This window comes from Ovis canadensis, chromosome 1 (assembly GCF_042477335.2).
Source record: "Ovis canadensis isolate MfBH-ARS-UI-01 breed Bighorn chromosome 1, ARS-UI_OviCan_v2, whole genome shotgun sequence".
Classification (NCBI taxonomy): Eukaryota; Metazoa; Chordata; class Mammalia; order Artiodactyla; family Bovidae; genus Ovis; species Ovis canadensis.
Window position 1 is genome coordinate 245,259,769 of NC_091245.1, and position 121,896 is coordinate 245,381,664.

At 39.1% G+C, this 121,896-nt stretch overlaps 1 protein-coding gene and 2 long non-coding RNA genes across 5 annotated transcripts; 1 reads left to right on the forward strand and 2 right to left on the reverse strand.

Moving 5' to 3' along the window:
- Positions 1-8,881: 8,881 nt before the first annotated feature.
- PLSCR4 (phospholipid scramblase 4) lies at positions 8,882-120,988 on the forward strand. 2 transcript variants are annotated; one of them, XM_069563099.1, is made up of 9 exons: positions 8,882-8,904; positions 100,908-100,935; positions 101,427-101,537; positions 107,910-108,145; positions 112,896-112,938; positions 113,825-114,051; positions 117,120-117,281; positions 119,336-119,494; positions 120,449-120,988. In XM_069563099.1, the coding sequence occupies exons 2-9, from the start codon at positions 100,929-100,931 to the stop codon at positions 120,503-120,505; spliced, it is 1,002 nt and encodes a 333-aa protein (XP_069419200.1). In that variant the 5' UTR covers positions 8,882-8,904; positions 100,908-100,928; the 3' UTR covers positions 120,506-120,988. The 2 variants fall into 2 exon arrangements, with proteins under 2 accessions (XP_069419200.1, XP_069419193.1); XM_069563092.1 differs by lacking the exon at positions 8,882-8,904 and adding an exon at positions 80,370-80,454.
- LOC138425347 (uncharacterized) lies at positions 44,372-53,265 on the reverse strand. The gene is made up of 2 exons (XR_011251180.1): positions 53,165-53,265; positions 44,372-47,259 (listed from the first exon to the last, which is right to left on the reverse strand). It is a non-coding gene; the product is annotated as an uncharacterized lncRNA (long non-coding RNA).
- Positions 63,029-80,733, reverse strand: LOC138425341 (uncharacterized). 2 transcript variants are annotated; one of them, XR_011251177.1, is made up of 4 exons: positions 80,117-80,733; positions 68,792-68,958; positions 66,059-66,183; positions 63,029-63,562 (listed from the first exon to the last, which is right to left on the reverse strand). It is a non-coding gene; the product is annotated as an uncharacterized lncRNA (long non-coding RNA). The 2 variants fall into 2 exon arrangements; XR_011251178.1 differs by having other exon boundaries at positions 68,787-68,958; positions 80,117-80,710.
- Positions 120,989-121,896: the final 908 nt, after the last annotated feature.

Here is a 121,896-nt window from a genome sequence, read left to right on the forward strand (position 1 = left end):
CACACACTAATAGAGGAATTTGTCCTTGCAAGCCTAGGGTCTCCTAGACCATTTCCCTTTCTTTTAAAATTGTACAGATTCATGTCAATATATGGCAAAAACCACCACAATATTGTAATTAGCCTCCAATTAAAATAAATAAATTTTTAAAAAAAGAAAAGAAAAAATAAAAATTATAATGCATAATAAAGAAATAAAATTGTACAACTTTAAAATTACTTAAGTTCAAAAAAGTTGTTCAACTTTTTCTGTTACCTTGACAGATACTATCGATTCACTTTTCCCTTTCAGAAATGGTTTCAGTTAAAAAACAAAACCAGAAATAAAAATAAAACAGGCTTTGGAGCCAGACAATATGGTTTTTAATTCTGACTTTATCCCCTACAAGCTCTGCAACCTTTAACACACTTCTTAACTTGTTGGTATTTTAATTCCTTCATTTATAAAACAGTACTATCTATCCCTGCCCTACCAGGCATTATGAGAATTATTGACATGTAATATAATTCCTGGCACACAGGAAGTACAGAATAAATGAGAACTATATTGATGCTGTTTAGTTAAAGTGCCTCCTTGGTTGTGAGTGGAAGGCACACACCCAATCATTGTTCTGTACTTTCCCTAGATCTTTGAGATGTCATATGGAAGATATATAGATCCTTTTCAAGACCTGTGAGTGGAATTCTGTCTAGCATAGCAGGATTATTTGGTGTCTGAGACTTAAGTTTGCCAGCAACTCCAATAAATCCTCAAATAACTACTTCTAAATAGCCGCAGTTTGTTATGGGGTAAATTTCTCCCACAATGAAGAGCTTCATTTCTTTAGGCTATTTTGCCCAGCAGTGGACATTTTACCAAGTAGTGAATATGTTTTCTCTTTTAATCCTAGATTCAAGATGCTAGAATATTTTAAAGGGATGGTAAACCATTTTAATGACCACTTTTGAAATATTACAAGACATTTTCAGACTCCCCCCACCACCTTTTTGTGTTTTCACAGGAAAAATACTACTGAATTAAACATGGATTGTGTTATCTCTGTCTGCATGTAATCACTCACATGACTAAACACTCATCATTTCAATTCATTTCAAAATGTATTCATTAACTTATTCAACAAATTCATTAACTTATTCAACAAATATTTAAGAATTATGGCATTTCAGTCAATGTTCTATGTTCACAGATAAGGAATGATGTAAAATTGTATGAGGTATTATCATCTGTCCTCAAGGAGATTTCCTCTCTTCAGTTCAGTTCAGTCGCTCAGTCGTGTCCAACTCTTTGCGACCCCATGCATCGCAGCATGCCAGGCCTCCCTGTCCATCACCATCTCACAGAGTTCACTCAGACTCATGTCCATCGAGTCCATGATGCCATCCAGCCATCTCATCCTCTGTTGTCCCCTTCTCCTCCTGCCCCCAATCCCACCCAGCATCAGAGTCTTTTCCAATGAGTCAACTTTTTGCATGAGGTGGCCAAAGTACTGGAGCTTCAGCTTTAGCATCATTCCTCCCAAAGAAATCCCAGTCTTAGAAGGAATCAAATATAATAGGTAATGGAACTGTCAAATGTCTATCTTGGGAGTAATTCTGAAATAAAGTAAAGATAAAAATTTACCTAATGGTATTCCCAACCTCCCCTTTCTTTGCGTTGATCCTAGTCACATGTTGCCTGCCTATCCATACTTTTCCCAATTAAAGTATGTGCTGCGGGAAGATGGTGGTTAGTAGTGTACATGAATGGCATCACTATGTTATTTTCTCAGAAGTACCCATGAAATGATTTTAAATTGGACATTCCTGCGTAAAGTCCACTGGCTAATTCACTCTCTGTAAACCACTGAGAAAACTGGCTTCTCTGTGGCTGGTCCTTATTAAACCATCATGAACTTCCTGACAACTCCAGTCTGTGGGAGACATGTCAGGCATCAGTGAGTAGAGATTCACGGTACTAAGCTGGGAGCAGTCCATGTCAACACGGCTTCTTCTCAATTCAGTCACTGTAGCAGGAAGGTGATTTTCTGATATTTTAGATAAATGTTTTGATCTTTTATGGTAGAACTGGAGCAAACTGTTTCTCCTATCTGGTCATCTCTGCTAATAACCATCTGATCAGGTGCAAATAGGCTAATTTCACTTGATAAAAAATATTTTTAATTAATTCTATTCATAGTAAGTGAAGTGAAGTGAAGTGAATTCACTCAGTCGTGTCCAACTCTGCGACCCCATGGACTGTAGCCTACCAGGCGCCTCAGTCCGTGGAATTTTCCACGCAAGAGTACTGGAGTGGGTTGCCATTTCCTTCTCCGGGGGATCTTCCCAACATGGGGATTGAACCTGGGTCTCCCGCATTGCAGGCAGATGCTTTACCATCTGAACCACCAGGGAAGCCCTGATGCTATTATTAAAGACACTTTAAAAATCAATTAATATGCTATAATATATGATCGATTTCTTTTCTAATGCTGACTTAATTATTTTGTTTCTCTCCTAATTGCTTTTTTTCTCTCCCAACAGTTGGACTACATACATGTTCTTCAGCATTTTGAGCCTCTGGAAAGTATGTATAATTCAACAATATTCAACAGTATTTGAATAAGGTGGAAGTTTAAATTAGCAACATTATAATCAGAATTATCCGGTAGCCACTTTCTTCTTTAGATTAATCCATTTTAGTGGTTCAAAGAGGAAAGATTTCCTTTAGAAACTAAGAGAATTATCTTTGTGTAATTGTATTTATTTATAAATCATGTAATCATCAAGTCTTATATATTATCTGGTTCTTCGTTTAGTCCTTGTCTCCACTCCTATCATTAACTTGTATAGATAAGGGGAGAAAAAGAGCAGAAAAACAAAATGACTTAGCAAATGACAAGCAGAATCTTGATTTGCTGAATTTCAGTCCAGGGCCCTTGCTTTGGAAATAGGAAGAATGAGAGCAGTCAACATGGAGACTGTCCTTCATCACTAAAACATTCCCAACCCTTAAAGCAACAGCTCTACACATTTGTTTGACTATAGCATAAAGTTTTTAACTCTTCTTGGTCCTTTTCCTATTTGTAAGTTGCAATTATAGTAATCATCTTCCACAAGCTTACTAATTCATGAAGCAACATACAATCTCATCAAAATACTTTTATAAGTCAAATTTTCTGGATATAGGTATTGCATAAGACATGATCAGTCTTCTTCAATATGGTTTCAATCTTTACTCTTATGTGAAAAAAAAATTTTTTTAACCATTTTACCCTGAGATTAAAATAAATGTTTTAAATTCTAAAAGATCTAAATACTTCTTATAAAATAGTTTGATGTTTGAGTCAGTTGCATTTATTTCACATGAAATTTTTAAAAAGTTGTTTTTCTTTATATCTGTAACAAATGTTGCCCAAATAACTTCTTGAGGACTATTTTTACTACTTCTAATTTAAGATGGCTCTCTCATGATGGCAGGTTTTGAAACTAATTGGAGAAGGAAATGGCAACCCACTCCAGTATTCTTGCCTGGAGTATTCCATGGACAGAGGAACCTGGTGGGCTACAGTCCATGGGGTCACAAAGAGTCAGACAAAACTGAATGACTAACACACTTTGAAACTAATTATGGATACTATGCTGAAAACAACCTGGACCAGATGGTTTACATTGTAACTGAACATGGAGCCGACTTTATGCAGAATGCTGCTGAGACACTGAGGCCCTCTGTGCTCAGGGTCACTGACTCTATAGGCCAAGAAGTCATGGCAATGCAGAGACCTTTCAAATGCATCTATTTCTGTTGTCCCTCCTCTGGGCAAGAGGTCAGAGAATGAAAGTCTAATCAGTTGTTTCTTCCTGATCCAACTATTCACCACATGGCTGTACTCTTTCCAAAACCATGGAGATGGGGATTCACACTGGCTCTGACAAGTCAGTATGGAAGAAGATTTGGGGGAGGGGAAAATTTAATTAATCAATTTAATTAATTCACCTAAGGAAAATCACCAAGGGATTTTCTTATGGGTTCATGCTTTTCAGTGATAATTGGTAGGCCAAGAACAAATTAGAATTGTTTATTTAGTGTCCACAGTTCTATCAATTGTGTGTACTGAATTAGAAATTTACCTGTCACTGAGAACAGTAGTCACACACTTATCTAAAGGTACCTTTGGATCCCTAGATAAGGTATTGGTAAACATACGCTTAGGCTTTTAGTATTAGCAGAGATTTTAGGTAACTTTACACAATCCATCACACCCATATCTTGCTACAGATAAAGAAAGAGTGGTTCAGAAGAGTTAAGTGTCTGATGATGGTGTTATGTTTGGCAGGTGGCAGTGCCAGAACTAGAAAGCAGATATTCTGAATTATGGTTTGGTTGTGCATGTGTATCTCAGTCACTTCAGTCATGTCTGACTCTGTGACCCTATGGACTGTAGCCTGCCAGGCTCCTCTGTCCAGGGGATTTCCCACGCAAGCATACTGGAATGGGTTGCCATGTCCTCCTCCAGGGGATCTCCCCAACCCAGGGATCGAACCCGCATCTCCTGCATCTCCTGCAGTGGTAGGCAGAATCTTTTCTGCTAGCGCCACCTGGAAATCCAACTCTTCTCCAAACTGTTTGCTACAAGAAAAGGAAAGCAGTTTTAAAAAGAGGCCAAACAGAATTTTGAATTCCAGATATGTCACCCACTTAAATGTCTACAGTTTCTTTAACTTCTTTGGAACCCGGTGTTCTTGTACTTAAAAACAGGCACAATAATGTTCACAGGATTTTTTAAAAGACATGTTTATTAGCATTGACTATATGTTAATTTATTTACATTAATAATTTACTAAATGCTGATACTTAATGATTATGTGATTTGATTTTCTATATAATAGAGAAAATAATAGTACTTGGATCTTTTTGAGGGTTAAATAATAATAAATATTAACTGCTCTGAACAGCACCTGGCACCTGGGCACCTGGGTTAGGAATTAGAAAGGGAGCTGCCTGTTTTATAGCAAGCAGTAGTCAGCCTCCTCTGTGTCCTGAAGGAAAACATAGCCCCATCCTTCAAAGTTTCTTTCTGCAAAGATATCCTGGAAGTGTTAAGAGTGAAATACCAGAGAACCATGAAGGGCTATCTCTCCCAACAATAGTTTCCCTAGTCCTTGAATAAGTTAAGAATATATCAAGTGGTGTGTGTGTGTGTATAAATATAGCATCTTCACCTCTGTCTCTGCTTCACTGGCAGCTGGAGGTGCAGTGTCCCCTTGGTGTCACCACTGGCTTTGTAGCTGGAACCTGTGCAGGGTGGTGTAGAGCCTCCAAAATGAGAAGAAAGAAGATATGATGGGAGTGCTTGGGCCATGTTCTACCTATGGCTGTGGTTCATTCTATTTTTGAGGTAACCTAACCCTTATGGCAGAAAGTGAAGAGGAACTAAAAAGCCTCTTGATGAAAGTGAAAGAGGAGAGTGAAAAAGTTGGCTTAAAGCTCAACATTCAGAAAATGAAGATCATGGCATCTGGTCCCATCACTTAATGGGAAATAGATGGGGAAACAGTGGAAACAGTGTCAGACTTTATTTTGGGGGGCTCCAAAATCACTGCAGATGGTGACTACAGACATGAAATTAAAACACTCTTACTCCTTGGAAGAAAAGTTATGACCAAGGTGACTACAGACATGAAATTAAAACACTCTTACTCCTTGGAAGAAAAGTTATGACCAACCTAGATAGCATATTCAAAAGCAGAGACATTACTTTGCCGACTAAGGTCCGTCTAATCAAGGCTATGGTTTTTCCAGTAGTCATGTATGGATGTGAGAGTTGGACTGTGAAAAAGGCTGAGTGCTGAAGAATTGATGCTTTTGAACTGTGGTGTTGGAGAAGATTCTTGAGAGTCCCTTGGACTGCAAGGAGATCCAACAAGTCCATTCTGAAGGAGATCAACCCTGGGATTTCTTTGGAAGGAATGATGCTAAAGCTGAAACTCCAGTACTTTGGCCACCTCATGAGAAGTGTTGACTCATTGGAAAAGACTTTGATGCTGGGAGGGATTGGGGGCAGGAGGAGAAGGGGACGACAGAGGATGAGATGGCTGGATGGCATCACTGACTTGATGGACAGATTGAATCTAAGTGAACTCCAGGAGTTGGTGATGGACAGGGAGGCCTGGTGTGCTGTGATTCATGGGGTCGCAAAGAGTCAGACACGACTGAGTGACTGAACTGAACTGAATGTCAAAATTGGAGAAGGCAATGGCAACCCACTCCAGTACTCTTGCCTGGAAAATCCCATGGACGGAGGAGCCTGGTAGGCTGCAGTCCATGGGGTTACGAAGAGTCAGACACGACTGAGCGACTTCACTTTCACTTTTTACTTTCATGCATTGGAGAAGGAAATGGCAACCCACTCCAGTGTTCTTGCCTGGAGAATCCCAGGGATGGGGGAGCCTGGTGGGCTGCTGTCTATGGGGTAACACAGAGTCGGACACAACTGAAGCGACTTAGCAGCAGCAATGTCAAAATAATGTATTTAGAATTTCTCTATTTGGGCAGATCAGCCTCTGAATGATCTTGTTTCAGTCCACTTTCACATATAAGTGAATTGAGGTTTATAATATCACTCATAAAATGAATATAGGACTTTCCTGGTACAGTGGATAGGAATCCACCTGCCAGTGCAGGGACACTGGTTCTATCCCTGGTCCAGGAAGAATCCACATGCTGTAGAGCAACTAAGCCCAAGTGCCACAACTCCAAGCCTGTGCTCTAGGGCCTGCGAGCCACAACTGCTGAGCCCACGTGCCACAATTCCTGAAGCCTACACACCTAGAGCCTGTGCTCCGCAACAGGAGAAGCCACTGTAACGAGAAGCCTGAGCGCCGTGACAAAGAGTAGCCCCTGCTCACCTCAGTTAGAGAAAGCCCATGTGCAGCAACCAGTGCAACCCAAGAAATAAAGATTTTAAAAGCTTTAAAAAATAAATAAAATAAATATAGTAGTATGATGAAAGAGTTAATTACCCAGCTGACATCAAAGCATTTTCAAAGATTGCTAATGGGTTCCATCATCTTTTCCCAAAACGGGAGGTCTTTTTTTATGATTTCAGCAGTTGATAAAGGTACAAAGAGTAATAACTCACTAAAAATATAAAAAATGTTGAGGGATAGCCTAACCTAATATAATTTTTAATAAAAACAGAACTTATAACAAGTCATACTATAGCATTTTTTCATTAAAAAAAATGCCTTTCAGTGTCTACGAGAAATTTCTTATTACCTAACAGTAAGATTTGGCAAAAGAAATTTATAGAAATATTTTCAGGACTTTTTAAAGATTCCTTTCTGAATGCTTGACAATCCATCTAAGTTCATCATGTTTATCCAGTAAACTTTTCAACTTTTCCCATATTTATTTCACCATATTATCCGGCATTGCTTATCTGATTAAAAAAGACAAAAGTTACTGTAGCAAGGAGAAAATGTGGCTGAGCTGAAGAGTGGGAAGGATGGAGTATATTATTCCCATGAGCAAGTGACATTAACATATTCACCGTATAGTAGGTGCCTGGGTCTCCCTTTTAGAAGCAGAAGTCCTTTGGTGTCCTAGGATACCTTAAAGACAGTGAGTTTAACCTACAAAAGCTTGTGAGAATATGGATTTTTATGAAGTGCACAGTACCATACCTCCTTGCTTTTTCATGTTGCTTGCTAAGCTGGAGGAGAATCCTCCCAATCCCCAGTCCTAATCTTTTGCTATATTGAGAAGAATTTAGTAATTAATTCAAATCATACCTCATGACACAAGTTCCCCCTAATGCTTCATTTAAAGATGAAGAAAGAGCATCAGCCTGATAATTTTAAGACATAGTCCATTCTCTGCATTTGCCTCTCTATTCTTGCCCTGCAAATAGGTTCCTCTGTACCATTATTTTAGATTCTATATATATGCGTTAATATATGATATTAGTTTTACTCTTTCTGACTTATGCACTCAGTATGGCCAACTCTGGGTTCATTCACACTACTGCAAATGACCCTTTCACCTAGAGCCTGTGCTCCTCAATAGGAGAAGCCACTGTAACAAGAAGCCGAGTAATACTCCATTGTATACATGTACTACGTTTTCTTTATCCATTCATCTGTAGATGGACATTTAGGTTACTTCCATAACTTGGCTGTTGTAAATAGTGCTGCAGTGAACATTGAGGTGTGTGTATCTTTTTGAATTATGGTTTTCTCAGGATATATGCCCAGTAGTGTGATTGATTGAAGAAGGCAATGGCACCCCACTCCAGTACCCTTACCTGGAAAATCCCATGGACGGAGGAGCCTGGTAGGCTGCAGTCCATGGGGTCACACAGAGTCAGACACAACTGAGTGACTTCACTTTCACTTTAATGCATTGGAGAAGGAAATGGCAACCCACTCAAGTGTTCTTGGCTGGAGAATCCCAGGGACAGGGGAGCCTGGTGGGCTGCTGTCTGTGGGGTCGCACAGAGTCAGACACGATGGAAGCGACTTAGCAGCAGCAGCAATGTGATTGCTGGCTAATATGGTAGTTCTGTTTTTAATTTGTGGCTGTTAACTAGTTGCATAGTATATAACCCTTCTTAACTATAATTTCCTCAGTTGAAATTACATTAAGTTCTAAATCCTTTTCCTGAACTGTTTTTATGCTCTCTCAATATAAATTGTTTCTAATTAGAAAATTAAAACATGTATTTTAACACTTTTTAATCACCACAAAGTTTCATTCTTGTCTTTCTAGGTAAGATTACTTGATGGCATATGTAGCATGGGCGGTATTACTCGGAAGTGGAATGATGTGTTATCAGCAGTGAGCGATGCTGACCACTTTGAAATTCACTTCCCATTAGACCTGGATGCGATGATGAAAGCCATGGTTTTTGGAGTTTGCTTCCTCATTGTAAGTCTGTCACTTTTGAGTTCGTGAAAGTGTTATTCTTTCTGATGGGGAATAATGGTACAGAGTGCTGGGAAGGGAATAAATGTGAGAACTAGGACACCTCCTGTCTCTGCCACACTCAGTAGGTACATGACTTGTGACATGATTCAGTTGAAAAGGTCAGTCAGTAAAATCTGAGTTATTCATTAACCTACACTGAAGCCAGGAACAGTCTCTAGTACATCTGAAATGTTCAGTGAATGCTGAATGAATAAAAGTCCCATTATTTGTAAGACATGGCTGGCTATTTAAGGGGAATCAAAAATAAAACAGTAGTATATCCCTCAGCAAATATAAGCGAATTAAATATATAACTAAGTATGAAGTTTCCCAAGAGTTTCTAATATAAAATGAATGCAAATTAATCTTTTCCAGACCATGTCATGAGACAAGTGTCAATTCTATTTTTTAGAGATAAATCTAAAATTTTTCAGGGGTTCATAGTAGGCAGATGGGAGTACTGAGGAATCTCTTCCTTCAAATGGGATTGTAATGAAGGGAATTGGAAATAAAGGGAGTGACTTGAAAAGTCCTGGAAGAGAGGGTTGCGGAACAGGCAGAATTTAGCTGATATAAAAGCTTAGTGAGCTCATAAGTTCAAAGTTCCAACAGAAAACTTGATGAGGCTGCCTGCTCTCTTAACTCTGTTTTCCCAGTCCCCTACAGTAGGCTGGTGGTCAATGCCCCTGGAATGTGTGGTGGGGCAGGGAGAGGTCTAGGGCTGCAATGACCGTGGTACATCCACTCTTGAGATCAAAGCTATATTCTGTTTACCCAACCAAGTGTGTATCTTAGAGCATCTATCCATGTAACAGTTCTTGGATTCTAAGAAATCAAAACATATGTACAGTAACATAACACATTATAAGGCAAATGATTTACATTGGAAACCTATATATGTGAGTTTAAAAAATAAAATCTAAAATTAAGTTTTAGACACATATAATTAAATAGCTGAATAGTTGCCTATTAGATTTTCCCATGGTTCTTAGTTCTACTGCTGATATCAACAAAGGACCAGCCATGTGAAATCAAATAACTTTGTTATATATAATTTCTAGGTTTACCTTAAAATTAAATGCAGCCCAGACTTATATGCATCTGGGTAGATTTTGAGGAAAAAAATCCTAATCATGAACTAGGTGGATAATGTAACCAATTACTTATAACAGCAAAGATGCTAACTGTGATGCTAACGATGATAGGGGCAGCTATTCCTTTTAAGTGTTTTTGTATTATATGCATGCTTCTGGTTCTAACTACTTTCTGTGTAGTAACTCATTGACTTCTTATATGTTAGATAAGTTACTATGATGATTCCCATTTTAGAGATGGGAAAACTATGGTTAGTTATCTTGTGCAAAGCCATCTAGTTACATAGGTGTCCGAAAGCCACTATCGAAGGTAACTGCAGAGACTATACCTTAAACCACTGTGCCGTGTGCCTCTTTCATCTCTGTGTGATCTCTGGTTTCTTTCTGTGTTAACACAGAGGAAGAGAAACAGGATAAATGGTGGCATGTTGCCTCATGTATTTTTTAAATTTTAGGATTATAACTGGGAAGCCCATGAGGCTCCAAGGAGGTCTTGTCTGAGGGTGTTTTTCCTTCCTCTGGTGTCCCAGTGGTGCAACCAACTGAAGACCACTTTTTATGTTATTCTGTCAATTTGGTGCTGCCCAGGTCCTGTATATGTTTTAAATGTGAAACCCTAAACAAGTACAAATCTTGATTATGAATTCTCAATGGACAGTTTTCTCCCTACCTCCAGCACAGGCTAGTGCAGTCAAGCTTTTTATTAATCCTCATTTGCCAGTTTTTTTTCCCCTGGTTTCTCTTTTATACTGGATTGTGTCCCTTAGAGGGTTCCCATGTTATTGGGAGGGTCTTTAATACAATACATTTAATGCTCAGGCCCACTGCCTTGCCACAATTGGTGAAATCAAATCAGAAATTGGCAACTCTTAGAAGCCAAAGAAAATGCCTGTGTAATACATAGAACTTTCAGATTTTTCCTTACTTTCAGCTACACAGATTTCTGTAAATTTCCTAGGAGTTTGGCTTTGTATGGAAATAGGTTTTAATTATGCAGTTTTCCCTAGAACAAGGGTTTGAACTGCAGGTCCACTTGTATGCAATTTTTTTCAGTAAATATGTAGCACAATGCCACATGATCCACACTTGGTTGAATCCACAGATGCAGAACTCTAAAGTTATATGTGGATTTCTGATTCCCACTGCCCACATTGTTCAGGAGTCAACTGTACTTAGTTTAGATTTTTCACATTATCTACTTTGAACATTCCAGAATTGGAAATGACATGGTTTGTTAGTGCCAAGAACATAGGCAGAGTGCTCAGACATCAACATAACAATTAAAATAATTTTCTCCTTGTGAATTATTGTTTGCAGTGACTAAAAAAGATTGTCCTTTGTTTTCTGTTTAAGATAACATATGCAATGTTTTGTCAGATGGCATTCGTACAGAATTTCCAATTGTCTGAAAATGTTTGTTTCCACCATTGTTTATTATGTAAAACATCATTTAGTTAATATAGGAGCAACTGTCTTATGATCCAGGATACAGAAAAATTTATCTTGGAAAAATTGATGAAACCATGTTTCTTCTGAAAATTTCAAGAGCATGTTTGCTCAGTTATTTTCACTAACAGTCATTGAACATTATTTACTCTCTTTTTTTTTTTTTTTTTGCTAAAAACAAGCAAAACAGAGTTAGAAAATAAACAAATTTTAGACTCTTGCTTATGCAAGGATAGGCAGATGAGGGATGCCACTGAGAATAATTAAAATGACAAAATATTTATCTAGTTTTTAAAATTAATTTTAATTGCTCCTCACAGCTGTTTCTACCCTCTCCACCATAAAACTGAATAAAACAAGCCTACAAAAGGGGGCAGCACTAGCTCATAGCTTTCTTTACTAAAATATACTCATTTTCTTAACCAGAATTATGCCAGGTCTAATCAGTACATTTTAATAAATAGAAACAAAGGATTTTAGAGTTAGAAGAAACAGGAAGAACTATCTGCTCTACATTCTAATGTACAAGTGAGAAAGCTGGAAAGGCCTAGTTCATGTATCCAAATTAGTGCCAGAAATTAGTACTAGAACCAGAACTGTGATTACACATCCCCCTTTTTTGTCCAGTATTCTGGCAGTCACACCAGAAATTTGATTTAAAACATTTCAAGGTATTTTCATAACAGTGACATTTTAATTATTAATTATTCTAAATTAATTCTAAACTATTTTAAACTCGTGCAAACAAGGCCCATTTCAGTCATCCAGACTCATCTCACAGCAGTCCTCTAACTATGGTGGAAGAACCGAATTAATCTGTTGCAGAAATAAACACTTTAAAAGTGTCTACGTCATAGATTACATAGAGGTTTATTTTATTTTAAATGTCAATAAATGTATCTTTACTTTCATGGCTATCATTCACATCTGAGTTTAATTTTTTTATTAATATAACTGCTTTTAGTTTTTTTGGTAAAAGGATATTTAGCATTTGACAGATTTACTTGCACTGAGGTAATTTAATTATTGGTGGCACAATATCAGATGAGCACAGACAGAATCAAATCACTACCTTGATTAGCAGAAGGGAAGTATATTTAATGGGCAGTCAGATACAGTCTGCCCAGATATAATCCAGCCTTCCTGCCAGCCTGACAGAAGACATGCCTGGGGTGGGAGAATATTTCATTCAGCGGTCTAGCAGACTCAGTCAGCTATGGAAATTATTCTGGGTACTGCTACAATATTTCCATGAGTTTATTTTTATTTTTTCATTAGTTTTAACATTTGCATTTTTTTAATGTTTTCTCTGTTTGTATATTTCTTTCTGTTCTGTTTGTCTTTGTGTATTTCTGTCTACATGTAATCCATGCCGTTTGTTTGTGATATGGCTATAGCACCTGCCTGGAAATGGATATCAGGGAGAGACTGTGCCATTTTCTTCACTCATAGATTTACAACATTCTAAGAGAGAATGTGTTCATATTTTTTTCATTTTTCAAGAGGTCACTTTATAATCAATTGAGAAAACAGGAGTGAGAAACATGTTATCTTTATCCTGACAGAGCTGTTGAGAGTACATGGCTGTGTTCTTTGGGAACACAATAAGTACCCTACATGCAAACCTTCATGTTATGAACTTTCAAAGATGCGAACGTGCATCTGGTTCTTGGAGGGAAACAGAACCTGAGCTCTCAACATCAAGTATGAGTGAAATTGTAGCTTGCCCTCCATCTCCTGTTGCTAATCATCCAACTCTGCCATCTCCCACCTCTTCTCCCTCCTCCAGTTAGTAACTCTTCTTGCCTGTTCACATGATGGCAGCCTCTATACCCCAAATGTTGTACTGACTACTGTACTTTTTGAGGTACTGTACTGTAAGATTAAAATGTTTTCTTTGTTTTTGTGTTTTTTATGTGTTATTTGTATGAAAAGTATTATAAACCTATTACAGTATAGTGCTATGTAGCTGATTTTGTCATTTGGTACTTTGGCTAACTTTTACTTAACAAGCAAATTGAACTTATGAATATGCTCTTGGAACTGAACTTTGTATGTAGGGGACTTAGTGCAATAGATCTGTAGAAGGATGCAGATTGCCATTTACTCTCCTTGTCTCAGGCAGAGTCAAAAAACCATAGTCCTCAGAAGTGAAGTACCTCACCTACAGTCACAATGCACTGGTCAACCCAAGATAGATAAACCAACTTTAAATGAGTAAAAAAATACAATCTTATTATATACCTGGAAGGAAAGAAAATAGTTTGTAAGTAACACTAATGCTAACTCACAGATGTTCTGGTTTGGGGTTTTTTTCCCCTTTTCTTCAAAAAAGCTTGCAATTCAAAATGTTATGTGAAATCACTTAATATATAAATGTGGGCAACTGACTACATTTTTAAAACATATCTGTAGGTTGATAATGCTTGCTGGCTTCCAGTTTTGTATTTCATTTTTATCAACTAATATCTTTGTAGAAGCTAGGATAAATTAGTTGAGTGAAAGGCCCTAGGGATAAGGAAAATGAAAACAGAGGGAAGTTTCTCAATTGGACACAGGCAGAGGTATCAAAGATATACATTTACTCACTTCAAAGTTTGCCTGCCCTGAATGTTTAAAATTAAAAAGACTGACAAAACCAAAGTGAGAGTGGAGAACAACCAGAACTCTCATAAATTGGTTTACCATTTTAGAAAATCATTTGGAAGTATCTAATAAAACTAGACATATACTTTATGATTTTAATTTTTAAAGGTATATACTCAAGTAAGTACGAATGTTTAGCAAAGGTCATGCACAATAATGTTTCTAGCAGCTATTTTCATAGCACCAAATGCAAAGATCCCAAAATATCCATCCACATAGTCTCACAATGGAATACCAGACAGTAATAAAAGGGAGAAACTGTGACGAACAACACATCATGGCTGATGGAAAATCTCAGAAGCTATCTATATTAGTCAAGTTTCTCCAGAGAACCAAGAGAATATATATTAATATATGAAATTGGCTCATTTGCTTTTGGAGACTAAGTCTCACAATCTTCCATTGGCAACCTAGAGACACAGGTGAGCTAATGGTATTCTAGTCCAAGTCCAAGGTAGGAGAAAACTGATATTACAGCTCAGACAGAGAGAGAGTAAATTCTCCCTAATGCCAATTTTTGTGGGCATCCAGCTGATCAGATGATAATCAGCTACACTGTTTTGAAGGGCAATCTGTTTTGCTCAGTCTACTGATTAAAATATTAATGCCATCCAGAAACACCCTCACAGACACACCCAGGAAGCCTAACTACATATTTGAGCAACCCATAGCCCAGTCATGTTGACACATAAAACTAACTATCACGAGTCTACTCTGTGTCAACTTGGCACCTATACATACCTCCTTAAGCCATACTCCACCTTTGAATATAGACAATAAAAGTTAATTACACCTAACCTGATAGGACTATACTTCTACAACTGAAAACACAATCACCCCTTCCCCAGAAGATAAAGTCCTTGAGTGACATATACCCTTCTGATACCTGGTAACTTAAATACTATGATATAAAATTAATATATAAGTACCATGATAATAAGTCAGTACATCTTATGTGATATGATAAAGGAATAGGAGAGGAAAACAAAGGCATCTGGTATACACACAACATATACAAAATAAGGAACACTCTAATTCCCAGTTCTGTAACAGATCACATGGTCATAGCTGGCATTTATAATTGCCTTCTTCCTTTATCCATTACCTTTGCCTGCAGACAACACTTCAGATGGTTTGATTTTTTACTTGGTGGACTTACCCAAACCTTCACCCCTAAAGAGCATAGCACACTAGTAGTCCTGTCTGGATTGGGTTGTTGTAGTTTTCCATTGACATTAATGCAGGGCATGGTAATATCAAGATATGCCCTAAGAGACTTCCTGTATTCCAGAATACTCTTCTTTACCTTCATTGTTGAGTAGAATCCAGTTTCCCCTTGGTAATCAGGATTAGTCACTTCATTCAGGACAGTTACACCCTTGTTTACCTGTTGATTCAAAGGCTCAAAGTGCCAGGGTGGTGGTTCTTAACTTTCAGTTTAATGCAGTTCATTGCTTTTCCTCCTAGTGTAGGCCTTCCTCATCCTGGTACTAAGGCTTCTAGGCCAGCAGAGCATGAGGTCACAGGAAGAGGAAACATAAATTGTGCTAATGGATTCACTATGGGTAATAGTGGTTCTGCTCCCATTTCCTCCCCTTGATTCCTGTATTCGTGAATACTGGCTACAGAAGAAAAGCACTGTATTTTGGATTCTGAGTCAGAGCAAATACAGCCTCCTAGAGAACCTTACCCCAGCTTTGTAAGGCATTGGCACTTGGTGCTGTAGCCAAATATTCAAAAAGCTGTTTAACCATTATTTCAACCCAGCTGCTTCCAGATGATGAAGAACATGGCAACACCAGTGAATTCCATGAACAGAAACCCATTGCCACACTTCTTTTGCTGTAATGTGTGTTCCTCAATCAGAAGCAACATCTGTGAAATACCATGATGTGGTGGAAAAAAAGAACACAAATGGTAGTTTTGGAAGAAACATTGCATGCAAGGAAAGCAAATCCATATCAGTTAGCATCTATTCCAGTAAAAACAAAATGCTGCCCCTCCATGAGCTAAGAGCCCAAAGAGGTCAACCTGCCATGTGGTAGCTAGCTTATTAACTCATGGAGTGATGCCATACTGAGGACTCAGGGTTGAGCTCTGCTGCTGGCAGAGTGGGTGCTCAGCCTCAGCCGTGTGTGTGTGTGTGTGTGTTGGTCAGTTGTGTCTGATTCTTTGGCCCCATGGACTTTAGCCAACCAGTCTCCTCAGTCCATGGAATTCTCTAGGCAAGAATACTGGAGTGGGTTGCCATTTCCTTCTCTAGGGGATCTTTCCCGACCCAAGGATTGAACCTGGGTCTCTTATATTGCAGGGTCTCACCATGCTTGGTGAGAAGTTCATGGTGCTGAACCTGTGCTGACCACTCTCCCTGCCACCATGAATCCAAGGGGCAATGATGTGTGGCAGGGGAAAGGGATTGGCTGGTAGAACAGAATGGTTCATCCTATTTGCTTGATTATTAAAACTCTCCTCTATTGAGGTCACCCTTTGAGGAGCATTCACACAGGACACAGATAACTTCATGTTTTTGCCCAAAGAAGTCTGCCCAAATAGCTCTTCCTCATATTTCCTTGTCATTGGTTTTCCAACCATGTTCATTCCAAAGTTCTGATCATCCAACCAAATGGTCATGTAGCCATTGATGAATCATTGATTAATATTGATGAATCATATAGCCCATGCAACATTATCACACATCTGGCCTTTTATCCTTCCAAAGTGAACAACCAGGTATCTTGCCCAAGGGTCTGCTAACTGGGAGGATTTTCTTGGCCACTGTCCTTCGGGGCTGTCCCAGAAAGGGGCTGTAGTGTTGCAGCTGTCAACAGCTGGTGCCTGTGTATCCTGCAGAACCATCTGTAAATCAAGCCTGAGTGTTTTTCTCCTCTGTGAATTGATGGCAGGGGTATTCTGAGAGTGAACAAGAAGTCAGTGTGGCAGGAGTGGGGACCACAGACATTGGGGCTATTTCTTCATGTAATCTGTGCCTTCTTGGCCTACTCAGGCCCAATCATATATATACCACTTCCATTTGATGATAGAGTACTTCAATGGACACCCAGTCTTATGGCTTGCTGGATCAGATAACAGACAGTTCATGACCAATAGCTTAGGTCCCATGGTACTTGGTGGTCAATGCTTAATAATTTTTTTCTCTGCTAAGACCCATAGCTGACCAAGAGTGATTTCTCAAAAGAAAGTATTTTTCTTCAGAGGATGTCAGGATTTTGTTCCAAAACCCAGTTGATATCATTCAGTCACCAAGTCATGTCCGACTCTGCAGCCCCATGGACTGCAGCTCAACAGGCCTCCTTGTACTTCACTCTCTTGAAGTTTGCCCAAGTTCATGCCCATTGTATCAGTGATGCCATCCAACCATTTCATCCTCTGTCGTCCCCTTCTCCTCCTGCCTTCAATTTTTCCCAGCATCAGGGTCATTGCCAATGAGTCAGCTGTTTGCATCAGGTGGCCAAAATGTTGGAGTTTCAGCTTCAGCCTCAGTCCAAAACCATAAGGCTCTGCTAAAGACTCCAGGCAGCATCTCTGTATGTCATAGACACTTCAAACACCATTGGATCTGCTGGGTAACATGACCAAGCAGCTTGCACAGCAGACCAGATCTGTTGCAGAGCTTTCTCTGGTTCTGGCTTAAAACTATCAGCCATTCAGGACACTGGCAAGTGAGCTGCAGTAACACTCAAATGAGAAAATGCTGCCTCCAAACTCCAAAGGCTGCAAGGAGGCACTGTGCCTGTGTTTTGTTTTGTTTTTTTTTTTTTTTCTTTTCAATTGTAGAAGGGGCCAGATGCACCAAATTATCCTTCATGTTAGAAGGGATATTTCAACATGCCCTACACCACCAAACTGCTAGAAATTTCACTGAGGTGGAAGGCCCCTGAATATTTGCTGGATTTGTTTTCTACTCTCTGTTATGAAAATATCTTACCAATAAGCCTAGAGTAGTTGCTATTTCTTGCTCACTAGGTCCAGTCAGCATAAAGTCACCAATACAACAGACCAGTGTGGTATCTTGAGGAAGAGAAAGGTTATCAAGATCTCTGTGAAGTAAACTATGACATGGGACTACAGAGTTTACATCCCTGTGAGGTAAGACAGTGAAGGTTTATTATTGGTCTTGCCAGCTGAAAGCAAACAACTTCTGGTGAACCTTGGAGACAGGGATGGAGAAGAAGGCATTTGCCATATCAATAGCTGCATACCAGGTACAAAGGGATGTGTTAATTTGCTCAAAGCAATGAAACCATGTCTGATACAGCAACTGCAGTTGGAATCGCCACCTGATCATCTACAATAATCCACTGTCATTCTCTAAGATACTTCCGTCTTCTGCACAGGTCACGTAGACAAGTTGCATGGGGATGTGGTGGGAATCACCACGTTTGCATCTTTCAAGTCCTTGATAATGGCACTAATTGCTGGGGTCCAGCCCCGGTGGATCCAGGGAATTCGAAGTGTGGACAGAGTCACCGTCTGGGAAAGGACTATTTAATTAGAAATATAAAGAGATTAGGAAAGAACAGTGTAGTAGGAAATTTAGAGGAAAGAGGCTGTATTCCTTGGTTTACATAGAAAGCCAATAAAGCCCCGAGACAAGGGACTTGAACCGTCTACGTAGGGCCACAGACTCCCACTTGAATAGCAGAGGGTGCCCCACCTTGGGCTCCCTCTTGTGTGGGTCTTAGAAGCCCAGGCAAATAAGTAGGCACGGCTAGCCTCTATGCCCCAGATGGGAATCAGCCAGAAAATAGAGTAAAAAAGAAAAGAAGACACGGGGGAACCAATCTTTCCAGGAACTGGCCCATCCTTTATTGTCCAGAAAAGCTTTTTATACTTTTGGTTGTACATAGAGATCAATGGATAATACAAAGTTATGCAGCATCAGCAGCCCTGACTCTTATCAAGACCAGGCTTTCTCTCTGCATACCTAGCTATACACACAAGTCTTAGGTGATTTACATCATCTTCTGGCCAGGAGGCCTATTAGCATTTTATGGCCCTTTTCTGATATGGGTCCATCAACCAGAAAACTTATTTGCCTTAAAAGTGTTGTACTTACTTAAGTCTGGTGCCACTCTCAGAAAGCAGTATTTAAGGTTACATTCTTATATAGCAAGGACATAACAATTTATAACAAGGAAAGAGGAGTACAGAGATTTATAACAAAGAGAAAGTTCACTAACTCAAAGGTCTAGTGTTGCTAATATCAAAACTACTATATTCCTTTTTCTGTATCCCAATTACATTGATTAATATCCTCCAGGTGCCTAAAAGATGAAGACTATGGAGGTCTGGCAGCAGTCATTGACTCAACAGTGAAACCCATCACCAATATAATTTTTAGCTTTTTAGAAAAGGCTCTATATCTTTAAGATGGTTGGGGTCGTAAACAATTCACATGCGTAGTTGTAAAAATTCGGACAGACTGGTCAGGTAAGTTAGAAAGCTATCAGAGGGGTTTAAGCTGAGACAATCTTTTTACACCCAGGAGACTTATTGACTGGAGCTAAGTTAATTCCTTTTAGAGGAAGGTGGTGGGGGACAGCCCCCTGTTAATGTCAGAAGTGTAAGCGAAAAGCATAATGCAGTGTGGCAGGCAGACTCTGGTTTTGTGGGTAGATGTTCGAGAGAATTCAGCGAGGCTCCCTTAAGGCCCGACTCCTGTCGGACTCCTTAACCTCATGACCTTTGCCACAGGCGGGACTCCTCGTGCCAGCTCCTGGCATCTAATCTCTACTCTGTCTCTGGGTATTACAGTATTGATTTTGGTTTACTATTTTGCTGGGTAAAAGTGGCCCTAGTTGGCTTCTCCTTGGTCTTTTCCACCATAATTGCCTTCACTCCACATGTCAAGGAACCAGTGAGGGCATTCTGTCAACTACTGAGTATTTCTTCCAGTTATGCACTCTAAACTGGGGAAATAGCAACAGGATGGGCTCAGGGACTCATTATTTCCTATCTTCAATGCACAGTTACCCTAGTAAAAGGCCATAGGTCCCATAGGGATGGCTTTGGGAAATATTAGTAGTGTAAATTTTTAGTAATGTCTCTGGGTCCTTCCTCCAGGGGACCTGACCTCCTCTTTATTCAGGGACTTTTCAATCTATAAACTGACTCGAGTCTGGGAGTTGACTCAGTGTGTGTGACCTTCTGTTTTTATGATTCAGTTATGATTCAGAGATTTAAGTTATCCTAATCTAGAACTTTTCTGCTGCAAGTGTAAGACATCAGAGAGTGAAGGAAAGTGGGAGAACTGATGGTGCAGGCCACTTTAAGTGAAAGTGAAGTCGCTCAGTCATGTCCGACTCTTTGCAACCCCATGGACTGTAGCCTATCAGGCTCCTCTGTCCATGGGATTTTCCAGGCAAGAGAGCTGGAGTGGATTGCCATTTCCTTCTCCAGGGGATCTTCCCGACTCAGGAATCGAACCCAGGTCTCCCGCATTGCAGGCAGATGCTTTACCGTGGGAGCCATCAGGGAAGCAGGCCACTTTAATGTCCCTCAAAGTAAAATATAAACAAGCAAAAGAGTGCTGACATGATCCTAACATGTGGACTGGCCTGACTAAGACAAAAAGACTCCATTTGCACCCATCTTCAAATAGTATTTACATACCTATGCACTACTTTTAAACAATAAATGGGTTATTAATAAACATTAGTACTTAAAACAATTTATCATAAGCAGCAGTATTTCTTTATGATTAAAATAAGGACTATGGAAATAAATATCCAGTTAGAGTTAGCATCCCATTTCTACTATTTGTTCCTCTGTACTTCACTTTCCCCTTAGATCCATGCTTCGGGCAAATCATATTAACCTCTCTATGCCCTAGTTTTCCCATCTGTAAACTGGGGAAAATTATACTACCTACCTACATGAGTTGATTTGGGGATTGCGTGCTTAGCAGCTTCAGTTGTGTCTGACACTCTGTCGGACTGTAGTTCGCCAATCTCCTCTGTCCATGGGATCCTCAAGGCAAGAATACTGGGGTGGGTTGCCATGCTCTCCTCCAGAGGATCTTTCTGACCCAGGGATCAAACCCAAGTCTCCTATGTCTGCTGCATGCAGGTGGATTCTTTACCCACTGAGCCAACTGGGAAGCCCAAATTGAGGATTAAATGGGTTCTTATATATAAAGTGCTTAAGACAATGCCTTCTTCACAGCCACAGTAAACACTACAAAGGTGGTAGCTATTCAGTAGGTTTAGGGTAGAGCCTCCCTAATGGATCAGTGGGTAAAGAATCTACCTGCAAGGTAAGCGACACAGGTTCAATCCCTGGGAAAGGAAGATCCACTGAAGAAGGAACTGGCCACCCAGCACAGTATTTTTGCCTGGGAAATCCCATGGACACAGGAGCCTGGTGGGCAACAGTCCATGGGGTTGCAAAAAGTTGGACACGACTGAGGGACTAAACAGCAACTGAGGTTTTGCATTTCTAAGTACTTCTGGTGTAATCCTGCTAGCCTGGGGATGACACTTGAGACCTATTGTCTTAGTGAACAAAACTGAACATTTGTTAGGGAAAGAATTTTGAAAATTTAGTGAGTTATTCTCATTCTCTATCTGTGTATGTATGTATATATATATATAGTAGTTGTTTAGTCGCTAAGTTGCGTCCAACTCTTGGGATCCCATGGATTGTAGCCCACCAGGCTCCTCTGTCCATGGGATTTCCCAGGCAAGAATACTGGAGGGGATTGCCACTGCCTGCTCCTGGGGATCTTCCTGACCCAGGGACTGAACCCATGTCTCCTGCATTGCAGGCAGCTTCTTTACCACTGTACCACCTGGGAAGCCCAGTTGTATTGTATTCAAGGTTAATTTCTCTCATGCAATGTTACGCAGTATCCTAATCACAAGATTAACTTATCGATGCTTCCCAATATGATCCCAAGTCCTGAGGAACACCACTTAGCCAACATGTGTGGCCAGGATTGGAACTCTGAAGCCCTGGGAGATGGAGCATAAAATATATCTTCTAATCGTCTTAAATATACAACCTTCCATGGTCCCTTCTCTGTTTGCAGCATGAAGATGAAGCAGCTGCCCCCACACGGACTCCACAAGAGGGAAGGGGCTTTAGAACTATGTGTGGGCTCTACCACCAGCTCTTCCATGTCTCGGGGAGCATGAGGCGGGACACTTGGTATTACAGAGAGAACTCTACTCCTGGGGCCTCCAAACAGAAGGGCTGGGACAACAGCTGCTTCTGCATTGCTAAGATATATGAAAGCATTACTCTGTATCAGTTCAGTTAGATTGCTCAGTCATGTCCCACTCTTTGCAATCCCATGGACTGCAGCACGCCAGGCCTCCCTGTCCAACACCAAACCCTGGAGTCTGCTCACTCACATCCATTAAGTCTGTGATGCTATCCAACCATTTCATCCTCTGTCGTCCCCTTCTCCTCCTGTCTTCAATCTTTCCCAGCATCAGGGTCTTTTCCAATGAATCTGTTCTTCACATCAGGTGGCCAAAGTATTGGAGTTTCAGCTTCACTATCAGTCCTTCCAATGAATATTCAGGACTGATTTCCTTCAGGATTGAGTGGTATGATCTCCTTGCTGTCCAAGGGACTCTCAAGAGTCTTCTCCAACACCACAGTTCAAAAGCAGTGATTTTGGAGCCCAAGAAATAAAGTCTGTCAGTGTTTCTATTGTTTCCCTATCTATTTGCCATGAAGTGATGGGACCAGATGCCATGATCTTAGTTTTCAGAATGTTGAGTATTATGTCAACTTTTTCACTCTCTTCTTTCACTTTCAAGAGGCTTGTTAATTCTTGTTCGCTTTCTGCCATAAGGTGGTGTCATCTGCATATCGGAAGTTATTGATATTTTTCCTGGCAATCTTGATTCCAGCTTGTGCTTCATCCAGTCCAGCATTTCTCATAATGTACTCTGCATATAAGTTAAATAATCAGGGTGACAATATACAGCCTTAACTTACTCCTTTCCTGATTTGGAACCAGTCTGTTCTTCCATGTCCAGTTCTAACTGTTGCTTCTTTACCTGCATGCAGATTTTTCAGGAGACAAGTCAGGTGGTCTGGTGTTCCCATCTCTTTCAGAATTTTCCACAGTTTGTTGTGATCCACACAGTCAAAGACTTTGGCATAGTCAGTAAAGCAGAAGTAGATGTTTTTCTGGAACTCTTGTTTTTTTTGATAATCCAATGGATGTTAGCAATTTGATCTCTACTTCCTCTACCTTTTCTAAATTCAGTTTGAACATCTGGAAGTTCATGGCTCACGTACTGTTGAAGCCTGGCTTGAAGAATTTTGAGCATTACTTTGCTAGCGTGTGAGATGAGTGCAATTGTGCAGTAATTTGAGCATTCTTTGGCTTTGCCTTTCTTAGAGATTGGAATGAATACTGACCTTTTCCAGTCCTGTGGCCACTGCTGAGTTTTCCAAATTTGCTGGCATACTGAGTGCAGTACTTTTACAGCAGCATCTTTTAGGATTTGAAATAGCTCAACTGGAATTCCATCACCTCCACTAGCTTTGTTCATAGTGATGCTTTCTAAGGCCCACTTGACTTCACATTCCAGGATGTCTGGCTGTAGGTGAGCGATCACACCATCATGGTTATCTGGATCATGAAGATTTTTTTGTACAGTTCTTCTGTGTATTCTTGCCACCTCTTCTTAATATCTTTTGCTTCTGTTGCTGCTGCTGCTGCTAACTCGCTTCAGTCGTGTCCAACTCTGTGCGACCCCATAGATGGCAGCCCACCAGGCTCCCCATCCCTGGGATTCTCCAGGCAAGAACACTGGAGTGGGTTGCCATTTCCTTCTCCAGTGCATGAAGGTGAAAAGAGAAAGTGAAGTCGCTCAGTCATGTCTGACTCTTAGCGACCCCATGGACTGCAGCCTACCAGGCTCCTCCACCCATGGGATTTTCCAGGCATGAGTACTGGAGTAGGGTGCCATTGCCTTCTCCGTCTGCTTCTGTTAGTCCATAGCATTTCTGTCCTTTATTGTGCCCATCTTTGCATGAAATGTTCCCTTCGTATCTCTAATTTTCTTGAAGCGATTTCTAGTCTTTCACATTCTATTGTTTTCTTCTATTTCTTTGCAGTGATCACTGAGGAAGACTTTCTTATATGTCCTTGCTATTCTTTGGAACTCTGCATTCAGATCGGCATATCTCCTTTTCTTCTTTGCCTTCAGCTTCTCTTCTTTCCTCAGCTATTTGTAAAGCTTCCTCAGGCAACTATTTTGCCTTTTTGCATTTTTTCCCCCCTTGGGGATGCTCTTGATCACTGCTTCTTGTACAATTTCACAAACCTCCATCCATAGTTCTTCAGGCACTCTATCATATCTAGTACCTTGAATCTATTATCTGTTACTCTGTATATCATTTACTCTATAGTTGAAAAGATAAAATCTTACCAAATAAAATCATATAAATATAAATACTTAGAAAGTTTAACATTCATGAAACATTTCTAATGCCAAGTACTCCAAAGGAATATGTTTTTTATTTCATAGCCATAGAATTTTTCTTGCTAAGCATTTTTGTTTTTTCAGAACAACTAGTTATTCTTCTCTTGTCTAACAAGTAATCCATATGATTACTATCATTTAGGGCAAGATGATTCTTTATGTCACTAACTTCCAGGGAAAGCTCTGCTAAAAAATAAGCAAACAAATCTGTTCTTGCTTCTGTGTATGTGTGTTTGCCATTTACTTTAAAGAGATCTAAGTGTAATTGTGAAGTATTTTAAGCTATGTGATATCAAAATTTATTATCAGTTGTACAATAATAGTAAATAAAGTGTAATAATTTTTAAAATTTAAGTGTAATAACTTTTAATATTTAAGTGTAAGCCATTTACTTTAAAGAGATCTAAGTGTAATTGTGAAGTATTTTAAGCCATGTGATATCAAATTTTTAGTATCAGTTGCATAATAATAGTAAATAATTTAAAGAAGAAGAAGGCCAATCAAAACAATAGTGAAGCTTGTTTTTTGTAGATAAGTTTTTCAAAGCTGTGCATAAAGTATAAAGCAGGACAACATGTAGGACATAAAGTAAAAGCAGAACAGATTCCTTTGTTATTCCCTCTGTTGTAAACTCACATCTGGTGACTGACTCTCAGTTTTATCGTTTGTGGTATTTTTATGATGCACTCTTTAAGAATGTCAGAAGGAAATAGGATTTGAAGAGTAAAAAACTGGGAGCAATAGAAATCCAAAACTGTACCAGTAATTATTTTATTACAGTTTTTTATCTTATTGAAAATGTGGCTGTGTGTTATTTAAGCAATCACTTCCTTAAAAGAAGACTGACTCAGCACTCTTTGTTAATTGATACAGTGTCTCAGGATAGATAATAATGTAGAGCTTCTCATTTGGTCAAATTGTAGAACAAAACTTGGAATTCTGCCAAATGACCAGGTAGTTAGTATCCAGGTTAGTTGAGATACCAGGCTTCTAACACTGAGTCCACAGGGTCACTGGCTTTAAAAACAAAACAAAACAAAACAAAGAAACAGATCTGTGAAGCCAGTTTAACTAATGGGTTGATTCATTTTTGCTTCTTTGTTGGTTTTAACACTGTCCTACTTTATTGTACAGGTCACAGGCCTTCGTGTCTGGAACTGATCTAGTTTTTTTCCATTGAGATAATGAAAAGTTCATATCCATGCCTCAGAGTTATGTGGGAGTTGATGTTTTGGGGATTATTGTCCAAACTGCTCTTCTAATAGCATTTCAGATCCATCCTTAGGGAATTATGAGTAAATGCTAGATAATGAAATTCACTCATATTATCAGATATAAAAAATATGTAAAAGTATGTCATTTTTGCTTCAGAAATCCAAATATCACCAGGGTTTGATTTTCTAGCTCTATCTTTTTAGACAAAATCCTTAATGAAGTCTCTGTAAGCCTTGATTAGTAAGGGTAAGAATTCCCTCTTTTTGGATTGTTGTTATAAACATATTTTACCATTATTTTATTTATATTATTACTACACCCTTCATTCTCAACTCTAAGTATTTTTATGGCTTTCAGATGATACTAAGTACTCTAAGTAGGAGATAAATTTCTTAGAAAAATAATGAAGAAGTAAAATTTTACTAATTCTAAATATTAGATATACCTAATCTAGCATTTTCTATACTGAGGAAATAGATATTCTCCTACAATACTGGTGTATATATGTAACATATTTTTTATTTTTAAAAGTCAATTCAAATAACAACTATAATTATTAATGTGTGTATTTATATTAATAAGCCACACGTCCTCCAGATTAGTTTTACAATCAGTTCAGTTCAGGTGCTCAGTTGTGTCCGACTCTTTGCAACCCCATGAATCACAGCACACGAGGCCTCCCTGTCCATCACCAACTCCCGGAGTTCACTCAAACTCACATCCATTGAGTCAGTGATGCCATCCAGCCATCTTATCCTCTGTCGTCCCCTTTTCCTCCTGCCCCCAGTCCCTCCCAGCATCAGAGTCTTTTCTAATGAGTCAACTCTTCACATGAGGTGGCCAAAGTACTGGAGTTTCAGCTTTAGCCTCAGTCCTTCCAAAGAACACCCAGGGCTGATCTCCTTTAAAATGGACTGGTTGGATCTCCTTGCAGTCTAAGGGACTCTCAGGAGTCTTCTCCAACACCAGTCAAAAGCATCAATTCTTCGGCACTCAGCTTTCTTCACAGTCCAACGCTCACATCCATACATGACCACTGGAAAAACCATAGCCTTGACTAGACAGACCTTAGTCGGCAAAGTAATGTCTCTGCTTTTGAATATACTATCTAGGTTGGTCATAACTTTCCTTCCAAGGAGCAAGTGTCTTTTAATTTCATGGCTGCAGTCAACATCTGAGGGATTTGGGAGCCCAGAAAAATAAAGTCTGACACTGTTTCCACTGTTTCCGCATCTATTTCCCATAAAGTGATCGGACCAGATGCCATGATCTTCGTTTTCTGAATGTTGAGCTTTAAGCCAACTTTTTCACTCTCCTCTTTCACTCTCATCAAGACGCTTTTTAGTTCCTCTTCACTTTCTGCCATAAGGGTGGTGTCATCTACATATCTGAGGTTATTGATATTTCACCTGGCAATCTTGATTCCAGCTTGTGCTTCTTCCAGCCCAGCGTTTCTCATGATGTACTGTGCATATAAGTTATATAAGCAGGGTGATGATATACTTGACTTACTCCTGTCCCGATTTGGAACCAGTCTGTTGTTCCATGTCCAGTTCTACCTGTTCCTTCCTGACCTGCCTACAGGTTTCTCAAGAAGCAGGGCAGGTGGCCTGGTATTCCCATCTCCTGAGGAATTTTCCACAGTTTATTGTGATCCACACGGTCAAAGGCTTTGACATAGTCAATAAAGCAGAAATAGATGTTTTTCTGGAACTCTCTTGCTTTTTTGATGATCCAGCAGATGTTGGCAATTTGATCTCTGGTTCCTCTGCCTTTTCTAAAACCAGCCTGAACATCTGGAAGTTCACAGTTCACGTACTGCTGAAGCCTGGGTTGGAGAATTTTGAGCATTACTTTACTAGCGTGTGAGATGAGTGCAATTGTGTGGTAGTTTGAGCATTCTTTGGTATTTCCTTTCTTTGGGATTGGAATGAAAACTGACCTTTTCCAGTCCTGTGGCCATCACTGAGTTTTCCAAATTTGCTGCCATATTGAGTGCAGCACTTTCACGGCATCAGCTTTTATAATCTTATCATACCATTAAAATTACATAATTATATAATTAATTTTACTGACTAGTGAAGAGTGAGTGAAGTCACTCAGTCATGTCTGACACTTTGTGACCCCATGGACGGTAGCCTACCAGGCTCCTCTGTCCATAGGATTTTCCAGGCAAGAGTACTGGAGTGGGTTGCCATTTCCTTCTCCAGGAGATCTTCCCAACCCAGGGATCAAACCCAGGTCTCTAACATTGTTGGCAGACACTTTACCATCTGAGCCACCAGGGAAGAGCCCTTTACTGACTAATTGCCTTTTAAATGAAATATACTTGATTTACTACATTGTATTAGTTTAACATGTATAAGAAAGTGATTGAGTTTTATGTATTTATTTATATACATATATTTAAGATTATTTTCCAATATAGATTACAACAAAATATTGGATATTGTGCCTTGTCTTCCAGTAAGTCCTTGTTCCTCAGCTATTTTATATATAGTTGTGGGTTCTGTTAATCCCATACTTCTAAATTATTCCTCTCTCCAATCTTCCTTTCCTCTTTGGTAAAAATACATTTGTTTTCTATGTCTGTGAGTCTGTTTCTGTTTTGTAAATCAATTCATTTATCTTATTTCTTAGATTTCACATATAAATGATACACAATATGTGTCTCTTAGTCTGACTGACTTCACTCAGTTTGATAATCTCTAGGTCCATCTGTGTTTTGCTACAAGTAGCTGCCGTATTTAATTTTTTTCTGTGACCAAGTGTTATTTTATTGTACATGCATACCACATCTTCTTTATCCACTTATCTGTTTATGGACACTTATGTTGGTTCCATGTGCTGGTTATTATGAATTGTGTTGCTATGAACACTGGGGTGCATGTGTCTTTTTGAATTAGAGTTTTCATCTTTTCCAGGTGTGTGCACAGGAATGGGACTGCTTGACCATATAGTAGCTCTATTTTTAGTTTTTTACGGAAACTTCATACTGTTCTCCATACTAGCTGCGCCAGTTTATATTTCTACCAGCAATATAAGAATATTCCCTTTTCTATACACTTTCTCCAACTTTTATTATTTGTAGACTTTTTGATGATAGTCATTCTGACCTATGTGAGATGATACCTCATTGTAGTTTTGATTTGCATTTCTCTACTAATTAGTGATGCTGGGCATCTTTTCATGTGCCTTTTGGCCTACTGTAGGTCTTTTTTGGAGAAATGTCTATTTAGGTCATCCACCCATTTTTTGATTGAGTTGGGTTTTTTGTTGTTATTTAGTTTTAGGAGCTGTGTGTATATTTTGCATATTAACCCCTCTGTTACATTTGCAAATATTTTTTCCCATCCCATAGATTGTCTTTTTGTTTTGTGTATGGTTTCCTTTGCAGTGCAAAAGCTTTGAAGTTTGATTAGGTCCCATTTGTTTATTTTGCTTTGGGGAGACTGACCTAAGAAAGTATGCTTCAATTTATGTCAGAGAATGTTTTGACTTTCTACCTGGGTGATGGATGTCTGATTGGGTGATTTCCATTATTCTATTTTCCACATCCCTTATGTATCCCTCTGCATTATTTAGTTTGCTACTCATTGCTTTTAGCTTAGTTTTTATTTTGGCAACTGAGTTGTCTAATTTTGATGGGTTCCTCTCTAAAGATTTTAGTTCCTTGTCACAGTGATCTATGTTTCTATTGATAATCTTTCTTAATTCCTTTAGTATTTTTATTACCTCCTTTTTGAACAGGATCTAGTAGATAGGAGAGGTCTGTTTCACTATTTGTTCTTTTAGGGGATTTCTCTAGTTCTTTTAACTGGGAGTAGTTCCTCTTCTTTTTCATTTTACTGGTTTCTCTGCCTGTATGTATTGGGAGAAACAATCATATACTGTGTTCTTGAGGGCTGTTTTTATGTGGGAGAGTTTGTGTGTAGACTGTGTGAGTCCAGTATTTTTGGTGCCTGGGCTGTTTCTGGTGTGATGCCTGGCACACTTTTCGTCAGAGTGTGCTGGCCATTATCCCCTTGCTAGGGGGTGTGATTGGTATGGTGGTGACCAGAGCCTGCACCGGATGTTGGGTGGGGTTTCCTCTTTGCCTTGTGGCTACATTAGCCCTGTCAGGGGCAGGCCTGTTCCCCAGTTGTTGGAGTAGAAGTCCTGAAGATTGGGTTCAGTAAAGCTCTATTCCTGTTAAGTGTGTGCTGTGTCGCTAAGGAGGTGAGATGCCAAAGCAAGAGAGGCCTGTGTGGTCAGAGTGAGCCTATGTGTCACCTGTGCTGCTGTCCTTAGTTTTGCCCAGAAACAGCCCAAGATCACGTCCCCTTCTCCATGGTGTTCATCCCAGACCTGTGTTAGTCTGACACAGAGGGCAGGCGTGTTGTGGCTGTAGGAATCAAAATGGTTGTACTGACGACCATTACCTGGCTTGCCTCTCTGGTAAGCCTCTCCTAGGACATGTCTGGCCCAGATCCAGCTCTAAGCTGCAGTATAATATAGGTGGGAGTGGAGTGCTCTGCTGGGAAAGGAACCACTCCATACTCCTCCCTAGAGGCTGTGCTCCAGGGACATGCAATTCTGTGACGCCTTCCACCACCTGATGTGTAGGCTGACTAAGTCTGCTGCTGTGGAACCTGCCCCTGGATGACCCCTGCTGTCAGAGAACTGATAATCATTCTGCCCAGTCCTCAAGACCACAAAGCTTGCAGCCTCTTAAGCCACACCCCACCATGGCAAGGGGGAAATGGGGCTCTCATGGCTGACTCACACCCGTGTATATGCTCATTTTGGGGTGTATACAGCATACCACACCCCATCCTGAATGCACTAACTGTCAGCCCAGACTACACTCCACACCATTCAGGCTGTCTCTATGCAGCCTAGATGGAGTCCTTTCCAAGGGTCCATCAGCTGAAGCCCTAGTTTCAGTGTCTGGGCACTTCACATACTCGCAGCCCCAAGCACATTTTGGGCTGGAAAGGGCAGGGAAGTGGAAGCCAACGGCTCCTGTCTGTCTCTGCCCGGATAGTTAGGCAAGCACATTCCAGGACCCTTGGGCTCTCCATCTGTCCTAATGGACTTCCCAGTCACTAAAGGGGATTCTCAAGGCAAGGGCACCTTTCCTCTTTCACAGCTCCCTCTCAGGAGCTCCAATCCCATCCCAAAGTCTTTTTTTTTTTTTATCCTGCCCAGCTACATGAGGATCTTTCTTGCAGCGTTGGTTGAATAAGAGGTCTTATACCAGTTCACAGTTGCTTTTGTGTGAGAATTGTTCCATGTATAAATATATTTTTGATGTGTTTGTAAAGAGAGGTGAGTTCCAAATCCTTCTACTCCATCATCTTGATTTCTACCCTTAAAACTTTTTCCTACTGAATAATTTCCTGCACATTGAAATCACATCCATTTATGACAGCACTTATCACAGCTTGAATGTAGGCAGGGTCTATGACTTGCTTCTAAAATAATAAAATATGAAAATGAGATGGGATATCTCTTCCTTGATTCAGTTAGTAATATGGCAAAGGTTATGAGATGTCACTGTTAGCTGATTAGGGAGATATTTTTTCTCTATTGATGACTTGAGGAAGTAAGCTACCAATTTTTTAGTAACCCCAGGCAGAGGTCCAGGTGGCAAGAAATTGCAGATAGCCTTCAGCTGACAGCCAGACAGACTTTTCGGTTATACAGTGGCAAAGAAGTGAACTGTGTCGACAAACTGAAAGAGCTTGGGATCAGATTCATCCACTCAAGCCTCCAGATGGTAATTCAGCCTAGAGAACACCTTAATTGACACCTTGTAAGACCCTGAACAGACGACCTAGGTGAACTGTGCCCAGACACCTGACAAAAATTTTGAGATAATAAATGTATGTTGTTGTAAGCTACTAAGTTTATGGTAGTTAATTACACAGCAACAGAAAAGTTATACAATCAGACAGGTCAAATTGAAATCAGTTGAGCCTGCTTTACCATTTTCTATAGTGCTGTCTCACTCAAAATATTTGTTGCTCAGTCACATCTAACTCTTTGCAACTCCATGGACTGTAGCCTGCCAGGCTCCTCTGTCCATGATATTTTCCAGGCAAGAACACTGGAGTGGGTTACCTTTTCCTCCTCCAGGGGATCTCCCTAACTCAGGGATCGAACCCAGTCTCCCACATTACAGGCAGTTTCTTTACTGTCTGAGCCAGCAGGGATGCCTGATGTCTCATAAATGATTGCAATTTGACTTGTGAGTTTTTTCAATTAATAAAAATATTTTATTTTTCTGAATTTAAGGTGTCTGTGGCATGACCAGTTTTTTTTTAATTTTAGATTTGTTAAACATGATTTCTTTAATATATCTAATACAATACTCACTTTCATACCTAAGTACTATTTTTTTTGTTTTGTTTTTTTCTTCAAAGAAGGCTTGTAAAATCCTATCTACTTTGGCCCTTCAAAACCTAGATTCACCCTGAGCACTGATCACACACTCTGGCTCTTGGACAGCCTTGCACAACAACTGCAAGCTCTGCGAGCTGTCAGAGATAGGCTAACTCCTCTCCTTGGCTGATCAGGAGTCCTGCCTACATCACTAGGCAAAATTGGCTGAACCAACAAAGGGATAGATTGGAAGCCTTACAGGCTTTAAATAATCAGAGGAACTGCTCTTCTCCCTGCCAGAGCTGAGACTGAACTCATTTTCCTAAAGACACCGTGTAGTAGGGGACATTAGCTGGGGGAATCCCACCACAATTTCCTAGTCCACAAGGTACATGACTCTTCTCCACAGCCCGGAAATAAGCATTCTGCTGGCAGCACGGGCAGATGGCATCATGCAAGTCTAGGAGATGTTCTTTGTCCCCCACACTTAGAATCCCTTCCCTAGAGGTGCAAAGTCACTAAGCCTGGGGAAGCTCCTTCAGCTCCCTCAAACTGCATTAGCTGAGACCAGTGGCAGCCTCATGTCACTAGCTAAGAGAAGCAGAAGACAGCTTTGAAAACTAGTTATGGGAACCACAGACCATAGAATTAGGCCAAAGATAAATAGAGGATTGCAAGCTAAGACAAAATTTTAAAAGGACAGGGGGCATCCTTAAAATATAGTCCAGATGCCTGCGATACAATTTAAAAGATCACCCATTATACAGAGGATTGAAAATTAACTTGAATAAGAATATTGAAACATGTATACTATCATGTAAGAGTCAAATTGCCAGTCTATGTCTGATGCAGGATACAGTATGCTTGGGGCTGGTGCACGGGGATGACCCAGAGAGATGTTATGGGGAGGGAGGTGGGAGGGGGGTTCATGTTTGGGAACGCATGTACACCCGTGGTGGATTTATGTCAATGTATGGCAAAACCAATACCGTATTGTAAAGTAAAATAAAGTAAAAATAAAAATAAATAAAAATAAATTAACGGATACCAATACAAAGATGAGTCAGGTATTGGGGTGATCTGACAAAGATCTTAATCATTATAAAAATGATTTCACAAGCTATTAGAAATTATCTGAGACGGAAACATGGAAAATTTCAGCACAGAAATATAAGTTACTTAAAGGAACAAAAGAAATTATAGATCTGAAAAATACAGTAACATTTTTTTTAAACTTTCTAGACTTGCTAGACAGCCTCCCTGGAGTAGGAAATGGCAACCCTCTCCAGTATTCTTGCCTGGAGAATCCTGATAGCTTACAGTGAATGGTGAACAGTGCCTCCAGATTCACGGTCTCCGAAGAAGATTTAATTCTAGGACCAAAGACAAGGTCTCAGTCACTCAGAGATTTGTGTGCAAAATTTTATTTAAAGCGACAGGACAGAGAAAGTTTCTGATATAGACATCGGAAGGGGATAGAAAGGGTACCTGCCTCACTAGTTTAAGCAGGGGCCTTATATACTTCTCAACTAGCTGCTGAGAATAGATGAAAAGAATACCTCAAGGTTGTAAGAGTTCCACCAGACCCTTTCCCAAGGCATACATCCTGAGATAACTTTGGCATAAGATTAGTCAGGGAGAATGTGTTCTGGGCAACCTCTCTGGGCGAGATCTACTGTTGCTGTGTAATCAGGGGTACAAGTCTTGAGAAACAGATTCCCAGGCAAGATTTGTTACAATTATAATCATAAACATAGAACCTAAGAAAAGTATTTCCATGAGCAAGACATTGTGCTGTGTGATCATTCCTTTCAGACTTAAAGAAAGGCCAGTTCTCGGGGGCAAGATACATTGTTGCACAGGGCTTAAGGAAAGCATGAGGGAGAATGTTCACCTCCTCCTTAAAAGGCCTTGGAATGCCTGCCTAAGCTTTAACTCTTTCAATCCCATGGACAGAGACGCCTTGGAGGGCTACAGTCCATGGGGTCCCAAAGTGTCAGACATGACTGAAGCAACTTAGCACAGCACAGAACAGACAGACCCAATGATAGAGTGGAGATGACAGAGGATAGAATCAGTGAACTCTATATAATTGATCTAACCTGAACAAAACAGGAAACTAGACTGAAAAGAAAATAAACAAAGCTGCAAAGACCATAATAACAAATAATCTGACCTTTGTGTCATCAGAGTAGACAGACAGGGGCTGAAAGAGTTTTCAAAAAGTAATGGCTGAAAACTTCCCAAGTTTGATGAAGGATATAAGTTCACAAGTACAAAAAACTGACAGGTATATCTACATGGAAAATCACAAGAAATCTATATATTAAATAAATAAAACTATAATTAATGAGTTCAGTAAGGTCACATGATACAGATCAAGACATATAAATCAATAGCAATGAGCATGTAGAAAATCAAAATTAGAAATGTAATATTATTTATTGTTAACATAAAAAAAAAAATGAAAGACTTAGGTAGTCTTTAACAGGCCTTAGTTTTAAGTAGAATGATTTCTCCTACTTTATTCATAACCTAAACAAACAGGTACAGGATCTATATGCTGAGTTACAAAATTCTGCTGAAAGAAATCAAAGATGTAAACAAATGGAAAGATTCACTGTTTTCATCATGTATTTGAAGATTAAGCATAATAAAGACAGTTCTCTCCAAATTGGTTTATAGGTTTAATGTAATTTCTATTGAGTTAAAGAAAAAGGAAAAACTTGTATAAATATAGATAAGCTTATTCTAAAGTTAATATAGCAAAAAAATTAATAAACAGAAACTTTCAACTAAATAGGATTAGGAGATCAGAAGGGGAGGCTCTCATTCCCTGTGAAAATAGCAGAGTCTTACTGGAGGGAAATTCTCCTCCTTCTTCCCCAGGAAGAAGGACTCATCCAATGAAAAGCCATGGACTCTATTTACTGAGGCTTCCCAGGTGGCACAGTGGTAAAGAATCTGCCTGCCAATTCAGGAGACACGGGAGATGCTGGTTCAATCCCTGGGTCGGGAGGGTCCCCTGGACAAGGAAATAGCAACCCTTTCTAGTATCCCAGCCTGGAAAATCCCATGGACAGAGGATCCTGACAGGCTACAGTCCACAGTGCTGCAAAGAGTCAGAAATGACTGAGTGACTAAACACACTGTGTTTATTACAGCCCTCCCAACTTCCCTTTTCCCTCTGAAAAGCATTCTCCTTCCCTTGACATGCAAACACTGGCCACAGACGCAGACCCAAACTACAATTCTCTGCTAATCTCAAATAAACTCATCTTTGCTGTAGAAATATCTGTTGAACTGTTTACTACAAAATATAAACATACAACTATCCCTAGAACAGTTAAAATAATCATGAAAAAGAACAAAGAGGTAGGAATCCTCATACTGAACATTAAGGCCTAATAGAGAGCTACAGTAATGAGGACCACATGCTATTGGTGGAGGTCTGGTCATATAGATCAGTGGAATAGAATACAGAGTCCAAAAGTAGATTCACACAAATTTGTTGAACTGATATTTTACAAATGTGGAAAAATAATTCATTGGAGAAAGGAGAACTTTTTCAATAGATGGTGCTGGAGCAGTTGGAAATCCACAGGCAAAAATATAAACCTCAACCTAAATTTCATACTTCACATAAAAAATTACTCAAAATATATCAGATATTGAAATATAAAGCTTAAAACTATTAAAATTTTATTAAAGAATAGGAGAAAAATTTTCAGATCTAGGACTAGGCAAATAATTCTTACACTTGGCAATAATATTCCAATCCATGGAAGGAAAAATTGATAAAATGGACTTCATCAAAACTAAACATTTTTGCTCTGCAAAAGACCCTGTGAAAAGAAAGACTGGGAGAAAAAATGTGCTAATTAGAAATCCCAAAATATACAACTATCTAGAATATATAAAGCATTTCCAAAACTCAATAGTGAAAGAAAAACTGTTGCCCTACAATTTTATATCAAGTTAAAAATATGCTTAAAATTAACATGGCAGTAGGCTATTTTAAGGTAAAAGAAAATGAAAATTTTCCCTTAATTCTTTTATGGGCTTCCCTGGTGGCTCAGAGGTTAAAGTGCCTGCCTCCAATGTGGGAGACCCAGGTTCGATCCCTGGGTCGGGAAGATTCCCTGGAGAAGGAAATGGTAACCCACTCCAGTATTCTTGCCTGGAAAATCCCATGGACAGAGAAGCCTTGTAAGCTACAGTCCATGGGGTCACAAAGAGTCAGACATGACTGAGCGACTTCACTTCACTTCTTTTATACTTATGAATGATAAAGCAAAGATTATAGCCATAATGTGATTTATAACATATGAAGATATACTGTATGTGCCAAAGAGAGCACAGAGATGGGAACAGAGTAAATAGACCCAAATGTTTTCAATGTTTCTACATTAATATGAAATAGTATAATGCCAACTCTATTACACTGAAAAGTTAAGGACCTGATCTGTAAACCAGAAAAAGCATTAAAATTATGTAAATAAAATTATAGCTAAACATCCAATAGATTAATTAAAAGCCAGACATTTGCAGTATGGATTAAGGGGGGAAAAATACTACATATAGGCATTGCACTTTAAAATAAAGGTATAGAAATACATGAATTAATGGATGGAAAAATATATCAGGGAATCAGCATAACAAAGCTGAAATGGCAGTATCAGTATTGGGTATGATAGTCTTCAAGAAGAAATACAGTTGAACACAAATAAAGACATCACAATAATAAAATAACCACTTTATTTTGAATAAAGATAAATATACTTCATCTCACATGCAAGCAAAAGTAATGCTCAAAATTCTCCAAGCCATGCTTCAACAGTATGTGAACCATGAAATTCCAGATGTTCAAGCTGGTTTTACAAAGGCAGAGGAATCAGAGATCAAATTGCCAACATCTGTTGGATCATGGAAAAAGCAAGAGAGTTCCAGAAAAACATCTATTTCTGCTTCACTGACTACACTAAAGCTTTTGACTATGCATATCACAACAAACTGTGGAAAATTCTTCAAGAGATGGGAATACCAGACCACGTGACATGCCTCCTGAGCAATCTGTATGCAGGTCAAAAAGCAACAGTTAGAACTGGACATGGAACAGACTGATTCCAAATTGGGAAAGGAGTATAACAAGGCTATATGTTGTCACCTTGCTTATTTAACTTACATGCAGAGTACATCATGAGAAATGCTGGGCTGGATGAAGCACAACCTGGAATCAAGATTGCAGGGAAAAATATCAATAAAATAACCTCAGATATGCAAATGATACTACGCTTATGGCAGAAAGTGAAGAGGAACTAAAGAGCCTCTTGATGAGGGTGAAAGAGGAGAGTGAAAAAGCTGGCTTAAAACTCAGCATTCAAAAAACTAAGATCATGGCATCCAGTCCCATCACTTTATGGCAAATAGTTGGGGTAACAGTGGAAACAGAAAAACTATATTTTGGGCTCCAAAATCACTGCAGATAGTGACTGCAACCATGAAATTAAAAGATGCTTGCTCCTTGGAAGAAAAGCTATGACCAACCTAGATGGCATAATAAAAAGCAGAGACATTACTTTACTGATAAAGGTCCATCTAATCAAAGTTATGGTTTTTCCAGTAGTAATGTATGGATGTAAGATTTGGATCATAAAAAATGCTGAGTGCCAAAGAACTGATGCTTTTGAACTGTGGTATTGTAGAAGACTCTTGAGAGTCCCTTGGACTGCAAGGAGATCAAACCACTCAATCCTAAAGGAAATCAGTCCTGAATATTCATTGGAAGGACTGATACTGAAGCTGAAACTCCAATACTTTGGCCACCTGATGTGAAGAACTGACTCATACAAAGACCCTGATGCTGGGAAAGATTGAAGGCGGGAGGAGAAGGGGACGATAGAGGATGAGATGGTTGATGGCATCACCAACTCGATGGATATGCGTTTGAGTAAGCTCTGGGAGTTGGTGATAGACAGCGAGGCCTGGCTTACTGAAGTCCATGGGGTCACAATGAGATAGACACGGCTGAGTGACTGAACTGAAATGATAAATATACAAAAGCTGAAACAATCTTAAATACTCCTGAACACATAGCTTCAAAATTTCAGAAGTAAAAGAAGAACTTGACAGAATTCCCTGGTGGCGCAAGGAAGAATCCACCTGCCAATGCAAGAACATAGTTTTAATGTCTGGTCTGGGAAAATTTCACATGCTGTGGAGCAACTGGTCCCGTGTGCCACAACTACTGAGTCCACACTCTAGAGCCCACAAGCCATAACTACTGAAGCCCGCACACTTAGAGCCTGTGCTCTGCAAAGAGAGAAATCACCAATGTGAAGCCCTTGCACTGCAACAAGAGAAAGCCTGTGCAAAGCAATGAAGACCCAGTGCAGCCAAACCAACAAACAAACAAAAAATTTAAAGAAATAAATAATTTTAAAAAGAAATGAGAAATTCCCCAATAATAACTGAAAGTTATAAAACCTCTCTCTCAGCAATTGATAGAACAATGAAAATAATACATACATGCAAAGGAGCTTCCCAGGTGGTGCAGTGGTAAAGAATCTCTCTGCCAAAACAGGAGACACAAGAGAGGTGGGTTCAATCCCTAGGTTGGGCAGATCCCCTGGAATAAGAAATGGCAACCTACTCCAGTGTTCTTATCTGGAAAATTCTGTGGACAGAGGAGACTGGATTACAGTCTATGGGGTCACAAAGATTTGGACACAAAGAGTCAGACATGACTGAGCACACATGCAGGCAAAGACATAAATAATGAAGACTCAAAAGATGAATAACACTATTAAACAACTTAGTCTAATTGTTATTTATATTTAACTACACAGGAGAACTGCAGAATACATGTTCTTTCCAATTTTATTTGGTACAAGATAAACAATATGCTGGGCCATAAAACAAGCCTCAATAAATTTAGAACTGATATAATATAGAGTATACCCTCTGAGCATCATATGACTAAATCATAATAAAATATTTTTAAACTGACATATATGTGAAAATTAAACAATGCATTTTGTAATAATGTATAGAAGAAAAATTAATCAAAAGAAAAATAACGAATTACAATAAAAACAACATATCAAAATTTGTGTGATGCATTATAGTTCTTACAGGAAGTTTTATACCTTAAATTATTTATATTAGAAAATTAATTAAAGTGAAGCATTGCAGACTTTATTTTTGGGGGCTCCAAAATCACTGCAGATGGTGACTGAAGCCATGAAATTAAAAGATGCTTACTCCTTGGAAGGAAAGCTATGACCAACCTAGATAGCATATTCAAAAGCAGAGACATTACTTTGCCAACAAAGGTCCATCTAGTCAAGGCTATGGTTTTTCCAGTGGTCATGTATGGATGTGAGAGTTGGACTGTGAAGAAGGCTGAGCACCGAAGAATTGAAGCTTTTGAACTGTGGTGTTGGAGAAGACTCTTGAGAGTCCGTTGGACTGCAAGGAGATCCAACCAGTCCATTCTGAAGGAGATCAGCCCTGGGATTTCTTTGGAAGAAATGATGCTAAAGCTGAAACTCCAGTACTTTGGCCACCTCACGCGAAGAGTTGACTCATTGGAAAAGACTGTGATGCTAGGAGGGATTTGAGGCAGGAAGGGAAGGGGACGACAGAGGATGAGATGGCTGGATGGCATCACCGACTCGATGGACATGAATTTGAGTGAACTCCGGGAGTTGGTGACAGACAGGGAGGCCTGGCATGTTGCAATTCATGGGGTCGCAAAGAGTTAGACATGACTGAGTGACTGAACTGAACTGAACTGAAGGAAGTTAAAAAAATCACTCAAATCTACATAAAGAAAAAATATCAATATAAGACCAGAACTTGGTGAAGTATAAATGTCAATGGAAAACAACATAAGTTAATAAACCTAGCTAAACTCACCAAGAAGAAAAGGAAAGGAAAAATAAATTATGATTATCAGGGATGGCAATAAGTAAGAAAAGTTGACAAATATCTTGAAAATACTACTTATCAAGACTGATACAAGCTACAGCAGAAGATATATATAGTCCTGTATCTAATACAAAAATTGAATTTGTTATCAAAATCATTTCCACAAGCAAATTTCTGGGTTCACTGATGAATTCTATAAAATATGAGGAAGAAATAACACATATTTCAGAAACTCTGAGAGAATATAGGGGGAAGACAGACTTTACAACTGGTTTTAAGAAGCCAACATAATTCTTAAAATGAAACCTGACAAAAATATTACCAAAAAATAATACTCTATACCAGTATTTCTCATAAAACCACAAAAGATTTTAAACAAGATATTGGCAAAATTGATCCAGCAATATGTATGATTTGAGTGACTGAGTGAAAGTTGCACAGTTGTGTCTAACCCTTTGTGACCCCATAGACTATACAATCCATGGAATTCTCCAGGCCAGAATACTGGAGTTGGTAGCTGTTCCCTTCTCCAGGGGATCTTCCCAACCCAGGAATCAAACCCAGGTCTCACTCATTGCTGGTGGGTTCTTTACCAGCTGAGCTACTAGAATAATAAATCTTGATGGAGTTTACCTTAAGTATGCAAGACTGGTTTAATATGCACAAGTCATCAATGTAATTCACTGTATTAACACAGTAAAAGAAACCCAATATAATCATTTCAAATAGATTCAGTTCAGTCACTCAGTTGTGTCCGACTGCAGAGCACCAGGCTTCCCTGTCTATAACCAAATCCTGGAGCCTACTTAAACTCATGTCCATCAAGTCAGTGATGCCATCCAGCCATCTCATCCTCTGTCGTCCACTTCTCTTCCTGCCCTCAATCCCTCCCAGCATCAGGGTCTTTTCCAATGAGTCAGTTCTTCACATCAGGTGGCCAAAGTATTGGAGTTTGAGCTTCAGTATCAGTCTTTCCAATGAACATTCAAGTCTGATTTCCTTTAGGATTCACTGGTTGGATCTCCTTGCAGTCCAAGGGACTCTCAAGAGTCTTCTCCAACACCACAGTTCAGAAGTATCAATTCTTTGGCACTCAGCTTTCTTTATAGTCCAACTCTCACATCCATGCATGACTACTGGAAAAACCATAACTTTGAATAGACAAAGATTTGTGGGCAGAGTAATGTCTCTGCTTTTTATTATGCTGTCTAGGTTGGTCATAACTTTTCTTCCAAGGAGCAAGCATCTTTTAATTTCATGGCTTCAGTCACCATCTGCAGTGATTTTGGAGCCCAGAAAAATAAAGTCTGTCACTGTTTCCATTGTTTCCCATCTATTTGTCATGAAGTGATGGTACGAGATGCCATGATCTTAGTTTTCTGAATGTTGAGTTTTAAGCCAGCTTTTCACTCTCCTCTCACTTTCATCAAGAAGCTTTTTAGTTCCTTTTCACTTTCTGCCATAAGTATGATGTCATCTGTATATCTGAGATCACTGATATTTCTCCCAGCAATCTTGATTTCAGTATGTGCTTCATCCAGCCCAGCATTTTGCATGATGTACTCTGCATATAAGTTATGTAAGCAGGGTGACAATATACAGCCTTGACTTACTTCATTCCTGATTTGGAACTAGTCTGTTGTTCCATGTACTGTTCTAACTGTTGCTTATTGACCTGCATATAGATTTCTCAGGGGACAGGTCAGGTGGTCTGGTATTCCCATCTCTTTAAGAATTTTCCAGTTTGTTGTGATCCACACAGTCAAAGGCTTCGGCATAGTCAATAAAGCAGAAGTAGATGTTTTTCTGGAACTCATGCTTTTCCAGTGACCCAATGGATGTTGGCAATTTGATATCTGGTTCTTCTGCCTTTTCTAAATCCAACTTGAACATCTGGAATTTAATGGTTCATATACTGTTGAAGCCTGGCTTGAAGAATTTTGAGTATTACTTTGCTAGTGTGTGAGATGAGTGCAATTGTGTGATAGTTTGAGCATTCTTTGGCATTGCCTTTCTTTGAGATTGGAATGAAAACTGACCTTTTCCAGTCCTGTTGCCACTGCTGAGTTTTCCAAATTTGCTGGCGTACTGAGTGCAACACTTTCACAGCATCATCTTTTAGGATTTGAAATAGCTCCACTGGAATTCCATCACCTCCACTAGCTTTGTTCGTAGTGATGCTTTCTAAGGCCCACTTGACTTCACATTCCAGAATGTCTGGCTCTAGGTGAGAGACCACACCATAATGATTATCTGGGTCATGAAGATCTTTTTTTTTTTTACAGTTCTTCTGTGTCTTCTTGCCACCTCTTCTTAATATTTTCAGCTTATGTTAGGTCTATAGTACTTCTGTCCTTTATTGTGCCCATTTTTGCATGAAATGTTTCCTTGGTATCTCTAATTTTCTTGAAGAGATCTCTAGTCTTTTCGATTGTGTTGTTTTCCTCTATTTCTTTGCATTGATCATTGAGGAAGTCTTTCTTACCTCTACTTGCTATTCTTCAGAACTCTGCATTCAAATGGGTATATCTTTCCTTTTCTCCTTGCATTTTGCTTCTCTTCTCTTCTCAGCTATTTGTAAGGCCTCCTCAGGCAACCATTTTGCCTTTTTTGCATTTCTTTTTCTCGAGGATGGTCTTGATTCCTGACTCCTGTACAATGTCATGAACCTCTATCCATAGTTCTTCAGGCACTTTGTCTATCAGATCTAATCCCTTGAATCTATTTGTAACTTCCACTGTATAATCTTAAGGGATTTGATTTAAGTCATACCTGAATGCTCTAGTGGTTTTCCCTACTTTCTTCAATTTAAGTCTGGAATTGGCAATAAGGAGTTCATCATCTGAGCCACAGTCAACTCCCAGTCTTGTTTTTGCTGATGTAGAGAGCTTCTCCATCTTTGTTGCAAAGAATATAATCAATCTGATTTTGGTATTGACCATCTCATGATGTCCTTGTGTAGAGTCTTCTCCTGTGTTGTTGGAAGAGGGTGTTTACAAACAAGCATTCAACAAAAGTCATCAATCATCTGTGATAACTCTCAATATACAAGCAATAGTAAGAACTTTCTTAGCCTGATAAAGGGCATATGAAAAAGCTATTTAATGCTAACATATTGAGTGCTTTGGAGTTGAAAAGACAAAGGCAAATGTCCCGACCTACCATTTCTTTTGAGTCTTGTATTGCAGCTATAAGCTGATTGCTGTAAAGAAATGATAATACTTAAAAGGACTAAAGTTCAAAAATAAGCAAAACTTAATGAAATTGTTAAGGCATCAGTTCATTCCACACTGATCTATAGATTTAGGGCAGTCCCAAACACAATCCCAACAGACACTTCTGTAGAAATTGATTCTAATACTTACATAGAAGCACAAATGACCTACAATATCCAAAGCAACCTTGGAAAAGAACATTATTGGGGGATGTACATTAGCTAACCTCCAGACTTACTAGGAAGCTACAGGGATAAATCTGGTTCTACTCTACAACTGATAAACAGATTAAAGAAGAGAGAGTCCAGAAATACAATCACATGTTGATGGTAAGTCAAGTTTTGACAAAGGTGCTCCAGAAATCCAAAAGGGATCCAAAGGGATAGGAATGTCTTCAATATCTGAAAGAGATATTCAGTATCCAAAAGGCATAGGAATGTCTTCAGTAAATGATCCAGAAAAAGTGGACAGCCATATGGAGATAAGTAACTTCAAACACTATCTAGTACCATACACAAAATTTAACTCAAGCTGTATCTGGAACTAAAATATGTTAACTGAATCTATAAAACTTTAAAAATAATAAGCATGGTATAATACTCTTTAATGTGGATTTAGCAAAAGTTTTATAGACAAAACTAAGAAAGCAATAACCATAGAAGAAGAAAAAAACATATATCAGACTTTGTGTACAGTAAAACTTTGGCCATCAAAAGATATTTTAAAAATTAATAGGTAACCCAAAGACAGGGAAGAAACTTTTACAAACATGTATCTGATGGAAGACTGCTATATACAATCTAGTTTTAAAAACTCTTATAACTCAACAATTAACAGACAAAAGAAAATTATTAAATATGAGCAAAATATTTTAACAGTTGACAAAAGGAGAGATACTAATGACCAATAAGCACATGAAAACTGTTCAGTATTGCTTGTTAGGAAAATGTCTGTTAAAATTGCAGAAAGATATCTACACACCTGATCAGAATAATTCAAATGAAAACGAATGACCTAACTAAATTTGGGGGAGAATATTAAGCACTTGTAACTCTCATGCATTTTTATTTGGTGTGTAATACTGTACAACCACACTGGAAAAACCTCTGGCAATTTTTTATGAAACTAAGCATATATTTGTATTTTGACACAGTAATTCAATCCTGTGTTTATCCAAGAGAAGTGAAAACACATGTTCACAAAAACACTTGTATAAAAATATTTTTAGCAGCTTTATTTATAATAGCCAAAGCCTGGAAATAGCTCATGATTGCTTCAGTGACAATGGCTAAAGAAGGTGGAATCCAGATGGTGGAATTGAATGACACAGAGCTCATCTTCCCTCACAAACACATCAAAACTACAACTACGTAGAGAACAACTCTTAGAAATTGACCTGAAGACTAGCAGAACATCTGTTCTACAACTAAGCTATAAAGAAAGATCCACACGGAGTCTGATAGGAAGAAAAGAGAAGTGATGTAGTCTGGAATCACATTGCTAGCTGGGAACCCAGGAGACGGGGATATCACAGCCTTGGGTAGTGAGGTGTTCAAGTCACGTAATAGGAACACCAGCCTTGCAGTCTGACAGCCTCCTTAAGCTGGTTTGAAAATCAGTGAGGTTTACCAGAGGGCTCTAAGAAATTGAGACTCTGCTTTTCAAGATTGCATACACAGACTTTGCTTAATCCCAGGCACAACATGGAGACAGCCAATTGAAAACTGCCCAATGATCTGACTTGCTTGCCAGTACCACCGACATCATGTTGCCCAGCTCTCACTGGGCTCCTGCTCCAGTCCCTCTTGCTCTGGTGCTGCTCCCAGTTAAGACAGAGGTAGCCACTGCAAATGAGAGTGTGCACATTAAAGAGGGAACAGAGCTGGGTTGGGCCCTGGCCCTGTCTTTGACCAGGGCAGAGGCAACCATTGCAGGTATCTGAATTTGTGCACACACTTCGGTTCAGTCGCTTAGTCATTTCCAACTCTGCAACCTCATGAATCGCAGCACGCCAGGCCTCCCTGTCCATCACCAACTCCCGGAGTTCACTCAGACTCACGTCCATCGAGTCAGTGATGCCATCCAGCCATCTCATCCTCTGTCGTCCCCTTCTCCTCCTGCCCCCAATCCCTCCCAGCATCAGAGTCTTTGCCAGGGAGTCAACTCTTCGCATGAGGTGGCCAAAGTACTGGAGTTTCAGCTTTAGCATCATTCCTTCTAAAGAACACCCAGGGCTGATCTCCTTTAGAATGGACTGGTTGGATCTCCTTGCAGTCCAAGGGACTCTCAAGAGTCTTCTCCAACACCACAGTTCAAAAGCTTCAATTCTTCAGCGCTCAGCCTTCTTCATGGTCCAACTCTCACATCCATACGTGACCACAGGAAAAACCATAGCCTTGATTAGATGGACCTTAGTTGGCAAAGTAATGTCTCTGCTTTTTAATATGCTATCTAGGTTAGTCATAACTTTTCTTCCAAGGAATAATCGTTTTTAATTTCATGGCTTCAGTCACCATCTGCAGTGATTTTGGAGCCCCCCAAAAATAAAGTCTGACACTGTTTCCACTGTTTGCCCATCTATCTGTCATGAAGTGATGGGACCAGTTGCCATGATCTTCATTTTCTGAATGTTGAACTTTGAGCCAACTTTTTCACTCTTCACTTTCATTTTCATCAAGAGGCTTTTTAGTTCCTCTTCACTTTCTGCCATAAGGGTGGTATCATCTGCATATCTGAAGTTATTGATATATCTCCTGGAAATCTTGATTCCAGCTTGTGCTTCTTCCAGCCCTGCATTTCCCATGATGTACTCTGCATATAAGATAAATAAGCAGGGTGACAATATACAGCCTTGACGTACTCCTTTTCCTATTTGGAACCAGTCTGTTTTTCCATGCCCAGTTCTAACTGTTGCTTCCTGACCTGCATACAGATTTCTCAATAGGCAGGTCAGGTGGTCTGGTATTCCCATCCCTTTCAGAATTTTCCACAGTTTATTGTGATCCACACAGTCAAAGGCTTTGGCATAGTCAATAAAGCAGAAATAGATGTTTTTCTGGGACTCTCTTGCTTTTTCCATGATCCAGCGGATGTTGGCAATTTGATCTCTGGTTCCTCTGCCTTTTCTAAAACAAGCTTGAATATCAGGAAGTTCACGGTTCACGTATTGCTGACGCGTGGCTTGGAGAATTTTGAGCATTACTTTACTAGCATGTGAGATGAGTGCAACTGTGTGGTAGTTTGAGCATTCTTTCGCATTGCCTTTCTTTGGGATTTGCATGAAAACCGACCTTTTCCAGTCCTGTGGCCACTGCTGAGTTTTCCAAATTTGCTAGCCTATTGAGTGCAGCACTTTCACAGCATCATCTTTCAGGATTCGAAATAGCTCCACTGGAATTCCATCACCTCCACTAACTTTGTTCGTAGTGATGCTTTCTAAGGCCCACTTGACTTCACATTCCAGGATATCTGGCTCTAGGTGAGTGATCACACCATCATGATTATCTGGGTCGTGAAGATCTTTTTTATACAGTTCTTCTGTGTATTCTTGCCACCTCTTCTTCTGCTTCTGTTAGGTCCATACCTTTTCTGTCCTTTATCGAGCCCATCTTTGCATGAAATGTTCCCTTGGTATCTCTAATTTTCTTGAAGAGATCTCTAGTCTTTCTCATTCTGTTCTTTTCCTCTATTTCTTTGCATTGATCACTGAGGAAGGCTTTCTTATCTCTCCTTGTTATTCTTCAGAACTCTGCATTCAAATGTGTGTGTGTTTTTCTTTTCTCCTTTACCTGTAGATTCTCTTCTTTTCTCAGCATTTGTAAGGCCTCCTCAGACAGCCATTTTGCCTTTTTGCATTTCTTTTCTTGAGGATGGTCTTGAGAATGTTATATCCCACCAAGAAATGATACCCCACATCCAAGGCAAGGAGAACCCCTGGAAAGACAGTAGGAGGAGCAAAATCACGTTTAGAATCAAATCCCATACTGTCAGGAGCTGTGTTAGGCATTACTGACAAAATGGAGGCATGGCCCCAACCCCTCTCCTCATCTTGCAGGCTCGGTCCTGGGATGAAGGAGTTAAGCCTTGTGATTCTGACTTATTCTTTCCTTTCTTCAGTTGAGTTGGATGGAAAGAATGTTAATGTGCTTGAGAGAAGCATGAGAAAGCACAAAGCCTTCTGCAGTTGTGCCCAGAAAATAATCTATAAAGTAACCATTGACATTTGTTCAAGGATCTTTACAAAGAATGTCCCAGGATGAGCACATAGGCCTCAGCTTGAGGCCATGGGAAGGATTGTTGTCTGAGACCTGTTTGTGAGGGAAATATTTATGGCAAAAGAAGTTTGTTGAGTTTAGGGTTTAGGAATAATTAAGAATAGCTAGAAGCCTTTTCAGGAGATAGTGATCTTAAGATAGGGGCAAATAGGATTTAGAAAGATAAGAAATAAACTGAGGAATGTAGCATGAGTTACAATGTAATCACAAGTTAATTATAGGACACATAGAGAAAGTAGATAATAGATAGTAAAGCTGATTCTGAGAGAATCACTGAAGCAGGAACTGTGTTTGTAGGACAACAATGATTTCTGGAGACAGTAAATCTGGGTGGGGAAACTAAAAATGTCAAACCTCTGACCTAATGCTTTTGTTAAAGTATAAAAGAAAACCTGAAGCTTGAAATAAACATGTAGTTTTGTACTATGAGTCAGAGGCTACATCATCATCTACCGACACCACTCATCCCTTCAGGCTGATTCCCTGGCTGCTGGAGCTGGACGCCGGCACCACAACCACCAGAGATACTTGGAGGGCTCAAACAAAACCTTGTGTGCACCACGAGTCCCTACAGAGACTGAGCCAGACCTGCCTTTGCGTGTTTGAGTGTCACCTATGGAGGTACAGGTCAGCAGTGGTCTGCCACAGGGGCAGGGGCCTGGATGCGGCAGACCTGGGTGTGGTATAAGCCCTCTTGGAGGAGGTCACCATTAATCCCACCATAGGGCCACCAGAACTTACACAGGACTGGCAAAAACAGACTCTTGGAGGGCACAAACAAAACCTCGTGTGCACCAGGACCCAGGAGGAAGGAGCAGTGACCCCACAAGAGACTGACCCAGACTTGCCTGTGTGTGTCCAGGAGTTTCCAGTGGAGTCATGTGTCAGCAGTGGCCTGCTGCAGGGTTGGGGGCACTGAGTGTGGCAGGCATCCATGGTACCTTTTGAAGGAGGTTGCCATTATCTTCATTACCTCTACCATAGTTTGGTCTCAGGTCAAACAACAGGAGGAAACACAGCCCCACTCATCAACAGAAAACTGGATTAAAAATTTACTGGGTATAGCCCCGCCCATCAGAACAAGATCCAGTTTCCCCCACAGTCAGTGTCTCCCATCAGGAAGCTTCCATAAGCCTCTTATCCTTATTCCTCAGAGGGCAGACAGAATGAAAACCACATCACAGAAAACTAATCAAACTGATCACATGAACCACAGCCTTGTCTAACTCAATGAAACTATGAGCCATCCCATGTAGGGCCACCCAAGACAGATGGGTCATGGTAGAGAGTTCTGACAAAATGTGGTCCACTGGAGAAGGGAATGGCAAATCATGTCAGTATTCTTGCCTTGAAAAGCCCATGAACAGTATGAACAGTATCCTGACTTCTAACTATACTGCAAAGTAATAGAAATTAATACAGCATGTTTCTGGCAGAAAAGCAGACATATGAATCAACAGAAAAGAACACAAAGCACAGAAATAAACCTAAGCTCATATGGTCAATTAATATATGACAAAGGAGGCAAAAATATTCAATGGTGAAAAGACAGTCTCTTCAATAAGCAGCATTAGGAAGACTGGACAGTTACATGTGAAAGAATGAAATTAGAAAATTTTCTTACAATATATACAAACATAGACTCAAAATGGATTAAAGACATAAATGTGAGACCAAAAGTCACAAAACTCAAAGAAGAAAACAGGTAGTACTCTCTATGGCAGAAACTATAGCAGCACTTTTTTTTTTTTTTTTTTGGATCTATATCCTCAGGCAAGGAAATAAAAAGCAAAAATTAACAAACAGGACCCAATCAAATTTAAAAGCTTTTGCACATCAAAGGAAGCCATCAACAAAATGAAAAGATACCCCACTGGATGGGAGGAAATATTTGCAAGTAATATGTTTGACAGGGGGTTAATATTCAAAATCTATAAAAGGCTCATTCAACACAATATCAAAAGAAAAACAATCTGATCGAAACTGAACAGAAGGACCTAACAGACATTTTTCCAAAAATACAGCTAGCCAACAGGTACATGAAAAGGTGCTCAGCATCATTAATCATCAGGGGAGTGTAAGTCAAAACCACAGTGAGAAATCACCTCATACCTGTCAGGGTGGCTGTCATCAAAATTCTACAAATAATATGTATTGGCAAGGATGTGGAGAAAAGGTAGACTTGTGCCTTTTTGGTGGGAATGTAAATTGGTAAAGTCACTATGAAAAACAGTATGGAGATTCCCGAAAAAATTAAAAATATAACTACCATATCATCCACCAATCTCACTCTTGGATATTAGCATTATTTACAATTGCCAAGATATGGAAGCAATCTAAGTGTCCATCAATAGAGAAATGGATAAAGAAGATGTAGCGTGTGTGTGTGTGTATGTGTGTGTGTGTGTGTGTGTGTGTGTGTGTATATATATATATATAATATTACTCAGTCATGAAAGGAATAACGTTTTGCTATTTGCAACAACATAGATACATCTGGAAGCTTTTATGCTTAGTGAAGTAAGTCAAACAGAGAAAGACAAATACTGTATTTTAACTTGTACATTGAACCTAAAAAAATTAATGAATATAACAAAACAGAAACTCACTGTTACAGAGAAAAACTGTTTAATCAAGGAAATAATTCCTATAAGATTTTATTTCTCTTATGATTCCTAATTTTTTTATTTTTTATTGGAGTATTGTTGTGTTAGTTTTAAGTGTAGAGAAAAGTGATTCAGTTGTACATATACTTGTATTAATAGCCATTCTTTTTTTCTTTTCCCATTTGGTTATTACAGAGTATTGAGTAGAGTTCCCTGTGCTATACAGTAGGTTCTTGTTGGTTGTTTTAAATATAGCAGTGTACACATGTCAATCCCAAACTCCCAATCTATCCCTCCCCGTCACCCTTTCCTCCCAACCCCAGAACTCATAAGTTCCTTTTCTAAGTCTGTGAATCTGTCTCTGTTTTGTAAACTGTTTGTATCATTTATTTTTTTTAGATTTCTCATGTAAGTGCTATGATAGTAATGAAGCACTTATGCGTTCATTTTGGGGATTCATTAAGTTTTGAGTTTAGGGAAGTTTCACAAAACTCACCTGAAAAGTGCATAATTATAATTGACATATATAACAGTTCAAGACATTGAATATATACCAACTTTAGCAATTCATTTTATTTCATTTTAACAAATTTCATCAAAATTTTCCTAAATATTGATGCTCTAAAGATAAGGCAATATTCCACTACTTAAGTAGCCTAGTAGAGGAGAACCACATTTAAACCTTTACAACCAGGTGAGAAGGGCAATTAAAGAGGTTTATATAGGGTACCACAGGAACACACTGAGAGATAAGTGTATTCTTTCTGTGCAGGAGACAAAGTCTTGCTGTTGTTCAGCCACTCAGTCATGTCTGACTATGCAACCCCATGGACTGAAGCATGCCAGTCATCCCTGTCCTTCATCATCTCCTGGAGCTTGCTCAAACTCATGTCCATTGAGTCAGTGATGTCATCCACCATTCTCATCCTCTGATGTCCCCTTCTTCTCCAGCCTTCTATCTTTCCCAGCATCAGGCTCTTTTCTATTGAATCAACTCTATGCATCAGGTGGACAAAGTACTGGAGTTTGAGCTTCAGTATCAGTCCTTCCAATGAATATTCAGGACTGATTTCCTTTAGGATTGAGTGGTTTGATCTCCTTGCAGTCCAAGGGACTCTCAAGAGTCTTCTCCAACACCACATTTCAAAAGCATCAGTTCTTCGGTGCTCAGCCTTCTTTATGGTCCAACTCTCACATCTATACATGACTACTGGAAAAACCATAGCTTTGACTAGACAGACCTTTGTCAGCAAAGTAATGTCTCTGCTTTTTTAATGCACTGTCTAGGTTTGTTATAACATTTCTTCCAAGGAGCAAGCGTCTTTTAATTTCATGGCTACAATCACCATCTGCAGTGCTTTTGAAGTCTATAGATAGTTTTATAATTTCTCTCTTTTGCCTTTCCCCTCAGCTACTATATTTTAAAAATAACTGCTAAGAAGAGTCAAATATTCCTTCAAGAAGCTAGAGGAAGTCACGTTTGTCCCAAGTTCTATGGTTTACCAAGAGGGTTGCTCAAGGCAAAAGAAGGGCATTCTAGGTAACTGTAGAGAGAATCATCAAGGTATCTTCCTCTGGAGGATTTCAGAAGCATCAGCACGGGTAGCCAGCACTTTAGCAACAAGTGAGCACATTTAGAGTATATGAGTACCATTCTCACAAGAGAAGAAACTGATATCTGAAAGGTGAAGCTGTTTTCCCAATAATGTAGAAATGGCTCAGTTCCAAAGATGTTTAGAAACAGTTTCGCTAAATAGTCCAGGCTTTTTCACACTCATTACAAACATGAAGACGGTGTAAACAGCTGTCCAGATCTTTTCTAGAAGCAGGACCAGCAACATAATGCTGAACCCTGGACAAACTAAAAATGCTGACCCCCTTGCTAAAAAATGCAGAATTTTAAGAGAGCATTGAACTACATGTGGTGTTCCATGCAACTGACTAAGGCCCTTGAAGCCAGCCCTGGCAGTGTGCAGTATCACTTTACATATTGAAGCATGCAAGCTAAATAGTTTCCATTTCTGTCCAGTACTGGAAATCACTGGTTTACAAGGCAGCAAATGCAGATCTGAGTCCTACACTCTGTCACACATCACCTATTGGATTGGGGGCAAGTTATATTTGGTTTCCTTTCTGAAATGTGATCATACAAATTAAATTTCCATGGTAAGTTCCAGCATCACATATGAACTGGACACATAGATTTTAGTCCAGTGAATGTACAAATAACTGAGTGTATTATAAATACTATGAGAATCTGTGACTTTAAAATCTTGCTATTAGTGTTAGAACAAGAACTATATTAATTAAACAATCTTTTTTTTCTCCCCTGCAACTTTTGGGGATCTTCATCCCAGATATGAGCTACCAATCATAAGTAAAGATCATTTTAAAACCAGAAATGCTTATTAAAAGCAAAGTTATATATTTAGGATTAAGAACATAATACCAGGGCTTTTCTGGTGGTGCAATGGATAGGAGTCCTCCTGCCAATGCAGGAGACACGGTTCCTATCCCTGGTCCAGAAAGATTCCATGTGCTGTGGAGCCACTAAGCACCACAACTACTGAACTTATACTCTAGGGCCTGCAGGTTACAACTACTGAGCCCACGTGCTACAACTACTGACGCCTGCGTGCCTAGAGCCTGTGCTCTGCAACAAGAAGAGACACCACAATGAGAAGCCTCCATACTGCAACAAAGAGTAGCCCCCATGCACTGCAATTAGAGAAAGCCCGGGCAAACCAATGATGACCCACCACAGCCAAAGCTAAAAGAAAAAAAAAATTATGGTATAAAAAAGAGGATTAGACAGTTAAGATGTAAAAAAGAATCATGTGTACTATCTATTCAATACATATAGTATTCTTCATTGTACTCTGTTGCCGTTACTTTTTACTATTCATAGGTAGAATAAGTTACATAGTGCCTAACAATTCTAAAAGTCTGTTTACTTACATTTTAACTTTTACTCTTGTACTGAAAAACAGGAGTGCCAGTTCTTGACTGTGGACCTCTCTCTGTGGGAAACCTGGCAACTTCCTTCATGGTCTGTGCGTGCTAGAGAGCTGGCTTTTTCCAGTACATCATTAAAAACCTGGCACCAAAGCTCAAAGTATCTATTTCCCAGAGGCAGATCACTGTCATGCACTCTCCATTAAAAAGAGAAAACAGCAGGAGGCAAAGTACCTCCGCCAGCACCCAGCCCTATGTCCCAAAAACATCTCTCCAGGAAATTGTAAAAGCAGGGGACTCACAGTCCTGCTGACGCTGGCCTGTGAGTTCCTGCCTGCATTATGTGATGCCTGCTATTGTGCGCCTAAACCTTTGGAAGATAACTTTTAAGTCATCATGGGACAAATAGGGGCAGGACAAATATTCATCTATTTTACCAGTGAGAAACGAAAAGTCATATGGATAAAGTGAAATGCTAAAGGTCACATTTTAAAATAATTTTATTTATTTATTTATTTATTTTTGGCTGTGCTGGGTCTACACTGCTGTGCGGGCTTTTTCTGGTTGAGAGAGTGGGGGCTACTCTCTCACTGTGGTGTGTGGGCTTCTAATTGTGGTGGCTTCTCTTGCTGTGGATCAAGAGAAGTTCTAGGGCACAAGAACTTCAGTAATTGTTGAACACGGGCTCGGTGGTTGTGGCTCCTGGGCTCTGGAGCACAAGCTCAGTAGTTGTGGTGCACAGGCTTAGTTGCTCTGCAGCATGTGGGGTCTTCTCAGATCTGGGATCAAATCTGTGTCTTCTGCTTTGGCAGGTGGAATCTTTTACCACTGAGTCATCAGGAAAGCCCAAGGTTATATATCTTAATTGATGGGGCACTTGACCTTCCTTTTCCAGCATAAATCATCAGTGTAGTAGGCTTCTTAATATTTATAGCTAACACATCACTTACTCTATACCGGATCCTCTCACAAGCACTTTATATTTATTGACACATTTAATCCTACAACAAACCTCTAGGGCAGGGACCAATATTACCCCATTTTTACAGAGGGGAGAAATGGAGACAATGGTGTTTTCCTCAAGGTCTCACTGATAGTAAATTGCAAAGCTGGAATTCAAATCTAGACAATCTGGATCCAGACTCCACCCTTTGATCCTCCAGCTGTACTTAAACTCACCTGCTGGCTCTGCAGCCCTTTCCCAGTGTTGAAGCTGTCCAACCATAGCTCTTTCTGAGCCTCATAACGAGCTTATTCTGAGGAAAAGGAAAAGAAAGATCTCCCTGTCAAAGGTTAGCTCAGTATTCAGGGTGGCCCCAGAAGGACAACGCAGGGTTTGTGGGCCACATCCCAGGTTAGGGCAGAGTGTAAGAGCAAAGGCAGCAGACATGTAGAGGGCTGTTGGGATAAGTTGTTGTTTAGTCACTGAGTCATGTCCAGCTTCTAAGCGACCCCACAGACTAGCCTGCCAGGCTCCTCTGTCCATGAGATTTTCCAGGCAAGAATACTGGAGTGGGTTGCCATTTCCCTCTGCAGGGGATCTTCCCAACTCAGGGATTAAACCCAAGACTCCTGCTTTGGCAGGCAGGTTCTTTACCACTGAGCCACCAGGGAAGTTGTGGGATGAGTCAGTAGTCCTCAATATATCAGACTCATTAAACACTTGATGACACCTATTTTGTCATATCGCCCATTAGGCATTCAAAGTCAGGTAGGACACCAACAAATACTCTTTGTGCAGAGCTGCCCTGTGCAATGTAGGAAGTCCAATCTCTCTGGTCCCTGTCCGTTCAGTGCCAGTAATGTTCTTATCAAAGTGACAGCCATAAGTGCCCCTTCAAATGCTCCCCATTTCCAATAAGAGCACTGAGATGGTTCATTCTGTGCTGAGCATCCCACAGTATGCAAAGCCTTCAGGTATGATCCAGACACAGGAGCCACAGGCAACTCATCTGCACTTCCCTGGAGTATACCCCATATCTTTATGTACCTGGCCTAGAAGCAATTCCCAATTCCTGGGGGCATGCCTTAAGTTTCCCCGAAACAAGATGTCTCTGTTTCCTTCACTGCTTGTTTCACAAGCCATCAATTCAATATATTAAGAGATTCTGGGCTCATCCATGTTGTTATAGCTTCATTGAAGGCTGAGTCCCAAGAAACAAAAATTGGAAGCAAAATGTTTGCATGACCCTTTTACAGGAAATAGTTAACTGGCTGGAGTGTTGAGGTGAGCTATAACTGTGCATAGATTTTTAAAGAACAGCTAAGGCAGAAGCACCCCCAGAGGTAACCAAAATAAGAAAACTGGTGAGCAGTTCTACACAAAAGTTCTTGAAGACTGTCAGAAATTAGAGACAAAATATAAATGCCAAATCTCCATGACACAAGCAAACATTAAATGAAAAAAAAAAAAAAAAGGATCAAAAGTCAGGAAACAGATGGAGATGGAATTTAAGAGTTAGCAGGCCAGGAACATAAGAGTAGAGATGATCTGGGATGACAGTCAGACTGTTGTATGTTTTGGGCTCATTATTATTGCTTAGTGCTGATGTTGCACAAATCTCTCAATATACAAAACACTGATGAGTACATTTTGAAAGGGTAAATGTTATGGTGTGTGAATTATATTAAAATAAATCTATTTTTAAATATATGATTAAAATAGATGAAAATTTAAGAAGAAAGAGGCTTCCCAGGGGCTCAGTGGTAAAGAATCTGTCTACCAATGCAGGAGACATGGGTTTGATCCCTGGGTTGGGAAGATCCCCTGGAGAAAGAAATGTCAACCCACTCCAGTATTATCGCCTGGGAAATCTCATGGACAGAGGATGCTGGTAGGCTATAGTCCATGGGGTCCCAAAAGAGTCAGACATGACTAGGCAACTCAGCACACACACAAGAACAAAGAATGTGTACCTAGTAATCTTAAGGTTCTTAGATGTTATCACAAAATGTATATACATGGAACTGAAGGTGAAACGGCATCTCCAGCCAGGGCTTCTAGCAGTCACAGGTCATGACATGATCTAACAGACCAGCAGAGGATAACGTACACTAATTTTCTTTATCTGGAAAGTGTGTGTTACTCTCAGATCTTCCCAACCCAGGGATCAGAACCAGGTGTCCTGCATTGCAGCCAGATTCTTTACCATCTGAACCACCAGGGAAACCTCTTCATCTGAAAAGCAGGAGCTTGTCACCCTCTGGTTTGAAAGTAAGAATTCATTTTCTCCTGTGTGCTATTCAGAGTTATTAAGAATATCAAATAAGTATTAAAATCATATTCTATGAATTTAATGATATGATTCATATAAAATGCTTTCTTTAAATAATCTAAAATATGTTCTTGTTCTACAATTATTTTTAAACACACATGTGTTGTAGTTGATGAATGTCTCCATTGATTTTTATTTTTTCTTACCGGTATGAAGCTGAGCCATGTCACAAGGTACTGAAGCCAGTAACTTCAGACTTGGCTTAGGTCTAAGCAGAGCACAAACAGATATTAAAATAAACATATAATGGGTATTATTAAATCATGTTTAGCTTATGGCTAATTTTGTGGTAGATGGTATCTATCATTATTTGTTCCTGTGTCCAAGAGCATTCAAAGTTTGTTGAAAACCTCTGCAGAGTAAAGGAATGGGGACATGTAAACATAATTAAATAAAACAGTGATTCTAACCTCCTCTTTGGATGTGTACCAAAGAATTGGAGAAAAACAACACCAATTGACACTGAAACATTTAACAAACATGTATTCAGTGTACTGTTAATTAGTCTTCAAGGTGCATTTTCAATGTTCTTGAACTCAATATAATTAAAATGAAGTGAAAATCAGAAAAATAGAATAAACAATATATCCTTGGCCACAACATTTGTGCTCTTTTCCATTTAGTTGGCACTCAGTAAGTGATTATTCAAGAATTCTAGTTAAAGATGTAATGCATTTGTCCATTAAAAGTATGTATTGGGACCTCCTTGGTGGTCCGGTGGTTAAGTCTTTGCCTTCCAGTGCAGAAGATACAGGTTCAATACCTGGCTGGGGAGCGAAGATCCCACATGCCTCACAGCCCAAAAAACAAAACATAAAACAAATGCAGTAGTGTAACAAATTCAATAGAGACTTTTTTTCAAGTACATATTGAATCCAACCACATGCAAAGACTGTGCCAAGAACTGGGGTTATACAGGTCCCAACTTGTACACAGTCCTTGCCCCCACTGGGCTATGAATCCGTTGGAAGACAGTATGTAAACCTACAGAGCTAATTGTAACATACTGTATGAGGATCATGACAGAAACATCCATAGAAAGAAAATTTAACACAGTGGGGTTAAGAAAGAATAGCAAGAAAACTTAGAAAGACTTGGGAGTAAGACCTGAGCCAGGCATGACATAGAAGCTGTGGGCTTCCCTGGTGACTTATACAGTCAAGAATCTGCCTGCAATGCAGGAGACCCAGGTTCATCTGCTGGGTTGGGCAGATTTCCTGGAGAAGGGAATGGCTACCCATTCCAGTATTCTTGCCTGGAGAATCCCATGGACAGAGGAGCCTGGCATGGGGTTGCAAAAGACTCAGACATGATTTACCAACTAAGCAAAAAAGCCAGGTAAAAGGCAGATATGGCAGCTGGAAGCAGGAAAAAAATCCAAAACAAAGGAATAAAATTAAACAAGGAGTAGAAAAAACAAATAGCATAGTGAAAGGGAGTTTGCTAGCAACTGGATTATGACGAACATATTGTTGGGAAGTATTGGGAGCAAGGGTGACAGAGGCAGAGGAGCCATGTGTGCATTTGAGAAGTTGGCCTTTAGTATTTTAACAGATTATACATCATTAAAAGATGTTATAATGGTTATAATTTTCTGTGCTATACAACATATCTTTGTTACTTATCTATTTTATACATAGTAGTGTATCTCTTAATCTCATTAGTTCAGTTCAGTTCCGTCACTCAGTCACTCTTTGTGACCCCATGAACTGCAGCATGCCAGGCCTCCCCGTTCATCACCAACTCCCGGAGTTCACTCAAACTCATTTCCATCGAGTCAGTGATGCCATCCAGCCATCTCATCCTCTCTCGTCCCCTTCTCCTCCTAATCCCCAATCCCTCCCAGCATCAGTCTTTTCCAGTCAGTCAACTCTTCACATGAGGTGGCCAAAATATTGCAGTCTCAGCTTTAGCATCAGTCCTTCCAATGAACACTCAGGACTGATCTCCTTTAGAATGGACTGGTTGGGTCTCCTTGCAGTCCAAGGGACTCTCAAGAGTCTTCTCCAACACCACAATTCAAAAGCATCAATTCTTCAGTGCTAAGCTTTCTTCACAGTCCAACTCTCACAGCCATACATGACCACTGGAAAAACCATAGCCTTGACTAGATGGACCTTTGTTGGCAAAGTAATGTCTCTGCTTTTTAATATGTTATCTAGATTGGTCATAACTTTCCTTCCAAGAAGCAAGCGAGCCCCCCCAAAATAAAGTCTGACACTGTTTCCACTGTTTCCCCATCTATTTCCCATGAAATGATGGGACCGGATGCCATGATCTTAGTTTTCTGAATGTTGAGCTTTAAGCCAACTTTTTCACTCTCCACTTTCATTTTCATCAAGAGGCTTTTTAGTTCCTCTTCACTTTCTGCCATAAGGGTGGTGTCATCTGCATATCTGAGGTTATTGATATTTCTCCTGGCAATCTTGATTCCAGCTTGTGCTTCTTCCAGCCCAGCATTTCTCATGATGTACTCTGCATATAAATTAAATAATCAGGATGACAATATACAGCCTTGACATACTCCTTTTCCTATTTGGAACCAGTCTGTTGTTCCATGCCCAATTTTAACTGTTGCTTCCTGACCTGCATATAGGTTTCTCAAGAAGCAGGTCAGGTGGTCTGGTGTTCCCATCTCTTGAAGAATTTTCCACAGTTTATTGTGATCCACACAGTCAAAGGCTTTGGCATAGTCAATAAAGCAGAAATAGATGTTTTTTTTCTTGAACTCTCTTGCTTTTTTGATGATCCAGTGGATGTTGGCAATTTGATCTCTGGTTCCTCTGCCTTTTCTAAAACAAGCTTGAACATCTGGAAGTTCATGGTTCACGTATTGCTAAAGCCTGGCTTGGAGAATTTTGAGCATTACCTTACTAGCATGTGAGATGAGTGCAATTGTGCAGTAGTTTGAGCATTCTTTGGCATTGCCTTTCTTTGGGATTGCAATGAAAACTGACCTTTTCCAGTCCTGCGGCCACTGCTGAGTTTTCCAAATTTGCTGGCATATTGAGTGCAGCACTTTCACGCATCATCTTTCAGGATTTGAAGCAGCTCAACTGGAATTCCATCACCTCCACTAGCTTTGTTCGTAGTGATGTTTTCCGAGGCCCACTTGACTTCACATTCCAGGATGTCTGGCTCTAGATGAGTGATCACACCATCATGATTGTCTTCATTGTGAAGATCCTTTGGTATAGTTCTTCTGTGTATTCTTGCCACCCCTTAATATCTTCTTCTTCTGTTAGGTCCATACCATTTCTGTACTTTATCGAGCCCATCTTTGCATGAAATGTTCCCTTGGTATCTCTAATTTTCTTGAAGAGATCTCTAGTCTTTCCTATCCTGTTCTTTTCCTCTCTTTCTTTGCATTGATCACTGAGGAAGGCTTTCTCATCTCTCCTTGCTATTCTTTGGAACTCTGCATTCAGATGCCTATATCTTCCCTTTTATCCTTTGCATTTCACTTATCTTCTTTTCACAGCTATTTGTAAGGCCTCCCCAGACAGCCATTTTGCTTTTTTGCATTTCTTTTCCATGGGGATGGTCTTGATCCCTGTCTCCTGTACAATGTCACAAACCTCCATCCATAGTTCATCAGGCACTCTATCTATCAGATCTAGGCCCTTAAATCTATTTCTCACTTCCACTGTATAATCATAAGGGATTTGATTTAGGTCATACCTGAATGGTCTAGCGGTTTTCCCTACTTTCTTCAATTTAAGTCTGGATTTCGCAATAGGAGTTCATGATCTGAGCCACAGTCAGCTCCCAGTCTTATTTTTGCTGACTGTATAGAGCTTCTCCATCTTTGGCTGCAAAGAATATAATCAATCTGATTTTGGTGTTGACCATCTGGTGATGTCCATGTGTAGAGTCTTCTCTTGTGTTGTTGGAAGAGGGTATTTGCTATGACCAGTGCATTCTCTTGGCAAAACTCTATTAGTCTTTGCCCTGCTTCATTCCATATTCCAAGGCCAAATTTGCCTGTTAACCCAGGTGTTTCTTGACTTCCTACTTTTGCATTCCAGTCCCCTATAATGAAAAGGACATCTTTTTTGGGTGTTAGTTCTAAAAGGTCTTGTAGGTCTTCATAGAACTGTTCAACTTAAGCTTCTTCAGCATTACTGGTCAGGGCATAGGCTTGGATTACTGTGATATTGAATGGTTTGCCTTGGAAATGAACAGAGATCATTCTGTTGTTTTTGAGATTGCATCCAAGTACTGCATCTCAGACTGTTTTGTTAACCATGATGGCTACTCCATTTCTTCTAAGGGATTCCTGCCCACAGAAGTAGATATTATGGTCTTCTGAGTTAAGTTACCCATTCCAGTACATTTTAGTTCACTGATTCCTAGAATGTTGACATTCACTCTTGCCATCTCCTGTTTGACCAATTCCAATTTGCCTTGATTCATGGACCTAACATTCCAGGTTCCTATGCAATATTGCTCTTTATAGCATCGGACCTTGCTTCTATAATCAGTCACATCCACAACTGGGCATTGTTTTTGCTTTGGCTCCATCCCTTCATTCTTTCTGGAGTTATTTCTCCACTGATCTCCAGTAGCATATTGGGCACCTACCGACCTGGGGAGTTTCTCTTTAGGTATCCTATCATTTTGCCTTTTCATACTGTTCATGGGGTTCTCAAGGCAAGAATACTGAAGTGGTTTGCCGTTCCCTTCTCCAGTGGACCACATTCTGTCAGCTCTCTCCACCATGACCCACCTGTCTTGGGTGGCCCCACACAGCATGGCTTAGTTTCATTGAGTTAGACAAGGCTGTGGTGTGTGATCAGATTGACTAGCTTTCTGTGATTATGGTTTCAGTGTGTCTGCCCTCTGATGCCCTCTCACAACACCTACCATCTTACTTTGGTTTCTATTAACTTGGACTTGGGTATCTCTTCATGGCTGCTCCAGCAAAGCGCAGGTGCTCTTTCTTACCTTGGACAAGGGGTATCATGCCTAAATCTCATTTCCCCTTCCCCATTCTCTCTTTGTACTGGCAACCACAAGTTTGTTTTCTATATTGATGACTCTGTTTCTGTTTTTCTATACATAATCCTTATATTTTTTTTTAAGTTCCACATGTAAGTGTTATCATAGTGTATCTATCATTCTCTGTCTGACATTTCATTAAATGTAATATTCTCTAGGTCTGTCCACGTTGCTGCAAGTGGCAGAATTTCATTCTTTTTATGTCTGAGTAATATTCTGTTTTATACACACACACATATGGGCTTCCATGGTGGCTCAATGGTAAAGAATCTGCCTGCCAGTTCAGCAGATGCAGGAGATGCACATTCTATCCCTGGGTTGGGAAGATCCCCTGAAGAAGAAATAGCAACCCACTCCAGTATTCTTGCCTGGGAAATCCCATGGACAAAGGAGCCTGGCAGTCTACAGTCCTTGGGGTTGCAAAGAGTCAGATACAAGTGAGTACACACATCACGACCACCACATACTTATATACCACATCTTAATTCATTTGTCTGTGGATGGACACTTGGGTTGCTTCCATATCTCAGTTATTGTAAATAGTGCTATAATGAACAGTGGGATGCATGAATCCTTTGAATTAGTGTTTTTGCATTTGTTCTGGTTATATACCAAGGAGGGGAATTGTTGGATCATATGGTAGTTCTATTTTTTTTTTTTTTGAGAAACCTCCATACTGTTTTCCATATTGACTGCAGCAATTTACATTCCCACCAACAGTATACAAGGGTTCCCTTTTCTCCACGTTCTTGCCAACGTTTGTTATTTGTAGACTTTTTGATGATAGCCATTCTGACAGGTATGAGATGGTATCTCATTGTTTTGACTTCATTTATCTAATAATTACTGATGTTGAGCATTTCATGTGACTGTAAATAATTTGTATATCTTTTTTGGAAATATGTCTACTCAGACCTTTTGCCCATTTTATGATTGGGTTGTTTCTTCACATTGAGTTGTCTGTTCATGTATTTTGGATATTATCCCCTTGTTGGTCATATCATTTGCAAATAACTTTCCCATTCTGGAAGCTGTCATTTTGTCATTGCTTTCCTTTACTGTGCAAAATCATTTAAGTTTCATTAGGTCCCATTTATTTATTTTTGCTTTTATTTCTTTTGCCTCAGGAGACAGATTCAAAAAATGTTGCTGTAATTTATGTCAGTCAGTGTTTTGCTTGTGTCTCTTTTAGGCTGTTTATGGTTTCGGGTCTTACATTTTAGTCTTTAATCTGTTTGGATTTATATTTGTATATGGTGTAAGAAAATGTTCTAATCTTACTATTTTATGTATGGCTGTCTAGTTTTGCCAATGCCACTTGTTAGACTGTCTTTTCTCCATTGTTTATCCTTGCCTCATTTGTTGTTGCTTTATTGTTCAGAGGGTGCATGGGTTTGTTTCTGGGCTGTCTTTTCTGTTCTGTTGACCTATATATCTGTTTTTGTGCCAGTACCATGCCGTTTGTTATTCAATGTGCAACCCTATGTCTTTTTATTGGGGCATTTAATCATTGACATTTAAAGTAACTACAGATAGGTATGTAATTAATGCCATTTTATTACTTTCTTTCCAGTTGTTTTTGTAGTTCTTCTTTATTCTGTTTCTTCCCTTGCGGTTGACATTTTTAGTGTATGATTATGCTCCTTCTTTTTTAGTTCTTGTATATCTGTTGTAGGTTTTTGATTTGTGTTTATCTTGGGGTTCATAAATGATGACCTATATTTACTTATTTTAAGCTGGTAGTCATTTAAGTTCAAACAATCCTGAATGATCTCCATTTCTTTCCTCTGCTCTCCGACATTGTGTTTTTGATGACTGCCGGGGTCCAGCCCCCGCAGGATCCAGGGGAACCTGAAGGAAAAACGGTGTCGGCGATTGATTTAGAGAGAGATAAGGAAAGAATATTATAGATGAGAAAATAAAGGAGAGAAAGAGGCTGATATTCCTTGGTTTACATAGAAAGCCAATAAAACTTCAAGACAAGAAGTTTGCCCTATTCATGGAGGCCACAGGTGCCTTCCCGGTCTCCCGAGGGAGTGAAGATGCAGAACGTCTTCCCATTCAGGTCTTAGAAACCCGGGCAGATAAGTGAACACAGGGAGCCTCTATGTTCCAAGAGATCAGCCTGAAAAAGAAAGTAACAGAGAAAAAAAAGAAAAACACGGGGTGACCAAGCTTTTTCAAGCGAGGCCCATTGTTTTTATTTTCAAAAGGGTCTTTTATACCTTTACTTGTACATAGAGGGAAATGAAAGATGCAAAGTCATACAGAGTCAGCCCAAACATTACACCTGTTTTGCCTTTATCGAAACCAGGATTTTTTCTGCAAACCTTTCCCATAAACAACATTGTGTACATTATCTTCTGGCCTTGAAGGCCTGTGAACATTTTATGACCCTCTTTTGATAGAGGCTCTTCAACCAGAAAACTTATTTTCCCTTGGAATGTTTTTTCTTATATTTCTAATCTATGTCAGCCTCATAAAGTATTAAACAAGTTACATTTCTCATGGAGTAAAGGTGCAGTGAGTTACAAGAAAGAACCAATTAGCTCAAAAGTCTGATGTGGTTAATTTCAAGGCTACACTTGTTTTTCTTACTTTCTAACTATGTTAACTAATGCATTCCCAGGTGCACAGTGGATAAGAGATATGGGAACTTAGCAAGAAGCATTGGCCAAATAATGAAATCCTACATTAACACTACTCTAATAACTTTTAACTCTTTGAAAGGCTCTATGTTTTAGGCTTTCCACGCCTCTCACAGTTGGGAGGATGTAAATAATCACATGCGTAGCTGCAAGAGTCTGGATATATCTGCCAAGCAAGCTAAAATGCTAACAGAGGGGTTTTGATTGGAAATATTCTTTTCATGTCCAGAAGACTTATTAGATATAGCCCTAGGTTGATTTTCTCCAGAGAAAGGTGGTCAGGAATAGCCCCCTGTTAATGTCAGAGGAGTTGGTGAAAGTCATGAAATAGTAAAACAGACAGATTCTGGTTTTGGGGTAGATGTTCGAGAAAGCCTAGGGAGCCTGTTGAGTTCTGAAGCCTTGCTTAACAGTTCTCTTCCACATGACTTTTGTCATGGGTGGGATCTCCCGTGGTGGCTCCCAGCAGATGACATATTTTATACTTTATGTTTATCCCTTAACTGTTTATTTTAGTTATAGCTATTTTTACTTTTTTTTGTTGTCTTTCAATCTTCATACTGGCTTATTTGGGTGGTTGATCCTATCATCTCTATATATTTGCCTTTCCTAGTGGGATTTTCCCTTTTCTATAGATTCTTCCTTTTCCATTTAGAAAATACTTTTTAACATTTCCTTTAGGGTACATTTAGTATTGATGAATCCTTGTTTTTCTTTGTCTGAGAAGTTCTGTATGTCCCCTATTCTGAATGATAATCTTGCTGAGTAGAGTATCCTAGGTTACATGTTTTTCCCTTTTAGCACTCTGAATATATCACACTATTCCCATCTTGTCTGCCAAGTTTCTGCAGAGAAATCAGCTAATAGCTTATGGGGATTCTCTTGTACATGACTTTTTTTTTTTTTTTTTGGTCTTACTGTGTCTAGATTTCTTTAACTTCCACTATTTTTATTATGATAAGTCTTAATGTGGGTCTGTCTGGGTTCATCTTATTTGGGACCCTCTGTACTGGCAGCTATCACCTTGCTGGGATGTGGAGCTGGAGATGAAGAGGCTAGAGCTGTTACGCAGTGTGAGGCACATCTTTCCATCTGCTCAGTGGCCATCACTACCTTATTAGGGGCAGGGTCTGATCCCAAGTTGCTAGAGCAGAAACCCTGTGAGTTGGGCCCAAGCTTGCTCTGTTCCCTTTAAAGGTGTATTTTTCCTTCTTCTCATACCAGGACCCTTGTCCTGGAGATGGAGAGTGCTGAAGCAAGTGGGGCCCATGTGCAGACAGAGTACATATGCTCTATCTGTGCAGGAACCCACGGCTCTGCTCAGGAGCTGTGCAGGAGTGTGCAGGAACCCATGCAGCTCTGGATGTAAGTTCCCTTTGTCCCTCACAGACTGTGATGCTCCAACTTCTGCCATCTCTGCCCTATCATGGAACTGCCTCACAGGGCAGGTGAGGCCTGTGTGGATTCCCTGCATGTGTGCAAGGTGAGCTATTGTGGCGCAGCCCCATCACAGATCTGGGCTACTTCTGAGGCACTCCTTGAGTAAACACAAGCAATAGTCACCCCTACCCAAAACAGTCTCTGTCCTGGGACTGGGCCACCTCTGCATCCCATGGTCATGTCTTTTACTGGGTTGTGGTCATTCTGGATCCAGTGCCATAACATGACATGAGTGAGTAGGGCCTTAGCATTCACTTGGCCTGGGCTGGAGGACGTGTAGCATAGTTGTGGAAAACCCGGTGGTCACTAGAACAGACCTCTCTCTGTCCAGCCTCAGGGGCCAGCCAGCATGTGAAGACTCCTCATGAATGGAACCCAAGCTTCCCACAGCCCTTTTGTTTGTTTCAGTGTCTTCCAACCAGCCAAGGAGGCTTGTCTCCCTTGTGGAGATTCCCAGGACTAGAGGCCTCCCAGGGGCACAGGTCCCAGCTCAATCACTTTCCTCCCCTTTTTACTCAATTTTTATTTCTTACCATTTTGGTCGTACAGAAGTCCTACCAGTTTTCAGTAACAATTATTCATCATGTAGATGTATCTTTGATATGTTCATGGAGGAGTTGAGTTCCATGTCCTCTTACTCTGCTATCTTGATCTGAACCTGAAAGATAGAGAAATTTTGAGAAAAACTCCTGGTTTCTAACTAAGTGGATTATGGTGCTACCAGTTAAGACAGGGAACATACAAGAAGGTACCTAAGGTAAAATCAGTTTTGTTTTAAGTCTGTTGAATTTGGGATGCCACAGTCATACCCAAATGGCAATATCCAATAGCTAACCAAGTTCGTGAATCTGTAGTTGAGGTCAGAGATCTCTGTAGGAACTAGAGTTTGGGGAATTTTGTATATGTGGGTAATCATTAAAAACATTTTCAAAGATGAGATTATCCATCTAATTTTAACAAATAATTTGCTACTATGGAACATGGGCATTTAAGTGTTGTGCAAGAAATGTAAAAGAGAGACAAACAACTGCAGAAGTGTAAGAACCAGAATGATGTGATGTCAGGGAACAGAGAGCCAAAGAGGATGCGTAAATAAAGACAATCATTTTCAGTGAATTTGCAAATACAGAGGACATTGGTAAACTATGAATCATTGCCACAGAGAGTTGGCAAACCAAGGCAGATTATAAGTAATTGAGAAATAAATGGAAAATAAGATAGCAGAAACACTTTTTAGTTAAGACATGAGAAGAGATTCTATTGTGGATACAGGGAAAAGTAGTGACAACAGATTATTTTTGGATGGGAGGGATAAGCCTAAATTTTGGCTAAGGGAAAGAAAGGAAAGAAGGGAAGAAGAAATTGAAGACATAGGAGGCAGACATTTCAAAGGGATGGGAGTAGAAAATTTAGATGAATTGCCAGGACTGAAGAAAAGGAGATAGGAGGAAGACAGATGGTTCCTGATACATGTTATCAATCCACAAAGGTACAGAGGTTGGCACAGTGTACTGACACAGGTTGGTCAGTTAAGATGGATTTGGCTAGACAGTCTGCAACACCTAAATTTCACATATGCCCAGTCTGGAATTGTTTGCTTTGCATTTAGTAAGTACAATCTTGAAATTAGGAATGAATTCAACTTTCTCTTCTATCCTGCACTTGTGTGGGTATGTGTGTGTATGTTTGAGTATATGTTTCTTCTCTTCTGTATTGGTTGAGTCTTCATAACACATATGGATTATTTTCACAACCAGAAAAATATTAAGAATGTTGCTATTAATATTGTGAACATAATAAGAATTAATGGTTGAGAGAAGTTGAACAGAAATATCTGACTAAATTCAAAGGGAGGGCCATGGACAGAGTTTCTTTCTTGTTGCATTAACTCAGAAAGCACTAGACCCACAGGTAACATACTGAATCAGGAAAAATATATACAAACATTGAAAGCAAAGCAACTCTATCTATTCACTAGAAATTACTAGACTTATTTTTTAAATTTTTTTTACTATTTGCTTTTAGAACCTATAAATAAATCCATTTCTGGTAGTCTGTGTCCCTAAGATTTAAAAGTAACCACAGTATAATTATGGTAGGAAGCAATATACTATGAGGATTAAACAAGAATAGAAATAGATTAGCAAAACTTTTAATAGTTGTAATATGTTTGTATGTGTGTGCTTAGTCACTCAGTTGAGTCCAACTCTTTGCAACCCTTTGGACTATAGCCCACCAGGCTCCTGTGTCCATGGGATTTTTCAGGCAAGAAATACTGGAATGGGTTGTCATTTCCTTCTACAAATATGTTTGTGAGTATTTATAGTTGAGTTGCTGATAAATCAGATTTGAAAGCTAATTGACATAGTTGGCAAAATCATTTTTCATATTGAGTCATTGGAAAACATATTCAATGGGTCTATTACTGTGAATTATACACTGAATTACATTTCCAGTATTTTCCTTGTCTATTCATGAACATTTATGTTTTCCTCTGTATATTAAAAGTTCATTTTAGCCAGTTCTTTAAAAGTTGGAAATTGTTGTGCATTGTTAACATATCAATTTTAATGAGTTGATATTTTTAAAATATTGATTCTTCTTATCCAAAATCATTGCTTATAGTTCCTATATTTTACAACATTCATTAAAATTTCACTCTTTTTCATAAAGGTTTTATCAATTTTTTTGTTAAATATATTCCTAAATTCCAAAATTGTCCCCATTGTGCATAGTATTTTTTGTAACTCTTGCCTTTTCAAGGACTGGTGGAGATGACATTGCTTGAGAGAGGCAGAAAACAAAGGTAATGAGTGCATTCATAGATACAAAAATTTTAAATAAGTATATTACATATTGCTTGAAAAAGACAGATGGTACAGCAGTTACAAAGAACCTAGGATAGGAGTGTGACTCTGATATTCAAGAATCAGATTGATGCCACTGACTGCTGTAAAGTAAGAGTAAGAGAGCAATGGGAGGTGATGTTCAAGTTGCCAGATCATGTAGTTCACTGGCTTTGACTGTGCGAAGACTGATAGAATAAAACCAAGCAAGTCGATAGTTCTTTAATGAGGTACCCAGAGAAAAACTCTTGATGACTCAGTGTACTGCTAATCCCCTCTGCACAGAGCAGGAAAGATCTGTTCAGTTTCTTCTTGGCTTTTCTATGTGAACTCTGGCTTCCAGGAATAATCCAGTCCAAGAGTTAATGGTTCTGCATCAGTTGTCCACACCATGGTGACCATGAAACACACTGACCTCACCTACACACAGACGCCTGCAGGCATCAGCATCTGTTTGACTCAGGAGAAACAGACACATGGCAGTTGATGGTGGAGGATAGTGAGCTATCTTCCTGTCATCACCTTCACAGAATTCTTGCTCCACAAGAGCAAATTTCTTGACCAAATTCCATTCTCACTTTCCTATACTGCAAAGAAAATGATAAAAGTAAGAAATTAAAATGAAGCTATTTCTACATCCCAATAGATAGCATTTATTACAAGAATTAATATGATAGTTTACAATGAATTTTGTGTACCTGATGATATTTTTCAAAGAACAGTACTTTATTATAGACAACTGACAAACCAACAATCCGAAAAAGCTGTATAACACAAAGCTGTCATTGGATTTTTCACAGAGCTATCCAAGGCTATGGAAACATACTTTCCTGAAACGAGTATGAATATAATCAAAACAACTAATATCTTTTCAGCACTTATTGTTTACTGTATATTATGTTAAATACTTCAAACAACTTTGGATGGTAAGCTTTATTAATATTTCGTTACTCCAGAGGAAGACATAAATAGGAGCACCCACACATCAAGTAGCAGAGCTGGTCTTGTCTAACTGCAAGTCCAGGGAACCTAACATCTACTCACTGTTTATAAAATCACCCAAAAAGGTGGAAGTACCCAAATCTAAATGACATAGGACACTTGTAAAGACATAAAGCTATATTACAAAACTCAATTCCAGTTGACCTGTTAAGACTGCAAAAGGAGAGTGGTTCAAAACTTGTTTGGACTTCAAGTCTGGTGGTCTAGTGGCTAAGATCCACACTCCCAATGCAGGGGGCCTAATATCTATCCCTGGTCAGGGAACTAGATCCCATATGCCACAACTAAAAGATTCTGCATGCCTCAGCGAAAATAGAAGATTCTGTGTGCTTCAGCCAAGACCAAGTGCAGCTAAAAAAAAAAGTCTTGTTTCCAAGGACAGGAGCTTCTGTGAAGTAAGTACTCTAACACTTGAAGATATGAGGGGCACACTTTTATCTTTCATTCAACCATCAAACAAAATGAAAGACATTTTTCTGTCTGGAATATTTGTCACTAAGCAAAGATCAAGACTATCAGATGGAACAATTAATACTTTGTGTTTTTAAAGTTCATTAAAAAATAATAACTTTCATATACAAGAAATTGTGGCATTCTTTTTCAAATTTTAAGTGATTTCATTTGGCATTTATTTTGCTTTAATGTTCTCTTCTTCTAAATGTTTTCTATATCTGCTATCTATATCAAATAGAAATCATTTTTACCTGTTACTAAAATAATCATGTCATGATATATTGGTTCATAATAAAAACAAACTATAAAAACACGTTTTACTGAAAACAGCTGAAAATTTTAACATCATACCACCACAGAAAATTATTCACTATTATTATGACCATATTATTTGAAAGCATGTAAATACAGTGTTATGAAAATGTGGAGTAATTTTTGATTTCAAGAATTTCTGAGAATTCCTGGAAATTCCGATCTGTCATTCCTGAATGATGAATGTTAATATCAGTTGGGGATTTGGAAACATTATTCTGGATCATCAGCTTTCACACCTTTTAAAGCAGCAGATCCCTTTTATAAAACAAAATCTACCTTGGAAACTGAAGCAAAGATAAAAATGAGGCTCTGGCTATAGGAGATAGCAGAAAAAAGAGATGTGATTCTGATATGACCTTTGTAGCCAAACTGCTGAGTGACTTGAGGGTCATTGCTTTTATTCCTCTAAGTCTTGGTTTCCTCATGAGTAAACTACAGTTGATATAGCTCTTCTAGACACCAGGCATGTTGTGGGAGACAGTTGAGTTATTGGGGCAGGAGAGCTTTGCAAACCCAGGATGCTATTAGGTGCAAAGCCAACAAAGGATTTCTATACTACTGATACAATCCTTATAACATGGGACTGATAGGAAAAGCAATGACTAGTGCCCCAGACTCAATACCATCCTGGCTGCTTTCCAAGGCTTCTCCCTCTCTCTGCTTGTGCCTTTCCCTTTTAAGGGCTGAGGGTGTGGAGAGAAGGGAACCCTTATACTGCCCACTGCTGGTGGGAATGTAAATTGGCACAAAAACTAAGGAGAACAGTTTGGAGCTTCCTTAAAAACTAAACATAGAGCTACCATATGACCCTGCAATCCCACTCCTGAGCATATATCTGGAGAAAAACATAATCTGAAAGAATACATGCACCCTAATCTTCATTGCCAACAAAGGTCCGTCTAGTCAAGGCTATGGTTCTTCCACTGGTCATCTATGGATGTGAGAGTTGGACTGTGAACAAAGCTGAGTGCCAAAGAATTGATGCTTTTGAAATGTGGTGTTGGAGAAGACTCTTGAGAGTCCCTTGGACTGCAAGGAGATCCAACCAGTCCATTCTGAAGGAGATCAGCCCTGGGATTTCTTTGGAAGGAATGATGCTAAAACTGAAACTCCAGTACTTTGGCCACCTCATGTGAAGAGTTGACTCATTGGAAAAGACTCTGATGCTGGGAGGGATTGGGGGCAGGAGGAGAAGGGGACGACAGAGGATGAGATGGCTGGATGGCATCACTGACTCGATGGACGTGGGTCTGAGTGAACTCCGGGAGTTGGTGATGGACAGGGAGGCCTGGCGTGCTGTGATTCATGGGGTCGCAAAGAGTTGGACATGACTGAGTGACTGAGCTGAACTGAACTGAATGTTCACTGCAGCATTATAATAGGCAAGACCAGGAAGTAACATAATTTTCCGTTAACAGAAGAATGGATAAAGAAGATGTGGTACATATATACAATGGAATATTACTCAACCATTAGCAAGAATGAAATAATGCCATTTGCAGCCACATAGATGGACCCAGAGATTATCATACTGAGTGAAGTAAGTCTGACAGAGAAGGAGAAATCTCATATGAATACTTATATGTGGAATCAAAAGAAATGATACAAATGAACTTACAAAACAGACTTAGAAAATGAACTTACGGATGTGAGGGGAGGGATGGAGTGAAGAGATAGTTAGGGAATCTGGAACGGACATGTATACACTGCTATATTTAAAATGACAACCAACAAGTTCCTACTATATAGCAAAGGGAACTCTACTGAGTGTTATATGGCAGCCTGTATGGGAGTTTGGGGTAGAATGGATACATGTATATGTATGGCCGACTCCCTTCCCTGTTCACCTGAAACTATCATAACATTGTTAATCGGCTATACCCCAGTACAAAATGAAAGCTTAAAAAAAAAAATAAAATGGAGTCATTCTATAATTAGTTCAGGTCAGGCAGTAAAATAGAAAAGTATACCTCTCACCACCTAAAAGTTATCAATTATAAAATAAGGAGTGTTATTTATGAGGGATTCCATATTTCACTGAAATGGGGGCCAGAAGGTTGTATTTCAGTCTGGAACTGCCATGAGATCCAGCGGAATGTGCCAGTTCCCCTCTTGACTTTGAAGGTCAGGAGGGCTTGGATGACTCCACTTTTCCACTCAGAGGATTCATGGCACCTCATTCCCTGGCTGAACTCACACAGAAAAAGGAATCAGTGGTGTTCATCTGTATCTGCAGTGCTCTTGTTAAGTGGAGCTCTGACATTGCTCAGGTCAGGGAGCTCTTTTTGCAAATAATAACTATTTACTAAAAAGTAATTGTCATATTTACTTTCCATAACCTTGATACCAGCTTTTTAAAAAATATTAATACTTGTAAAAGCAAAAAATGCTTGCTAAAATAAACTTTAATAAAAGTATATAAAGATGAAGTTTCTTACACCCTCCAATCCTATCCCCCAGTATTTAATCATATACTTCCAAACTTTTCTCTATGTTTATTCAAATATACGTGTGTGTGTGTGTGTGTGTCTGTGTGTGATTTAGCAGATTTTTGTTTGTTTGTTTTCTTAGGGAGAAGGGGTGCTTGTTTATTTGCTTCCTATTTTTTCATGAGGCCATTCTGTATTTTGTTTTTTTTAAAAAAATATATTTATAGTAGGCAGTTTCTAAGTCAGTACATTTTTATAATGACTGTTCTATTTTGTGGATATACCAAAATTTGTTTCTACGTTTCTGTATTGATGAATACTTGGATCTTTATACCACTTTGCTATTAAAAATGATACTGCAAGGACAAAACAACTCAATTTCAGTGAGCACCATATAGCTTTCAACAGAAAAATTTGCTCAGGAAAGGCTGTCTGCTCTAACCTCTGCCAGGGTACTGCAGGCCAAGAATTAAGTTTTTAGCTCCAGGGTACTCTCTCTCTTAAAGATGTAGTTTCTAAGTTGAGGGCATTAACTAAGCCTCAGCCTTCCTGTTTGTCTCTTGAATGCCAAAGGATATTACATGGCAAAGTGATAAAGAACAAGAGAATGACTGTAGTGCACTCAACTTTTTAAATGTGAAAACACATGATTGGTATAATTTACTGTCATCACATCAACATTAACACTATCATCACCTTATCAGTATTCGGAGGCAAACTCTTTCCATGGTCAAAGTTTTGGATCTAATATAAAGTCTTGCACTAAGAGATGAGTCTCTCTATTCTCGTCTCAAGTTAAACTGCTTGGGGCTGGATGCATGTCTGGAATCTTCTGTACAATGTATTTGACAGGTGTTCTTTGAAGCTTCTGGAGTGTAGTAAGAATTAGAAAGTGACTGAAAATATGTCATCCTCCCCTGCAAATTCTAGTCCTTATTTTCAGCTCTAACACACTGAGATGCAAAATTACTTCTACATAGTTCAAATACTCTAAGATAACTGGGTATCTTTTCCTTATTCCCAAATCTAATCTTTCTTCTGGACTAAACATCCTCTGCTCTTCAAACAAAGTCATATATCTGCCGGGGTCCAGCCCCGGTGGATCCAGGGTGATTCGAAGGTGGGGATGGTGTCGGCGTTCTTGGAAAAATACATATTTAATTACAGATATATAGAGAGATTAGAAACAGATAGTGTAGTGGGAAAATTAGTGGAGAAAAAGAGGCTGAATAACTTGGTTTACATGGAATAGCATCCATGCTCCAGATGGGAATTCAGCCAGAAAAATGCGGAGTAAGAAAGAAACGACATGGGGGAATCAGTCTTTCTGGAAACTGATACAATTTCTTTATTTTGGGGTTTGCTTATATACCTTTTGTTACACATAGGGATGAATACAGAGTCACGCTGGGGTCAGCAGTCCTGACCTTCATCAAAATCAGGTGCTTCACATAAATATATAAAAAAAAAGGTCTTAGGGATATTACATCATCTTCTGGCCTTGAGACCTGCTGACACTTTATGATCCTTTCTTTCTGATAACCAAAAAACTTATTTTTTCCAAGGGTGTTTTTTCTTAAACCAGGCACCACCCTCCAAATAAAGTTACATTCCTATAGGGTGAGGGTGTAGTGAGTTACAATCAAGAAAGGAATTTATTTAACCCAGGGTTAACATGATTAATCTTAAACGTTAATACTTATTTCTCCTATATGCTTAAAGGTTAATACTTATTTCTCCTATACATTAGTTACATTCATTATAAGGGCAGGGAATATGGAGATTTAGCAGCAAACATCAGCCCAACAAATGAAAATCCTTTCACCAATGTTCCCCTTAAGATCTATTTAGTCTTAAGATAGTGATAAAGTTACATTTTTACATAGCAAGGACACAGTGATTTATAACAAAGTACAGTGATCTATTACAAAAGAGAAAATTCATTAACTCAAAAAGTCTAGTATTGCTAACCTTAAAAACTACTATATTTCCTTTTCTATATTCCAAATACATTGATTAATATATTCCCAGGTGCCTAAGGATACGGAGGCCTGGCGGCAATCATTGACTCAACAATGAGAAAAAGCCCTATGCTAATTAAGACTTTCAAAATACTCCAAAACTCTCTGCTATTTATGGTTAAGAGGTAGTAAACAATCACTTGCATAGTGGCAGGAGTATGGATAATCCTGTCACACAAGCTAGTCTGTCAGCAGAGAGGTTTGACCTGAAACACCTTTGTCACACCCAGGGTAGGGAATTAGCAGCAATTATTGGCACAACAAATGAAAAACCCTTCACCAATATAATTCCTAACCAACCCACTATACTAATAATTTCCAACTCCCCAAAAGAATTTGCCTTTAGTAAGTCTAAAACATCTCGTGCCTCTCAGGTTGGGAGGCTGTAAACAATCACATGTGGCCGGACGAACCTATACAGGTGGGCTAGATAACCTTCAGAGGAGTCTGTAAGCTGAAACACTCTTGTCACGCCCAGGAATTTTTATTGCCTTGGATCTGCACGTTTACTCCTTCTCCGAGAGAAACGGTTATGGGGGAGAGCATAAAACAGACTCTGGTTTTGGGGTAGATGCTCGGGAACAGGGGGTTTCCTGGGGCTTGATCACGCCTTTGCGTATGCCAAGCCTCCTTCCTCATGACCTTTACCATGGGCGGAGTTCCTCACGCTGGCCCCCGGCATATATCCAGACAAACTCTAAGATGACTCTTTAAAATACTTTAAGTTCTACAAACCTATTTGAGATGAGGTCCCAGGAACTAAGTGATACTTCAAACACATTCTGAGCACTGCAGATTATAGTAAAACTAGGTGCCCTTCCTTGATTGGACACTGGATATCTCCTAATGGACACTGAGTTTACATCAAGACACAGGAGAAGGCTAAATCATACTGAGCACGGAGTCTACTCAACCATTTAGATTTTTATTTACTTTGCATAAATGCTAGAAGCTTACCAATTAGGGTTTTATTTTTAATAGCTATCAACTGATATAATAAAAAGGGCAGTGGACTTAAAGTCAAAATATCTGGATTAAATCCCTGCAAAAATATTCATAAAGTCATTCAACAACATAGAGCAAACTTATAAATGTATTATTTAAGTCTCTCAGTTTAAGTTTTCTCATGTTTAATTTGGGCTTGATAAAGGTTAAAGATGAAGTAAACTTGAAGTTTCAAAAGTAATTTATAAAGAACTGTGTGATCATTAAGTATTATTTTTAAAAAACTTAAATGAGAACATTCATTAATTCTTTTTAATTCCATCATGTGAGTTTTGCCCAGCTATTTCTTTGCTAAGAAACATTTGATAAGAGAGAGTTAGCAATTATATTAAATATGACTGTATGTGTGCTAAGTTGCTTCTGCTGTGTCCAACTCTTTACGACCCAATGGACTGTAGCCTGCCAGGCTCTTCTGTCCATAGGATTCTTCAGCCATGAATACTGGAGTCAGCTGCCATGCCCTCCTCCAGGGGATCTTCCCAACCCAGGGATTGAAACCACATCTCTTATATCTCCTATATTGGCAGGCAGGTTCTTTACCACAACACCTGGGAAGCAATTTAAATATATGTAAACCAAAACTCCCCTTCATGGATCACAGTCTTGTGGCGAAGGGGCTTGCATAACCCAATGAAGCTATGAGCCATGACTTGCAGAGCCATCCAAAATGTGCAGGTCATAGTGAAGAGTTCTGACAAAATATAGTCTACTGAAGGAGGGAATGGCAAACCACTCCAGTATTCTTGCCATGAGAACCCCATGAACAGTCAAAAAGATATGTCACCAGAATATGAGTCCTCCAGGTCGGAAGGTGTCCAATATGTTACTGGGGAAGAGCAGAGGACAATTACTAATAGCTCTAGGATGAAGCAGCTGGGCTAAAGTGGAAATGCTTAGTTGTGGATATGCCTGGTGGTAAAAGTAAAATCTGATGCTGTAAAGAACAATATTGCATAGGAACCTGAAATGTTAGGTTCATGAATCAAGATAAATTGAAAGTGGTCAAGCAGGAGATGGCAAGAGTGAACATCAACATCTTAGGGATTAGTGAGTTAAAATGGACAGGAATGGGCGAATTTAAGTCAGATGACCATTATATCTACTACCGTGGGCAGGAATCCCTTAGAAGAAATGAAGTAGCCCTCGCAGTCAACAAGAGTCCAAAATCGAGTACTTGGTTATAATCTCAAAAACGACAGAATGATCTTGGTTTGTTTCCAAGGCAAGCCATTCAACACCACAGTAATCCAAGTCTATGTGCCAACCACAAATGCAAAGAAGCTGAAATCAAATGGTTCTGTGAAGACCTACAAGACCTTCTAGAACTAATACTAAAAGAAGATGTCCTTTTCATATAGGGGATTAGAATGAAGAAGTAGGAAGTCAAGAGATAACTGGAGTAACAGTCAAGTTTGGCCATGGAGTACAAAATGAAGCAGGGCAAAGCCTAACAGAATTTCATCAAAAGAACACACTGGTCATAACAAACACACTTTTCTAACAACATAAGAGATGATTCTACACATGGACATCACCAGATGGTTGACACCCAAATCAAATTGATTATATTCTTTGTAACCAAAGATGGAGAAGCTTTATACAGTCAGCAAAAACAAGACCAGGAGCTGGCTGTGGCTCAGATCATGAGTTCCTTCTTATAAAATTCAAGCTTAAATTGAAGAAAGCAGGGAAAACCAGTAGGCCATTCAGCTATGACATAAATCAAATCCCTTATGATTATACAGTGAAAGTGATAAATAGATTCAAGGGATTAGATCTGGTAGACAGAGTGCCTAAAGAACTATGGAGGGAGGTTTGTAACATTGTACAGAGATAGTGACCAAAACCATTCCAAAGAAAAAGAAATGCAAGAAGGCAACCTCAGTGATTGTCTGAGGAGGTTTGACAAATAGCTGAGGAAAGAACAGAAGCAAAAGTCAAGGGGAAAAGGGGAAAGATATACTGAATACAAGAATGCAAGGAATACTAAAGGAAATTACCCATCTTGAAGGGAAGTAAAAACAGACAAAACTCCTTATCTATCAGAAGAAAATGAAGAGCACATTATTACATATTTGTGAATAAATGTGAAAACTATTTTTCACCTGTTAATAATTATAAATGACAACTGACTGCCTTAGAAAAACCTAACATTAAATTCCATAGTTTATCATTTATGTGCAGGTAAAACACTATAGCAATGACATACAGGATTAAGGCACTGAAAAGTGCTTTGCAAATTTCTTAATTTTATGTAAATTTTAAGTCTAAGCAGACTGTGGTAATGTAATAAAAAAAAACAGTAAAAAGAATAATACAAAGAGATGTAGCTAAGGAGCACTGAAAATAGGATTTAGGACTACACTAGAGCCTTTGACTGTGTGAATCACAATAAACTGTGGAAAATTCTTAGAGATGGGAATACCAGACCACTTTACCTCCCTCCTGAGAAATCTGTGTGCAGGTCAAGAAGCAACAGTTAGAACCAGACATGGAACAACGGACTGGTTCCAAATTGGGAAAGGAGTATGGCAAGGCTGTATATGGTCACCTTGCTTATTTAATTCATATGCAATGCACATCATGTGAAATGCTGGGCTGGATGAAACACAAGCTGGAATCAAGATTGCCAGGAGAAATATCTATAACCTCAGATATGCAAATGACACCACCCTTATGGTTGAAAGTGAAGAGGAACTAAAGAGCCTTTTAATGAGGGTTAAAGAGGAGAATGAAAAAGCTGGCTTAATACTCAAAATTCAAAAGAGTAAGGTCATGGCATCCAGTCCCATCACTTCATGGCAAACAGATGCGGAAACAATGGAAACAGTGAGAGACTTTATTTTATTGGGCTCCAAAATCACTGTAGATGGTGACTGCAGCCATGAAATTAAAAGATTCTTGCTCCCTGGAAGAAAAACTATGATCAACCTAGACAGCATATTAAAAAGCAGATACATTACTTTACTGACAAAGGTGCATCTAGTCAAAACTATGGATTTTCCAGTAGTCATGTATGGATGTGAGAGTTGGACCATAAAGAAAGCTGAGCACAAAAGTATTGATGCTTTTGAACTGTGGTATTAGAGAAGATTCATGAGAGTCCCTTGAACTGCAAAGAGATCAAACCAGTCAATCCTGAAGGAAATCAGTCCTGTATATTCATTGGAAGGACTGATGCTGAAGCTGAAGCTCCAATTATTTGGCCACCTGGTGCGAAGAACTGACATTTGAAAAGGCCCTGATACTGGGAAAGATTGAAGGCAGGAGGAGAAGGGGACAACAGAGGATGAGATGGTTGGATGGCATCACCGACTTGATGGATATGAGGTTGAGCAAGCTCTGGGAGTTAATAATGGACAGCAAAGCCTGGTGTGCTGCAGTTCATGGGGTTACAAGGAGTAGAAAACGACTGAGCGACGGAATTGAACTGAAAGTAAGATTACTACAAAAAAAGAGAGAATTTTTCGTCCCCTGAAGGATCTGAATTGGATCATCACCAGATCAGGAATTTCAGAAAGACATAGGTTTCATTATTACTTTTCCTCTCAAAACTTGGGATTTGGGGCATATGCCTTACTTTCAACTGTTTCTTTATCCCTCCCCAAAGCAGGATGTTCCATGAGACATGTTTCACTCTTGAATTACTGGGGCTCGTTCATGTGACCACCATGGATGTTTGCATTAATAAACTCCATTTCTGAATCACTCTCATGAATTCAAAACAAAACTAACAGGTAGTATCATATTTAGCTGTAGTTTTTGACACCACTCCGTTTTATGCTTTCAATCTAACATTATTTCAGTATGTGGCTAATGTCCCATGTAATTACTACGGAGAGATACAATAAGAATTTAAAAAATCTATTTCGCACGCATGATTGCAAATACCATACATAAAAGAAAGATGGAAAATTCCAGTACTCCACTCCCATATGCTTTCCCCTAACTAAACTTCTCCCTTAGTGGGGGCACTGCCAAGCTCTCTTTAGAATTTAATCTAACTTACTTTTGTCCAGTTCTGTTTCTTTACAGTGTCAGGGACCCCCAGTTCCTGTCGGTGGGTTGTTTTCCTCCCCGTGGACCACAGACCTGAACCTCTGTAGTTTGAAAACAATACTTGTGCCTAACAACAGTAGTTAACAAATGCCATTTTTCTCTCAGAAAACATAGGCAACTCAGCTCCTCCATCTCTCTCTCCTGGCACCCCTTGCTTCCTCCCTCCAACATCAAACTGGCCTCCTCCAGCCCTGTGGAAAGGAAAACAAATGCCTGGGCCCCGCGCCCCAGTGTTTCCAGCCAGCACTGCATCGCCAAAGCCAAGTCTCCAAGCCAAAGGGTTGGGGGGGTGGGACAGATGCAAATTAACAGGGTTCTTACGAAAGAATGTTTGTTTTTTTTTTTTTTTCTTTTCCTTCCTGGACTCCGAAATCTCTGTCAGGAAGCCCTGCCTCACAGGTTCAAGAAAATGCCTCTCGGATTACAGGCCGCCGTCGACTTGCTCTTATCTCTTTCCTCACCTTACAGGAGAGCGGTGACAACTAATTCTTCCTCATTTCCTGCGCCTGGTGTTTTTACTTGCTAGCAGGCTCCAAGCCGCGGCCGCGCCTCCAGGAACCGCTGACCCCGACTGCGGAGCTCCCAGCGCAGGGGCGGGGCGGGAGGGCACCCCGGGAGGGTCCCTGCTCGGACCCCGCCCCCGGCCCGCGCCCCTCCCCCACGGGACTCGTTGGGTTTTCATTTCAAACTCCTTCTCTTCCTTCCCCCTTTTTCCAACCCGCCCCTTAGTCTTCCTCCGCGGATAACATCAGACCCTGGGCCCGGCGTCCCGGATGCCGAGCGGACGGCCGGCCGGGCGGTGAGTGGGGCTGGGCGGGCGGAGAGCGGGGTCGCGGGCGCCCAGAGCAGAGGTTCGAGGCCAGCGAACTCGAGGGCGCGCGGCGTCCTGGGCTCGATGCGCCCCGCGCCGCATCCTCAGGCGGTTTCCGAAGTTTTGGGTTGTCGGGAGGGAGCCGTCTCCGGCGCTGGGTGGGGGTCGGTGTCCCCCGTCCCCCGGGTCTGAAGTTGGCGGCCGTGGCCTTGGGACAGAGGCTCTGTTGGGGAGACCGTCCCTCCTGCGCAGAAGCGGCCCCGGGAGACCGGCTGTGTTGCCCCGCCTCGCTACGCCCTTTTCCCGCGTCTCCTGCGAGGGACTGGGCTCCGCTGGGGTCTCGGGCTGCCCCTCCAGCCTCCGCACAGTGCTGGGGACCCAGGTCAGGTTAACTCGCAGGTAAAAGGGTTTGCGGTCACTTCTGGACGTGCTTTTCTGGCAGAGGGACGGGAGAACCCATCACTTTTACATTCAGGTAAACTGGTGAAGAAGGAAATGGCAACCCACTCCAGTATTCTTCCCTGGAGAATCCCAGGGACAGAGGGGCCTGGTGGGCTGCCGTCTATGGGGTCGCACAGAGTCGGACACGACCGAAGCGACTTAGCAGCAGCGAACTGGCAGGCTCCATGGGCTCACAAAGAGTCAAACAGCTGAGCAACTTCACTTCAAACTGCCGGGGGCTTGCAGGGTTTCAGGGAGCAGTTGCTTAGTTTCTACAGAATAAAACGTTTTTATTTCAAGACTGAAGAGTTTCCTTTCATTTGTTTTTCTGGTCTTATCTTCTCTTAGGATCTACAGTTTAGTTTTTACTTTTTTGTTGCATGTTTAGTAGGTATCCACGCAAACTAGTACAAAGATGAAGATACTATGCAGTAAGGTTTTCCCACCTTCTTATAGGGTAAATCTTTAGTATTTTTTCTTGGGTGTGACTACATTAGGAGTAGAAGAATAACCTCCATCTATCTACCTCAATAAACCTATCGTGGGAAAACTTGGAACACTAGCATCATTTCCAGGAAATTTGGAAAAGCAAAGAATGGTCATGATCATATCCTTTGACGTTGTAGTGTAGGCCAGTGAGGTAGGCTGGAGGACACATTAACATTCTCATTAGAAAAGACACAAAATTAGCCCTTTTTACACATAATGCAATTGTGTACCTTGAAAGCAACCTAAAATCTCATAAAAAAGAATTTAATGAAGTGTCTAATTGCATCTAACTGCAATTTTAAATTTTCAATAGATATTAGATATCTAAACTAGAATATAGATTAAAACAAAATAAGCCATTTAATTTGGCATGAAATAACTTGGAAAATGTATTTTTAAAGAGGCATAAAGCCCTAGAGACAGATGAAAATATGTTATGTGAGAATGTATAGGTGAAAATATAGTAAAACACATTGTTCTAAAGATATAATTTCTCTGAAAGAACATATAAATTAAACAGCATCATAGCCAATTGGGAGGGGGGGAGGATTGATTTCAAAACAACTGTTCAACTCAAGTGAAAAAACAACTACATGCCAGAAAGATTTCAATTCCAAGGAAAGTGTACATATGTGAATGGGGATTTTTACTATAAAATAAAAGGTATTATAAAGCTATAATGATTTAAAGGCCATAGAATAGGGAATAGATCTACCAAAGAAGGAAACTGAAGAGACATACAAGAATAAAAGGAAAGCTTACATTTGATAAGCACACTTCTAAAGTCAGGGAATGGAGAAGAAATAACATTTAATTGATCATGTAGGATAATTACGTATTTATTTGGGTAACCTAATAATAAAACTTGAACTTTCCCTCACTTTTAACATACCAATGAAATGTAGATGATTTAAACAATTTAAGTCTTAAATATATGAAACCTAGAAAAGCTGAATGAGTATTTGTGAGTGTCGCATGTGGGAAAGCATTTTTGAGATTGATAGAAAAACCTAAAGCCCATGTAGGGACATGATTCTTAACATTTGCAAGAAAAAAATATATATATATACAAATGGCAATTGTTAATAGAAAAAGAGCTAATTTTCTAATATACCTAGAACTCTCATTAAGGACTGAGGATTAAACAATTTGAGAATGGAAAGTGTTAACTTGCTCAGTGGTGTCCGATTCTTTGCGACCCATGGACTGTAGTCTGCCAAGCTCCTCTCTCCAAGGAATTCTCCAGGCAAGAATACTGGAGTGGGTTGCCATGCCCTTCTCCAGAGGATCTTCTGGACCCAGGGATGGAACACAGGTTTCCTGCATTGCAGGCAGATTCTTTACCATCTGAGAATAAAGAATGTCAATTCCAAGTAAGAGAAACACAAATGACAAGTGGCAGAAAGACCCTCAGCTCTGTTAACAGGAAAATGCAGAGTAAGATAGTGTTTTGCCTGTTTCATAGATTTTGAAAGTGTGATAATTCTCTGATAATGTGATGAGAGAAATATACTCTTAGTGGAAATGTATTGATAAAACTTTTTTATGGTAATAAAATTTTCAAATATTCATTCACTTACTAAAATTCATCATGCTCCTTCCTAAGTGTGCAAGTAAATATGTGTGTCAAAGGTGGTCACAGTAGGATTGTTATTAGTAGAAAATTTGGGCATAGTTTTGTAACCATTGATTGGAATTTAGTTATATAATTTATTGTACATCTACAATGGATAGTAATAGTTTAAAATATTTGTTAGTTCTAAGTGTTCTAAAGTGAAAATATGTCCAAAGTATATCATAAGTTGAAACGCAAACAGAAACAAGTTGAAACACAGTATGTGTAAATATTTGTGTATGTCTGTATGTTTATTATATATATGTGTGCTTTATCATGGTCTGAAATTGAACCTGCGATAGCTCTGAGGATGAATGTATTATATGTATATTCATGTTCTGTTTCATAGTTCTGTAATATATGCATGTTTATACTGAAAAGTAATATTACAATAGGAAAAATAAAATAATAGTAAGGGTCCTGAGGGCATAAATGGTAATTTATGTATATAATTCCTTTATGGATGTGTTAGTTGTCATTCAGTGTAGAAGAAATATATTTTCTATCACAAAGCTTTTCTTTTTCTTTGCTCTATTTGCTTTCTTTTTGAATATTCTCTTTCAGGTTCTTTCTTTGAAAATCCCTTCCTTTATCTGGTTCCTTAGTATTGATTGCTATGATTTCCTATAGGCACACAATTGAAAAGTTGAAAAGTTTTGCCTGAGGCATTTCACAGCCTGTTAATATTTTCATAAACAGAAAACATAGTTAATTTTCATACACTTTTATATTAAAGTAGCATTATCCTTAAATCACTTTTATAGTACTTGTTCTTCAGGAAGAGAGACACTGTCCTTTAAAAAGGAAAGTATTTAAAATTAAACTTCATTTTTGTAGTAGTCTAATTTTTTTTGACATTTTAGTCAAAAAAATGTATGGCAAAAATATACTAAAAATTAATAACAATATTCTTAAAGTTTTAATATTATTCAGATAAATAACATGAAAATAATTTAAAAAAACTAGCAAACAGTAAAATGGACACATGACAGGCAGTTCACAGAAGTGTAACTGAAAAGTCACAGAAGTGACTTTTAAGCAAATAATAAAAACTGTTTGAGATATGGAAAATAAACCTGAAATATTTCACCTTTCAGTTTGTAATGACAAAACTTTTGATAAAACATAGTGTTAGGAATGTAACACAATTTTGTCAGTTTGTGAGCTGATTCAGATTCATGGAGAAGAGTTTTACAGTAATATCAAAAATGCGCAAAACTTTAGACAGGCAATTCTGCTTCCAAGGATTTAATACACAAATACACAGAGAAGTATATGTAAATTTATTTCAGCATTGTTTGTAATGTCATACAATTGGGAACAGTTTAAATTTTCATCAAGTAGCTTGTTGAACTGTGGTGTAGTCATTTAAAAAAAATAAGGTTATATGAACTGAAGTGTAATCAACGTCAAGATATTTTAATAAAAAGCAAAATAAAAAACAGTATATAGGAAACTGCCATTTGTATTAGAAGGTAACAGATAGTAGAAAATCTGCCTGCAATGCAGGAGACTCAGGTTCTATCCCTGGGTCAGGAAGATCCCCTGGATAAGGGAATGGCAACCTACTCCAATATTCTTGTGTGAAGAATTCCATGCACAGAGAAGCCTGGTAGGCTACAGTCCAGTTCAGTTCAGTCCAGTTGCTCAGTCATGTCCGACTCTTTGCAACCCCATGAATCGCAGCACGCCAGGCCTCCCTATCCATCACCAACTCCCGGAGTTCACTCAGACTCACATCCATCGAGTCGGTGATGCCATCCAGCCATCCCATCCTCTGTCGTCCCCTTCTCCTCCTGACCCCAATCCCTCCCAGCGTCAGTCTTTTCCAATGAGTCAACTCTTCACATGAGGTGGCCAAAGTATTGGAGTTTCAGCTTTAGCATCATTCCTTCCAAAGAACACCCAGGACTGATTTCCTTCAGAATGGACTGGTTGGATTTCCTTGCAGTCCGAGTCTTCTCCAACACTACAGTTCAAAAGCACCAGTTCTTCAGTGCTCAGCGTTGTTCACAGTCCAACTCTCACATCCATACATGACCACTGGAAAAACCACAGCCTTAACTAGATGGACCTTTGCTACAGTCCGTGGAATCACAGAGTTGGACACAATTGAGCGACTAAAGCACACACACACACACACACGTACACACACATATTTGTGTTTGCTTAGAAAATCTCTTGGAAGACATGAAATAAGAAATGGGGTATAGGTAGGAGGGATCCTTTTTGTGATATATGTACTTTTGCTGATAATATATTTAAATGGCTATTTTTGTACATGTAAGATTTCTTAGTATGATTTTTATTGTAGGTCCTATGATATCCTGTTTTGTTACAGTTTGACACTGGAAGACTAACCAAAAAATGGCACAATAATATATTTTCTGGTAATCTTTCAGATATCATGATTGGCATGGTCATGTTTCCTAAAACATCATGATTATGTTACTCTTCTGCTATTTCTTATACTCCAAGTAACAGAAACATGCCTCCTCTGAAAATTAAAATAAAGAAGCTTGATATTCTCTTTTAAAAAGTTAAACTAATATGTTTGGTAAAAGTTATGTATCAACTGTGACTATCAGTTTGCTCCCATTTAATCAAATTATTTTGTTTTAAAATAAAGCCACATAACCAACTTCTTCCTAAAATGAAGGAAATATCCGGTCATAGACTTTTTGTTTGGAAGGAACCATGATGAGACTAAAATGAGAAAAATGTATAAAGTATAAAAGCTTAATATACATTTATTAGATTTTGCCAATATTTTCATAATAAAGATAAATAACTGTTTACTATTTTATGACTGATTTCATGCAAATATATAATTATTTATTCCATGTTCTAGATTCCATGTATCTCTGTACACTTAAATTGTGTATTTTATTTCAAAATAACAGACCTAAGTTTATCTTGTTAGTGCAGGCCTCTGTAATTGCTTTTTGAGTAAGATTGTTTCTTCATTCTAGTGCATGTAACAGCAACCTATTAAGTTGCCCAAGTGTGGAATAGGAATGACTGAATTCTTCACAATCACCAGACTTTATTCATACTGAACCCACTCAACTATCCAGTCCCCTTGTAATCAAGAAACACATAAAACTAATCATCTCAGTACACCACAGGAGCCAAGACTTTGGTTTCAAATCTATAGAGTACTGTGCTTGAAAGTATGTGTAAACTTTTCATCTTTGGTGAACCTGAGTTCTTTTTAGTTAAAATCACTTTAAGAGGGTAGATTGTCAGTTCTGTTTCTCTTTATTGTTTTTCATTTCAGATTATAAATTCTGTTATACATTTCTTATAGCAAAAAAATTTTTTAAGGAAATATTTGTATTTTAGCATCTCTAGATCTTAAATACTTTAAGACAAAAGTATCCATATTATAATTATATGCAGATTATTATAAGCATTTTGATTATTTTACAAATTATTTCTGACCATATTCTTTAAAGAAATGTGACTTTATAATGTTTCACTGTAATGTGTCTTCTTAATTATTGTGCTGGATATTTATGTAGTTTACAGTTACTACTCTTTCATTCTGTACTACTTTTGTGAGAATGAGAATGTATCACTTAAAATCCTACAACAATATTTTGCATTTCTCTTTACCTTTAGAGGAAATTTACTTGGGTTTACAAATGAGGTTTAAGGGGGGAAAATAGGTATTGTATTGGTAAACTGAAGGTTTAATTGAATTTATTAAGATAATGATTCTTTTAGAAGTGGGCTGTTTTTGAGTGAAGGATAGACACATATAGATCTGAATTTGAGGGGTTGGTGTCAGCGGGAGAGGGGGCAGTAGAGAATATGTCAAAACCACTTGGAAAATGGTTTCAAACCTCATAAACTTTGTTAAAAAGTCTTCTAAAATTAGTGATTGTCAGAGTGAACCAGCAGCATCAGCTCATCCTAAGTCATATTTCGAATAGTTCCAAATTTTGTTTATATAATTATCCACATCCTCTTTGAAAATCGTCATATTTGATTGCTGAGGTGCAGGACTTCTGTGCGAGAAGAAACTTTGGAAATCAATTTGTTCCAACTTTTATACAGGTATACCTTCATTCTTGTCTGGGGATGTTCTGTATGTCACAAGTTCTGTGAAATATTTGCACAGTTTTTCTTCAATTTTGACATGATGAATATTTTGTAATTTTACACTCATGAGAACAAACTGTTATATTATTTAGGTAATATATGTAGCAAATTTGACTTTCTTAAATATTCTTGATAAGAGTGGAGTGTTTAAGACAAAGATATATCTACATTCATTTTGAAAGTAGTGACATCAACTGATGAGTTAATATTTGGAAAATCCTTGTAGAAACATTGCATATCCTCTTAATCCTTTTGAAAGTTTCTGCTAAGTACCCTTGAATAGTATTGTAACAAAAATTTTTAAAAAGACACTTGATTTAATGTCATAATCTAAAAATATTTATTTATTTAAAAATATCTTTAACAACTTGATCCAATTTAAAAATCTACCCAAAATATCCTCTTTAGGTTTGTCTACAGAAGGTGTTAATTTTCATTTCAAATGTAATTTCTCAGTTGTTTTTGAGTTATTTTAATGTTGGAAGTTTATGTACTTATAAAGGTGTTAGAAGAAGTTTTCCCAGTGGAAAAGAAGTAAAACATTTGCACATTTGATCATGTCCCTGCTTCAGGGCATCATTTTCTTAGTTGTTGATAATAGGTACATAAATATATGTTTCTGTACTTGAATAATTAAATATTTACAGTAGAAGTGATGTTTAATTCCTTTACTTAAAAAATGTATTTTCACCCCCAACATGAGGGAACGAGAAAATGAGAAAATATTGGGGAATTCTGTAACTCTTACTGAGCTGTAGGGATTCCTCTTTCCTTCTGCTCTAGCCAGATGGCAGGACTTCCCTGGACTCTGTCCACTTGGCAGCTGCTACTGTGTGTCAGGCTGTGTTGAAATAGTATTACATCAGGAATACCAGAGAAAAATTAGGAAACTGATTCTGGTTGGAGAGCGTTTCCTGTTATGCTCTTCTTCTCCCAGGCTCTTGCTGCTGTTTAATTTTAAGGACCTTGAATGCCCAATCATTCTGTCTAAATTAAGTGCATTCGGTGGTGTATGTTTACTGAATCTAACCCAGAACTGGAATATGTGACCTCTGAAGAATTTTCTTCCTCTGAGTTCATGGATCATTTCTCTCCTAATTATATACATATTTCAAAAACCTTACAAAAGGGAAGTTGAAAGGGAGCTCAATAGAGGAGCCTGTTTTCATTTTAGAGGGAGGGCACAGTAATAGTGGGGAGAGCTGGAGAGATCAGTGAGTTGCAGAAAGTAATTTTCAGTCCATTTAGAATACTAACCTGGCCTTTGATGATGGTTTTGAACAACCCTTTGCCCAGTTTATAGAACTGTGACCTTAATTGATTATTTAAACTCAAGGGCTTCTGTTTCTTTACCTATGTAATGAAAATTACAATCCATCTCAAGCAATGTATGCAAAGTTCCTAAAATCTCATAGATAATTAGTAGTTGTTATCTAAAATTGAAACCCAGTGACACTATTTTATGTATATTAGTTCATTTGGGGGATTAATTAACTTTCAATAGCATACTACTTCTTAAAAAATATTTTAAATATCCTCTGAAAAATATTAAAAATTTTCACTTAAAAATCTGATTTTCTGTTTGGCCTCATTCAAGATATTTTTGCTTCCCTTCTGGCTCAGTCGGTAAAGACTCCACCTGCAATGCAGGAGACCTGGGTTTAATCCCTGGGTAGGGAAGATCCCCTGGAAAATGGAATGGCTACCCACCCCAGTAATCTTGCCTGGAGAATCCCCATGGACAAAGGAGCCCGCAGATTACAGTCCATGGGGTCGCAGAGAGTCAGACATGACTGAGCAACTTAAGCACACATACAAGATATGTTTAAATTGAAGTGTAAAAATAGTTATTTGCTTGAGAATTTAGAAATATGACTTGTTTACCTAGGCTTACCTGGGGACATATTTACATATATAGATATGTATATAACAGGTAAACAGTTTATATGTCATGTGTTTGGTATGTAAAATACATATTTAGTATATATAAATAATTGAACATAGTTATCACTACATATGAGGTTGTAGAAATAGTATGTGGTCAAGAGAATTACATTTGTAATTTATATGATGAGCACAAAAATATAATACTATAGACAATACAAAAGTGACAAAAATGTAAAAATTTAGGGGAGCTATCTCCATGTGAGTCAACTAACAATCAAAAAGATTTTAAAGAAAGGAAATTTTAGAATATGCAACCTCCTTTTTTTCCCGAGAGAAACTGATGTGTAAAGTGCATATATCCTGTAATCCTTCATGGTCCAGGATCTGTCTCTGCTCAGTCGTGTCTGACTCCTTGCGACACCATGGACTGTAACCTGCCAGGCTCCTCTATCCATGAGATTTCCCAGGCAGAATACTGGAGCAGGTAGCCATTCCTTTCTGCAGGGAATCTTCCCGACCCAGGAATGGAACGTGCATCTCCAGCTTGGCAAGTGGATTCTTCATCCCCGCACCACATGGGAAGCTCATCTTCTTCCTGAGCTCTATTTACATCGCAAGAAATCTTGCTGCAGAATTTTTTTTGTAAAATGAATTCTTCACCTACCTCATTCCATTTACTAAAATACATAAACTGACTCAGTTTAAAATTTACAGTGAACATTTTTATTATCCATGGTAACATTACATATGAATTAGTCTCTATAATCCACAAAACTTTCTCTGAGCCAAAAGAGATTAATATAAATGTATCACCATTACTGTAAAAACATTTCAAAAGCCAGACCCACCCAATTAAAACGAATTTTATATTTGGAAGAGTAAGCATATCTGAATTAGTTGTTTCTGCTTTATGATTTTATTGTCTGTCACCAGAATGCTGTACCTTACAGAAACAAAAAGCTCATTGAATAGTACATACAGTTGACCCTTAAAAAACACAGGTTTGAACAGCAAGGATCCACTTACACGCAGAATTTTTTCACTGAATAAGAACTTTAGTACTGCATGATTGGACGTTAATTGAATCCGAGGACAAAAATGAACCAGGGACAAAAGGACAAACTATAAAGTTATAGGTAGATTTTGGACTGCTGAGGGTCGGCACCTTGAGTGCTCATTGTTCAGAGTCAGCTGTATGGTTCTACGTTCAGCTCTGTCCCACCTCAAAAATAAATATTGAAGAGTTTTGGTGTGAAGGAAAAGCAGGCAGCTGCACTGGGTAAAAGAAAGGCTCGGGCAAAATAGTAACATGGTCTAGCCTCAGGAACTGGGTTGCCAGTCTGATTCTGCCTGAACTTCTTACTAATTGTACAGTGTTGGAGAAAAGTGAAAGCGTTAGTCACTTAATTGTGTCCGACTCTTTATGACCCCATGGACTGTAGCCTACGAGACTCCTCTGTTCATGGAACTCTCAAGGCAAGAATACTGTCGTGGGTTGCCATTTTCTTCTCCAGGGGATCTTCCCAACCCAGAGATTGACTCCAGGTCACTGAAGTTGCAGGTAGACTCTTTACAGACTGAGGCACCAGGGAAGACACAAAGAAAAAAAGTGAAAGGCCTTGGAGAATACCCCTTTAAAAGAAAAAAAAGAAGTTTATTTATTTATTTTTGACTGTGCTGGGTCTTCATTGCTTCATGGCTCTTCTTTAGTTTCGGGGACTGGGACTACACTCACTATGGTCCACACGCTTCTCATTGTAGTGACTTCTGTTGCCGAGCACGGGCCCATGTGCTCTAGGGCTCTCTGGCTTCAGCAGTTGCAGCATGCGGGCTCTGTAGTTTTGCCTCCTGGGCTCTAGAGCACAGGCTCAGAAGTTGTATCACTTGTGCTTAGTTGCTCTGTGGCATGTTGGATCTTCTGGACCCGGGATTGAAATCGTGTCTCCTGGATCGGCAAGTGATTCTTTACCACCAAGCCCCCAGGGAAGCCTGGAGAAGAGCCTTTTGAATAACTTCTCTGGGCCACAAGTTTTCACCTCTATTTTAGTATCTCTTCTATAAAGCTTTCTATGAAAATAATATTTATTTGTAAACTTCCTATGAAGATATTTTTAAAGTATTTTTTTGAATATAAGTTAAAGATAGAGATCAATGATAATGGGTGATCTGATTTGATATATTGGCTACAAAAATAATGATCAGTTTTGGGGTCTCCAGTCCCTTTTACCCATCAATATAAAGTTAAGAAATGTAAAAAAAAAAAAAAGAGCAGAAGAACACATAATACATCTATTGAATTTACTGCAAGAATCTAGTTAAACCCTAAATGTATACAATTTGGGGTGGATCAGAGGCCATATTTCTGGATGCCTCTGTCAAGTATGATTTGAACTAATTTGTTTTCAGCAGTGATTTCAAGGAGGCTACCCCTAAACATGTGTGTTTAGATTTTCTTTCTTTCAAAAAAGTAGTTACCCAGCTATTACAATATTGAATCCGGAATCCACAGGCAAGCTAAATCAGAGACAGTGCATCTGTTGCTATTAAACCTCCAATATGGGGCTGTTTCGCTAGGCAGCCATCAAATTTACACTTGTTTTTATTTTGCTTTGTTTGAATAAATTAATAGAAGTTTAATATGATGTGGGATCTTCCCCAGTGGCTCAGGAGCAATAAATATTTAAAGGGTCACTTATAAAAGGAAGCATCAGCAATTCTTTTGAATATAAGTAAAAGTTCATGAGTACCTACTATTTTGTAATACTTTTGCATTCAGTTCAGTCACTCAGTCATGTCTGACTCTTTGTGACCCCATGAATTGCAGCTCGCCAGTCCTCCCTGTCCATCACCAACTCCCAGAGTTCACTCAAACTCATGTCCATCCAGTCAGTGTTGCCATCCAGCCATCTCATCCTCTGTCGTCCCCTTCTCCTCCTGCCCCCAACCCCTCACAGCATCAGAGTCTTTTCCAATGAGTCAACTCTTTGCATGAGGTGGCCAAAGTATTGGAGCTTCAGCTTCAGCATCAGTCCCTCAAAGAACACCCAGGACTGATCTCCTTTAGAATGGATTGGTTGGATCTCCTTGCAGTCCAAGGGACTCTCAGGAGTCTTCTCCAACACTACAGCTCAAAAGCATCAATTCTTCGGTGCTCAGCTTTCTTCACAGTCCAACTCTACTTTTTCATTAGTGATTCTTTAAAATCTATTAAGCCATCTTATCAGTTAAACTCTCTTTCAAAGGAGCATATTACTATTTTTAATATTTAAGGAATTAAGAATTCTATTCTCTGGGAAGGTAATACAAAAGAAAATTTTCTCTAGTGTATGGGCAAAGTTTAAAGGAAGATAGTATTTAATATTGAGATGGTCACTTAGCTATGATTTAGGTTTAAACTGAAGAATACTTGTTAGAAAGAAAATAACAAAATATTCCCTAAACTGTAAAAAAACATTCACCTATAGAACATGAATCCTTCTTACATAGTTTTACTGTTAGGGAATGGCCAGAGATAATGTACAAATATTTATGTAAATAAAAATTTTATAGCACTGATCATAATACCAAAAAAGCATAAACAATAAAAATGGAATAGTTTGAACAAATTAAGGTACAGTCATTGGTACCTAACATTTAAACAAATATCCACAGTATTTCTGAAATAAGTGACAAAGACGTGATATCTTTAATATAGTTTTAATTTTCTGCTCTTTTAAAAGTCTATTACTAAATAAATCCATTTATCTTAATAATATAACATAATGTTACTGTCCTAAACTAGAAGCAAATCCGGCAGACACTTAAACTGTGTTCTACTCATTTGTCATTATTTTAGTGACAAATACAGAACTCTCCAGCAATGTCCCCACTTTCTTTCTCCTAGTTCTTTCCAATTTGAAACTCCTTACAAGCAAAGCTCATGAAATCATATCCGGTAAAATGGCTACTGGCCCCAGTTAACCTCTTGGACTGTTTAATCAATACAAATTGTTAATAGACCAGACAAGAAATTCAGGCAAGGTTTATTGGGGTTCATGCTGCAGCACATGGGAGCGAGAACAAGACACAGGTGGCTTTGCTGGTTCCCCAAGGAGGGGGCAGGCTGGTTTCTTAAATGGGCTGAGGGCAGGGACAGATCAGTGAGTGGAGAGGAGGCACAGCTTAGGTGGTGTGCCCACCCCTCTGTGGTGCTGTGTGCAGGGACCATGTGCAGTACTCTTCTTTGGCTCTAGGTGCTTCAGAAAAGGTACTTGGTTTATGATCTTTTGGATCTTATTGTTCATAACTGCCCCACTCTGCAGGCGTGTAGTTATTTTCAGTCCCTTATAGTTTGTTTGTATTCTGTTGCTCAAGGAGATGAGGGTTCCAGTTTCCAACCTATCTCAAAACTTTAATCTCTGATGGTAGGAGATGGGAATTTTTGGTGTCAGCCTAAAACCCAGCATAAAGTCTTACACATGGATGCTGGGTAATACATGATAAATGACTGAATGAGAGACAGCACTTTTTTTAACTACATTTTAATACAGACATATATTCTTGGTCTCTTTACCAGTTAGTTAATTTTACCTAGTGAAGTGCATATTTGTCCGTGATTTGCTCTGGGCCAGGCACTGTGTTAAGTGCTATCCGAATGTAACCTTGATTAGTCTTCACAACAGTTTGTATGGTGGATCCAACTGTCATCATGTCCATGACACACAGGAGGACTGAGAAACAGAAAGGTCACTGAAGGTCACAGAGCTATCTGTCTGTCTGGGATTGATCTGTCTGAACCACTATCCATACTGTGTGAAATGTGCTGGCATACACAGTTTACCAGCTACCCAGGCTTATACTACCCTCCTCCAAGTATCCTATCTTGTGTGCAAAGGATATCACCCCTAAAGGTTATATATTAAACCCAAATAGGGGACTGTGATGGCTTCCTAGGTGGCTTAGCAGTAAAGAACCCACCTGCCTATGCAGGAGATGCATGTTCGATACCTGGGTAGGGAAGATCCCTTGGAGAAGGAAATGGCAACCCACTGCAGTATTCTTGCCTGGGAAATCCCATGGACAGAGGAGCCTAGCAAGTTACAGTCCATGAGATCACAAAGAGTCAGACATGACTTAGTGACTAAACAACAACAAGGGGACTGTGATAGATGGACTAGGACTTTGCAAGATCTGGCTATATTTCCTGCCGCTTCTCAGAAACTGAATAGACAGAAATTTCAGACTACTCAGAAATTGTGTAGACAGGGACCTCTTGCTTTCTCTTCTCTCTTCTCACAGCGGAAGGCACTGGAGGCAGGCAGAGCCCAAGGTTTTAGATTTCATATGCAGGTTTCCAAGCCTTGTGCCTAAAGAACTGCAAGATTCTCATGTGGCCAGAGTCTCTCTTGCCAAGAGACTATGACAGATTCTAGTAAATTGTTTAGTTGCTCAGTCATGTCCTACTCTGTGACTTCATAAATAGTAGCCCGCCAGGCTCCTCTCTCCCTGAGATTCTCCAGTCAAAAATACTGGAATGGGTTCCCATTTCCTCTTCCAGGGGATCTTCCCGCCCCAGGGATCGAACTGGTGTATCTTGCATTGGCAGGTGGATTTTTTATCCCTGTGCCACCTGGGAAGCCATTCTGGTAAATATTCAACTGTGAAGAGCGGCTGGTCATTTTTCAGTTGTGTGATTGAAGTTTCAAATATCCCTGGTATGGCTCTAGGGCTTGTGGTTTTATTGAACTTTGCTAGTATGTCACTGTGTACAAAGGCGAAATTGCAGAGTGAGAATATAAAACAGCTGCAGTGTTTGTCACAGCAAGCAGTATTCAGGAAAGTGCTCTTTGCTGTGAGATGCCGTTTAGGATATCAGGGCTGCCTTACACAGCCGCAAACCAGCTTCCCCAACCTCATCCTACCATGTCCGTGTCTCTTTTCCCTCTTAATTACATTTCACTTGGCTTCAATTTCCTTCTAAGTAACCTCAGCCTTGAAAATGCCAAAGCCTCTACAATTAAGAAATCTGTGGACCGTGTAATGCTAGCCTATTATGGAGACACAGCTCAGTCTTCTGATTTCCATTTGATAGAAAGCCAAAAGTCAGCCTTTCTTCAACTTACGGCACTTTTTTGCCTTGCTGAGTGAGAAATCTGAAACAATTCAGTGAATTTTAAGAGAAGATTAAGTTAGCAACATTCCTGATTGTACCAGTTGGACATTATCCTGCCTTATATAACATTCTTGATAAAAACCATATTATAAAGTTTACACGAAAGGGGAGAGAATGTATAGTGGTGAAAAAAGAAACCAGTGGCTCAAAGGAGGGAGGAGGTAAATCCCATGAGTAGCTGCAGCTTCTGAGGCAATGTATAGGTATACTTTACTTTAAATTCATTGATATCCATTACTTTAAAAAAACATTTTTATAGATTTAAAATTTTTTTCAAAAAATGTTATATTTTTTCAAGCTGTTTTTCAATCACTCAAATCGCATTTAAATGCTAATTTATGCCTGGTGTGGTTGAGAACTGTTATTTTTCTTTATACTGTAACTACTCAAACATGCCTGGTCAAGGGTTTCACCTGTCTTGTGTTAAAAGTACAGATTTCCAGGCCCAGACCCCAGAGGTTCTACCTCACTTTTGGAGTCCAGAAATGCATATTTTTTTCCTTCAAGTTTTTTTTTTTTTAAATATACAAAGATGTTTTTATTTTATTTATTTTGGCTGCACCACTCAGCTTATGGGATCTTCCTTCCCTGGCCACATGCTTGGCCGTAAACACATGGAGTCCTAACCACTGGACCATCAGGGAATTTCCATCCTTTAAGTTCTTTTTGTAATAAAATTACTCAAATTTCTGTCTTCACTTAGCTTCAGCAGTTGTTAACATTTGTCAGTTTGTACAATGCTATGTACTGTTTGCCACTATAGACAGATGGATGGGTGATGGATGGATGGATGGATGGATGAATAGGCAGCTGGATGGATAACCAGATAATTTAGCCCCTTTTCACTAAGGCACTCAATAACCTGTTCTGATTACTTTCTGTCACATATCTTTGACAGCAACCCCCAGGCTTAATATAGAAAGGAATAACATATGTTTAGTTAGAAACTTACACTCAACATATACCTGTCACATGGTTCATCACAATAATAAAGAAGTACTTTTTATTGTGAACAGTCATACATACAAATATGCAAATTTAAACATACATATACTCTTTAAAAACTAGTTATAACACACCACCCCTGTTCATACCACCCTGTTAGAACTAGAACATTAGTAGGAAGTTCAGACCCCTTGAGGATCAGAGCTGAGCACTTGTCCCACATCACTTCTCCTCCATATGTAACCATTTTCCTGAATTTTGTGTTAATAATTCCCCAACTCTTTTTAAGTTTTCTCCCATACATGTATCAGAAAAAAAGTTTTTGTTTCGTTTTTCTGCTTTTGAATATTCTTAAATGGATTAATATGTGTTCTCCTATGACTTATTTTGTTTTTTTTTGTGTGTTGTAATTTTGAGATACATCTATTGATGGGTATGGTGGGGCTTCCCAGTTGGCTCAGTTGTAAAGAATCCACCTGTCAATGCAGGAAATACAGGTTCGATCCCTGGGTCAGGAAAATCCCCTGGAGGAGGAAATGGCTATCCACTCCAGTGTTTTTGCCTGGAAAATCTCACGGACAGAGGAGCCTGGTGGTTAAAGGGGTTGAAACTAGTTGGACATGACAGTGTCTGAGTATGCACGCACACATGATGAGTATAACTGTACTTTGTTTTCTCTACGGTATACTGTTTTACTTTTTGAAAATACCAGATTTTATTTATCCAGTGTACAATTGATGGAAATTGGAAATATTTTCAGTTTCTTTTGATACACAGTGTGTCAAGAACATTCTCACGTATACCTGTGTGTATATGTGCAGTCACTTGAGGGTGCAATCCTAGGAATGTCCAGAATTTAAGGTTCTAGAAAGGTATGGGCATTTTCCTAAATACCAGATATTACCATCATTAAAGGAATAGGACCAATTCCTGGAACTCTTGATTGGCCTGTGGTTGGGTCTGTATTTGCAGTGTGTACCCGGAAACAGTTTTTACTTTTGTTGTTGTTCAGTCACTAACTCATGTCCAACTCTTTGTGACCCCATGGACTGCAGCATGCCAGGCTTCCCTGTCCTTCACTATATCCTGGAGTTTGCTCAGATTCACGTCCATTGAGTCGGTGATAACATCCAACCGTCTCATCCTCTCTTGCCCCTTTCTCCTCCTGCCCACAATCTTTCCCAGCATCAGGGTCTTTTCCATTGAGTTGGCTCTTCTCATCAGATGTCCAAAGTATTGAAACTTCATCTTCAGCCCTTCCAATGAATATTCAGGGTTGATTTCCTTTAGGAACCAGGATTGACTGGTTTTATCTTTCCTTACACTCCAAAGGACTCTCAAGACTCTTCTCCAGTGCCATATTTCAAAAGCATCAATTCTTCGGCACTCAGCCTTCTTTATGGTTCAACTCTCGTATGTGACTACTGGAAAAATAATAGCTTTGACTAGATGGACCTTTGTCGGCAGTGATGTCTCTGCTGTTTAGTACTGTGTCTAGGTTTGTCATAGCTTTTCTTTCAAGGAGCAAGCATCTTTAATTCATGGCTTCCCTAGTGACTCAGACAGTAAAGGATCCACCTACGATGCAGGAGACACGGGTTCAGTCCCTGGGTTGGGAAGATCCTCTGGAGAAGGAATGTCTGGCCACTCTAGTAGCCTTGCCTAGAGAATTCCATGGACAGAAGAGCCTGGCCCACTACAGTCCATGAGGTCATCAAGACACTAACACTTTCACTTTTACTTTTAAGACAATAAACTCCAGCTCCAGAGAAGGAGAGGAACTGGGCCAAGACTGGTGGCCCAGGCTTGGCAAGAGCCTAGAATCTACATAGTGGCTTATGCAGTGGTGACATTCACTGAGTCAACTCAGTATCCTTATTGACTACTCACTCATATAGTGTTCCAGTGCTTCTTTGACATATCTACTCTGTATCGGTAACTTTCTACTCTACTTGAACAAATGACCACATTCTGTGCTCTGATAAGCAAGATATTCATTGGAAAGAACATGGAAAGTACTTAGAAGTACTTAAGTTTAGCAACATTTTCCATTTATGTATTAGATGGTTTTTGTTTGTTTCTTCCACTGTTACACTTTTATTTATTTATTGTTTTCAATTTTTCTTTTATATTGGAGTATAGTTGATTAACAATGTTGTGTTGGTTTCAGATGTAGAGCAGAGTGATTTAGTTACACATGTACCTGTATCTATTCTTTTTCAAATTCTTTTCTCATTTATGATACTACAGAAAAAACGGTTCTCTGTGCCTACCCAATAGTAGGTCTTTGTTGATTAGCTATTATAAATATAGCAGTATGTACATGTCAATTCCAAATGGCCTGCCTATTCCTCCCCCAACCTTTCCCCTCCGGTTACCGTAAGTTTGTTGTCTAAGTCTGTGATTCTGTTTCTGTTTTGTACATGGTTGTTATATTTTTAGAGTTCACATAAAAGTGATATGATATTTGTCTTTCTCTGCCTGACTTACTTCATTTAGTATAATCTCCAGATCCATCTATGTTGCTGCAAAGGGCATTATTTCATTCTTTTTAATGACTGAATAATACCCATTGTGTGTATATACACACCACATCTTCTTTATCCATTCCTCTGCTGATGGACATTTAAGCTTCTTCCATGTCTTGGCTATTGTAAACAATGCCTCAGTTAACATTGGGGTGCATGTATCCTTTTGAAGCATGTTTTTCTCCAGCTATATACTTAGGAGTGGGATTGCTGGATCATCTAGTAGCCCTATTTTTAGTTTTTTAAGGAGCCTCTAGACTGCTCTCTGTAGTGGCTACACCAATTTACATTTCCACCAACAGCATTGGAGGGCTCCCTTTTCTACACATCCTCTTCAGCATATTGTTTGTAGATTTTTTGATGATGGCCATTCTGACTGGTGTGAAGAGAGACCTCATTGTAGTTTTGATTTGCATTTCACTGTGGTGTTGGAGAAGACTCTTGAGAGTCCCTTGGACTGCAAGGAGATCCAACCAGTCCATTCTGAAGGAGATCAGCCCTGGGATTTCTTTGGAAGGAATGATGCTAAAGCTGAAACTCCAGTACTTTGGCCACCTCATGTGAAGAGTTGACTCATTGGAAAAGACTCTGATGCTGGGAGGGATTGAGGGCAGGAGGAGAAGGGGATGACAGAGGATGAGATGGCTGGATGGCATCACTGACTCAATGGACGTGAATCTGAGTGAACTCTGAGAGTTGGTAATGGACAGGGAGGCCTGGCGTGCTGCGATTCATGGGGTCACAGAGAGTCGGACACGACTGAGTGACTGAACTGAACTGAATAATTAGCGATGTTGAGCATCTTTTCATGTGCCTTTTGGCCATTTGTATGTCTTTGGATAAATGTCTGTTTACATCTTCTGCCCAAGTTTTGATTGGGTTGTTTGTTTTTTTTGATACTGAGCTGCACAAGCTATTTGTAAATTTTGAAGATTAACCTCTTATTGATTGCATTGTTTGCAAATATTTTCTCCCATTCTGTGGGTTGTCCTTTCATTTTGTTTATATTTTCCTTTGCTGTGCAAATTTGAGATAATACCTGAAAAATCCTCTGCCTTTTCCTGACATTTGATAAGCATTCAGTATATTGTAGCTTTTGATGATCTTCTCTCTTTATTTGTCATCACACAGAACCAAGAAACCTGAAATATTAAAATTCCTTTCTCTAATAATCTTTTCCCCTTGACTGAATTAATGGAATCTCTCTCCTAACCCACCTCTTGTTTCAAATATCATCTCAACATTTTTACTTCTCTGAATTATTCTCATAGTGTTCACCTACACATATTTTTGAATTAAATGTTTAACATGTCTTCTTTTAGCCTTATCTTAAACATAACGTGTTTTGATTTAAACTTCTGATTCCTACCTTCTCCAGTCCCCAATATTTTCCCACCATCTTCCTCTCTAGTTCAGTTACTGGCATCAGCATCAACTTAGATACCCTGGGTTAAAAAATGAGACTCATCCTTGACTCCTCTCTGTACTGAGTCCATCAGCAAGTCCTGTAGGTTCTGCTCCCAAATCTTTTTATGCATCTGACCACATCTGACCCTCTCGGTGTCACCTCCAGTCTAAACCAGCATCAGTTTTCACGTGGATTACTGCTGCCATCCCTCCCCCACTGCTTCCATTCTGCACCCTCAAGATAAAGTTTAAATCGATCTGATCACTCCACTGATTAAAGTCTCCTAAAGACTCCCCCACTGCAGTGACAACAGATTCCAAACATTTTACCATGAGTTTTAGGTATGATCAGACCTCTATCTCCACCTCTGACCTTGGTTCTCTTCTTTCCCTGTGTCCCTGTCACAGCTGAACTCTTTCTCTCCCTTGAGTATCACAAAGCTTACTGTTATCTCAGGGCCTTCTCATTCAACTTTCTTGTCTTTCTGGAACTTTTCCCCGTGGTTCAGCTAGCTTAAAGGTCACCTTCTGAGAGAAGCTTTCTCTGACCCTCGGGGACCATCCATGTTTTCACTACTTTAACTTTGTTTTCCTCATAACTGTACTATCTACATTTAATCTTAAGTATTTGTTGATGTGTTCCACCCCACTGGAATATAATTTCTAGCAGAGTGCCCATCTGCTTTATAGCTGTATTTTCAACACCACGTAGAAGATAGGTGCTAGGGAAATATTTGTTGAATTAATGAAGGAAAGAATGAAAGGTAACTAGAGACTAAAAGAATCACAGAACTTCTTGCATGTATCACTGATTAATAATAGTAACTAAATATATAAGGTAAAAGTTGTTTTTTTGTTTGTTTGTTTTCAGGTTTGATTGGAATTCTTCAAAATGTCTGGTAAGTTTTTGTGAATACATTTTAATATGCTGTCTTTTCAATTGTGAATTGTATGATTCCTTTCCTTAAAAAGTTAGAGTCTATTTCCTTTTGAAGTTACTTATTCGCGTTTAATATTTGAAGAATTTATATACATATATACATTTATTTATTCATTTATATATATGAACATTCTTATTTATCTTTGACAGAAAAGGATTAAAAGGGATTTAGAGTGGCATATAGGTAATGAAAAAAGTCTCCGCTTGTACGTGGGGGCAAATTAGGTAAAGGAAAAATGCAGGTGGGAAAGTAAGTCAGCAAAGACAGGTGATAGTTAAAAATATATTTATAGGTTGATATCTAATATACGTACTGAGTTGCTTTTTATAAGAAATGAGTATATTTAATATTGGTCATATTCATTGATACATACCAACAGAAAAAATGAATATTCTCTGATCATATTATCATTCCATTGCAAATCATGTACTACCTTTCTCACCCCTAAGATATAGTCCCCACAGCTCCTAAGCAACCTGCAGATGAAACAGAGAATCAAATAAAGTCACCTGATCCAAGGCCTGGTGCCCCTCCTGAGTACAGTTCCAGTTTTGTACCAGGTAGGTTAAATATTTGAAAAGAATCTTTCCCCTCTCCAGAAAACCATCCTCATAGTTAAGATTTCTTTTTAAATTAACTAATTAATTGAATGATTCAATAATAAATATTTAATGCCTACAGGGGGCCAAGTAGTTTACTAGATGTTAATTAGAATCATATTCCTGTCTTCATAGGATTTATAGGCAACTTAGGAAGAAAATTGTACAAACATTGATGGCACTCTTTTTGCTTAAGAATGAAGAGAATGTTGTAAGTGCACAAAGGCAGTAACTACCTCTATGGGGGATTGGAGGGAAGCACTGAGGAAATCAAGTTTTACTGGCACAATGAGGAATTTCTCAATCAAAGGAAAGAACACTGTGTCCAAAAGCTCATGGTCATGATGGTCTGGTCCGAGGCATTCTTGGGACAAACGCCAGGAGAAGTGCAGAACAGTGGAGGCAAATGGCTTCAAGTTCTAATTAAGGAGCTTGTTTTTCTGCAAATATTTTTGTAAGTCTGAAAGCTCATACTGTATTCAGAGACTCAGGAAAGTGGATGCTGATAAGTATGTGGGCAGTATGTAACTTTTAAAAAATTAAATAGTCTTTTGACTGAGGAAATAGTTTTAATCAGGATTATATTCAAATACATTTTGAAGATTTAGAAAATGATAAAGTGTAGTACTATTTCTTTTAATATATATTTAAGCATATGTTTTGAGATAGAAACAAGTGAGTTAGGCTGTGGAAGAGCAGAAGAAACCCCGGTATCCATAGGATACTGGCAAGGGTGTTCGCTTGGCTCCAGACCCATGGAGCTCAGGTAGCCTTTGTCTCTGCAGTGCTTTCTGAAGTTAGGGCTTCCTTTTCCTCTTTCCCTCATGTATATGTGTGTTATGTGAATCTGAGCATACAGCCCCTGTATAACCCCTCATTACTGCTTAATACCTGCTAAATCCAAATTTTTGACAACCCTGGGTCATAATTTCACTGTATCTGACTGTTACTCTATATTTTACTTCAGTGGCTTTCAAATTATCTATATAATCTATCTTATATTCACCAGTTGCTCTATATCCAAGTACCTAGGTTATACTAGAACAGAAACTATACCATTTCTAAGAAGTAATTGTTGGCTATAAATCATGTTCTGTTCATCTGGGAAAGTGTCTGTCTGTTCCCTTCTGTATCAAAAAATTAGCAAGAGAGCAGGATACAGCCTTCAAGTTAAACGAGTAAGTAAGTTGAAAAATATTATGATGAAAAACATACGACTAATGAATTTTCAGTTATGAGAATCAGCAACAAAAATTTACTATGATCACCATCTAGTGGCTGAACGATATACTTACTTATACTGATGCAAATTGTGTCCCCTTAATTCACATTCAGTTCAGTTCAGTTCAGTTCAGTCGCTCAGTCGTGTCCAACTCTTCGCGACCCCATGAATCGCAGCACGCCAGGCCTCCCTGTCCATCACCAACTCCTGGAGTTCACTCAGACTCACGTCCATCGAGTCAGTGATGCCATCCAGCCATCTCATCCTCTGTCGTCCCCTTCTCCTCCTGCCCTCAATCTCTCCCAGCATCAGGGTCTTTTCCAATGAGTCAACCCTTTGCATGAGGTGACCAAAGTATTAGAGTTTCAGCTTCAGCATCAGTCCTTCCAATGAACACCCAGGACTGATCTTTAGGATGGAGTTAGGAACTGGAAATACTGTACTTGAAATACTTAGTTTTAATGAATTTCTTAAGGTTCAATTATATATTCTATTTGCATTATATTACTGGATATTTATTCCACTGAAAATAAAGTAAAAAAGTATAATAATAGTCAAAATGACTAAGAAAATACAAATTCCATAAAACAGTATTTCTCACACTAGTAGTGGTAGGACAATGCTCCATAACAAAGTTATACAAAGTTAAACATGTTTTATTGTGTTGTGTTTTCTTGCAGAACAATCAGAACTTTTAAGAGCAGTTTTAAAGGTTAAAAGGGAGTATAAAACGTATACCGTTTCCCACACATATTATGCTCTTCTCTTAACATCTCAGAATAATGTATTCTTATAAAATTAATCATTTGATTATGTACATTTTTATGTCTTTTTAGAAATATAGTCTCTATACTCTATAGAATAGCACCATAATCTAAATTGTAATTTTCTTACTAATTTATTGATATTCAGATTTTGTTCCATGAGATACTTTTATCCTAAGATTACATGGTTAATACCACAATAATTAATCAACTCAATAAAATGATATAACAATTAGTATTTTTGAGATAGTTTGTATGACATTGTTGTTTTTTAATAATAGTTCTAAAGAGGAGAGAGATATCCAATATTTAGTCCAGTTTGGGTACTCTTGAACACAATTCTTAAAGAAATTAAAAGTATTTCATTGGCCAAAAAATTTGTTCAGTTTTAAGTACAAATAAAAGGCATATTTTTCATTTTCACCAAGAACTTTATTGAACAGTATATTCCCTAACTAAATGAACTTTTTGGCCAACCCAATACGTTCTTTACAACAAACTGAATTTTCTCCATTTTTCTAAAGACGTTAGCTCTTTTTTCTCACTTAGCTCTAATTTGACATTGTTTCTAGTTGCCATTATTTTCCTTTAGTCTCTCCTGAGTCTGTCTCTATCACGAGCTCTGTGTAAACTACACTTAGAAACTGGTATTCCCAGAAGTCCTTGGTCTGATTCCCTGTCCAGCCCCTGGCTGCACCGGCCTGTCCACTCTCTCATCTCTTCCATTTACTTGTCCTTTTACACTCTCTTTAGTAATCTTGGGAATATCTCATGGTTTCATTTGCTTTTAACCACTTATGAATCCCTTTGTTGTTTAGTTGCTAAGTTGTATCTGACTCTTGTGACTCTGTAGCCCATCAGGCTCCTCTGTCCATGGGATTTCCTATCCAAGAATATTGGAGTGGGTTGCCATATCCTTTTTTAGGGAATTGAACCAGGGATTGAACCCCTGTCTCCTGCAATGCGTGCGGATTCTTTACCACTGAGCCACCAGGGAAGCCCTAGGAATCCTTCCACTCCCACCCAAATCAGTCTCCTCTGCCCTAAACTTATATTTCCACCCGCCTGTAGACCACTTGCCCTTAGTGACCTGGGATCTCAAACTCAAGTGATCCTCAATACATCTTTGGCATCTTGTTCCTAAACACAATATTCTTTCTCTACACTGGACTCCTGCAGTCAGAAACTTGAGACCCTTTCCTCATATCATTTGTTACCAAGACAATATGTCTCTTTAATGTCGATCATTGTTTTTCCACTTTCTACTCCTTTCATCATAATTAAATTTCCTTACCTCCCATCTAGACTCCTTCAGGCACCTCCTGCCTCATCCAACCTTCCTATTCATAAAGGCTCTAAATGTAGAACTGGTCATTCCAGTGTGCATGTTATCAGCATAAAGTCCTTTGCACAGAGTAGAGGTCTTTCATCATCATCCCTTCTTCCCCACCTTCCTTTCTGCTTTGTTTGCTAAATCTTCACACATGGCCTTTACCCATGTGGTACTGAGATTTCCCTGTGCAGCTGCTCATTTTGTACCTGTTCTGTCTAACACCTTCCCCACTCATGAAGGTGCTAACTGGGTCTCATGTGTCAGCACTTACATCGTAGGATATCTCCTCTGCCTCAGTTCCTTGCCCCTCCTCTTTAATCCCTTCATCCACTATGCGTCTACCTATGTGAGTGTTATAGACCTAGGTCCTTGGACTATTTAATCGATAGAAATTGATAAGACATGAGATGAGAGATTCAAACAGGGCTTACTGAGGCTCATGCTACAGCAGGAGGGAGTGAGAACAAGTAACAGGAGCCAAGTAGTTAAGCTAGTTCCTTAAATGGAGTGAGGGAAGGGGTGAATCAGTGGATTGGACAGGAAGCATAGCTTAGGTGGTCTGCCTACCCCCTTGGCTGTGCTGTGTGCAGAAATCATGGGCAGCATTCTGCTTTTGCATATATAAGGTCATATTTCCTTATGGTATATTTTAGTTTCTGTAAGGTTTTAGTAATAGCCCCATTTTCATTCCTGATTTTAATAATTGAAGTCTATTTTTTTCCCTTGGTTAGTGTGGCTTAAGGTTTCTCAATTTGTTGATCTTTTAAAAGAACCTACTTTTGGTTTTGTTGATTTTGTCTATTTTTATTTTTTCATTTCTTTCTCTTCTATTTCAGTCTTTATCATTTCCTCCTGATGGCTTTGAGTTTGGTTTATTTCTAAGGTGGAAAGTTGGGTTACTGCTTCTAGATATTTCTTTCTTTCTTTCTTTTTGGCTCCAAGGGTCTTTGTCGCTCCCCTTGGGCTTTCTCTAGTTGCAGCTATTCTTTTTTGTGGTGTGCGGGCATCTCATTATGGTGGCTTCTTTTAACGCAGAGTACAGGCTTTAGGGCACGCAGGCTTTCAATAATTGTGGCCAATGAGCTTAGTCGCTCCAAGGCGTGTGGAATCTTCCTAGAGCAGAAAACAAACCCATTTCTCCTGCATTGTTCTTAACCACTGGACCACCAGGGAAGTCTAAGATATTTCTTTTTTAATGTAGGTGTTTAAAAATTCAAATTGCCCTCTAAGCACTGTTTCAGCTACATCCCATAAGCTTTGGTATATTATGTTTTTGTTTTATTCATCTCAAATTATTTTCTAATTTCCCTCATGTTTTTTTTTATCCCTTTGATAATTTAGGAGTACATTATTTTATTTCCTCATATTTGTGATTTCCCAGATTTCCTTCTGTTATTATTGATATCTGGTTTTACTCTGTTGTAATAGAGTATATTTTGTTTGGATTTCAGATGTCTTAAATTTATTGAGACTTGTCTTATGGCCCAGCCAATAGGTCTGTCTTTGAGAAGGTTCTGCGTGCATTTGAGAAGAATGTTTTAAGGTTTATTGCTGGGTCAAGTGTTCTATACATTCTGTTATGTCTGGTTTCATTTGTAGTGTTTCATTTGTAGTGTTTCATACTTCTGTTTCCTTTTTGATCTCCTGCTCATGTATTCTACCCATTATTGTGAATGGGTTATTGCAATCTCTAACTATTGTTTGTTGAATTGCCTATTTCACTTTATATTTGTCAGTTTTTGCTTGATATATTTTGAAACTCTGTTTTTAGGTATATATAATTGTTATGTCTTCTTGACAGAGTGCCGTGTCTGTTATTATAAAATATACTCTTGCCTGGAAAATCCCATGTGCGGCAGAGCCTGGTAGGCTGCAGTCCATGGGGTCACTAAGAGTCTAACACGACTGAGCGACTTCACTTTCACTTTTCACTTTCATGCATTGGAGAAGGAAATGGCAGCCCACTCCAGTACTCTTGCCTGGAGAATCCCAGGGATGGGGGAGCCTGGTTGGCTTCCATCTATGGGATCGCACAGAGTCGGACATGACTGAAGTGACTTAGCAGCAGCAGCAGCTATTGTTTTCATCTTAAAATATATTTTATCTGACATGAGTATGATTATTTCACTAATTTTTATTAATGAAGTACTAATACATGCTACAACATTGATGAACCTTAAAAATATGCCACAAAGAGCAACCAGGTACGAAGGCTATGTGTTACATGATTTTAAATATATGAAATGTCCAGTTTAGGCAAATCTGTGGAGGTAGTAGTTTCCAGGGCCTGGGAGAAAGGTGAGGAATGATTGGTAATTGGTATAGGATTTTTTAGGGGGTGATGAAACTATTCTGGAGTTAGATAGTAGTCTTTAACACAACTGCTTTGACATTGAGTAGACCTTACTATCTTTCTGACCTTAAGCAATTTGTGTATGTACGTAGTTGCTCAGTTGTGTGACTCTTTGGAACCCCATAGACTGCAACCCACCAGGCTCCTCTGTCCTTGGGGATTCTCGAGGCAAGAATACTGTAGTGGACTGCCATGCCCTCCTCCAAGGGATCTTCCCAACCCGGGGATTGATCCCAGGTCTCCCTCATTGCAGGCATATTTTTACCATCTGAGCCACCAGAGAAGACCTTAAACAATAGTAGCAGTAAACATAGTAGGAAAAACTTTACCATTCTAATTATATGCTAGGCCTTACATTAATCTTCCTACAAAGGAAACTAATGCATAAAGGCTAGCATGTTAACTTGATATTTCAACCTGACTTCTATGCCTCTGAAATGGGAATAATTACTTCATAAGATTTAAGAGGATTAAATGAGTTAAGGTATAAATCCCCTTAGTGCATTTTGGTACATTCTATATACTCATAAAATGGAACACCTTCTTATTTTTAAGTGGAGGTTGTGTGATGCATATCATTTCCATGTAAAAAGTCATGCTGACACCACCATATATTGTAGCATTCATAATGTATAATTCTTCCATTTGTTTTTGAATGCAGGGCCTCCTGGACCAGCTATCCCTCTACCTGCAGGCTACCCAGGAGGCTTGCCTATGGGATACTATGGTCCACATCAGCCCAGTACCTTCCCCCTGTACATGCAGACTGGAAGTATCTGCCCCATCCAATACCAGCCTGGAAAATATCCTGCACCACAACTTTCTGCTCCAGTAGTATGGATGCCAGTGCCAACTCCCATACCACACTGTCCTCCGGGTCTGGAATGCCTAGCCCAGGTACTCCACACAAATCCAAATTGTTTTCTTACAAAGTATGACTAGGGATACAAGAAGAAGAGACTAGATAGAGTACATAAAGGTGATGGGTCAGAGATGACAGATGTTTAATTTGTGTGACTATAGGAATGGTGATGATAATTTCAGGAATGGGAATGGGAAAAAAAGAAGATAGGGATTTTTCTGGTGGTATGAATATGACTTTCCTGAAGGGTGTATGCTGAATTTTAAGACATTCACAATGTCCTGTTGAACACAATTTAAAAAATAGGAATAGGGATAGTAGAAAGTCTATGAAGATGTTAATTAGGTTGCCATTTGTTTAGAAGTAAAGGGTGAACAACAAGAAAAGCAATGTTACAAAGAACAGAGGGCAGTGAGTGAATCACTCGGTGCCTTCAGTTCAGTTCAGTCGCTCAGTCGTGTCCAACTCTTTGCGACCCCATGAATTGCAGCATACCAGGCCTCCCTGTCCATCACCATCTCCCGGAGTTCACGCAGACTCAACGTTCATCGAGTCTGTGATGCCATCCAGCCGTCTCATCCTCGGTTGTCCCCTTCTCCTCCTGCCCCCAATCCCTCCCAGCATCAGAGTCTTTTCCAATGAGTCAGCTCTTTACATGAGGTGGCCAAAGTACTGGAGCTTCAACTTTAGCATCATTCCTTCCATGAAATCCCAGGGCTGATCTCCTTCAGAATGGACTGGTTGGATCTCCTTGCAGTCCAAGGGACTCTCAAGAGTCTTCTCCAACACCATAGTTCAAAAGCATCAATTCTTCAGCACTCAGCCTTCCTCACAGTACAACTCTCACATCCATACATGACCAATGGAAAAACCATAGCCTTGACTAGATGGACCTTAGTCGGCAAAGTAATATCTCTGCTTTTGAATATACTATCTAAGTTGGTCATAACTTTTATTCCAAGGAGTAAGCGTCTTTTAATTTCATGGCTGCAGTCACCATCTGCAGTGATTTTGGAGCCCAAAAAAATAAAGTCTGACACTGTTTCCACTGTTTACCCATCTATTTCCCATGAAGTGATTTAGGCCTTTGCTTTTTCTCACTATCCATAGTTTTCATCAACCAATCCTGCCTCCTCCCAAAGCATACAATGTAAATAAAAATAGAAGCCAGGCAAGAATATTGTCCATATGCTGGGAAAGGTGAAGGCAAAAGGAGAAGGGGATGGCAAAGGATGAGATGGTTATATAGCATCACCAACTCAATGGACATGAATTTGAGCAAACTCTGGGAGACAGTGGAGGACAGGGGAGCCTGGCAGTCCATGGAATCTCAAGGAGTCAGACACAACTTAGCAACCAAACAACAATAACAAGGATATTGTTTCAGGCCAAGTTCCAGAGAACCCCTTTTTACAACATAGAGACTCCCTAATTTTCATTTATATGGACATTTTAGGATCCGGACAACTATTTCAGAAGCTGGAGCAATATGCCAACATGTTTGTGTACTGAATGGTGTTGTTTCAAAACCCATGTCAGAAACAAAAATGTTGCTTAAAGAAAATAAGATAAACCTAGTATTGTAAATACCTTAGAAACTACTAAATTATGATCACGTTTAGAAAAAGCAAATGTTTAAATACCCTAAAAGCAAGGGACTTGCCCATTCAATACTTGTCTCCCCACATAGTCAACCAAATGTTCATTGACACTGACATGTTTCTCTTTTTGACTTTATATACTGACTGTTAATCCTGTGCATTGAAAACCATTGTTACAAAGTTATAGTGTTGATCTTGAAAGTAAAACCGTTAGATCAGGAAAATTTGGATTTTACATAAACCAAAAACTTTATTATTGTTTGACAAAATATTGATGAAATACATAGCCTTCAGGTAAAGTGCTAGAATAATTGCTATATTATTTTGGAAGCTTATAAAATGCTTATAAGTTAATCAGGTTTTAAAAGTTTATTTTTTCATAAACTTTAATATTTTCTAAAAACAGAAAATTTCCTTAGAAATCTAATATCTGATGTCATTTCTTTTTAAAAATGTATAGCTTTAATATTGTTCATTCAAATATTAAAAATTTTTCTTAATTTCTTCTATTACTTTGAATGAAGTTAAATGAACATATTTTATGAATACCATTTTCCCTTTTAGGAGTGTTTTTAGTTTAAAAAAATGTAAAAGAAACAAACAGGTTTACAGCCAGACAACCTGGCTTTTTATTCTAGCTCTGCACCCTCCTTATTCTACCTTGAGTAACTTTTCTAACCTCTTGGTGCTTGAATTTCATCATCTATCAGTTCAGTCGCTCAGTCATGTCCAACTCTTTGCGACCCCATGAATTGCAGCACACCAGGCCTCCCTGTCCATCACCAATTCCCAGAGTTCACTCAGACTCACATCCATCGAGTCAGTGATGCTATCCAGCCATCTCATCCTCGGTTGTCCCCTTCTCCTCCTGCCCCTAATCCCTCCCAGCATCAGAGTCTTTTCCAGTGAGTCAACTCTTCGCATCAGGTGTCCAAAGTACTGGAGTTTCAGCTTCAGCATCATTCCCTCCAAAGAAATCCCAGGGCAGATCTCCTTCAGAATGGACTGGTTGGATCTCCTTGCAGTCCAAGGGACTCTCATCTCCAACACCACAGTTCAGAAGCATCAATTCTTCGGCACTCAGCCTTCTTCACAGTCCAATTCTCACATCCATACATGACCACTGGAAAAACCATAGCCTTGACTAGACAGACCTTTGTTGGCAAAGTAATGTCTCTGCTTTTCAATATGCTATCTAGGTTGGTCATAACTTTTCCAAGGAGTAAGTGTCTTTTAATTTCATAGCTGCAGTCACCATCTGCAGTGGTATATATTCATCATCTATAAAATACTACTAATGATACCTGTGCAACTGGGTTGTTAGGAGAATTTTTAATGGGATAAAGTTTATAATATGCCTGATATTTCAGGCACAAGGACCCACCGAGTAGATGATAACCTGTGCAGATGTTAATACTTGAAACACCTTATGTATACACATGGAAGACATAGAGCCAAGCATCCAGACATTTTCTTTTATCTAGTTTTCTTTCTCACTCTCTTTTTTTTTGCACCGCTTGAAGGCATGTGGGATCTTAGTTTCCTGACTAGGGACTGAACCTTTGCCCTCTGCAGTGGAAGCTTGGAGTCTTAACCCCTGGACCTCCAGGGAAGTCCCTATCCTAGTTTTTTGCTATCTCATGTGCTAATTACATGAATCATTATCAGGACTATCCTGACACTTTAACATCCAGGGCATCGGGTTTACATTATTTCTAGACACTGGATTGGCGAGTGACTCCACACTTGGTTAGTACTGCTTCTTAAAACTATATTCGATAAACTCCATTCACATCAACAGGCATCATTTCTTTGGCATATTTTGCTCAGCAGTGGAAGCTCTTACCAAGCGGTGAATACTTTTACTTTTTAGTTATAGATATTAGAAAGCCCCTAGAGTTTTTCAAAGGGATTGTTAAGCAATCCCTGAGTGGCCACATTTGATAAACTTTGATAATTTTATAAGACATGTTTAGACTCTAACCTGATTGAGTTTTTATAAAGAAAAATTTTTTAGTCAAATAAAGATTGTATCCTCTCTATACCCTCCTGTAGTTGATCACGCCACAAGACTTTTGTGTCTGTTTACATTATTTTAAATTTTGCTTATTACTACATTAATGTGGTGTTCATTAATTATTCAACAAGTAGTTGGTGAAATACGGCATTTCAGGCTATTTTCTGGACTCATGGATTAGGAATGATCTGATAATCTAAGTGGGGGCGACGGAGGATGAGATGGTTGGGTGGCATCACTGATTCAATGGACATGAGTTTGAGCAAACTCCGAGAGATAGTGAAGGACAGGGAAGCCTAGCGTGCTTCAGTCCACTGGGTCGCAGAGTCGAACACACCTTAGTGACTGAACAGCAACAAGAATTATCTAAGTTATCTAAAATTACAGATGATTAGTCTGTCTTTAAGGGGGTTTCTTTTCTGCTAGAATGTTCTCAAGTATAACAGATGATGGGCCAGTCAAACTGTTTATCTTTACAATGACCCTTAAGTTAAAGGAAGAAGTTGATGTAATGGTATGCCCAACGTCCATTTTCAAGGGATCAGATCCCTAAATGTTTCCTCTCCTTTGCCCTATTCCTAATCACATACTTCCAGCTGTTTGGGTCCTCCCCTGTTAAAGCTGCACTAGGGAAGCAGCAGCTCAAGTGAATGGAAGTTGGTGTATTAACCTCTTTCAGAGGTGCCTGTGATGACTGGACATTCCTGTGGAAGATCCAGCCTGCCAACTTCACACTCTCTAAGTCAGTGAGAAAATTGGCTTCTCTATGGCTCGTCTGTGTTAAACTGTCCTGAACTTTCTGACACCTCCACTCTATAGGTGACATGATGGATGCTAGGAGCAATTGATGTCAGCACAGCTTATTCTAGATGTTGTTACAGGAGCAGGAAAATAATTTTATAATATTTTAAACAAATGTTTCAGTATTTTTTGGTGGAACTGAAGGAGAGTGTTCTTTTTGGATAGCTCTGTTAATAACCACCTGATCAGGTGCTGATAGGCTAATTTCACTTCATATGTTTTTCATTCCATTCAGTTTCAAAAAGATGTTTTTACATCCATTGATATGTTTTAGCCTCTGTCTCATTCAGTTTTTTCTAATACTGTTTTAATTTATTTCTGTTATTTCTTTCTGTCCTAATTAATTGCTTTGTTCTATCCCAACAGTTGGACAACATACACGTTCTTCAACATTTTGAACCCCTGGAAAGTATGTATAATTCTGTAGTGTCCAGTAATATTTGAATCAGGTGAAAATTTTCATTATCCAACATCTAGTTCCTTAGTTATATTGATCATTTTTAGTGTTTCAAAGAGAAAAGACTATTTTCTATTGCCCTATCTTCAAAAAAGTAACAAAGGGACTTATTTGTGTAATTTTGTCTATTTACACATCATACCTAAGACTTCAAAAGGACTTACATTTTATTTGGTCGAACGTCCTATCCTTTATCTGTCTCAACTCCTCCATATTCACTTTTCATGGACAAGGAAAGAAGAAGCCAAGAGATTATGAGTTAGCGAAGGGCACCCTAGTCGAGAAGCTATAATTAGTCTCAATCTGCTGAGTTCTAAGTCCATGCTATGGAAGTAAGAAGAAATCAAGGTAAACACAATGCCTATTCTCCCAAATTTCCTGAACCTCACTGTATAAGATATACACATTCATTTCATTCACTTGACCACTACATGGAGCCTTTAACTTTTCTTGGTTGGTTTTCTTATTTACAACTAGTGATGACCCTAATCATCTCAGCATATCTCATGACTGATTCATTCATTTGTGGTCCAGTGGATAATTTCATTGAAATAGTTTTATAATTAAAGTTTTCTGAATTCAAATACTCCATGAATATCATTTCCAGTGTTTGCTTCTATGCAGAAAAGTTTACACTGAACTTCTTAAAATAAATGTTTCAAATTTTCAAAATAACTTACATACTTTTAGGACAGATGAATAATCATTGCATATTTTTCATTAGAAAATTTTTAAAAAGCTGTTTTGTTTTAGGCCCCTGTCAAATACTACAGAAGGACTTCATGAGGCCCATTTTAACTGCTTCTAAAATAAGAAATCTCTCTCATCTTATTTTTAGTGATAACAGGTTTTGAAACTAATAATAGATACGATATTAAAAACAACACGGGCCAGATGGTTTACTTTGTGACTGAAGACACAGATGACTACACCAGGAATGCTTACCGGACATTGAGGCCCTTTGTGCTCCGGGTCATGGACTGTATGGGCCGAGAAGTCATGACAATGCAAAGACCTTTCAGATGTACCTGCTGCTGCTTCTGTTGCCCCTCTGCCAGGCAAGAGGTAAGGGGACAGATGAGACAGAGGTCTCATCCATTGTTTTTTCCTGATCCAACTCTTCACTGCACAGTTGTGCTCCTTCCAAAGCCACACAGGAGGGGACTTTCATGGCACAGTCAGAATGGAAGCTAGGGGGGAGGAAGGAAGCCAAATGCCAAATAATCCTACCTATGGAAAATCACCAAGGCAGTTTTCTGGTGGGTTCATGTCTTTGGGTGCTCGAGCACAAATTAAGATTATTATGAAGTGACTTAACATACATGCAGTCAGTGTTTGAAATTCTATCAGTTGTTATCTATTGAATTAGAAATTAGCAATTCCACAGACTATAGCCTGGCAGGCTCCTCTATCCATGGGATTCTCCAAGCTATAATGCTGGAGCGGGTTGCCATGGCCTCCTCCTGTGGAACTTCTTAACCCAGGGCTCGAACCCTCCTCTCTTATATCTCCTTCCTGCATTTGCAGGCAGAAAGGCCATTACCTACAACACATTTATCTAAATGTACCTGCTGCTGCTGCTAAGTTGCTTCAGTCGTGTCCGACTCTGTGCGACCCCATAGACGGCAGCCCACCAGACTCCCCCGTCCCTGGGATTCTCCAGGCAAGAACACTGGAGTGGGTTGCCATTTCCTTCTCCAATGCATGAAAGTGAAAAGTGAAAGTGAAGTCGCTCAGTTGTGTCCGACCCTTAGCGACCCCATGGACTGCACATGCTCCTCCGTCCATGCGATTTTCCAGGCAAGAGTACTAGAGTGGGTTGCCATTGCCTTCTCCATCTAAATGTACCTATATATCCCCAAATAAGGTCATGCTAAATATAGACACCCATTTAGAATCAGAAGGCACTCCAGACACTTTTCCTCTACCCATTATATCTACACCTTGTTACAGATAAAGTGAAAGTGAAAGTGAAGTCGCTCAGTCGTGTCCGACTCTTAGCAACCCCATGGACTGCAGCCTACCAGGCTCTTCTGTCCATGGGATTGTCTAGGCAAGAGTACTGGAGTGGGTTGCCGTTTCCTTCTCCAGGGAACTTCCCGACCCAGGGATTGAACCCAGGTCTCCCACATTGTAGACAGACACTTTACCATCTGAGCCACTGGGGTGACTCAAAAAAAGAATAATTGTTTCGGTGGTGTTACAAAAAAAAAAAATTTTTTTTTGGAGGGTGGTGTTACATTTGGTAGATGGTGGAACTAGAAGGCAAATGTGTCAAGTTACACTTTGGTTGTTCTTCTATAATCCACGCTACCCTAGGAAAATTGTTTACTACAAGGAAAAGAAAAGCAGTTTTAGAGAGTGATCCAAGAGAATTTGAATTTCAAATACGCCACTGACTTAAAACTGGGCAATTTACTTAACCCAGTGGTCCCCAAACATTTTGGCACCAGAGACCAGTTTCATGGAAGAGAGTTTTTCCATGGCCTGGGGCAGGGGGATGGTTTGGAGATAATTTTCATAAGGAGTTCACAACCTTAGATCCCTAGCGTGTGCAGTTCACAGTAGGGTTCATGATTCTGTGAGAATCTGATGCCACCACTGATCTGACAGGAGGTGGAGCTCAGACAGTAATGCAAGTGATGGGAAGCAAGCAGCTGTAAATACAGATATGCCTGCCACTCACTGCCATGTGGCCCAGTTCCTAACAGGCAACAGACTGGTACCAGTCCATGGCCTGGAGATTGGGGACCCCTGATTTAGCCTGTTTGAGCCTCAGTGTTCCTAATACATGAACTGGACAGAACAATATCTCTTAGATTTATTGAGATTTTAATTTTATGTTAAGTACCAGCCTTTGCAATAGAATTAACTTATAGCCCTTTCTGTGCCTTGATTTATTCACCTATAAAATGGATATATTAATAGTACTATCTCATAGGATGATTATTTTGAGGATCATGTAGTAAATAAATGTCAACTGTGTTACCACGTATGTGTGAGCTTAGTCACTTCAGTTGTGTCTGACTCTTTGCAACCCCATGGACTGTAGCCTGCCAGGCTCCTCTGTCCATGGGATTTTCCAAGCAAGAATACTGGAGTGGGTTACCATGCTCTCCTCCAGGGGATATTCTTGACCCAGAGATTGAACCTGTGTCTTCTGAAGCTCATGCATTGCAGGTGGAGTCTTTACCACTGAGCCACGGGGAAGTCCTATGTTAGCACGGTGCCTGGCAAATAGTGTAGCACTCAGTGAATATTAGCAATTGTCATATAGCTTACTCCTTTGTCACTATTGTCTTTGTAACAACTGTCATATTTGAGACGAATCTCCACCTCATCCTATACTTGCATGCACATTCTGTTGTCTTCACAGCATTTAATTTTCAGAATGGCTCATTCCCTTAAGTTTCCTATTATAATTGTCATGTCTGAGATGTCAATCTAAGAAGCTAGCATGTTACATTTTTGTGGATTGTGCCACAAGACATGAGAGCCCTAGATCAGAGACAAACAACTTTATTATAGCCCAGTAAGCAACATGAGGGGCTTCTCTGGTGCCTCAGATGGTAAAGAATCTGCCTGCCAATGCAGGAAATGAGTGTTTGATCCCTGGGTTGGGAAGATCCCCAGGAGAAAGAAACAGCAACCTAATCCAGTATTTTGTCTGGAAAATCCCAGGGACAGAGGAGTCTGGCAGGCCTCCAGTACCTAGGGTTGCAAAGAGTCGGATAGCAACCAAACCACCATTACCAAGCAGCATGAGCTCCAGCACATGTGCATCGGTTCCCTCCTCCCCACATTCTACAGAGATGACTCAGAGGATCCCAAGTAGATGCTCCATATACAGCTGAGGGATATAGAGCCTAGAAAACTGACCATTTTATAACTAGCAGTAATTTTGTCCTGAAGGGAACATGGCCTCATCTCTCAAAGCTGTTCTCTGACATACTACCCTAAGAAATAGCCCAGGGAAAATGGAAGACTCTATACCAATGACAGTTTCCCTAGTTCTGGAAAGAATTAAGAACACATCTAGTGTGTGTGTGTGTGTGTGTGTGTGTGTGTGTGTGTGTGTGTGTGTGTGTTAATATGGCATATTCACCCACCTCTGTCCCTGCTTCATTTGGCAGCTGGAGGTGCAGTGTCCTCCCGGCGTCACCATTGGCTTTGTAGCCGAACACTGGAACCTGTGCAGGGCAGTGTACAGCCTCCAAAATGAGAAGAAAGAAGATATGATGGGAGTACTTGGGCCATGTTCCACCTATGGCTGTGGTTCAGATTCTGTTTTTGAGGTAAACAAATACAAACATGTTTCTATAATTTTTTTTCTACATGTACTAATAGGCCCCAGAATGATCTGGATTTAGATTATTTGTGTGTGTGTGTGTGAATGAATAGTGTGAGGAAAGAGTTAACTAACAGGTTGACATCAAGAAGTTTTCAAATTATTTTTAGGGGATTGCTTAATGCTTTCCACAAATCTTTTTTATGATTTCCATGTTAAATGAAAATAAGAAGAAACCATTTAAAATATTAAACTTGAGACTAAATAGCCTGACCTAATGCGTTCATTTTATTCTTGGCTGTTTTTCAGTAACCATTTTACCAAGGATTTCCAATCAGAATATAGGTCCTAGCAATGAAGAGGCCCCCACATACCACAGAACAAATAGAGCATCCCTGAAGTTGTGCAAAATAGAAGCCTGCTGCATCCTCAAAACACAATACAATGCTCATAACATGCATAAAACTTATAGTGGATTATAACATTTTCTGGAAAAAGAAAAATCCTTCTGTTTTGCCTTTATCTCAATGGCTACAGAATGGTATCTCTAAGGTGAAAGTCACTGTCATGTCTGACTCTTTGTGATCCCATGGACTGTACAGTCCATGGAATTTTCCAGGCCAGAATACTGGAGTGGGTAGCCTTTCCCTTCTCCAGGGGATCTTCCCAAGCCAGGAGTTGAACCCAAGTCTCCAGCATTGCAGGTGGATTCTTTATCAGCTGAGCCCTAAGGGAGTTTAATGATATCTTACTACCCTACAGTTCTGACAAAGGAGATTCCTGGGCTCCTTAAAGCGTTCTTCCTAATGCTTTGGAATTCAACAAGACTCATAATCTAAAATTGCTCTTTCAAATATTTTCTATGACACCCAATAAACTTCCCTTAGTTCTTGTTTTACGTAACTGTATTGTCAACCATTATTTATTTATTAAAAGACCATTGTACATAAGTAGAAAATGAGGATAAGCCAGATTGTGAGGGCAGGGTGTTTGGATCATTCTAATCACCAAAAAGTGGTATTTGTGTGTTTTCCTTGTGGCAAGTGCCAGAATCTCCCTTTTAGAAGCTGAAGCTCTTTGAGATTCTGAGACTATATAAGAAGACAGGACTGGGACTTTCCTGGTGGTCCAGGTTAAGAATCTGCCATGCAATGCAGGGGATTAGAGTTTGATCCCTGGTCAGGGAACTAAGATCCCACATACTACAGAGGAACTAAGTCCTTACACCACAACTGCTGAGCCCATGGGCTACAAATAGAGTCTGTGCACCGCAACAAAAGATCCCATGTGCCACAACTAAGACCCGATGCAGCTAAATAAGTAAATAAATACTTTAAAGAAGAACACAGCACGCACAGAAGCCTGAGTGAATACATGGATTATATGAAGTGCAGTGAAGTAGACCACCTTGGACTGTAGCCCACTAGGCTCTTCTGTTCAGGAATTCTATAGGCAGTGCTGGAGTGGTTTGCCATTCCCTCCTCCAGAGATCTGACCCAGAGATCAAACCCAGGTCTCCTGCAAGGGGGGAAGATTCTTTACCATCTGAGCCACCAGGGAAGCCCCAAATAAATAAATACTAGAGAAAAGAAGAAGAAGAGCACAGGACCTACAGAAGCCTGAGTGATTACATGGGTTTTGTGAAGTACAACAAAGCAGACCATCTTGCTTTTGTTAGCATATTTCCCTCCAGTGAAGAGACTCCCTCCCAATCCATAATTCCCACCCTTTACTTTAGGGAAAGAATTTCAAAATCAGTTTAAATCATACCTCCACTGAAAGGCTTTCCTAATAACTCAGTGGAGGATGAAGAAAGAACATGGGGCTCAAGAATTGTAAGATATTCCCCAGTTTGGTCATTAACCAGTTGCAGGACACTTAACTCTTCCTGGCCATAATTCCCTATTTGAAATTGTATTATTACTATATTCATTTCCTGCCCTATGCTTGTACTGAAAAACAGTGAAAGTGACCTCAGGGTGAACTGCTTATAAACAGGAGAATAAAGCATGCGTTTTAACACCTTTTAATCATCCTAAAGTCATATTCTTGTCTTTCTAGATCCTGTCCCTGGATGGTGTTTCCATTATTGGCAGTATCACTCGGAAGTGGAATGGTGTGTTATCAGCAATGAGCGATGCTGACCACTTTGAAATTCACTTCCCATTAGACCTGGATGTGACCATGAAAGCCATGATTTTTGGCGCTTGCTTCCTCATTGTAAGCCTTTTGCTGTTGAGCTGTTCTGAGAGATTTATTCTTTCTGATGAGAAGTAGCATATGTAGGAGAAAGGCAATAGGGTTTGAAACTGACTCTGCCACTTACTGGTTATGTCTTGTTCAGTTGCTAAGTCGTGTCCGACTCTTTGTGAGTTATATGTCTTGCAAAGTGTTTAACACTTGAAAGCCTCAGTTTCCTTATTTGTAAAATGGAAATGAAATATGTATATATGTATATATATATATTCCAGGGTTATAAATATTAGCTATTATATTAGTAAAGGAGCCAGGACCATGCTTGAAAGATACTAAGCATCCACTCAATGTAATTGTCATCATTGCATGTTGCTTATTATTCTCACTACTTAAAGATGCCTATCCTTTGATTTGTTAATGAAATAAAATAAGTCTAAAGCTGATGTTCTTTCTCTTCACCTATTACCTCTTTGTCAACGTACTCCTTGTTGTTGTACCATCCTATATTTATTAGGTACAATTCCTTTGCTGTATTTCTATTTGATTAATGGCTAATATTATTAAGTAAAGCATAGAAATAAAATTGGTAGCATTTGCCTTAAAATATCTATCTAACATATTGCAATTGATGTTTTTAACTTGTTTAATCCTTTTTAAATCATGTTTAGTATAGATTAACAAGTTTTTCTCATTTCAACAATGAAAATTTAGTTAATTGGTACCCCAAGTGGAAAGTTTATTGACTGCCCACAGTTTCAAATTTGCAATTGCTGTTCTTCCTATTAGGTTCTCTTCATGAAGATTTCACTAAAGATTTCATGATTTATTCTTACCTGGAGTGAGAATATTACCTGTTGAGTTATAAAGAGTAACATTTTATACATTGCACTTAATTACTTATGTACTGTTTTATTTGTATAATTATTTATCTATCTAATTTGATATTTATTATACATATAATTATTTTTCTAATTTCAGGACTTCATGTATTTTGAAAGCTCTCCACCACAACATTCAAACATTCATCATGATTGATGGAACCACGCATCAGCAATGATGATTAATTAAAGAAAAATTTAGAAAAGTTGCCTGGGCTCATAGTCAGCCCTCAACTATTCACAAATATATTTATCTGCTCTTGCAGATTAATGTTGTTGGACGTTAGCGTTGACAGGTAGGCTGAGAGTGTAAGTGGAAGAACACATCTAAACGTGTTTCAGTTGCGTATCTGTCTACTTGGTCAATGTGGAGTTTATCATGAAAAAACTATGACTCATTAACCAAGTCAATATATATATATGTGGTGAACTTGGAAACACTTTAAACATAAGAGAAAATGAATCCCAAAGCTCTTACACTAATTGATAGTAAAATTATGGTCTTTTAAGAGCAATCTTTGTTGAGATAGAGTCATGTAGGCTCTGTCTCCAACCCTTTCCTCTCCATCATGTCCAGTTGCTGAAGACAAATTTGATTTCAGGTGAAAAGAATGATACACTTCATTATTAAAAACAAAAAGGAAGGCAGATAGAAATATTATGTTTTATTGCACAAAGAAAATTTTGCATGTGCAAATGTATGAGAAACTTGTTTTTCAAACTTATGAAAATTTCCATGGAAATTTTTATTTTATTAAAAAATAAAGCATATTTTTCATATCATAAGGTTATATTTCCCATGCTTCATTTACTAGCATGCACAGTCAGGAGCTGACTCCCTGTGAAGATAGGGTCAGCCTATCAGCCTACCAGGGCCATGACCAGTCTGGATCTCTGAGCAATTTAGAGACATCAGTGCCCTTAAGAGAAGCTTTCATTTGATACATTTAACCTCTCTTGGCTATAGATGCCTTACATATGAAATAGGTTTGGTCAGATCTCTACGACTGCCTGTTAAACCTTTGTATCTCATTTGATATGACACAGAAGAGATGATTTTTTTTTTCTCTTAAAAGAAGATCACTGATTTAAACCAGGCTGTTCAAACTACAAAAGTTGGAGTTTCACTTTTAAATTTTGAAATGTGATATTCTGTGTAGCATTTTGTAAATGCAAAAACTGCAAAAGCAGATACTGTGTAATATTACTTTGCTGTTTTTTATTTAAATGATAAATGTGTATCTAGGAAAAGAAAGTGATAAAAGAGCAAACATGCTACTTCTCTGGGATCTATAGCTAATCAGTAAAGGTTATTTGGATGAACATAGTAAGCATAAAAATTGTACTTGTTTATATTAGCTAAAAGCATAGTGTATTAGTGAACACACTCTAATAAATCAACTTGCCTCTACTGCACTTTAGTTTCCTATTTGGACATGAACTGTGTTCTTTCAACACAACCAGTATATAGAATGGAATGTATTCTGCTGCTGCTTATTAAAAGAAGCAAGACTGAGTGTGCTTGAATATGAAATGAAAGCCTTTGCC

Bases quoted from the DNA above. Each gene is read 5' to 3' on its own strand.
- PLSCR4 (XM_069563099.1), top strand. The intron at 108,146-112,895 runs GTACTCCACACA...CTATCCCAACAG, and splicing joins GTCTGGAATGCCTAGCCCAG to TTGGACAACATACACGTTCT. The intron at 114,052-117,119 runs GTAAGGGGACAG...TTCATTTGGCAG, and splicing joins GCCCCTCTGCCAGGCAAGAG to CTGGAGGTGCAGTGTCCTCC.